The sequence below is a fragment of the Lytechinus pictus genome, chromosome 16 (assembly GCF_037042905.1).
Source record: "Lytechinus pictus isolate F3 Inbred chromosome 16, Lp3.0, whole genome shotgun sequence".
In the NCBI taxonomy this organism is placed as follows: Eukaryota; Metazoa; Echinodermata; class Echinoidea; order Temnopleuroida; family Toxopneustidae; genus Lytechinus; species Lytechinus pictus.
Window position 1 is genome coordinate 9,350,187 of NC_087260.1, and position 144,179 is coordinate 9,494,365.

Genomic DNA, 144,179 nt, shown 5'->3' on the forward strand with positions numbered 1-144,179 from the left:
AAGAACTGTAACACAAATGTCATCAGTCTTTGTATTTTTATTGCTATGTAAACTACAAGAATCATGATTACCTTTTGTCTTACAATTTTTAAAAAATACAAATATGCTAAAATAATATTATTTAACATAATTTCTTGGAGATTTTATTATCAATAAAAAATAGTAAAATTGAACAAACGAAAAAAAAATCAACTCTACAATCTTCAAAAAAAGTGCACTGGGAGAAAATGGTCACAAAATCTGAGCGGAGTGGACCTTCCTAAAAGCAATACTGCAAAGTGTTGCTGCCCTCTACGTTCGTTGGTATAGACCTTAAAAAATCCATAAAATATCTAATCAGTTCATAATACTCATTTCGTCGAGAGGAGTCCATTCAAGTTATAACTCCATGATTCAAGTTCAATAATTATGACTGATATTAACCGGAAATGCTCTGTCTTTTCCTTGTTGATGTAGCATGTCATGATCTTTACCTCTGCCATTTTAACCTCAGCTATTATAACCTGTGCTATTTTTACCTCTGCCATTTTTATCTCTGCCATTTTTACCTCTGCCATTTTTACCTCTGCCATTCTTACCTCTACCATTTTTACCTGTCATTATTACCTCTGCCATTTTTACCTCTGCCATTTTTACCTTTGCCATTTTTATCTCTGCCATTTTTACCTCTGCCATTTTTACCTCTGCCATTTTTACCTCTGCCATTCTTACCTCTACCATTTTTACCTGTCATTATTACCTCTGCCATTTTTACCTCTGCCATTTTTACCTTTGCCATTTTTACCTCTGCCATTTTTACCTCTGCCATTTTTACCTCTGCCATTTTTACCTCTGCCATTCTTACCTCTACCATTTTACCTGTCATTATTACCTCTGCCATTTTTACCTCTGCCATTTTTACCTTTGCCATTTTTATCTCTGCCATTTTTACCTCTGCCATTTTTACCTCTGCCATTTTTACCTCTGCCATTCTTACCTCTACCATTTTTACCTGTCATTATTACCTCTGCCATTTTTACCTCTGCCATTTTTACCTTTGCCATTTTTATCTCTGCCATTTTTACCTCTGCCATTTTTACCTCTGCCATTCTTACCTCTACCATTTTTACCTGTCATTATTACCTCTGCCATTTTTACCTCTGCCATTTTTACCTTTGCCATTTTTACCTCTGCCATTTTTACCTCTGCCATTTTTACCTCTGCCATTCTTACCTCTACCATTTTTACCTGTCATTATCACCTCTGCCATTTTTACCTCTGCCATTTTTACCTTTGCCATTTTTACCTCTGCCATTTTTACCCGGCACCATAATAGCAGGGCCTGCTGGGAGAAGTTTTAGGAAATAAAGTGGCTACTGTGTAAATATACCTCTATTAATTATTATTATTAATCTGCAAGGTTTAAATGGCTTTGATATCGAGAAGTTCAGGGGGCTCTGACCCAGACCCCAACGGCATAGCACTGCCGTATATGACTCTTTATGAGTATGGAAGGGTTGGGCCTTACTGCGGCAGCCCGAACACGTACTGTGTTCGGGCTGCATGGTGATTCACCCCGGCTCACCAGATCAAACCAGATGAGCATCGGGAATCACAAGAAAAGGAATAAACTTGGAAAAAATTGTAATAAAGGAAATCAATACATACTTACAACTTAAGCCGGGATATGGGCGGTCCTCAAAACGAAGAAATAATGCCCCAAAACTAGGCAAAAACGGAGGAAAAATTTGCCAGTGTGCATTAAAAGTCGTTCATACAGGAAACAATGGAGGATCGATATAGCCTTTTGACGAGGCAACGAGATAAATTGATTTTTATCACCAAACGGGAAAAAAAAAAAAAAAACGATAAAAGAGAGAAAAATACTTTAAAAAAAAAAAATAATTGAATATGCGATTTTAGTAAGTTCGTATTATCATCAGATCCTGCCAATACCACTAAAGTCCATATAGAAAATACAACAGAAGGCCCCGACAAAAGGCTATCATTTGATGCGTCGGAGAGATTGTTATGAATATTCATGAGTCTAGTTCCGTAAATTCTTGCTTCTCCCTTTTGCCTGGCGACTATTTTAGCTACGGCTTTGGTTTTTTCTATGAAAGAAATAACATTTTCGTTTGAATTATCTGTTTTTCTTTCTTTTTCCTCCATCCTTTTCTTTTGTTCTGTTTTATTTTCTTTTCCCCCTTTTTTATTCTTCTTATTTTGTTCCTCTACCTTCTTTTCATTTTTTGGGGGTCTGTTTTCTTTTTCTTTTTTCCCTTTTTTATTCTTCTCTTTTGCCTTTTGCTCTTTTCCTTTTTTTCTTCTTCGTCATTTTTCTTCATTACTTTTTTTTTGTCTCTAATTTTTTTCTTGTCTTTATCCTCTCTTTTTCTTCTTTGTTTCTTCATTGTTTTCGAGAGATTATGCACATGGTATCGTACTACAAGTTTTTTTTTATTATTATTATTATTGGAAACTGTATAGATATAATTTATGTAAATAAACAAGTGAAGAAATAAATGAACACTCATAGGAATATATTCGTTGATCAAAATTATTGAGTGATCAGCAAACCATCTCTTTAAGATATTAATGCCTATTTTCTGGAACCCAGCCTCTGACAGGCCTTTGCTGGCTTAGCCTAGAGGACTCCGTGATGTAAAATGATTTTAAAAATATCATCACGGAGTCCAATGCTGGCTCCCACATATTTTTTTTTTTTTTCTCCCACTTGTTATGTTTTCCATTTTGTTTATTTTGTATACTGTGCATGTATCCTTAGTTTCAATTTGAAATGTATGTTGTATGTTTTAATGAGAATTTAAAATAAATAAATGAAATGAAAATATATGCAAATCTCATTATCATCCAACAACCATTTTCATACAACATTGATGTATTAATTTGTATTATGTTTGAACGGAGATCGTAAGATAGAGTATAGAATCATGAAATGTGATTATAATTTATATGTTTGTTTATAGATTAATATGTTATCTTTCATCTTGAAGGCATTTTTTAAGCTTCAATCATTGAGTATATAAATCTCTGCGGGATAAGTATAGGCCTATAATTACTAAGAATTTAGTTGCTCATTATAGGACGCATAATCCTGCTTGTCTGATTGTTTTCCTGGCGTCCAAGAGGTTTTTTTTCTAAAGACATTCCATTCTTTATGTTGTTTTTGCTTAAGAATTAATGAATAATCATAGTGACACTAAATCAGCTTATCTATACTGCTACTACTATGCAATTGAAGAATTGACGCAGAAATCAAATTTTGTGATAGATTTTGTCATAACATCCCAATACAAGTTAGGCCTTTATCATGCACCTTTTCCTTTTTTTCTATAACAAGTATGTAGCAAGGAGGCGGTGGGATGATCTTCCCCACCCTAACGCCCCCCCCCCCAAAAAAAAAAGGAGAAACGGTGATAGCGAAGGGGGAAACAATGGCGAAAAAGATAGCTTTGCGGGATTTTTTTTCTCATTCTCTCTAAACATTTGCTTCCGCGCATGTTTGCGAGAAAAATCATTGTTTTTCTCATTTGTTTACCTTTCTATACTACTCTGTTTTTTCATCTCGGCTATATTGCTAGTGTGTTTCGTGGCGGCATCAAGTTTTAAAGAATATTTGGGAACGGAATTAGTATTAAGATTATAGGTCAAAGTATATGAAGTCATATTGTCTTCAAATTGATCACACAACATTTCCGATCCTTATAGGTCAGGGTGGTAAACTCTATAATAATAATGCCGTCAATTACCCACAAAGGCTACTTCTTCCGTTTTTCAGCTCTTTACTAGTCAGTCATAATTTATTTGGGGACCGCGGACGGCCTGTTCCTCATTTAAAAGGGGCAGTTATAAAAATTGTGCCGTACCTTATATATAAAAAAAGAAAGTACAATATTACTATAGAATTATATGGAAGTTCATGTCATCAATCTCCTGTCACCTATTTTTGCGCCATTAATTTGATATTTAGCATGTCACTTAAGTTCCTAATCATCCAAATACACTGTTAAAATAAATTTAAAAACGCTGTTTACGATGTGAATCACACAGTAATTGTTTAAACAGTTTAAAATCTTAAAAAACACAGTTCAAATTCAAATATTTAATTATCAATAATTAAATTCAAATATTAAATTATCAATAATTAAAACATGATTGTTTAAGATTTTGAACACTTGTTTAAAATGTTTAAACAACAACTGTGCAATTCTCACAGTAAACAGCGTTGTTTAAATTATTTTTGACAGTGTAGAACTAGAAGCGCTTCATATAAATGAGTTCAATCAGGGGCGGATCCATGATTTTCCAAAAGGGGGGCACATTTTTCCAATGAAAAATTTGACAAGCAAAAAAAAGTTTTTCAACCAAAAATTAAGGATTTTTCGTCCCCGAAAAAAAAATCGAGAATAAAAAAGAAAAGAAAAAGTCTTCACTGTCAAATGGAAGGGGGCACAGTTCGGTTTTAACACAATTTTTACATCACAAATTTTCATTTTGTTCTCAAAGGGGGGGGGGGGGAGCACGAGCCGGCTTTGCCCCCCCCCCCCCCCCCCCGCCCCTGGATCCGGCAGTGAGTTCAATGTTTTGAATTTGACAAGCAAAAACAAAGGTCTTTAACACAAAATTAGAGGTCGTTTCGTACCAATTTGGTTTAGGGGGGGGGGGCAGGTGAGGGGTTGATTATGCTACTGCCATGCAGTGAATTAAATAACAAATGGTGATTGGAGATTATCAAAGCGGCAGAATTTTTTTTTAATTACAATTATTTATTCTTAACATTATCTTGATATTTCTTTTGAAAGCAGGCAAAATTGTTTTTAAGTATTTCCTTTTGTTTTAAAATCATATTCATTCCTTCCTCATTGTTATAACATGTGAAAAAGATAAATAACATGAAATCATTTACATTATTGAATCAGAATTCATAATTAAGAAAATCGTAAATTGGTTATTCTAAATTTAAAATTAGAATCCATTTGTAAATATTTCTTTGATATTTCATAATCACAAAGGGAATAATAATACGGACTAAAAATTTCTGATCTAGAAATCTCTGAATATAATGCACAAGCACACTATTGATAAATATTTTGTTCATTTTTAGTATCATTACATCAAAATAATTTTAGGAAGTTATATAAAAAAACACACACCAAGCGAACATTCACGCTTTACCCCCCCCCCCCTCCCCTTTCCCATAAACAAAGCATAAAATTAAAAAGAACGAAAAGAAGGAGAAAGAAAGAATATAACAAAAGACAAAATAATCATAAAAAACACAAAATGTAACAAAATAAAAATATATATGAAATATATATTTTTTTCATAAATAAACAGTGCGTCCCAGAAAAAACGAAACCGAGATTAAGCGATGATTTATCATAACTTAATCACAAATACAATAGACAAATGACCTACCAATGTAAAGCTTAGAATCTCCTCTTTCATCTGATATTACTTAGATTTTTACCCATTCACGCATGAGTGAGCAAAAACAATTTGAAGAAAGGATACCAAAAACTCATTTGGCGAGGGGTATCGGAATTTCAAAAAGAAAATCACATGCCTAAAAAGTTCAATATCCGCTCTTTCATTTGATACCTTAATCATAAAAAATGGTCAAGAAGTAAAAAAGTTATGTTCCCTCAAAACAAAGCTTGTATTTCCATAATTTCATTAAATAAACGTGTTTTCAGCGGTTTCCCACAGAAGCTATCGCATGGTTAACAAAAGACTTAATGCATGGCTGATCGTCAACAAAACGGAGTGTCAAGCGAGTTTGAAAGCTAGCCTGCAGAACCTCTTAATTTTATGAAATAATGGAAATTCAAGCCTTATTTCAAATAACCAGAACTTTGTTATTTCTTGACCATTTTCTGTTATTGAGGTATCAAATTAAAGAGCAGATATTGAACTTTTTAGAAATGTGGTTTTCTTTTTGAAACCCAGATACAGCCCGCCAAATGACTTTTTGGTATCCCCTCTTCAAATTGTTTTTGCTCACTCATGCGTGAATGAGAAATAATCTAAGTAATTCAGATGAAAGAAGAGATTCTAAGCTTTACAATGGTAGGTCATTTGTCTATTTTATTTGTGATTAAGTTATAATAAATTATCGATAAATCTCGGTTTCGTTTTTTGTGGGACGCACTGTAGATCTATTTTTTTTTTCATTTTAATAATTATTTTTTCATGAATATAGATCTATTTTTTCCAAATTAAAATGAAAAAATGGTATTGAATTATAGGCCTAAATCACGATTTAATTGAATCGAGACGACTTGCCGAAAGTTTTCACTCTTCTGACATGCATATTCATCAACTGTGCAGTAAAGGCATGCAGTGACGACATCTTATAAATATTCATATGCGCATGCGCAGAATCTTCTTTCACGTTACCTCAAACATGGCGATCTCGTGATTGGGATAAAAGTCCGAAAATTGATGCTCTTTTGAAGAATTTAGTGGAATTATATACATTATATATATTTCCAAGATATCCTGGCTTAGGAACAGTTTGTTTAGGTAAGATTGATCCTAATCGTTTTTTATTGATTATGATCATCGGTTTTCTAATGCCAAACATCGCAAAGTTTTGTACCCTGGTGATAATGAGTCCTTGCATTCAGGACCTCGACACTGTCTAAAGACGTCGTGTCGAGGTCCCCGGGGCAAGGTTGGGCCATGCCCATGCCCATGGCCCCCAAAAGTTCTACAACCAAGAACAAAACAAAAAAAGAGGAAATAAAAGCAGATTATACAAAGTGCAGGATATGATTTCATTTACTGAATATAATGTTTAAAAAAATGTTAGATTCAGCCCCCTGTTGCCCATGGATTTGGTGGCGTTACATAGACCACATTTTCTTCATCTGGACCAGGGATGAAGATAGCCTCCATACATTCATTGACCACATCAATTCCTTCCACAGGACCATCAAATTCACTTCTGATTTCTCCCAACAGGAAACCCACTTCCTTGATGTCACAGTCCAGAAAAAGCCTAACGGTATCACCACTACCCTATACACTAAACCCACAGATACCCACCAGTACCTCCACTCATCCAGCTGCCACCCCCGTCACTGCAAAACCGGCATCGCTTACAGTCAAGCCCTCAGACTTCGCCGTATCTGCTCCGAGGACCCTGATTTTTCCTTCCATGCCAGGAATTTGCAGAAACATCTCTGTGCCAGGGGCCACGGGGCCAGGGCAGTCCAACTGGCAATTAACAAAGTTCGTTCTCTCCCCAGATCTGAAGTTCTCAAATCAAAAAGTGACGAGGAGACTACCGACAGAATACCGCTTGTGACCACCTTCCATCCCAATCTACCCCCTCTCCGCAAAATCCTGTGTGATAACCACCACATTTTACACACTTCTGATCGTCTCCAACAGGCCGTTCCCGATACTCCCCTTCTAGCATACCGACGCCCACCGAATCTCAGGGACCTCATCGTTCGTGCTGAAGTGCCCTCCCTCACTAACCATTATTCTCCCATACAGCATGGCACCTTCAAATGCACCAGCAACAGGTGCATCATATGTGAAATACACCTTCACGAGGGCGACACTTTCACCAGCAACTCTACCAGCCTGTCTCACCAAATCAAGGGCAACATCACATGCACTACCACTAATGTCATCACTTGCAGAGTTTGTAGGGTACAATACATAGGGGAAACCAAGACCACACTCAAGAAACGATTCTATGGGCACAGATCCACCGTCAACACAGCAAAGCTGGACACTCCAGTTGGCCGCCATTTTAACCTCCCCAACCACTCCATCACTGACATGATGCTACAGGGCATTGAATCTTTAGGTACCCGTCCTGACTCAGTCCGTACTAGCAGAGAGAAGTTCTGGATGAGACGACTTTGCACCACCCAACCTCATGGCCTGAACATCCAAGAGGGGAACAACTGATTATTCTTTCCTATCCACTTTCAATTTATATATACATATAATTTTTCCCCTCAGCTCTTTTGAATAGTTACATTATAGTTTCTTCCTCTACTTTCTCCCATATCTCATACAAGCTCAGCTCCAATTTTCCTTCCTTATTCAGGCGATATAATAATTATTATATATTTTTTTTTTATCCACTCACCTCTTAGATTTACCACATTTGCTTATTTACATGTATAATATGGTTTCTTCATAATACACCCCCTCTCTTCTATATTTGCTTTTACCTTTTTAGGCAATTTGCTTCCTCTTTTTCACATATACAGGTTTTTTTTTTTTTTTTTTTTTTTTCCTACTACATAGTCTTATGTTTTTTTTCTTTTTTTTTTTCCGGTCACACCTAGCGGATTACAATATCAGTTACACCATATGTGTATTTATATTTTTTCATATATATACATTTCTTTTTTGGATATATTTATATACATATCACTTATAGATACATATTTACACTTACCTTCTTCTCTTAGTTTGTTTTATGCTTTATCATACATACTTATATGTCATTTGCACATTATCAGTTGTTCCCCATTCTTTTCCTTTTTTCCCCCACTCTTATGCACCAGTTTATTATGCCTTTCTTTGTAACCCGTTTGACCCACCTCTCACTAATTCTCTCGTTATTCATCTCTTTTTCATACCCTCTATCACTGTTTTGTTTCAGATCCTGTTTGAGGTCTTTTGCTGGCCTTACTTACACTAACTTCCCTTTGTGTCTGCCTACTCCTTTTCTTTCATCCCCTTCACTAACCTGATTGGTCTTCTCTACTCACTAATGCCCCTTTTGTCTCCTTGTTTCTAGTGTTGCTGTAGCTTGTCTGTGGTCTATATTATGGTTGTTCCACTTTATATGTTTGTCATTTTGCCTCCGACGAAGATTCTGCTAGGATCGAAAGCTTAGGCCCCTATTGACTTTTAAAAAAAATATCTCAAAGTTAGATTCTCATGAAAAGGTGATTTTTTTCTCGCTCGATTCGCTCGCTTGGGACTTATATTAAGCAGCTTTTTAGCACATGTGCCATACTAAACCCCTCGTTTTTGTTTTTTTACTCTTCACGCTACTGCCGCAAAGAATCCTGTTCACAGCGTACAGACCACCAAAAAAAAGGAATGGAAAGAGAGAAAAGTGAAATATATTATTCTCCGGATATCATGTCAAAATCTATCACAAAATTGGATTTTTGTATTGAAAATGTCTAAATTTTTGCTCGCTCGCAACTTTTTTTTAAAGATAAATTCTGCCAGACTATCTTCACCTCATTACACCGTTACGCCTGTTCATACCATGATATGACCGGGTAATTTTTGGTTCTTGCCCCCCCGGCCACCGACCCCCGTTAAGCCGCTGAACATCGAGACCCAAAACTCGCTCTGAATCTGATAGTGATACTCCGAGTACTTACTTACTTACTGCCCATTATGCCAGGTGGGCACGTAGGGCAGCAACAAAAGTCCTCCACTCCACTCTGTCCAAAGCCCGGCGTCGTAGTGTCTCCCAGGTGCAGGTCAGGTCCCTCATTTCCCTCTCTACGGTCCTTCTCCAGGTGTTCTTGGGTCTCCCCCTCTTCCTCTTCCCTTCTGGAGTCCAATAGAGTGCCGTTTTGGTAATGCTACCATCCTCTTTCCTTAGCACGTGGCCAATCCAGCTCCAGCGTCTTCTTCGTATAATGCCTTCCATGCATCCCAATTGGCATCTATCATATAGTTCTTCGTTTGATATCATATTCGGCCAAAAAATGCGACATATTTTCCTTAGAGATTTGTTGTGGAAAACTGATACCTTATGAAGGTCTTTCATTGTAATTCTCCAGCATTCTGATCCATACAAGAGAGTTGAAAGGACGCAACTTTGATAAATCTTTAGTTTGGTTTTGATACTCAACTGTTGTGACTTCCAAATAGGATTCAGCATAGAGAATGCAGTCCTTGCTTTGTTCGAGTGGCAAAGTCTAATTTCTAAATCACCAATGACTTAAATGTCTTTGACTTTGCCAATGTCATGAATTTTGAGGCTAACCGATGGATAGACCAAAAGCTTCGGTCTCTGTTATGTTGGTTGTTCAGCTGAACTCCGTTGGCTTCGCTCACCAAATACAGAGACCGAAGTTCTAGCGCGATCTGTACAGGGAACTCAATGGCCATATGTTTATGTACTTAAGATCGGATAAAACGGGGACGTGAATTTGCGCGACAGCCGAGGTAAGTCACTGTTTTTGTTCCTTTTAACTTGATTTTTGCCCGTTTTATGGCATGCCAAGAGGGAATATTATTATTAATTTGCATTTTGGTCGCGTTAATTTTCAAAATTTTCATTCATTAAAGACAAAAATTGAAGAGCCCCGATGGGAGGATTTTGCATTGCGAGTCCCCTAATGGTGGCTGCACGTTAGCGAGCCGTCTGTGTACGAGGAGAAATTTAAAAAAAAAAAAAAAATGTTAAAAACTCCTTGAAACAGACGGCTGCCAGCTGTCTAACCGATGGAGTGAAATTAGGATTTAGGGTGTTAAGCTTTTCTTCTTTTTTAAGACGTTTCGACTTTAAAGCTTTACAATAGATATGCATTTTTCCCCCACCTTTGCCACCCGGAGTATCAGAGCGAGTTTTGGGTCTCTATGTTCGTGTAGCCTGGCTGTAGCCGGTGTAACCCAGAGAGCTCCGGCCCGCGTAGCGGGCCGGAGCCCAGACGCTCAGTGTGCAAACGGGCATTCAGGTGAGAGTACCGTGAAGTTTGGTCAAAATCATTTTGATAATAAATAATTAAAACAGAAATTAAGCACTTACCACGATTGTATGGATGATAGTCTAACGAGTGGCAGTTTCCTGACATCGAGGCACAGACTGGAACCTCAAAAAACGATCAGTTCTGTCGCGGTGGCTCTCCTTCTTTCAAAATTCATAGCAAAATGGCCGTTCGAGAGGGTGTAGGGCGCATGCGCGAATTTGACAAAGTCTATATGCGCTAGTGCTATACTAGCCTCGGTCTCGATCGGCCATTTTGTGTTGAATTCTGAAAGAGGAGAGCTACCGCGACAGAACTGATCGTTTTTTGAGGTTCCAGTCTGTGCCTCGATGTCAGGAAACTGCCACTCGTTAGACTATCATCCATACAATCGTGGTAAGTGCTTAATTTCTGTTTTAATTATTTATTATCAAAATGATTTTGACCAAACTTCACGGTACTCTCACCTGAATGCCCGTTTGCACACTGAGCGTCTGGGCTCCGGCCCGCTACGCGGGCCGGAGCTCTCTGGGTTATAGCCGGTGGAGTGTACCGCGGCCGGTAGTGAGGTGAAGTGGCATGAGCTAGTATGAGTGGACTGGAGCCTGCACGAACATGACGAACATCGCTTGAGAAGTTGAGGTACCGGTACCACTCACCATGAAAAATCTCCCGCATTAGGCATAACAGAGACTTGCTTTGCACATGGACAAAAGAAACACATTCATGTAACTTACTTTTAAAAATAAATTCGAAATTATAATCAAAAATGATTTTTTTTTTACGCTTAGCGGCTTACCTTTCTTCAATCAAAGCCAAGATTCCCTCTCCGAATATTTCTACAGCGGTGGAAATCGCGCAAACAACAATCGAAATGAGAATTTTTCCTATCTAACAGTCTCGATTCAAGATGTCGGCGCATATCAGGAAACTGTAAAAAAAAAAAAATCAACAAATTGCATCTCGTGTAAAAAACTTCTACGTAAGATCGTATCTCTACGCTTTATCCAACTCTATGTATCTCTGTGACTTATAACGCCAAATATACGCCAAATTTTGACAAGATGACGATGAAAGGGCATTATTGAACGAATTACAAGCTCTTGCGAGTTGCAAAGTGGGATGATGACTATCACAAAACAGTGATATGCACAACTCAGTGACATGCAAATGAGTCAGTCGATGATGTCCATCACTCACTATTTCTTTTGTTTTTTATTGTTTGAATTATACAATATATCATTTTTAACAGATATGACCATAGGGACCAACTTGACTGAATCATATAATATTAAGCAATGCTAATATCACATGTTCAGGGAAGAATTGATCACCGTTTCACATGACAATGAGGAGAAAATTAGAATATTTCATATAATAAACTACAAAAGAAATAGTGAGTGGATGACGTCATCAGTCTCCTCATATGCATACCAACCAGGATGTGCATATAACTGTTTTGTGAAATTAAGCGAAACTTTAAAATGTCATAACTTCCTTATTTTACATCCGATTTTGATGAAATTTTCAGTGTTATGCTTGTTGGATTTTTCTCTTTTTAATCAAATCAATTTTTTGTTGGGGTGGACTTGTCCTTTAACAATGAACAACCCCTCTACAGACACATGACTTTGTGTGTAAAAACAGCACTTTTAAAATATTCCCCAAAAATAAGGATGAAATTACAGGGACAAAATGATTACTACCAGTATCTGACTTTTCATGTCTCTGACCAGAAAAGCATTTATATAACGACCGACCGGCTCATGCTTTTCCAACATAAATCGACCTTTATGAAAACGATCATGAGAACATCTTATTCTTCACCTGAACTGAAAAATAGTGCCCTTATTCTTCTGCCAGTCAAATATAGTTCCTAAAGCTAAGATATATTTCTTCCTCATTTGGACAAAGGAAGGTCAGTGACTGCCCTTCCTAGAATCAGTGTAAGATGGTGAATCACATGAATACATTTCTTTCATTTTTACTAAATTTACTCATTTTTTTTTTTATACTAAATACAGAAAAAAACTATTGCATTGTCATATATACCTGAAAGACCATTAAGAAAAAAAAAACATACTGATAAAACATAAAAGAAACAGGACATCAATATTTTTCTTCAAAATTATCAGTTTAATAAGTGTAACGAAAAACATCACATTATTCAAGGCCAGATGGTAAAAAAATGTAATACAGCAATTGATGTAACTTTACATTCTAGATACACCAAGGCAGAGCAGGACATGACATAAATGATGATTTGCCTCAAAGATTCTGTTGATTGATAAGGGCAAAAAGTAGATAGAATACAGAAGCCCTGAATATTTCCTATGTAAGCTATCACTGCATGTGGTTTGGAAGGTTTTTTTTTTAACATGTCAAAGAATGCTTTGATCAGCAAAGTAAAAGGAATGCATAAAAACCAGAGCAAAGTTAAAGTGACCATGTCGGGTGACCTAGTGTTGCAACCTCTTAAATGTCTTGTAAGACATTATATAAGTTGACAATAAACCCAGAAGTTCAATGACCTCAAATAACATTTGACCTTCACTGGAAAAACACATTATTGATTTAATATCATTTGTGATATCCAATAACCATTTCACACATTTCACATTTCATTTAGTTTGATTAAACACCTTTAAGACAATGAACATACATTTTTATCAGAGTAGATTGATCTGACATCACCTTTGACCTTCACCCAGGAATACAATTTTTAATCATGCAATTGATGATGTAAAATGTACCTAAAACACTATATCCAAGTTTGAAAGAATAGCTCTTGTCCTTTGTTATAAACGAAAATACTTTAATGGCTGAAAATGTGGTCTTAGTTAACCCAAGTTTAAACCATGGCTATCAGAATATGACCCAAAGGCCCGTATTCTGAAGTCGGGTTTAACATAGACCATGGTCTAACTCTGTGCTAAAACTATGGGAAGCCAAACGTTTCAAAATTTTGTTTTAGAGTGAATGCTTCTCATGTTTACTGTGCTCTTTACTAATTCTTTAATGGTGAAGACAACTGTCATACTTATCCTTCCCAGGCAATTAATGTTTTGGGAGTCAAATGAGCTGATACATTGAACCTCTACTTGTTGTAGATTTATGTAACAACTGGCTTTCCATAGTTAAACCACAACTAAAAACCAGAGTTTAAATTTAACCCGACTTCAGAATACGGGCGAAAGGGTTTGGCTCAATGTGGTACTATATTGTACGAGAAAGGGACAAACTGCTCATGATAATGAACACTCTAAACTGCATGTCAGTGATTCTCACTGCAAAAGGTTCATAATTATACAATGGTACCTAGATGCCTTACTACTATACATTATACAAATAGCGAATAGGCATGGTGCAATGGTGCGAGATTTCGCATGAGGTGAAAGAAAGATGCTCTATTCAACGAGGCGTTAGCCGAGTTGAATAGAGCGTCTCTTTCTTTCACCGAATGCGAAATCTCGCATCATTGCACGAATAAGAATATTCGCTATTTGTGTTGTACAGCGCCTCGGAATATAGCGAAAATATGAAAAAAAAACAAGAGTTTACCCCTGTATAAAATCTATGAAAAGGGAGCAAAAATACTGAAAGCGAAAAGCAAAATCCCACAAGCGCACACTGAGCGCACATGACCCTGGGCAGCATTGTGCATTTAGCCAGCAGGCTTATACGCGTACTGCACCTTCATTTTTACTGAGCGCAATGAATTAAATCGTATTGTGACGTCACCTCCTAAAGCCGTGCAATGGTACATTTTGGATGGTACGTATTTTGTGCAACGGTACGAATGTTTGACATTGAGCCTCGCATTTGCTCGCGTACAACAAGCTAAGTAGGCGTTGTACAATAGCATCTAAAACATTCATTATCTTGGTAGAAGTATTCCTGAGTGACAGGTACATAGATCAAACTTATGATGAACTTACTTGCACATTACAGCTGTTACTGATAATGATACTTGTCTTACAATTTTTTTAATGAATAACCTTGCTTTAGAATGAATACTTTGAATCATATATATTCCTTTACTGACTACCTAATTTGTATCATCTGCACACGTTAGATGGTTAACAGAGGCATTATGTTTTTCAGGTTGTCCATTCATTCAACCATCCATCCATTATGATTAATATATTTATAGGATGAAGCCTTTTTTTACAGATCTGAATAAGTTTTGGGGAAATCAGGATTCAAATTTTTAGATCAGAGAGGTAATTAGCACATTTCAGTAAAAAAGCTTATTGGCAGATGAACTTCAAATCTGACTTGTGTATGACTTGAAAGTTGAAAAGATCTCATCAGTTTTGTAGATCATAAATTTTGTCACATTTCAAGACTTGCCTGGAATATTGAGGTCGGTGTAAATAGATTACAACAGCCAACGTAGAATCACGGAAGTGTTTGCCAAGCCTAGCAGTAAACTTAGGTGTGTGGTTTCCACCGTGGCATTTGGCATGGACAACAATATAAACGATGTGGAGTATGTAATACACTTTGGTGTCCCATGGCATATTGTCAGGAGGTTGGAAGGGCAGGCAGAGATAAGAGGAGGGCGCAGGCAAAAATATTATTACACAATTTTTTCCTCAAAATTGTATAGAGTTCCAGACAGCCTATTTCAACAAGCGCAAAGCCAATTAGCTATCAGGGGGAAGGCAAGAAATAAACAAAAATATCGACTTTGTGCAAAGATTTTTGAAATTTGTCACTGAAAAATAATCTGAACTGTCAGCAAAGAACTCTCCCAGTTCTCTGCAGGGGACAATGAAAATAGCACATAATGTATCTAAATTAAAGTTAGGAATGTTTTTTCCAGTCATTTTAACATATTCACTTTTTTGAATCACCTAAATAGTCATTTTCACATGCATTTTTTTTCAATGCTTGACTTTCAAAAGATATCACAAACACAGGCAACAATCATGCCCTTACAGCTAAAGCTTTTTCAATTTAACTTATCAAAAGTCGCAGGAATCTCAGTATTAAGGCACCATGAGTCTTTCCATAGCAACATTCCAGCATTCCCAAGCATTTCGACTAGGAGAATGATGAATGTGAGAGTGGGTAATGAAGAGCCACTTGTGGGATTCCTCCAGGAAAGACACAGCTCTGAAATTTTGACAAGGTATCTGACTAAACCCTTGGCTTTTTTACTAAATCATCCCATGGCTCACATCTTGGCGAAATTCACGTTTCCCTGCACGATGTAGTAACACTTTTCCACATGTCCAATTCAGCTGAAAGACTCTGCAACTTTCGTCCTAACCGCTTGGGATTCTCCACTTGACAACTGCTTTCAAAGACACCAAAGGCAGAGTGCTCCCTTCCTGGAATGTAGTCAAAGAGGGCATCGGACTGGTAGTCTTTGGTGAAACGCTGGATGCCCTGGTTATACCAGTCAGTCCTAGCATTGTTAACTCTTTTCTCCACAGGGCCTGACGCTGCAAAGAGGGTACCAAGATCTCTTCCAAAAGGCCCTTTTAGTTGAGCATATCTCGCAAGCAGGTCAGTGGTAATACTTCCTGCAGGAGGTTTGATTCCTGAGAGGATTAAACAAAATCATATAAAGTTATGAGCCAAGTGCATTAGACAGGGACTTAACATTCCTGACTAGAACCATTTTCCATATTCCTAACTTTATTAAGCACCAGATTTACAAAGAATAATTTGAATGATACTTGCAAAGAATGACATTGTTGAACATCCACATGTATCGACTTTTAGATGTTGATACCACAATATGGTCAAAGTTCAAAGTTTATTGACCCTAATTGACCTCTGACCTTGATTACACAATCTGAAACTCATGCCAATTGATCAGTGACACTTGATTACCCTTATGTCCAAGTTTTATAAAAATAAGTCCATATACTTCCTATGTTATGATGACATTTCACCCCTGCCACAGCTACCGCCGCCATTAGAAAACGTGGCACAAAAAGGCTTACTTTCCATACATGCATGCAGGCAAGACTACAATTATTTTCAACCATGCAAATGATATTTACCTGTATTGTCCAAATTCACACATTCATGCACAACGTCCAATCCAACGTTTTCTCCCGGCGTGCCTTTGGGGTTCGCAACTCGGTTCCAAAGGAAGCTGAACTGAAGTTCTGGATCAGCAAACCCTCCAATACCTGACCCAATGAACAAGATAAAATATTGTTGCATCACAAAACACAATTTCAAAGGCAACTTTTTCAACCTGGGCCACGTCTTACAAAGAGTTACGATGAATCTGACCAACCTAAACTGTATGGAAATCCATCAGTGTCGTAATTTACTCTACAGGAAGTTTGCACAATGTCCTTTGTAAAACAAAGAGAAGCCACAGAATTTTCAAGAAAACAATGAATGAATGAACATATGGCATATCTAGAAAATATTTCAAACATGAAGTTGCTGGCTTTCCATAGGTGTGGTTGATCGTATCAATTGCAACTCTTTTTAAGTCAGGGTCCTGATGTAAGACATGTATTCGGAGTTGTCACAGATTTCTCTGGTCCCAAAAGAGTTAACTTAGAAAAAAAACTCTGTCTACAGGTTGACATTCCAGGAGTCCTATATTCACACTAGTCAAAGACGATTTTTTTTTGGACCAGATTATGTTGCGTTGATCTCAAAGAAAATTGGCATGCACCTCAGCCACGACATAATCTCTGAATCTGTGTTATTAATTGTTCCAGAATTTCCTAAATCTATTTCTAATAAATAAATCATGCTAATCAATGAATGAATGTGATAAGAATTTGGGTGTAAATCATTGAATAAATCTCCCGAACATATAAATTTGGACCTGGATTCTTTTCTAGTATTTTCTTAAACATACATTAGAAAAAATTTGTTATACAATTTTTTCTTATATATTTTATTGTTTAAGAATTTCTTTATTTTCTGTTTTCTGATTTTCTTTATTATTGCTTTTCTATGAAGGTAATCATCAGAAGAAAAAAAATCAACAAATGGTTTTTGATGAGTACAAAAAGAAATGATACACTTACTGATTTCATCTAGATAAAGAAATTGCTTTGGATTTGTACATAGAATCACGTCTATGAGCAATTTTGGATCATAAATGCACATAGAAACTGTTGCATAATTTTGCGACCATATACCTAGGCATCACAAATTTGGCCTCAAAAGAGATGCGAGATAAGCGAATTAGAAGTCAGTGAGCGATGTGGTCACAAAATATTGCAGGGGGGGGGGCTTATTTAGTCACCCCCCTTACGGGCTAGATAGGCTAGGGCCCCCCCATCAACAATTCGTGCAATATTTTCGGCGCGCAATTTTTTTTTACCGCGCCGCTCGCTGACTTTTTACTTTTAAGTCTTGCACAACTTTTGAGACTAGTTTTGCGTCACCCGGGTGTACGCGGTTCCGAAATTACGCAACATTATGTAAGTGCACGTCAGACCAAAAATTGCTCAAAAGCATGATTTTGTGTACAAAGTCAATGCAAATTGTGTTTTCAACCAAATATCATAAATGTATGATTATTCTTAGTTTTGCTGGTCTAAATGTATTTGTTTTATGCTGTTTATGATCTCAGAAAAGTCCGAAACAAATTTCATTGAAAAAATAATGAAAAACAAAAGGTAAAAAAACAATGAAATACATAAGAAATCGCAAAAACAATATTACATAAGAAATTGATCTGATATCGCAATTTTTTTCATTTACACTTGCTGAGAACACCACAAAGAGTTTTTATACCAAAAATTAGAACATTTGGAGCTTTATTTAGGGAGATAGAGGGAAAAGTATGATTTTGCATACTAATTATGCATAAATTGGCATAATCACTTACATGTAATAGCAATTTGCATGAAATAAATCACTATACAATTTTGTAGATTATGTCCCAGACGACCTGCGTGCCAATTTTCGGCGCGGTTGCACGGTCGAGATCTCAAGGGGGCCTGGGAGGCCCCCCGGCCATATGAACTCCCAAAATACCCCGGCCTAGATAGGGTATACTTACATGCAAGAAAATAATGCCCGGTAACGAGATACTCCTGATGACCCCACTCATGAAAGTTGAGCATATCAGTCTTCCAGTCATCCACCATGGCAGGTCCGTTACCTTCACTAACGGCGTGACGTCTGATAAGATGACATAGACCTTCATACATCAGAGCCTTGGAGTGGTTCAGCACATGGTCATCATTTTCAGCTCCAAGCGCACATTCCTCAGAACAGTACCATGTTTCTGGAAATAGAAGAGAGAGACGAGAATTGAGAATCTGATATTATTGATATCATTTGAGTAGACTCCTTCATACTTAAGAGACTTAGTGTGGTTCAGCACATTGAAGTGCGTAGCTAAAAGCCAGGGTAATAATATCCAAGTCCTTGGAAGCGCCCAAAGATGTTAAACGGTCCATGATAATATACACTGTATGCACAAGATACATGATATGTTATAAGAACTAGATTAGTACAGCATGTCCCACAAAAATGCTAAGGCACTCTGAGTATAATTTGAAAATAACATAATGCATATAATTGTAAGTAAGCATTTATTTCATGTAACTGGCTTAAATTTTATGCGATATGGTCCATTAAACATAGAGACACCTGCCTTCTTTTTGCACCCATAAGAGAACCTCTCAATCCAAGCTTTGTATTACGGACATTCTACAGCTAAATGAAATCCATGTCATTTTCACAAAATTTTGCAGAGTTATTTTACCACCTAAATATTCCAAATATGCAAAAAGTAACATGGGTTCATCTGCTTGATTTTTTGCTATCAAGCTTGGAAGTTTACCCATTTGAAAGGTCTCGAGAAATGCAGAAGATAATTTTGCATTTTTAGACCCAACAAAATCACAACGTTGAGTTTAATCTTCTAATACTTAGTAAAAATCCACCCAAATTTCACCAAATTTTACACTATAGTTAAGAATTATATACTGAAGATAAATAATCCACTCATATTGCTATCCGTTTGATCTTTAAAGAGAACAATACCTTCAATTTTGAAGATGAGGTGTGAAAGACGACAAACACATATTAAAAAAATTGAAATTTCTAGAACAGTATGTAAAGCCAGGTCAGCTACCCCAAATTAAGTTATCTAGTCAAGTAGTAAAAATTATATCTTTTCATCAGAGGTGGGTAAATGAATAGGTCATCCCAAAGTCACGAACAAAAGAAAATCTTTGCAGATTTATGCCTGTGGCTGAACATGAATAGATATAATTTGCACCACTTATATAGATAACAAAGCTTGCTAGTTGAACCTGGAATGATGAGTTTTCCTGATGTGTATTGATAAAATGGTCATATCTTTTTTATTATATCCTACATAAATCAATCATGTACGCTGATTGGTTTAAATAGTATCATGTGACCAAACATATTCTTAGGCTCACTATTTTGCGATGATGTCGAAAATGAAACGCCCACCGAAGAAAATGTGCTATTCCGTGACGTCAAGGATGGAATAGTCGACTATTCCATCATGGACGTCACAGATCATGATGGCGCAAGCACTAATACGCGTTCCGCGCACTGAGCGCGTAGCTAAGCACTTCAGGAAAAGTAGGTCAGTCAGCGCCGCCGCGGCTGGTTTGGTTAAGATTTTTTTTAAAAGATGAACTAAGACTACAAGAACAAGATTATCAAGATTTATTGCTTATTAAAGTAGGATATAAAACAAATATACCAGGCCTTTATTTCGAAAGTATAGAGATAAATTATTCATCCTCGGTTGTACTGGCAAAGTCACTATTTTTCCCTTGGGGCTTTGCCCCTCGGGAAAAAATAGTAATGCCAGTCCAACCTCGAATAAATAATTCCCGCTATACTTACTCAAAGCCTGGTATATTTGTATACTATTCGAACGTATTACATAAGATTTCATCCAGTTGTAGAAAATGACTTGTAGTTTAAAGGAATAAAGAGTATAAACAATGATGATTTGTAATTTTAGTATTGTACCCATCTAGAATGCCATTAGCATTTTTGTGGGACACGCTGTGTAATTATTATTATAATCATATTACCTGGTAATGGAACATCCGTGCTAGTAGACACACAATCTTGCTGGTACCACACATACTTCTTACACTGCTCCGCTAGGTGACACTGGACCATATAAGAACTACAGTATATTATGACTATTACCTGGTAAGGGAGCATCTGTGCTCGTAGACACACAATCTTGGTGGTACCACACATACTTCTTACACTGCTCCGCTAGGTGACACTGGACCATATAAGAACTACAGTATATTATGACTATTACCTCGTAACGGAGCATCTGTGCTAGTAGACACGCAATATTGGTGATACCACACATACTTCTTACACCGCTCTGCTAGGTGACACTGGACCATATAAGAACTACAGTATATTATGACTATTACCTGGTAAGGGAGCATCCGTGCTAGTAGACACACAATCTTGGTGGTACCACACATACTTCTTACACTGCTCCGCTAGGTGACACTGGACCATATTCACCCCAACCGGTTGCTTCGTGTGACAGAAACAGTAGATGTAGGATGCGCTGTTTTCACATTTCTTGGAGCAGTACCAGTCATCTTCCGAGTCCGGAGCCTTGTCCAGTCCCAAACAGTCTAAGTGGAACCAGCCATGCTTGCACGTTCTGGCACAGCACAAGACCATGTCATCCGACTTCTCTGTTAACATAAGCATGTACAGAAAGAAAGGAGTTAAAGCCAATACCAACGAGTAGCCTCGCAAAGCATCGCCTCAAGTCCTCAGCTACTTAAAGGGATGATCCGGGCTGAAAATATTTACATCTTAATACATAGAGTAGAATTCACTGAGCAAAATGCTGAAAATTTCATCAAAATTGGAAAACAGATAATAAAGTTATTGAAGCTTAAAGTTTAGCCATATTTTGTGAAAACAGTCGTCATGAATATTCATTAGGTGGACTGATGTCAAATCTCCACTTTCCGTTTTCTTATGTTATTACATAAAATCATAATTTTTTCATTATTTCATACTTGTGTGAATAATATGTCTCCCTTATAATGAAATAAGTTGCAGCAATAAATATCTAATGCACTAAATCAGCTGTCAATCCAATTTTTCTAGTTCTTGGAGGAAAAAATTTGAACAAACCTAATTTCATATAATAAAATACAAAAGAACAAGTGGGGATGTGACATCATCGGCCAACCTAATGAATATTCATGACGACTCTTTTCACAAAATATTATGCTAAACTTTAAAATTAAATATTTGTTATTTGTTATCCGTTTTCGATGAAATTTTCGGCATTTTGCCCAGTAAATTCTACTCTATTCATTAAGCTATAAATACTTTCAGCCGGACCATCCCTTTAAAGCTGGCAAAGGTTTCCTACCCATCATGCAACATTCTAAGCATTGTAGAGTTGTATAGACCCACTTGAATGATAACACTACATTCATACCATAATACTTATTATGTTACCAAGTATCCAAAAAAGTACCTTTCCAATAAAACAAAAACAGTTTCTCTATACATATTTATTCAGAGGCTAACATCATTTTAAGTATTATCATTATGGCAAAAAGTATATTTTCAGACCATTTATTTTGAACACACAAGGAATGAGAGACCACACCATTTTGATCAGTTTTCTAACTCTTTAGGGTAGATCTAATTGTATCATATTCCATTGGCTCAAATCCAGGGACATACACCATTATCCCTCCAAGATTTTGAATACAGACCAGCACCACCCCACCCCCCCCCCTCCACAATGTTGTATGGAAATAACTCATGTAGTAATTTGGCCTATAAAAAATAGATAAGCTTAATATAAACAATAATGATTCTTCTTCGTCATACTGTCAAAGCTTGTAGTTATTAAATTTATTAAGACAAAATAGAAGACTTTCTTTGACACCACTGTTATATGAACTGGTCAGAAGTTTCACTAAGATTGCACAGTGTGCACTTCTAATGCTTGAGTGAACCTCAAACTTCAAAATTATTGATTTTTCTCCTTTTTCTTTGAAGCTCTCGCTGACTCTCCTCTACATTTAATTAAGTACTTGTATGGACCATCATTGATGGAGCGGAGTGGAGCGTTGTGGCCCAGTGGCCTTCAAACTTTGAAACAGAGGGTCGTGGGTTCCAATCCCAGCCATGGCGTAATTTCCTTCGGCAAGAAATTTATCCACATTGTGCTGCACTCGACCCAGGTGAGGTAAATGAGCACCTGGCAGTAATTTATTCCTTGAAATGCCACTGTGCTGTAAAGGGCTACAGGGCTAATGCCAGGGTAATGACATCCAATTAAGCGCATAGGGACGCAATTGGCAGTGATATGCGCTATATATGCATGTCGGTATTATTATCATTATTATTATTATTGATCAATTTTATAGATTTTCATTATATCCTATCTTATATCTCAGGATGTGCTTTCTAGCTCAATAGAATCTCACACAATTCATTTTGGGCAACTCATTTGTATTTTTTGGTTTTTTTTGGGGGGGGGGCTGGCAGGTCACATATTTAAACATGTGAAAACTTGAATTACCACGAGCGTTGCAACGACAGTATCGAAGGGCTTTTTCCGCAATGTCTTTCGTTTTTTTGTCATATGACGCGGCAGCCACGTGTACATCTTCTCTTTCTGGAGGAGACCAGCAGAAGTCCACCACTTGATGTGCAAGGTTAGTCAACCACTGGAGTTGCTTTGCGTCATTCTCATTGCTTGGTAGTCCTTCCGGTTCATCTTCAAGTGATGTCACTCCACACAATTTCATTGCACACAATAGGATGTGTGATTCTGTCACAAACTGTAGAGCAAAAGAAAATATGAGAAACATAATGGAGCTCACTTGAATACCCAACTGAATACTCAACAGTATTTCATTGCACACAATAGGATGTGTGATTCTGTAACTTCTTGAAGCAATAGAAAATTTGATTAATTTAAAGGAGCTGCTGTGCTGCATTCCCCTCCCTTGAAAATCCTAGTTAATCTTCATATTTTGTCACTCCACAGAATTTCATTGCACACAATAGGACATGATGTTCAGTCAAAAACTGTAAAAAGGAAATTTTTAGGAGCATAACAGCACAGTATTCTTTTTTCTATGCTTTTATAAAACCAAAAATCATAAGGGTGAACTTCCCCCTTCAAGAGCCTCATTACAAGTTGAACTCAAGGATACATCGTTAATGTACAGATATTTGTCAATATTGTTGAATTCTCAATTGAAAAAAAAGGAGCAATGATTGTAATACACATCTTTTCATCTTATCATGATGAAAATATACCAATCTTTAATCATTTTGTATAAAAAATTACCATGGAATATTATTAGCTTATTAGAATGAGTGTTGTGGACAATTCAGGATACATACGTGACTTGCCACCCTAAATCCAATTAGAAACCACCCAAATCGATGTTGAGATTTTTCCCGAGCTTGAAAAAGCACATCAAAAGCTTTAAAATGATGTGTAACATGGTTTAAATTGCTCAACAATAATCCTCAGTGGGAGCTTCAAAGAATAAGGAGAAAAAACAAGGTTTAGAAGTTTGGGGTTCACTCAAGCATGAGGTGTGCATGTAGTGCGATCACTGTGAAACTTCCAAGCAGTCTGGAAAAGAAGTGGTGTGAAAGAAAATTTGATGTGGCATCTGACCGTAGCGTTTCATGAAAGGATTTGTCGGACGTTTTATCCGACAAGTACCATTTTATCCGACAGTTACCATAGTAACAAGGCCTCTCAGCAAATCAGAATCAAGGAAAGATGTCAGATCTGACTACATGTCGGACAAAAATGTTGATGAAACGCTCCCCACATCTCATTTTCTTTTTATCACAAGTATTTACAACATCATTTTGACAGTAGGAAGAAGAGGAATTATTCTTTCAGATGTGCTTTTTCTTTGAATTTTCACTTCTTGAAGACCAAACTATTTAGGCAATTTATAGAGAACCTTCCCTGGCAAGAATTGTTGGTTTTGTGGGAGTAGGGTCACATACAATTGAATGAATACAACTAAATATAAAGTTTGCACAAGTAGCTCAGGCAAATTGTCAAAAAGTCTTTGCCACTTCTTTAGCAGGAATCCTGCGAAAGGATGGTATGCAAGTTTTCATTGCAGCTTTCCTGCTATCTCCACTGTTTTGTCTTTGATGGCTGATGACTTGTAATGAGGAGCTGCTTGCAGTTTTCCGGCTGTCTCCATTGTTTCGTCTATGGTGGCTGATGACTTGTAATAAGGAGCTGCTTGCAGCTTTCCGGCTGTCTCCATTGTTTCGTCTATGGTGGCTGATGATTTGTAATGAGGAGCTGCTTGCAGCTTTCCTGCTGTCTCCATTGTTTTGTCTATGATTGCTGATGACTTGCAATAAGGAGCTGCTTGCAGCTTTCCTGCTGTCTCCGTTGTTTTATCTATGGTGGCTGATGACTTGTAATGAGGAGCTGCTTGCAGCTTTCCTGCTGTGTCCATTGTTTTGTCTATGATTGCTGATGACTTGTAATGAGGAGCTGCTTGCAGCTTTCCTGCTGTCTCCATTGTTTCATCTATGATGGCTGATGACTTGTAATGAGGAGCTGCTTGCAGCTTTCCTGCTGTCTCCATTGTTTCATCTATGATGGCTGATGACTTGTAATGAGGAGCTGCTTGCAGCTTTCCTGCTGTGTCCATTGTTTTGTCTATGATTGCTGATGACTTGTAATGAGGAGCTGCTTGCAGCTTTCCTGCTGTCTCCATTGTTTCATCTATGATGGCTGATGACTTGTAATGAGGAGCTGCTTGCAGCTTTCCTGCTGTCTCCATTGTTTCATCTATGATGGCTGATGACTTGTAATGAGGAGCTGCTTGCAGCTTTCCTGCTGTCTCCATTGTTTCATCTATGATGTCTGATGACTTGTAATGAGGAGCTGCTTGCAGCTTTCATGCTGTCTCCATTGTTTCATCTATGATGGCTGATGACTTGTAATGAGGAGCTGCTTGCAGCTTTCATGCTGTCTCCATTGTTTCATCTATGATGGCTGATGACTTGTAATGAGGAGCTGCTTGCAGCTTTCCTGCTGTCTCCATTGTTTCGTCTATGATGGCTGATGACTTGTAATGAGGAGCTGCTTGCAGCTTTCCTGCTGTCTCCACTGTTTCATCTATGATGGCTGATGACTTGTAATGAGGAGCTGCTTGCAGCTTTCTTGCTGTCTCCATTGTTTCGTCTATGATTGCTGATGACTTGCAATGAGGAGCTGCTTGCAGCTTTCCTGCTGTCTCCATTGTTTTGTCTATGATTGCTGATGACTTGCAATGAGGAGCTGCTTGAAGGGTTCCTGCAAGAAAGACACGGCTCTGACTTTTATAGATGCATAGATGCCTTACATACATACCTCGTACAAATCCCATGCATGTTGATATCTTTCATTGGTCTCGTTCTTGAATAATCTTAGATTAAACTGGTTCCTCAGCTGGGCGATCGTCCCTCTATCAGTTATACTGGATGCTTTGAAGAACCTTTTATTTGATTCCTGTTTGAAATGATTCATTAATATCAATATTATTATCATAACTTATAACTTATCACTAGCACCAGATCCATGACTGTTAAAGGTGTTGAGTTATATCAGTTATTGACTCTCAACTTTCAATCGAAGGGACACGGGTTTGATTCCAAGCCATGGCGTGTTTTACTTCACCAAGAAATTTACCCACATTTTTCTGCAATCAACCCAGGTGAGATGATTCGGTACCCAATACAAAGAAATTTTGAAGGCTAGAGCACCCAATTGAGGTAGCAATGCTAAAGCAAGGGTAAATAACATTGTTCTGTTAAGCAGGGCCCACTGGGAGAAAAGTTTTCAGAACTGAAGTGGCTACCCTGGGTAAAATATATTATTATCACGATTACTATAGGCCTACCATTATTATTGATATTATCATAAATGATCAAGAAGCAAATGGAAATTCTCAAAGAATCGACACAGACAATTTTTAAAGTCCTTAGGAAGTCTATTCCACAATGTCGGACATGCATGGGGACAGGATCTTTCCTCGTAAACATTTGAATATTTTGGAATTACAAGGAAACCAGACAATGATGATAGCAGAGACCTAATTGATATGCAGATCAGGATGTGCGTATAACTGTTTTGTGAAATTAAGCGAAACTTTAAAATGTCATAACTTTGTTGTTTTACATCCGATTTTGATGAAGTTTGCAGTGTTTTGCTTGTTGTATTTATTTCTTTTTATTAAAATCAAATTCTTTTGGGGTGGACTTGTCCTTTAACTATGTAATTTGCATTGCTTTATTCTTACTTGTACATGGAGAAGTTCCTTTTGATATTCTTGAGGGCAGGCAAAAATGGGAACAAAGCGTCCATCCCCGTCTTCTCCTTCACTGCAGGCATGCCTCTGCGCATGAAGAATGGGCTCAATGTCCCCACTCATTAAGCATGGTGTCGGCTTACCTTCCTTCACAGGCAAATAGTTCTGCAAACGTTCAAGGACAGACATCATACCCTGCGTGGAGCCTGGGTTAGCATCAACTACGCCAAGTGTAACCTAGTGAACGAAGAAGACAAAAGGGATTCATGTAACAATAGTACTTGTGTTTAAATACAATAAATGATAAACTATAGGATTTGTAGAGTGCACGTATCCACCTTGTTAAGCTTGTCTACCGATTCCAGTGCTCACCGCTTTTTGAGGAATTACTTCCTGCTGGTACCCATTTACCTAGACCGATAAATAGGTCTATTTCTGTCAGGGATATGCTTCGCTGAGACTTCATCTGGCTTTGCGGCATCCCCTCAGTCAACAGAACGATGACAGTCATTTGCTCTGGCGAAAATTGCTCCGTTCTATATTCCACACCCTAATCGAATGACTAACTTCAAACAACCCTTGGTTTAACACTTTACTCGTCTAAACCTAATCCTAAACGTAACATAAAACCATATTGTAACCGTAACCCTAAATCTAAAAAAAAAAAAACTCGGAGCAATTGTCGTGTCATCCTTCACTTATCATAAAAATAATTCACAAACTGTCAGTCTCCTTTCCCCAAAGTTGGCTAATTACAAGTGTATCACTTGTATCATCGACTTTTATGCCTTCCACTGAACTTGTGCACAAGCTTTTTGAATAGAAATACCTTTCACAGATTTTGCATACAAACTTGAAAATGTAAAAGTTCTAGCTGCGACCGATGTATGATGGTGCATGAAACAGGATTGAGCTACAAAAACAATACCAATTTGAATGGAATTGAGTCGAGCAAGGAAAAAATACAAAGGGGCTTTAGTGATTTCACCCCCAAAATGCTCAATAGCGTGATAAAAAATAATGAAAGAGTCCCAGAAAAGCCCTATTCATGGCAACTTTAAAGCTTTATAAATTAGTTAAAGGAAAATGAAACCTTTGAAACAAGAGAGCCCGTGTTAAACAGAAAAATCAAAGAAACAGAACAACAAAAGTTTGAGAAAAATTAATAAATATTAAGAAAGTTATGAGCATTTGAAGTTTAGATCATTATGATGCAGATCCTCCACTTGGCAATGCGACAAAGATGTGTGATGTCACATGTGAACAACTTTCCCATTACTTTTCTACACAGTGCGTCCCACAAAAAACCAAACCGAGATTTATCGATGATTTATCCTAACTTAATCACTAATACAATAGACAAATGACCTACCATTGTAAAGCTTAGAAATCTCCTCTTTCATCTGAAATTACTTCGATTATTTCTCATTCACGCATGAGTGAGCAAAAACAATTTGAAGAGGGGATACCAAAAAGTCACTTGGCGGGCTGTATCTGGGTTTCAAGAAGAAAACCAAATTTTTAAAAAGTTCAATATCTGCTCTTTAATTTGATACCTCAATTACAGAAAATGGTCAAAAAATAACAAAGTTCTGGCTACTTGAAATAAGGCTTGAATTTCAATAATTTAATAAAATGAAGAGGTTTTACAGGCTAGCGTTCAAACTCACTCGACACTTCGTTTTGTTGACGATCAGACATGCATTAAGTCTTTTTTTAACCGTGCGATAGCTATCGCTTCTGTGGGAAAGCGGTGAAAACACGTTAATTTAATGAAATTATGGAAATACAAGCATTGTTTTGAGGGAACATAACTTCTTTACTTCTTGACCATTTTCTGTGATTAAGGTATCAAATAAAAGAGCAGATACTGTACTTTTCAGGCATGTGATTTTCTTTTGGAAATTCAGATACCCCCGCCAAATGAGTTTTTGGTATCCTTTCTTCAAATTGTTTTTGCTCACTCATGCGTGAATGAGGAATAATCTAAGTTATATCAGATGAAAGAGGAGATTCTAAGCTTAAAATTAGTAGGTCATTAGTCTATTGTATTTATGATGAAGTTATGATAAATTATCGATAAATCTCGGTTTCGTCTTTTCTGGGACGCACTGTATATTTCACTTAAAATGCCTTTTCTATCACATCTATCAGTAGATCAAGATTCTTTCTATGGGTGGGCATGTAATACAGATTTTTAAAGAATACAATGGATAAAGAATTTGTATCACCATAAGAATGAGCAAAAAAGGGATATTTTAGGGGTATTTTATAGTCCCCCAAAGGGAAAGTTGTTCACATGTGACATCACACATCTTTGTCGCATTGCCAATAGGAGGATCTCCATAGCATTTATAGTGATTGCAATATTCAAATGCTTATAACTCTCTCATTACTTGTCTGATTTTTCTCAAACTTTCTTTGATTTTATTCTTTGATTTTTCTCTTTCCACACAAGCCCACTTGTTCCAAAGTTTCATTCCCCTTAATTTTTTTTGTCTGGATACAAGTCAAACTCACACATTGTGATTTCTCATCCATTTCTTTGGTGTGACTATGAAGGATCCTGGAAGGCATCATCTCCTTGAGATGCTGGAGTTTCGTCAGGTGCTTAGTGATGAGGTGCTTGACCAGGAATACAGCCCTCGATCTTCTACGCTCAAAGACTTCGGGGGACGGAAGAAACGTATAGGGATCCAGTTCGGCAGCCGGCACTTGCCCCTTGGTTGCTCTCCCGGTACAAATACGACTTTTCACAGGTCTCTTATGAACACGATCTTTGACTGCAAAACAGAGAGCTTTTGTGTTTGAGTGGCCTGTCGCCTTTGCTTCATTTCCTAGTTGGACACGGCTGTAGCCAAAGCCATAACTTTCCTGCCTTTGACCATCTTTCGATCCTTGATCAGCTTGCGTTTTTTCCTTTATCAAAAAATAAAAAATAAAAAATAAATAAAAGTCCTGTATGCCATCTTTATCTAAATGTACTCCATTACTAAATGTATGGAATGCTACATCAGTAAGAACATTATATCTACAGCTACATGTAACTCTGCCCAATTAAAATTATTTGAACAGCTCCAAAGTTTATACTTATTATTGTTAGACATGAATCTAAATTAAACATGATAAACAGCCATGTGTCCAAACACTAAAATGCAATCACATTATTGGTACTATTTCCTTCATATTCATCGAAGTTGGTAATACACCGTGAATACACACCAAAGATGTAAAATGTTGATGGAATCATCTTTTCATACAACATCGGCTTCGAATTTCACCCCAACTCACAAGTAGTATCCTCTCTCTTGTAATTCATTGGTAAAGGCCACTGGGAGTGATAAAACAGGGGGGAAAAAAATTTAAAAAAATTACCAATCATTTACCTGAGACTCTTTCCAGTTCAGAAGTTCATGTTCATGGTCTTTTCTAATGGCATCGAGACTGGCCTTGATTGCGTCCTTGCTCTGGGATATCGCAATGCGGTTAAATGTTCTGATAACCTTCTTGCTTGCTTGTAGTTTGTAGAGTTCTAAAGCAACAGACGATGGGACAAACTTGTAGCCGCGGGATCTAGTGTAGAGGGCAATGCTCAGCATTTGGACAGCCTTTCGAGCTACATCACTGAAAAGTATAGACAGAATGTTGATTAGGGAAACAAGGTGGTTCACGAACCATCAGTCTTGCATGATTTTGTGATCAATGAAATATGGAACATTACCTTTTGACCGCTAGATATAACCTTTGAATCCATCATCCACAACACACGTGTGGTATTATCCAAGGATCATTTGTACCAAGTGTAAACATGTAATAGATGTAGAAATAATGAAATGAGAGCAATTTGAAAAAAAATTGACCCTTAACCCTTACATGACCTTTGACCCATAATCCTCAACAACACACATACAAATAATGAATGTTTATGAGTGCAATGGACGAATACTTCATGAGGCGAAAGATGAAATGATCCATTCAACGAGGCGTTGCCGAGTTGAATGGATCATTATTTCATCTTTTACCGAATGAAGTATTCTGTCCATTGCACGAATGAAAAAACATTCATTATTTGGTTTACATGTATATGACACCTAAAATTTTTTTTTTTTTTAATATATGAAATTCATGAATTTCGATGCAAAACATGCTCATGCAGTGCGAGTTCAGTCTGTTGATTGTTACGTCATTACAACATGTGCACTGCTGGTGCATGAGCTGCAGTCTCGGTGCGCGAGTGCAATGGACAAAATCGTATGGATCCAAAATTGCACGATGAATGGATCCAAAATTACATGGTTGATGACGTCATTGCGAAATGGGCTGAATGAACGATATCAAACAACCAATCAAATCACAAGGATCTACATGTACATGTACCTATGTGTCATATAAATGGTATTACCCAATGATCATTTGAACCAAGTATGAACAAAATTGATGCAGAAATAAAGAAATAAGAACAAGTTACCCCAAAAAGTTAAAAAAAGGATCGACACGACCACATATTATTTGGACTTTTGACCCCTAAGTGTAGATGACCTTTCACCCCATTATTCTTGTGGGGTCACATGTGGCAATACCCAAGAATGATGTATACCAAGTATGACATAACTTTGATGCACAAATAAAAACAAAAAGAAACATTTATTAACAGCTCAAGAGCCCTCAAAATATAAAAAAGCCCCTGGAAATTCCCAATTAACTGTCAAAAGCTTTAATGTCTAATGTAGATTTTACAGTAGGTTCTGGAATGTGACCCAGAAAAAAAGCAAACACTTTTGCCTGATAATTATTAATTAATCTGTTTTTTCATTAAAGCATGCACTGATTTATACAAACATGTGCAAATGCATTATGGACTCATGTTTATAGTCCCAAGCTTTCCATGACAGGGTACACAGAAAAAAAAGAATAATTATTCACAGAAGAAAACACTATAAATGTGATAATAAAATATTATGGCCATTGACTCAAATTGACCTTTGACCATGATCATGTGACCTAAGACATGTGCAAAACAATCGTTCATACTTGATTACCCTTATGTCAATAATTCATGAGCTACAGTGTAGATCCATAAACTTTCTACATGTAAGTTATGATGTCAATTGACTTTTAAATGACCTTTGACCTTGACCATGTTCCTGAAACATGCACAGGGTATTTAGGGATACATTGCTGCTCTTATGTTCAAGTTTCATGAACTAGATCCATCAAACTTCGAAGTTTTGACCCCCAACATGGCCAAAGTTTGTTGACCCTAAAGTGACCTTAATCATATGACCTGAAAATGAGGCAGGATCTTCATTGATACACTATTACTCTTATGTATTAGTTTTATGAACTAGGTCCATATACTTTTGAAGTTATGACATTTCAAAACTTAACCTAGGATAAGATTTCGATATTGATTCCCCCAACATGGTCTAAGTTTATTGACCATAAATGACCTTTGACCTTGGTCATGTGATCTGAAACTTGGGCAGGATGTTCAGAAATACTTGATTACTCTTATCTCCAAGTTTCATGAACTAAGTCCATATACTTTTGAAGTTATGATGACATTTCAAAAACTTAACCTTGGTTCAGATTTCAATGTTGACAATGCCGCTGTCGGAAAAGCGACCCTATAGTCTCTCTGCCATGCAGGCGAGACAATGAAAACTGTCTTTGGTTCACAACAGACAAAATGGCTGAAGTCTAAGTGGAAATTAGACAAAATGATACAAAGGATACAATTGGACCAAATAGTTTGTAGAGAAGAAATAGTTGTATAATGCAGATGAAGTAATATTGTCCCATGTGGGAGGAGACCAAATGGAAAGAAGACGGAGTGAGTGTACATGTAGACCAAGTGGCAATGTTTTCCATACCTATCGTATTTTCTTTTCTTCTTGAGTGGTAGCATAGCCCGGATACAGTTGACTGTGGCTGGTAAGCTCTGCTGAGCCTCTTCCATCGCTTTTACCCAGGAAAATGAAGAGACTGCAGAGTGGCTGACACGTTGCTGAAATGCCTTGATCTTTGGTTCTGATTTTATCTGAAAATAAAATCCATTGGCCCGTATTCTGAGGTCAGGTTTAACTTAGACCATGGTCTAACTCTTGTGCTAAAATTATGGGAAGCCGAAAGTTAAAAAATTCTGTTTATATTGTATATTTTTATGTTTACTATTTTGTTTACTTTTGCTTTCATAAAGAAGAAAAATCCTTCAGTTGTCATTCCCAGACAATGAACAATTTGGGTATCATATGAGTTAATATATTGAATGTGTACTGTTCGGGTTTTGTGCTCCAATTGGCTCTCCATAGTTAAACCACAACTTTAAACTAGGGGACCCGAGTTCAAAATACGGGCCATATTCATTGTTCAAAATAAAATAACAGAAATCCTCTTTTTTTATCTAACTTCTATTTACCTCTTGTACCTTAAGAATTAGTTTTGAGTACTTGATAAAAAAACCCACATTATTTTGTTTTTTACTGTCATTTGAAAAGACGTCAAGCGTTTTTTACTCAGCAGCCCTTAGTTGTCTCGAACCATTTCAGCGAACTTTGTTTTCTTATCGGGATGCCCCCTTGTTCGAAATCCCAATGGACTCGGTCAACAGTCTAAAACTGTAAGGCCCAATATCCCCCGGGCCTTCTGTGGCTGGACTGTCTTGCATTGAATCGCAAATGTTTTATAGAAAGTTTAAAATTTAATTCCTCTCAAACATGACAAAGTGTTCACATACCTCGTTTTTTATTATCTCTGCCACTACAGTTATCAGTGCTTGCTTGGCTGTTGCAGAAATCTTACACAGAGCCCTGAGCCCGGTCAGATATTTGTACTCCGTCAGGTAGGCAATGACTTTATCTATTGGTAAGGACCGACTTGAACTCTGTGATTTCTGGGTTTCTTCTCCTTCTTCCATATCATCCCAATCTGGAACCTCGTGTCCAGTCTCCATGGGAACAGTGCTTGTGGGTGATTCGGTTTTACCTCCTCCCTCATTTTCCTGAGCGCAAGGTATCTGTTGGGCTCTACTCTCTGCACTTTGTGATGGGGAGCAAACAGGTGATTGTAAACCTTTTAAAAGACCCCCATTTTTCAAGAGTTTTTTCTTAGCTTTCAAAAACCTTTTTTGCCTTTTTGTATTCTTCACGATGATGCGCTCGCATTTTCGGCACACAAAATTGTCCATGCACACAGGCCCTCGACAGAATTTCTGGGCTATTCCCAGGGTAGTACATCTGCGTAGTCTAATCCGACCATATCCCGAAGGCCCTTTTACGAAGGTGATCCCACACATAGCACAGTCTGACGAATTCATGTTGGGAATCCTACACAAAGCACTTTCTGACGAATTCATGATGGGCATACCACACATTTCTGATGTATTCATGTAGGGGGTCCCACACACAGCACATGCTGACGAATTCATGTTGGGAGTCCCACCTGCAGCGCTTTCTGATGAAGTCTTATTGGGAGTCCCACCCGTACCTCTTTCTGATGTATTCATGCTAGGATTCCTACCTGTAGCGCTTCCTGATGTATTCATGTTGGGAGTCCCACCTGTAGCGCTTTCTGATGTATTCATGCTAGGATTCCTACCTGTAGCGCTTTCTGATGAATTCATGTTGGGAGTCCCACCCGTAGCGCTTTCTGATGAATTCATGTTGGGAGTCTCACCCGTACCACTTTCAGTGAATGACGATTAACAGTGTATGCAAAGACTGAAGAGAGATGTTGTCTAGTCATACGGTTTTCTGCCAAATAAAGAAAAGTATTCAAGAATGAAACTAAACAATAAGTGACACCTTTATTAACATGAAATATTGAAATTATAGTATTTGTGATAACAAAACATGATGCAACATATCAATATCTTAAATTTCAACCTAGGATTGTTGAACTTCATTTTTCCTAGCAGCTTATAATGCGATCATAAATTTGGCAAACATTAACACTAAAGGCGACCGCACACCTTACGATTGGTCTGCGACCCGATTTCAGAATAAAATGTAGTAGAATTTGATACTAACATTGAGACTTGGAATATCTTACTGTGCAATGTTCTAAATCATTGTACGAATTCCTATGTTCAAATATGCGACTATGCTATCATCCTTCTTAGAATAAAAGCGAATTTAATATCTAGTCGTAATGACGTCATAGCAGGCGTACGATTGGCTACGATTTGAAACTAATTTGGCCTTTACTCCGAAATAAAGGCTTGCAATCTTTCAAAATGGTTATATTAGTATTCTTTCAATTAATTTAAACCTCAAATAAAATATGTTCCATTCACATTTTCAGAAAATGAGCAAAATGCGATTTGTTCCAAAATCGGATCGCAAACAGTCGTAAGGTGAAAACAGAGACTGGGCTATTTCAGATACATGTATTGAAGGGGTCCATCCGCCAGTCATAAGGACCACTGGTAATACCTGCTAGTCATAAGGACCGCTAGTCATAATAGTCATAAGGGTCGCTATTCATAAGGGCCTTTGTTCATAGAGGTTGCTATAGTCATAATCAACGATGGGGGTCGCCATTCATAATCAAACAAGAGGGTCGCTAGTCATAATCAAGGAAGAGGGTCGCCAGTCATGAGGAAAGGGTTCGTTGATCATAAGGGTCGCCAGTCATAATAGTGGATGAGGGTCGCCAGTCAATCAGTCATAATAGTAGAAGGGGTTCGCCAGTCATAATAGTGAGTGAGGGTCGCCAGTCATAATAGTAGAAAGGGTTCGCCACTCGCCAGTCATAATAGTAGATGAGGGTCGCCAGTCATAATAGTAGAAGGGGTTCAATTAATAATAGATGAGGGTTGCCAGTCATAATAGTAGATGAGGGCCGGTCGCTATAGTCATAATAGTAGAAAGAGTTCGCCATTCATAATAATAGATGAGGGTCGCCAGTCATAGTAGATGAGGGTCGCTAGTCATAAGAGTATATGGGGTTCGCCAGTCATAACAGTAGAAAGGGTTCGCCAGTCATAATAGTGGATGATCGAGGGTCGCTAGTCATAATAACAGATGGGGTTCGCCAGTCATATTACTAGAAGGGGTTTGCCAGTCATAATAGTGGATGAGGGTCGCCAATCATAATAACAGATGGGGTCCACAAGTCATAATAATAGATGAGGGTCTCTAGTCATAATAGTAGATGGGGTTCGCCAGTCATAATAGTAGAAATGGTTCGCCAGTCATTATAGTGGATGGGGTTCGCCAGTCATAATAGTAGAAGGGGTTGGCCAGTAATAATAGTAGAAGGGGTTCCCCGGAGGGGTTCGCTAGTCATAATAGTATGGGGTTCGCCAGTCATAACAGTAGAAAGGGCTCGCCAGTCATAATAGTGGATGAGGGTCGCCAGTCATAACAGATGGGGTTCGCCAGTCATAATAATAGATGAGGGTCGCTAGTCATAATAGTAGATGGGGTTCGCCAGTCGAATAATAGATTAAGGGTCACTAGTCATAATAGTAGATGGGGTTTGCCAGTCATAATAGAAGAAAGGGTTCGCCAGTCATAATAGTGGATGAGGGTCGCCAGTCATAATAACAGATGGGGTTCGCCAGTCATAATAATATATGGTGACAGCCCGCGAGACCGAAGGTCCGCCAGACTGAGGGTCCGCGAGGCCGATTTTTTTCCCTTCATCGGTTGCCGCGGTCGAGTGGTTTAAGGCGCCTCGTTGCAGCGGCGTAACAGGTGCCTGTTATCAGAGGGGCAGAGGGGGGGGGGGGCAGAGCCAAATATTTTCCAGTAATTCCGTCTAGAATTAGTGGCATACATGTAACTAGGATTTTAGTTTAGGTGGCAGTACGAGCATAGGCGGCGGAAGCGGGGGGGGGGGGGACCTGTCCCCCCTAAATTTGAGGTGGGGGGACGATCCCCCTAAATTTTGTGTCGATAACCTTTTTTTTTTTTTTGCTTGCCAAAAAATTTAGATGGTCCCCCCTAAAATTTGGGGTGATAACCTTTTTTTTTTTTTTTTTTTGCTTGTCAAAATTTTTTTGTCGTTACCCCAATGGTAGTGAGCACGGAAAGCGCATTCCGGGGGGTGCAGGGGGAGGGGAGTGTACTGTATACCTATATCCCCCCACCCCCGCGAGAAGCGAGAAGCGCGGAAGGTCCGACGTTCCTTTGAATTATTCCTTATCTGCTCTCGCTCATCTTAATACGTCCTCTGCCTGTAATCGGAGAGGGGGGGGGCAGGACAAAAACATTCCCGGTAACTAAGTCCAGAATCAGTGGCTTTGCTAGGATTTCATTTTAGGTGGCGGTGGTGAGCATGCGAAGTGTGAGAAACACTTAATAATGAGTGCGCGAAAGGCGTTCATATTTTAAGGGGAGTTTTCCCCCCTCTCGCGCGAAGCACGGAAGCTCCAACGTTTTCTTCGAATTGTTCTTTGCCCACTCCTAATCTTCTTACGTTCTCTGCCTGTTAACGGAGGGGGGATTTTGATTTGCGGAAGCTACGACGTTTCTTTGAATCGTTCCTTGTCTGCATCCGCTCTTCTTATACGTTTTCTGCCTGAAATGGGGGGGGGGGGGGCACAGCCAAAAATTTCCTGTTAACTAAGTCTAAAATTAGTGGCGAAGCTATATTTAATTCAAGGGGCGGTGGTCAGCACGCGAAGCGTGTGAAACACTTATTGAGCGCGCAAAACGCGTTCCGGGGGGGGGGGATCATGCATGGAGGGAGAAGCTGTGACGATCCCTTGTCTGCTATTCCTATTCTATTCCTTGTCTGCTCTCGCTCGTCTTACGTTCTCTTATACCTTATTTTCTCGCTCACGTTCCCCCCTTTTTTGGCGGGGGGAAGGGGGTTGGCGTTTGTTTGTTTTTTGCTACGAGTGTGTAATCAGATCCACTCCTGAATGGAAGTGCCCCCCCCCCCCGGGGCCCCATAAGAAATTAAGTAGGTCTAATCTAGCCCCCAGGGCCCAGCCCTGTATCATTTATAGCCAGGCCTAAACTTCTCAAGGCCTAACTGGATTAAGTCTAACTTTAAGCACGCAAAACGATGATGGCACTCTCTGCCAAACGATGTAACATTGCAATAAGTTTGACTCAATTGGCTGATTTTCTTAGAAATGATTGAAGAAAACCAGGTAAAATGTGGATAGGTGGTCGTTTATTCAAGCTTTAATTTGACCTTCGACGCAGCCTGGCCCTGGCTGTGCAGCTGCAGCGCAGCCAATGCAATGCATCCGATGCATGGGTTTTTTTTTTTCGCCGTCCATGCATGGTCTCGGACTCGAAGATGAAATTTAGACCCGGATTTCGGGGATACAGCGCCTTTATTTCAGATTTACAGACTTAAAAAGTCAAATGACATTAAACATTTGAAATCTAACCTTAAAGGCTTGAACAATCATCGTTGATAAACATGATCACTCATCAGCCCTGAAGCCATTGCACTTCAAATCAGGCCAAGCAAATTAGACGTCATTGTCTATGTTGCTAGAAGATCTATGAGTATGACGAGTCGCCTGAAGCCCTAGCCTATCTGAAATGCGCCGGGCTATAGTGGGCAAGTTACTGGTCGCGCAAGCAGACTGACGGGCGAGGCGAAGCCTACGCCCTCGCCTGACGGACTCGGGCTTCGCCCTCGCCCGTCAGTAGTTTGCCCACTAGCCCGACGCATAACGGATAGGCTGCTGAAGCCCCAGCGCATCATCAACGTGCGTCACTCGGCGCACCCAGGCCAGAAAAATGTCCTCGATTTATTACAGTGTCGGTGGTTGTCTATGCATTTATTAGTCATGTTAGTGGCACTCATGGGTTCAATGCATCTCGGGTGCGAAGGATTCATATGCACATGGTGCACGCGAATCTTTCACACCCTTTTTACTAAAATAACTATGCCTTTACAGTTTACCTAAAGATTCTAATTGTGCTATGACACTTACCGAACCATATGGATCGTTTGTTGACTTCTCTTTGCTGTTTTTTTAAGAAAGAAAAAGCATTTTCTCGTGATCTTCACGTAGATGCCGCCGGATCATAGTGGATATCAACTTTTGCCTAAAGAGGGGGCGCGATATTATTCACAAGACGTTTGTTTACGGTTCTGCAGCTTGTACTGCTAGCTGCATTATAGACGCTTAGCATTATTTTCCTCTTTCTGTTTTTTTTTTTTTTTTTTTTGCTGTCAAGCGGTATTTTCTATTGTAACGCCATCAGCAATGATGAAATGTAAAGAGTCGCCTTGAAATGAAGAAAAATTGTGTCGCATTAATTCGTTAGTTTGTTTCCTATTTTTTGCTCTTTTTCTTCTTCCTCATCTATGATCAAAGGTGAATACCTTTTTTTGATATCTGTTCTAAAAGCTGGACATTTTAAATATTTTGTTCAAATAAATAAATCAACAGGATAGTAATCAAAATGCGATAGAGCTGCCCGAGCTGAAAATTCTGATACAAGGACTTGAAAATAAAACATTCTGAGCACTTTTTATAACCATGATGAGGAGACCCATATATATATATATATATATATATATATATATATATATATATATATATATATATGTATATGAAATAAGCTAACACGAAAAAAATACGTTTTGGGGACTGTTAAATAAGAATTCATGAGTGGGATAGGTAACTATCTATTCTATTCTTGTTCGTTTTCTATTATCATTTGTATGTTGTGTTTATTTTTCTTGAAGCACCAAAAGGTGGACATGTCCGATAAAATATATTAACGAAGTCATGCACCATTATTATCATAAGCTAACGGATCAAAATGCGAGCGTGAAACGTGAGCTTCTTTTTTCCTTAATTCAGTCTTAACAATACTTTTTCATCATATTTTAAAGGTGAATCTCATGATTCAAAATGATAAATGCTTGTCGCACGGGCAGAAATAGCGGGACCAACAGTTATTTTCAATATTCCGAACTGCATTCTGGACGTTGTATAAGCACCTTTGTATAACAATTAAAAGGGTAGGCCTATTTACCTTACAAATTATGCGAGCGCTGAACTTTTGGACATTTAAACCTCAACAAATGGACATTCTAAGCATTTTAAAAATATGAACAACATCATAACTGTCACTTACAAAAATGATGCCAGCGCGAAGCTCGCACTTATAATTTTTGTTATTGATGACAGGACTGTATCTAAATGAAAAATACTGCGAGGGCATTTGCGCTTAAGATTTAAATTTGGGATTTGAAAAGTCCGACAGATTACCTATACTTTTAAAAAAGGAATGACATCCAGAATTCAAGCGCAAAGCGCCAGTAGATTTATGTTGAAGTTAGACCTAGAACAGGGACGTTGAACCTTTATAATCATGAAAAAGATGGTATTTCTATAAATAAAACATGGAAGTCTACTTTTGTTTTAGTGTTGATATTCAGATCTTCAAACTTGACATTTTCCTATCCCCTTCATCATTCTCTCTCTCTCTCTCTCCCTTTCCCCATTTTCGTTCTCCCTTCTTTTCTTCTCTCCCTTTCCCTTCCCTTTTCCTTTCCCTTTTCTTTACTTTCTCCCTCCCCTTCTCTTTTCTCGCTCTTTCCATTTTTTTCTTTCCCTCTCCCTTCCCCTCTTCCTTTCCTTTGTTTTCTTTCTATTTTATGGTCTCCTTTTCCCTCTCTCTCCTCTACCTTTCCCCCTCCCTTAATCTGTCTTTTCTTGTCTCTCTTTCCCTTTCCCGCCCCCTCCATTCCCTTTCTCGCTTTTCCTTTCCCTTCTTTTCTTTCCTTTCTCCCTCCCCTACTGTTTTCTAGCTCTTTCCATTTTTCTTTTCCCCTCCCTTTCCCTCTTCTTTCCCCTCTTCCTTTCCTTTGTTTTCTTTCTATTTTATGGTCTCCTTTTCCCTCTCTCTCCTCTACCTTTCCCCCTCCCCTTTTCCTTTCCCTTTCCCTCTCCTTTTTTGTGCAAACATTAACACGAAAATCTTGCTTCCTACACACACACACACAAACGCCCGCAATCTAACACACGTAATGCGAAACGATCGGGACATTATCATTTTGTTCATATATATATATATATATATATATATTTTCTCAATGAACATTTTCATCTATTTAAAGCTTTGAAAATTAATAAACGATTCCATAGGCGAAACCTCAATGATCATTAGGAAGGTACTTTACCCATTTTCATTTTATGTCATTATGATTATTCCATACTAAGGCAACATATTTTGGATATAAAAATACGTGAAGGAAATGTTCCTCTTCTGTTTTATACTTTAACAGAAAACATTTTGTTCAACCAAATTATGATTTGTATTTCAAAGTTCTATGCAGTATTTTCATTGGAAAATCTCTTAAAGGTCAAGTGCACCCCAGAAAAAATATGTTTGAATAAATAGAGAATTATGAAACAAGACTAACGCTGAAAACTTCATCAAAATCGGATGTAAAATAAGAAAGTTATGACATATTAAAGTTTCGCTTATTTATCACAAAACAGTTACATGCACAATTTATTGATATCTAAATGAGAGTCAATAATGTCACTCACTATTTCTCTTTTATTGTTCGAATTATACAATATTTCAATTCTCACGACTTTGACCAAATAGGACCCTCTTTAAGTATATACATGAAATGCAACCTGTTGATTTTTGGTACAATTTCCTAATGCGCCGACGACTTGAATCGAGAATGTTCGATAGGAAAAATTCGCATTTCGATTTTTGTTTGCGTAATTTCCACCGCAGTATGAAGGATGACCAAAGACTGACCGAGCGAAGTATCCTGGTTGAGATTTGGAGGTAAGCGATAAAAACACCTTTATCAATAATTTCTAATTCATTTTTAAAATGAACTAAATCATACGATCAAGATTAACATAGTGGAAAAATATTTAAAAATTTGGCGTTTCATAGTCCCTCACATTCGTGTGATGAATGAAAACGTCAAAATGCAGTTACTATGAAATCACATGCGTTGTGCGAGGTTAGTATACTAACCTCGCATGTTGTGTGAGTGTGTTACTGTTAGTGGTGCAGCGAAATTCAGCAGAAGAAAATAACAGACCAGAGGTATCCTCGTCATAAAATAGACTTAATATTCCAAAATGAGGGAAAATGTCAAAATCATGATTATTTAAGGCTTAAGCTAAATATTTCCTTCAAAAATAATATCATATTTTTAATATATAGGCCTAGCCCACTTGTTCACTGCAACCACCCTGCCTGTGGGGAATCTACAGGTTGGACTATGTCATGCCAATGCTGTACAGAGCACGCACTTTAAAAAATTATTAAAATATCACTTTTGTGACCAAAATTACTAATTTCTGTACAGTTGCAATTTATTTTTCATTAGTAACTTGGGAAAAAATTTTGTATTCACTAGAGCGCTCAAAAACTTGAATTTTTGGCATATTTTTGTGTACGCCCTCTATTGGTGGAAAATAATATGGCAAGAAAATTTTCATTTTTTATCTCTAGGCCCCCCTATATTTAATTAAGAAAAAAATAATTTAAAGAATCAAATTTACTTGAGGGCCAAGTTGTATGACAAATAGGTGTAATGAAAACTGTCAGTGTAAAAAAACCAAGCATTTGTCCCAAAGAAAAAGAGAAAATAAGCCAAACATTGCCATCCTTATTTTGCCACACATGGAGATATAACTTAATAAACTGGGAACAAGGTTATATCTAGACAGGAATAACCGTCGTTTCTGGGGATTTATTCAACAATTTCTGACATTTTACTGTAATCCCCATTTACCGACGGTAGGGTGTACGTGTGGGCTCGCATGTGTTCTCATTCCCTCCCTTTTGTCAATTCACAGTCCAAAGTTTGATGTAATTTTACACATCGAATTTACAATCTAAGGATGTATAAACAACAAACTTTTAACACTTGATATTCCAATATTTAAATATTTTAAACGATATAGATGAAAAAGGCATGAAAAATATACTTTACCGATGTTTAATTGGGTTGAACACGATAAAAATTGTCAAAATGGCAGCCAAACTATAAAATATTTACAAACGAACGTCAACAATCACGAATGTGATATCGATATTGCTTTCGATATTATACGATCTGCTCCATATGCGAACGAAACCGAAGATAAACGATACTAGTTATACTAGTACTAGTACTAGTTATAATTGCGATATATCGATTCGAGACATTAAGTTAATAACGATAATGACGTCATTCAAGATGGCAACTTGCAAGAAAAACCGTCAGGTCAGGTGAAAATGTCTTAGATGACAGATTTCTCAATCATCCAGAGGATTTTTTTCAATAACTTTGGCCCAAGGTATGCAATTACTTAAGTTATTTATATTTCCCTGATAATGGAAACCATGAAACTTTCAATTTTGCTTAAAAAACAGTTTTAAATCGCGATCTACAAAACGCTAGTTCACTATACGTTGGCTGTAGTGTAGGTACGGGGCCCCATCCCCTTCAGTCTATGTATGGTGAGTGGAGCCAACGTAGTTCAGCGGAACAACCAAAATACAGAGACTGAAGCTTTTGGTCTAGGTTATATCATAACCTTGTTCATTGAAATTGAATGAGTGGCCTAGCCCTAGTACTACCATGACTACCAAGAATAACTGATCTAAAATATTTTCATTAAAAAAAGTATTTGAAATTAACAAATGAAAAAAAATCAACTCTACAAAGACAAAGTTCCCCAAAACCACTCACACGTATTGCGAGGTTAGTATTATACAAATAATGCATGCAGCCTAGTGCGTTAGTGGAAATGCAGAGCATGCGAGGTTTCTTTAGATAGGTGCCGCACTGTGCACGAGCCGCTGGCGGCGAGTGCCCAGCGTGCACCATCTGAAGAAACCGAGCTTTCTCTGCATTTACTTTTACGCACGACAGAGCAAGTGCATTATTTGTTTTATAAAATAGCAACACAGAAACAAATTCTTGAAAAGTTACAGTACAGTTTTGTTGGACTTCTCCCGGGACTTCTACCGCACTGGTTTGCTTGAGCGTGCAATGTCAATTTTCGTTGCGCACCTTTTGCACTGCCGTGCAGTGCACCAAAAAAGTTGGGTGTCATGTGACGCGTATTGGCCAATCGCGATGCTTGAAATAATACGGCATACTCGTGATATAGGCCCCGCTCGAGAAAAAAATTGTAATCGATCATACCTCAATATCTAGGTTGCTAACTTCAGCTCACTATATATACTCGTGATATAGGCCCCGCTGCTGTGTTGAATGGCTCAGAATGTCCGTTCGCGGGGCCTGTTTCACGAGTATAATACTATCGTTATATAGGCCCCGCACTACGGCACTTCAGACACTCCAACACAGTAGCGGGGCCTACATCACGAGTATATTATTAAGCTTGCATCCTAAGATAATCGCGAAACTGGCCCCGTCCAATGCGCTTTTCCCAACATTCGCACGTGTGTGGGGCTCGGATGACGGCAATTAGTATACTCGTTATCGAGGCCCCTTGCACTGTTATATCATGGAAAATAACGTGGTCCTGGGGCTTGTTTCCCCGGCCGGTGAGAATTATCATGGGCGGCGCTGGAGTGGGGGGGGGGGGGGGAGGGCCTCCAATTTATTTTCCAAATAAACAAGGAGAGAGAATAACAAAATGTGTATGTATTTACTTCTTCAGAAATTTATTTGTCGATTTACTTATATATTAATACAGTTATTAATTTATTTATCAATCTATTTATATTGATTAATTAATGTATTTTATTCATTTAATTTATTTGTTTACAGTTTTTTTTCTTTTGTGATATAGAGAGTCAGAGGTATCATTTATTTCAATCTATTTTAATTGCTTAATTAATAATTTTTTTTTTTTCTTCATTTTTTTTTCTTTTGTGATAGAGAGAGTAAGAGGTATCATTCGTTTTTAATTATTTTTATGTGTGGAAGTTCACTTATTTACATTTATTCTAATTGATTAATTAATGTATTTATATTGATTAATTAATGTATTTATATTTATTCATTAATCATTTAATTTATTTGTTTTCAGTTTTTTTGTGATGTCCAATGCGCTTGTCCAAGCATTCGCCGTGTGTGGGGCTCGGATGACGGCTATAGTATACTCGTTATCGAGGCCCCTTCCACTTGTTATATCATGGAAAATAGCGTGGTCGTGGGTCTTGATTCCCCGGTGAGTGATATCATGCTCGGCGCTGTAGGGGCCCGGGGGGCTCCAATTTATTTTTAAAAAAACAAGGGGAATAATAAAGAAGTGAGTATAAAAACTCTGCATGACAATGGAGTAGGATCCATATGGGCGACTTGTTTTAGGCATGATGTTATCCTTCCAGTTTTCAGAGAAAAATCAACCAGGCCCCTCACAACCCGACGCCGCCCTCGTGTTGCTAATATTTTGCTTTTAAAGATCTGCTCTCTGAATAACTTTTGATAAATCCGTGAATGATTCATTCATTTGCTATTTTTTTGGGAGTGTTTTCGATGTAACGTTAGGCCTATATATAGTTATTGTTCCATTATCCATCGTAATTTGTATTTGCTAGTTATTTGATAACCTCGTTTTATTCAGCATTTCATTTGAATTATTTTTTTGCGGGGAGGGAGGTGTCATTAATGATTTAATTATATAGTTCTTGTATAATTTCCCCCAATCTTTCACTTGACGTAATGCTGCGAATGAATCCATTTATTCATTCATGTATCATAATCTATTTATAATCACCTGGATGTAGGAAGTCAATATACATTTTTTTCAAATCGGCTTTCTTCTCTTATTCAATATTGAATCATTCATCTGGCTTCCTGCGTATTATCAATTTGTATTTTTTTTCATTCCTTTCATAAATCCCCGCTTCCCCACTTTTCATCCATTTAAGTTCAGAAAAGAAAACGAATAGGCATATTCATTCGGGAAAAATTTATTAATTTTCTTTTGGTCAATTTTATTATTGCTTGAGGGATATCTACGCTATAATTAACTTAATCTATATTTTACTGAGACTTATCCCCCTCCCAGCCCCCACAATTGGGGATAGGCCTATCATTATCTATATTATCTAAGTACGTTAAGTACGTTTTCTCTATTACCTAAATATCAATTTATTAATCTTTTATTTTTTTTTAAAGCTTACTTATACCGTTCATTGATATCCCAGTATTTCTTCAGCTAATTAACCTATCAACTTAAATTATTTTCTCATCCTGCTTTCATTTTAATCAATCCACTTGAAGATTGTTTGTAACTGTATTTGATAGCATGGTTTTAAAAATGATGGATTTCGATTGTTTGCTGGTATACATGGTAGTAGGCCTGAAATAACAGCATATCGCATCAACAAATTATAAAAAAAAACATTTATTGATCGATCGTCATTTCATTAATTCACCATCCAAATATTGCATTTTTTTTCTTCGCCTATATGGCATTCATTTATTTACTAATTCATACACCCTCGCCCCCGATTTTATTAAAAGATTTAATAATTTCGGAAAAGTGTCTCAATGTGTTCTTATAATTTATTTTCATGCACGAATTATTCTACTATTTCCTTATCTGTGATATTTTATTTCAGGAGTTTAATGTGTCCCCCAGATCCGAGATTTCGTAGCGGGGGGGGGGAGGGGGGGGGTGCAAATTTGAGAAGACAGTTGGTGGCGCATAGGTCTGTCTGGTTGAATGCGTCAGAAAAAAATATACACACAGGTACGGGTTCAGTATTTTTAAAGGGGCGGGGGTACAGCCGTACAGGCCGGTTGGACACATTGCCATTCATGAAATCCCTGGTCGGCCACTCAAAGAGGAAAAGGTAAGTGTTTTTTTTTGGGGGGGGCGTTGTGATATGGAAGTTTATGTACATTTTGCTTTAATATTTACCAACAAGATAGGCCTACCATGACTATACAGCCGAACTAAACGAGAACGCTAACTGTGAAAAAAAAATTAATTATAATCCATGTGTTAAAAGCTATGAATGGAGCACATTAAGCTCTTATTAACCCTAAACAACAAACGTTTATTTAAAATTTTAATTACTTAACTGAAAATGGGAAAAGGACTTTACAGTGACGCATGAACAGGATATGAAAGAGGAGCGCGAGCTGATTTTTTTTCACACTTGAAAATAGGATGCGAATGCAATCGAAGTACGAGATGAATTTTGTTGAATTATATCGACACGAAAAGGTTATGTTTTTAAACACTGCTGACATGTAGGAGTGAGAGAGGAGGGGGGGGGGGCATCTTGTTCAACACTTAACTTTCCTTGTTGAATTTGATCCATTACAAAGGATAATAATGCATTTTAAATGATTTTAGTATAATTGACGTTTTCCTTGAACCGTTGTATTCTTTGAATTGATGGGAGCATATAATTATAGGTCTATATAATCGATTGTAATTCTTTTTTATTTGGGAGCAATAATTTTTACCAAAATCCCCATCATCTTGGAGTGTAATGTTTTTTCTTATTTTTTGCCATTTTTTCAAACAAAACCCACAGCACCCCCTGCTTGATCGTTTATCGAACATGATTTGCATGGATATTTTTTTTCTCTATATTTGAGATTTACATAGTTCTTGATTTAATAATCAGATCATGCTTCATAAACTCCCGGGGGGGGGGGGCACTCGACCAAAAAAGTGGTAGGGGTGTGCCGCAGGCGAGACAAAAAACGGGGGCCTTGGAGCGGGCTCATTGTAAAAAGGAGGGTCCTCGGAACGGGCTTCGGAACTACAAATGTTTGTGAAAACGGGGGTCCTTGGAACGGGTCGCCTGCGTGCGAGTGCATCCCTATGGAACGTACATGCAGCTAGCCCGACGGCCGGCACGATTGACGGGCGCGCTAGCGCAGAGGCGATGGTCGGACAGCAAGCTGCGGCCGCTTTTCATCAAAATTGCGACCGGAACGGCGTAACGGAAAATATGCGAAGCCCTGGAGCGGATTTTTTCTTCTTTTTTCTCGAGAAGAAGAAAATGCTATGCTCTGGAGCGGTTTTCTTTGTTCTTTTTCTCAATAAGACAAAAATGCTATGCCTCGGAACGGAAATTTGAGTGTAAAAATGGGGGTCCCCTCCGCGGCACATACCCACTATGCATTATATACTAAGTGCCCCCCCCCCCCCCGGGCATAAACTTCTTTGTTTGTAAAATTATATTTCTTGAAGACGAAATGATATGACTGTTGTGTTTAAGTGACATTTTTTACCTTGTCAGTTTCGTCTAATAGTTTCTGGAGGGTAAGAAACTAGCTATATTTGATAAGCATTATATTTAGGATATATAACCAAAATGATATTGCTTGGTCATGTTGGATTCATCTGTAAATATCAATATTTTACATCGATTTACATGTAGTTTAATTACCACTAACATAGTATCATCATGTTGCTAGGCGACATCCCATAATTCTGTAGGCGCTGTTTTTCATGCAGTTGCATCATACATATACTTAGTTGACAGTGAGGTCACGAATCGTGGCATGTTCTGATATGGTTTTTTTATTTATATATAAAAACACAAATTTAGAATGAGAAATCAGATAAAGCACAAAAGTTTTTCTAATTTAATTTTTCTGTTTTTTTTATATACAAAAACCAAATCACAAAACGTTATTCTCGCTGTGATTTCGTTTTTGTGTTTTCAAAAACCCCAAACTAAGGGGCTGATTTTCGTTTTCGCTTCTTCACGATTGGAACAGAAAAACAAATTATCCATTAGTACCTTGATTGTGCAGGTTACTGGGCAGGTGAAAGTGACATTACAATTGATCTTAGCAAGTCATTCATTACATTAATGAGTAGAATACAATTTAATATAATAAACACTAATTAAAGTGTGAGAATGGAAATATTTGATTAGAGAATAGCGAACTTCTTAACCAAAATGCGTAGCAATTAAAAAAATATTTTTTTCAGCAAACCTTTAAGAATATTTTTTCTAGTTTCTGCTTTAATTATCATCAACTTTACGTCACGGTCAGGGTATACTGCCCCCTCTCGGGTATAGGCCTATCGTGTCAATTAATAGACAACAGTTTTTCCCAAAACAGCACAAACATGAACGAATAAATGAATAAACCAGGAAATGAATAAGTGAAGCAATACGAAGGAGAACTTGAAATAGTAATGTATTAGGTCCCCCCTCTCTCTCTCTCTCTCTCTATATATATATATAAACGTTTCACGTATTGGCTTCAGTGGTATTATAAGGTAACAAAATATAGTTTGTTATATATATATAATAATATACGGTATAGAGAGAGAGATCAAATCCATACACAAAAAAGAGAAATTAACGATAATTGTTGGTCTAACATCAAATAAAACAAAAAGTTTAATACAAACAAATACATGAATAAAAAAATTAATTTAAAGGACAAGTCCACCCCAAAAAATTTGATTTGAATAAAAAGAGGAAAATCGAACGATCATCACGCTGAAAATTTCATAAAAATCGGATGCAAAATAAGAAAGTTATAACATTCCGAAGTTTAGTTTAATTCAAAATAATAGTTATATATGCACATCCAGGTCGGTATGCAAATGAGGAAACTGATGACGCCACCCAATCACTATTTCTTTAGTATTTTATTATATGAAATATATTTTCCAATTTTCTCATTGTCAAGTGAAACAATGATTAATTCCTCCCTGAACATGTGGAATATATGGTTCAGTCACGTTGGCCCTTATTGTAAAATCTGTGAAAATTGAAATATTGTATAATTCAAACAATAAAAAAAACAAAAGAAATAGCGAGGGACATCATCAACTGTATCATTTGCAAGCAAATGAGTTGTGCATATCACTGTTTTGTAAAAAAAAATAAGCGAAACTTTAAAATATCACAACTTTCTCCTTTTACATCCGATTTTGATGAAATTTCCAGCGTTATGCGAGTTTGATTTTTCTCTATTTATTCAAATCAACATTTTTCTGGGGTGAACTTGACCTTTAAATAAAATATATATTCCCTTTATGTAACGAAAAATAAGGTTATAACACCCTTCAACTACGACTAATTAAAAAAAGGTAAACGATTATTTTTAAATTTAGATTGTATATCTATACTTTCTTCAAATTGTTAAAGTCATTCATGCCTGAATGATCGAGGAAACTTCTGAGGATACCAGGTGAAAGAGTAAATATTCTGAGCTTTACAATGATTGCCGTCATCATTTTGTATATCCACAAGAACTTCCAGAATGAATAAAAATAAATGAAATGTACGAGCCTGTATCAACATAAGACCTAGGCCTACGCACGCCTCTCAGATAACAAATAATATATATATATATAATAAATGAATATATAGATAATAAATAAATAAATGAACTTCCACACATAAAAAGAATTAAAAAAGACTGATACCTCTGACTCTCTATATCACAAAAGAAAAAAAATAATACAAATAAATTAAATGATTAATGAATAAATATAAATATATTAATTAATCAATTAATATAGATTGATAAATAAATAAATGAACTTCCACACATAAAAATAATTAAAAACGAATGATACCTCTGACTCTCTACATCACAAAAGACAAAAAAAAATGAAAACAAATAAATTAAATGATTAATAAATAAATATAAAAACATTAATTAATCAATATAAATACATTAATTAATCAATTAAAATAGACTGAAATAAATGAACTTTCACACATAAAAAGAATTAAAAACGAATGATACCTCTGGCTCTCTATATCACAAAAGGAAAAATATTAATACAAATAAATTAAATGATTAATGAATAAATATAAATATATTAATTAATCAATTAAAATAGATTGATAAATAAATGAACTTCCACACATAAAAATAATTAAAAACGAATGATACCTCTGACTCTCTACATCACAAAAGACAAAAAAAAATGAAAACAAATAAATTAAATGATTAGTGAATAAATATAAAAACATTAATTAATCAATATAAATACATTAATTAATCAATTAATATAGACTGAAATAAATGAACTTCCACACATAAAAATAATTAAAAACGAATGATACCTCTGACTCTCTACATCACAAAAGACAAAAAAAAATGAAAACAAATAAATTAAATGATTAGTGAATAAATATAAAAACATTAATTAATCAATATAAATACATTAATTAATCAATTAATATAGACTGAAATAAATGAACTTCCACACATAAAAATAATTAAAAACGAATGATACCTCTTACTCTCTATATCACAAAAGAAAAAAAAAACTGAAAACAAATAAATTAAATGATTAATTAATCAATTAAAATAGATTGAAAAAAATGATACCTCTGACTCTCTATATCACAAAAGAAAAAAAATAATACAAATAAATTAAATGATTAATGAATAAATATAAATATATTAATTAATCGAATTAAAATAGATTGATAAATAAATGAACTTCCACACATACAAATAATTAGAAACGAATGATACCTCTGACTCTCTACATCACAAAAGAAAAAAAAAACTGAAAACAAATAAATTAAATGATTAGTGAATAAATATAAAAACATTAATTAATCAATATAAATACATTAATTAATCAATTAATATAGACTGAAATAAATGAACTTCCACACATAGAAATAATTAAAAACGAATGATAGCTCTTACTCTCTATATCACAAAAGAAAAAAAAAACTGAAAACAAATAAATTAAATGAGGAATAAAATACATTAATTAATCAATAGAAATAGATTGATAAATCTTAATATGAAGATATGAAGTAAATTGACAAATAAATTTCTGAAGAAGTAGCATACATACACATTTTATTATTCTCTCTCCTTGTTTATTTGGAAAATAAATTGGAGGCCCCCCCCCCCCTCCAGCGCCGCCCATGATAATTCTCACCGGCCGGGGAAACAAGCCCCAGGACCACGTTATTTTCCATGATATAACAGTGCAAGGGGCCTCGATAACGAGTATAGGCCTACTAATAGCCGTCATCCAAGCCCCACACACGTGCGAATGTTGGGAAAAGCGCATTGGACGGGGCCAGTTTCGCTACTAATACTATCTTAGGATGCAAGCTTAATAATATACTCGTGATGTAGGCCCCGCTACTGTGTTGGAGTGTCTGAAGTGCCATAGTGCGGGGCCTATATAACGATTATAGTATTATACTCGTGAAACAGGCCCCGCGAACGGACATTGCCATTCAACACAGCAGCGGGGCCTATATCACGAGTATATATAGTGAGCTGAAGTTAGCAACCTAGAATTAGAAATTGAGGTATGATCGATTACAAGTTTTTCTCGAGCGGGGCCTATATCACGATTTTGCCAATAATACACCTATTTTATAATACTTAGTATACTAACCTCGCACCGTACCACGAACCGCGTTTGGCAGTGGATTTCTAACTAGTGCCCGTGGGTCGCGCGTGCTGGGATCTCACTTCTTGGGTCCACAACACATGCACACGACTTAGTTCTATGCCACTATGCCTATGGCCTGAATTTTCTGTGCGCGGCGGCATGTAATGAACCCTTGGGTGCCCAAACCCATAGAGATTTTGGTATATACTAATAATATCTATGCCCAAAACCCACCTTATTTTTTAGAGTGGTCACCATATTCGAGCGGAGTTGACCTTCCAAGCATGCAACATGCTGCGCTTGTGAAGTTGTGTGTTGTTAATGTTGCCCTCTAATCTCTATCTCTCTCGTTGGCTCTGATCTGAGTACAATACAAGTGTCCAATTTTCGGTTTTCTCGCTGGCGCTGACATGACCGGCGTTGCACTTAACTATGAGGCGCCGAATGTACCAATATTATATAGAACAATTATTTGTTATATAATCATTATTTATTAAAAAATACCTATTATTTATATATAATTTACATTTTATTTGTAGATAACTACTATTATGTAAAATATCATTTCTAATTATTTATATATAATTCCAAGTAATACTTCATTATTTGTAAATAATAATAGTTCGACATTCCATTATTTATAAATAATGATTATTTGTTTTTCATTATTTATAAATAATGATTATTTGTTTTTCATTATTTATAAATAATGATTATTTGTTTTTCATTTTTTATAAATAATGATTGTTTTTTATTATTTATAAATGATGACACTATACATACTTCATTATTTATAAATAATGACACTATACTTCATTATTTATAAATAATGACACTATACATGCTTCATTATTTATAAATAATTGCAATTCGTTTTTCCATTATTTATAAATAAGTATTGTTTAAAAATAATAATTATCTATTAACAATGCCAGTTCACATTTCTTTATCTATAAATAATTTGTTGAGTTTTCCATGATATAATGATTATTTGTTAAATAATGATCGAAAACGTCTACTTCATTATTTATAAATAATTTTTTCGAGTGCACCATTATTCTCATTATTTATGAATAATCATTATTTAATGTTCGAGTTTTCCATTATTTATAAATAAAGATTATTTGTTAAATAATGAATTATCGATCTACCTCATTATTTATAATTAATGAAAATTCATCGTGTTTCATTATTTATAACAATTTTGTTTCAATATCCCATTATTTATAAATAATCATTATTTATAAACAATTTTTACAGTTTGCCATTATATACAAATAATCATTATTTATATACAAATAACCATAAATAATGGAAAACTCGCTATAACATGCAAATGTGGGGACCGCCCATGATATGAATATTCATGATGCGATTTCCTTTTTCGTGATTTTTCTTCACAAATTTTTGTCCATTTCCTCTTCATAATGACATTTCTTACAGCAATTTTCTAGGGATATGGTCTGATTGCAATATTCTTCATTTTCTATATAACTTCGTCTTCGTAGAAATATCAAAAAGTGTACTTTTATACGATTTTGGCTACAGTTCACAATCCCCATAGGCGCGCGTGTATTTCACCTTTTTCACCTGTGGGCGAACGGTGCAGCAAACAGTCACCGAGCATTACTGAGGTGGAGCTGGGATAAATGTGACATAAAATTTTTGTAATTTCATCCCAGAAAACCACATTTTCAAACCCAAATAAACTATTTAGAGTCTACTTGAACTTGACTTGGGTCTTTTGTTTTTTCTTTTCTTTCCTTTCCTTTTTGACTCTTTAAGTCTATCGAGTCTATTCCTGTTAAAGCATATTTGATTATGATGTGGTATAATAGTGGATCTGCTATTTGGTATTATTCATTTATAGTAGGCCTATTAAGTATTATATGTTGACTTTATTGATGTTTTAATTTACGTCAGCTTTGAGTATAAAATACATAGAATACCTTTGATTTTCTTTTTTCTGCTGATTAGATTGCAAATATATTCTTTAAGAAGCAGAATAATTAACTATGTTAGTTACAATGCAAACTCTAAGTTTTAGCAGTCGTTGACAACCATCTTTTATGATTAGCCCTACCCTTGTAAAAAAGTACTGCGATTACCGCGGTACTACTGCGGTACTACCACAGTACTACTGCGGTACAATTGAAGTACTTGTAGTACCGCGGTACTACCGCGGTACTACCGTGGTACTTATGCAGTAGTACCGCAGTACAATTGAAGTACTTGTAGAACCGTGGTACTATCGTGGTACTACCGTGGTACTTATGCAGTAGTACCGCAGTACAATTGAAGTACTTGTAGAACCGTGGTACTATCGTGGTACTACCGTGGTACTTCCGAGGTACTTATGCAGTAGTACCGCAGTACAATTGAAGTACTTGTAGAACCGTGGTACTATCGTGGTACTACCGTGGTACTCTTGCAATAGTACCGCGGTACAATTGAAGTACTTGTAGAACCGTGGTACTATCGTGGTACTACCGTGGTACTACCGTGGTACTCCTAATCACTAAATATGGCTCAGAATATGCTTATTATCTGTATATCAACATCCATTTTTACTAAATAAACTGGTTTTTAACATTACAAATTGTGATAGCCAACAAATTCCTCATGTATTTCTTGGTTTTTAATTTCTTATGTATTTGTTTGATATTATATTTTTTTTGTTTTTCTTTTTATGGAAAAAATATTGAACATTATTCAACAACTTTTAGCCCCAAATCAAATGATTGCAGTGATGAAAAAGAAAAATAATGAGGGTTTTGACTATTCTTTGAAAAAAAGTCCCCCCCCCCCCCCCACCCCGTTCCGCGATACCCCGCGGTCCCTGTAAATCAATTATCGTTTATACTCACAATAAAAGGATGATAATTATCCCGGGAAATTTATATAGGCTAATTAATCTTTACATGCAATATGGACATTGAACAGTAAAATCATGCGATGTAATATGTACGCGATTGTTTGACAATCGTGATCACCTGAAGGACGCATGCGCGTATCTCGAAAAATCACGTGACGCGCGTGCACCTTTTTTATTGGATCGTAGAAAGGCGCGCGCGATCGTCTATTTTTCATTCAAGATCTCAGCCTCACTATGCCGCCACCAGCTTCAGACGAGTTCTTCTGTCTTTTTGAATTTGAAAGCGATGACAGCGTCGAAATTGGACCATTTTCTTGGATATTAGACACGGACAAGGATGTGGATCCTGAAAGCTATGTCGATCAAGCTGTTGAAGTTATGTGGGTCAGTGGCAGCAAAACGGAGAAGTATCGAGCAACAGTGTTGGCTGTAAATAGTAAGTCCGTACGGTGTACCCATGCAACTCAGTCCCATGCATCATGCATGCATTACTATACGATAATTGTGGTCATACATATTTACAATGACGTACATGTAGCCTGGAGGCGTCTGGGGAGTGAAAGACATTAAACAAATATATCGGGCTTTGAGAAAGTATAGTGGAATTATTTATCCGAGGTTGGTCTGGCAATTACTATTTTTTCCCGAGGGGCGAAGCCCCGAGGGAAATATAGTAGTTTTGCCAGTCCAACCGAGGATTAATAATTCCCACTATGCTTTCGAATGAAACGCCTGATATATTTGCTTTATATCCTACTTTTAATAATTTATAACCAAAATCTATGCGCTGAGCATGCAAAGTCCTGTTGAATTACCTACTTTTCTCCGAGCCACCGCGCCCAGGCTAGCGGAACGCAGATTAGTGTCTGCGCTGACGCATCGCGCTGGACTTGCGCGCCCGGGAGAGAGAGAGCGCGCAAGCCGGTGCGCCGAGATATCCAGTTTTGTGAAATAATGACGTCAGAATATTGGTATATCCAAAAATATATCGAGGTCTGACGTCACGCAACATCATAGTTGAAATATATTCGGTCACATGATGCTACTTGAACCAATCACTATACAGGATTTACTCTATGTAGGATATAAATCCTACTGTACGTATGGGACCATACGTACAGTATGTGTCTTTCCCTCCCCAGACGCCTCCAGGCTACGTACATGTCAACGAATAATGTCAAAAATACATATTCTCTGCATAAAATCAAATTGAAAATTATATGATCGGCTGCACAATCTCATAATGAACACATCTGATGTCATACAATATTTAAGTCTAAAGAATTTAACGTAGGCCTACATATTTTTCTTCAAGTTCAAATCGACTTTCAAATAGATCTAAACCTTCCAAAAAGAAACTGCGTCTGCGAAGCCGAAGACAAACGTGTGCATGGCCATGGGAATGTAACATTATTGTTGACATGCTCACTCACTGCCACCATTCCTAATCCTATATATTCTTGTCATATGTGTAAAACACCTTGTGTATGTTAGTAGATCTACTTGTGACTCATTAACCCATCAAGGACGAGAGCTATTTAAAGGCTAAAGGCCAAATTGATCATTGTTTTCCTCTACAAATTGGCAACTCGTATTTGTCGTAAATTTTGTTGGCCATTATTCGTTAAATATCACTACCATCCCACAAATATGCGGGGCTTAGCCTTAGCCTAGGCACTGATGGGTTAACAGTCAATTGACATGGTCCATTGACTTGTACCACTACCAGTATTACAGTCAATGTACTATTAATTAGATCTATATTGATTCAAATTGTTATTTTGGTAAAAAAAGGTCTACAATTGCACACCCCCCTGGCATTTCAACAAATATTTGGCCGATTGAAATTTGCACAAATTGATGCTCTAACTAATAATGATTGATATGTGACAAAAATTTCAAAGAAATTCGAAGGCGGGAACTCACGATATCGCCTTATCGGTGTCAACATGGCAATGGCTGCGATTGCGATGCCGATGGAGAGTAGTTGTTGCCTCCGATCGTACAACCAATTGTGATGGATCACAAACAATTATAACGCTGTGAGTGTGATAACATTAACAAGACTTTTTACATTTTTTTCTGTTATTTTTTCCCTTATAATTTATATTCATAATGGAAAAAAGTTTATCACATGTTATGATCAGCGTTATTATTGTTTGGGATTGATCACAATTGGTTGTACGATCGGAGGCAACAACTACTCTCCATTGCGATCGCATTGGATGTCGATGCCGATATCGTAATGTATTAATCATTATTAGAGCATCAATTTGTGCAAATTTCATCTCAATCGGCCATACACTTTTAAAATGCCAGGGGGGTGTGCGATTGTAGACCTTTAGGCTTTACCGTTATTTTTGTTAACTGAATTTGACTTTGTATTTGAATGTTCTACTAGCTACTCTTCTATATTATAAACATTGTCTGTGATTTATGTTCTGATGTTCGTACATTGCCATGATGTTGGTATATTGCAGTGAGTGCGATGTAAACAGTGGCACTGACCACATGATCACGTAGTACTAGTAAATTTCCAAGACCAAGCCTCACATGCATTATCAACATGTCTGTTATTTAACTCCGGGCATCGCTAGCAGATTTTTTTTTTTTTTTTTTTTTTAATTATTTTAAAGCAGTTTTTCGCTGCGCATTACTCCCATTAGACATTTTTGGCTCCGGATCACTAGCGCTGTCGCGCTAGCGATCCCCGGAGTTACATGTCTGTTAACTCCGAGGATTGCCACGCTGCGCGTGGCGATCCGAATCCACTCAAAAGTGAACAAAAAAAGTTCACATTTGTGCAGCTGAATTCAGCTTTAAAATAATAAAATCATGCAATACTTAATTACCACCAAAATATGACGCAATATGCTAGCTTTGCTGTGCCTCCATAAAAGAATCGGATTTCCCCCTCCATTCGGCACAAATTCAGTCATTTAATGGCTTCCGAGACTTCCCTCCCGTGGCCAACTGCACAAATGTGAACTTTTTTAGTTTTTTGTTCACTTTTGAGTGGATTCGGATCGCCCCAGAGTTATGTCTGTATGTGTGGCGCTGACGAGCTGCATGAATGATGAGGTAGGTACTAGAAATTGACAATCTGACATAAACATGATTATGTGCATGATTATTTTTTAGAAGTGCCCTAGCCTGTTAAAAAAAATTTTCGGGGTCTCCCTGATATGTTAAAGCAATTATCATGATTATGGAGACATTTGAAAAGTGATTTTTGTATTAATTATTTCCATAAACCAAACCAAATGAGGAGTGGGAAAGCTCCAAGTGAGTTTGTTTGAAATTGTATAGTTAATTTTTTAATTTGTTTCAAAATTGTTTAAAGGATCCAAGGATAATCTCATCAGAAAAAGGAACAAGATGTGTGACGGGCAATCAATGGAGACTGATAAGGAAACTGGGAGAGGGAAGAGAAAGAAGAAACCAACACGCACATACATGTATTCATCTTCGGAGTTGGAGACGGATGATGAGGAGCCTCAACCAAAAGAAACAAAGGTGTGTGTACATGTGTCATATGATATCCCAACACTGGAAGTAATTTTTGATGACTGACAGATTAACAAAATCTTTCTATCCAGTTATCATTTACAAACTCATCAACAAACATAGTCAATAAATCCTTTACAGTTTACAGAAATAACATTGTTGGCTTTGTTTCAATATTATGCAGCTCAATCATATTTATAAACAAATGTTCTGGTTAAAATGTATAAGGAGGGATATTTGTTTTCAATTTGTAGAAACAGAATAACATGTTTTTGCTCTTTTTTTAAATTTCTTGGGTGCTTAATACAGATGGTTCTAAGCGTCTACATATTGCTAAATTTTTCTTCATGAAGTAACTGCAATCGCCAATGGTTGTGTAACTTGTGTGCCTAGACAATTCCCAAGATGCTAAACAGTACTATTTAAAAAAAATCATAAAATTGTTTTTACTTCTATCTTTTCCTTTTTCAGAAATCAAAATCAAAAATTTCACAGTGCAATGAGATGGCCAGGGATCTCAGGAAGCAAATGTTTGGTGCCAATGAAACGGTATGTGCAGCTATTTAAACACCTTGGAATTGCAACTTGCAAGCGTGATTAATCTAAGGTACCTGTTGATGCATAGTAAGCTATAAGTTTGTTCACATATGCAAAGTGTCCTAAAATCACTGTTATATGACAATTAACTAAATGCTCAGTCCTGGGCAAGTCCAAGATAACGCGCGTGTTACGTATGGGACATTTCAGAGGCTTTTATTTCCAGAAAAATGGTGTAAAGGAACTTTGATTGCATTGAATTTAACCATGGTGATTGATATCCAGGAGAAGTGTATTCATGTAAAAAATTGTGAGAAATGACCTTGACAATGAGATTTTAGAAGAGAAAATGTGTGCTGTTACGTATGGGACCAGAAGAAAAGAGATTTTTTTAATTTCTTTTTCAAGTTGAAATTGCTCAGAAAGTATTTCATTTAAAACCTTGAAACTCACTGTGATAAAAGTCACAGCACTCAAGTTTACCAAGGATAAATTTCATGTAAAAAGGCAGAAAGCTCTAAGTACAGGCTCTGATTAAAGACAGATATGACGTGTTACGTATGGGACATTTTTTCCCCTATTCGTTTAGTGTGTGGAAAGCGTATATTGGATTTTTGGTCTGGTTACCAAAGTGAAATAAGCTGTAATTAATCAGATTTGTTTGCAAATTGTCAGGAAAATGAAATTCCAATAAAATTTACAACCATAATCATATTTGATTATATTTTTCATTTTTATCTATTTTGTTTCATACGGGCATGCTGCTAATCAACCACTAACTGATTTGAACATGTATTTACTAGTGCTAATTATTATAGAAGTTTTGATGATATTTTTTTGTTTTTTTTATTTGGGGGTGGGGGCAATTTTTATACATTCACTGGGCTTTTAAGTTGTATAATTAAACTGTGTGAAAATGCCTTTTCTATTGTTCAAGAAGAACCACTTGAGTAATACCAGCTATAGATCTACAAACAAGTATGATCATTCTGTGCGAATATAATGAACCACCGTGCACCGTTCTTGGTCTATATTAGTGTATTTTCCCTAAATATGAAATGCCATGAAACAGTTGCATGATTTCTAAAATGAAAGCATACACACCCTTGCTTTTATCAAATACATCTTTCCTACCTGTAGATTTAATCTTGAACAGGGGGGCCACAATATGAAATAATACACAGTTAAAATTCTTGATGTTGTCACAGTTTCTAACAAAACTTTTCTGAAAGGCTATTTTTTATGGGCATCTTCTGCATCATCACATAATTTTTGTAAAATTTGTTCTTTTTTTTTTTTTGTTATCCCTCTTCACTGTATTTATCTTACTCAGTAGCTACACTTTCCTCTGTAAAGATGTGAATTTCTTGATTGGTAGTAACTGGTGGAGGTAAAAAAAAAAAATCTGTCTCTGGTTCATTAGCAAAGCTGAACTTTGTTTTGCAAGACTTGTTTTCTTCCTCATGATTCCGAGGCTGACAGTAATGGCAACTGTCTGATTGTCATATATTTTCACCTTTCTTACAAATTAATAAATAAGAGGGTATTTTTTAATCAAATTATAGCATTCTTTCAATCTGAATCAGGTTCTTCTGGATGGCTTAATGTTGTTGCATTTCTTGAAGAACAAATGTGCTCCTTCATATTCAGATTGTTCTCAAATGAAGTGATGACTTCTGTATGGATTATGCTCTACCTAAATTAATATATTTTACACATTTCATGCTGATTTATTTTACCTACCTCTCCCCATTTAGAATGCAGCAGTCTAGTATTGTCTCAAGACAGTGGCTGCAAGATTGGGATGCATGCTGCAGGCTCATTGACCATTCATGTACTGAGAAACTATTGATGCCTGCTGCATGTACATTCGCATGCAATATATATGGGGATGTCCCATACGTAACACATTGTCACATACGTAACATTATTTCATTTGCTAATTAAAAATGGGTCTAATTGTTATTTCTTTTCTTTCTAACCAGTATCTAACTTCTTAACACAATAAATTAGAACTTCCCAGAATAGCACTGCAATAACTTTTACAAATTCAGAAATAAACTAAAAAAATGTCCTCAATTTGTTACGTATGGGACAATCGCTGATAGGACGCGACCTAATTTGCATAATTAATTGCGTCGTGCATAAATTTTCATACCAAATTAAAATAGATGATGTACCTCTTAGGTCCACATATTAATAAAATTTCAATTGTGTTCCTTTAAAGGTGTAGATCAGTAGTGGTTTAGGAACTCGAAATGTATTTGAAATCAGGTTAATGGGTATTTATATAAAGAAAACATCATTAAAGAACTATCGTGGAATTTTGGACACCTAATTTTACTTCTGTGTGATTTTATGAATGAAAAAAGGTTGATCTTGTATCCATCGAAGAGCGAAAATTCGTTCGTAAAATTCAAATATCAATACACACGGCCGTTATCGACTTTTGTACGTGGGCCACGTACAAAAGTAAATATCTGTTTTCTTTGATATTTCAGCCATTTCTGAACCGATTTTGATCAAATAAACGTGACATTTGTTTAAAATTAATGATCTTACTTCAGTATTTTTAGTTATTTTCATTCCAGCTCCCAAAATAGTTAAATGGTTCCAACGCCCTCTCGCCCACTACTGATCTTCCTCTTTAAATAATAATGATTTTTTTATATTTGTCCCATACGTAACACAGCATTTCTAATTTATGCAAATTAAGTCACTGAAATTTGCATAAATTTGCATGATACAATTTATTCCTTCACAGAATTTTAAATTTCAACTATCATGCTTCAAAATGACACCAAACATTTCAATGTTGAGCAAAGATGAAATTTTGTCTTCTCAGGGGACCTTATCTTGGACTTGCCCTCCTATTGATTGCTACAATTTTAACACATTTGAATGAATCCTTTAAAATTTTCATTGAACATATTTAGCTAAGTAATTAAACATTATAAATGTACAAAGTCAATATATTTAGTTAGATAAGTATGCTAATTAATTGCCATGTAAAATCTTACAAATCCTAATTCACAGTGAAACCTTGTTATTGGTCAAAATTAACTAAATCCTGTTATGACGAGGTAATTGCGCTGGTTCACATTCATAAACCATACTTTTTAACTAGTGTCCGATTTGTTATCATTCTGACAGAAAAAATCAAATGGACGTACGGCAACGGGAAGTGGAACAAGTGGTGAGATAATTGACCTGAAAAAGCAGTTGGAGAAATCAAGGAGAGAGACTGAGGATCTGCAGGTGAAGCTGACTAAGGAGAAGGCAGTTAGGGAAAAGATACAGCAACAGCTGTTGTTTTTGCAAGGTACAGTATTTCCTCCCATTATTTAGTATTCAAATGCTTGGACAATACCTCATAGTCATATACCTCACATATTCGTTAAACAAACCTTTAGTTTATGGTGCCCTTTTGAGCCCATTTAAATAATTCATGTTGAATAGTTGGTAAAAAAAAAAGTTGGAATGAGGGGACTTGTTCCATATGTTAACAACTCTGTATAAGCCTTCTGAACTTTGTGAAATTCATGGAGTGGCTTCTTTTTCTGAGGTATCCCAATCTCTCAAAGAAGTTTTCTACTTTTTTTTATCTGTGTCATGATCTTATGTTTGTATTAAATCTCCAGCTCTCTTCTCCATTCTAGAGTATTCAGCTTCGGTTTGGCAAATTTTTCTTCATATAATACCTTCATAGTTTTAAATAGTTCAATTTTTAGTGGTATGAATAAATATCTATGTTATTTTGTTTTTGTTCAAGGAGTGCCTAAATTCATCGAAACCTTTAAAGGGTTCATAGTGGATATGGAGGAGATGTCGAGACTCAAGGTATGTTGTGAATCTTAAGGGGTGGTCACACTGGACATGACTATACCCACGAATTTGCTGTATGCATGTGGTACGAACTAGTGCTCTATGTCTACTGTTCACATATTTGCCAATGCCATGAGAAAGCAGTAAGAATCCGATAACACTTCCATCAAGAATGGAGAAGAACCAGTACGATGTCTTGCGAACTCAGTATGATTGCAGTAAGAATGGTGGACAATACCTATGACATTCTTACTGCAATTGTACCAAGTGTGTAACCCTCGTACTGGTTCTTCTTTCTTGATGGAAGAGTATCGCATATTTACTGCTGTCTCACTGCATTCTTGTGGCATTCGCAAATATGCATACAGTATGCATTGAGCATATGTAGGTATGGTCGATACATGGCGAACTACGATCGTACAGGTTAATACCGCAGGCAAATGTGTACAGCATTTGTGGGTATAGTCATGACTGTGTGATCACTCCTTTAGGCAAAGCGATTCCAGGCCAGCGTGCATTTGTGTTTATGATGAATTACTCTGGATGGATCGTTATATTGTATAGGTCTATGAAAACTGAATCAGTGGGAATTAGTAACTATTTAGAAGTCATTTTTTAGAGGAGGAAACATGCATGCAAATCTCTTATGCTATTTGCTATTTTCTGTTTGCTTTTGTTTCCTTTGATTGCTTGACCTACTTTGCAGTAAAATCTTGGTAAATATTTGATGGTATGAAATATGGATTTTCGTTTTCATTGGCAGGCTGATCATGAAGAGATGCACTGTCCATCAGGAGGGTCATCTACATCATCCTCGCCCGCTCGTTCCTCGCCCGCTCGTTCCTCCACCCAGTCCTCCACCCAATCCTCGCCATCATCAGCACGACCACAGGTAATTACTTCATGTATAAATATTTTAGTTCGACTAAGTGGCCCAGATTCAAAAAGAAAATTTGTACATAACCATGATTAACATTGATTACTGCTTGTATACAAGATAACAATTTCTAATTATATGATGGTTCGAGATTGCAAATCGGCAAAATATTTCAGAAACATTTATTTGTTGCATTAAGTGTGTACTGTCAATATTGTTAACAGTATTTAGTCCTCACCAGGCCAGGTTAGTCTATAGCCCGCACCCCCCCCCCCCCCACAAGAAATCTCGGCCGCAGAACGCGCCGCCGCCACGAAAGTTGGCACCATAACCTGCGACATAATCTACAAGATTGTAATATTTTTTTGAAAAAATCAGTATTGTTAATTATGCAAAATTATGCGAAATCCCTTTTGTCTATAAATCTCGAAATATAATTGACAATATGCTCAATTTGTGCATCATCATATTTTATAACTTATAACATGTTTTCAAAATTGCGACAGCCAAATAATTCCTGGTGTATTTCTTTGTTTTTGGAATTTCTTATGTTTTTTTTTTATTTTATTTTATTTTTTATTGTTTGTTTTTTCGATGGAAAAATTATTTACCATCAGTCAACAATTTTTAGCCCAAAATCAAAAGATAGTTTTGATTGAAAAAAAAATTAATGAAGCTTTTTTCTCTTATTGGAAAAAAAAATCAGTTTCCATAGGATTTGTACACAAATCACAAAATTTAGCGATTTCCGGGCTAGCAATCGCTTTCAAAAGGGTATACACATGGTCGTTGCGAAATTTGGTCTCATACGATGCGGAAGACTTCGATGAAAAAACTCCTGAAGTCGCGCGGCAATACCTGCGTGCGTTGCAGAATTATCGTGCAAAAAGTGAGGGGGTGGAATCCAACCCCCGTCCTCCCCTTCCTGCGCACAGTCAAAAGATCCATATATTTTATCCATCAGTTTACAAATGGTATTTCATAGATGTGAACAATGGTTTGTATAAATCTTTGTTAATTTCAACCATTGCATTAAATATGTTACAGTAAATTTACCCTCATTTATGTTGGCCATGATTAAGTCAGTAGGGTATATCAGCATATAATCACTAACCATGTTGTATTTTCTTAAGTCCCAACAGATTGCCCTTGGATCGAAGGTCTAGCTCTCTTAGTCGAAACGTCCTCGACAGGTGCAACGCTGGTGATTTTCGCAAGTACACCTGCGATTTGATGCTGGCGGTGTTCGGCAGGCCTACCCTACTGACCTCGTCACTGACTGGTGCGAAGAATGTGGCAGGTCGCGCAAAGCCACCTCTGGACAGTGACAAGCTTCAGGGGATAATTAGTAAGTAACAAGACTTAGCTCATTATTGATTAAACATTTGTCAAGATGTACAATTTTGGTTTTTGTGTTTAAATTTGTCAGCTTTACAAATTTGGTGGGTGCAGATAATATTATGCAATGCCATTAATGTTTCATTTTAATCATTAACCCTCTGCTAACAAAGTGGTTGGATTTCAAAATTTTAAAATTTGTACATGTGCACATGAAACCCCTTATAACGAGGTGTTTGGGACCATCGATTTTACCTTGTCATAAGCGGTATCTCGTTATAAACGGCAGATTCAATAACACATATAGAAACACATTTACAATTGGGACCAAAGGATTCTCCTCGTTATAAGCGGTACAGGGAAACCCCGTTATAACGAACTCGCTTATAACGAGGGGAATCCTTTGGTCCCGATCGTAAATCTGTGTTTTATATGTATTATTAAATCTGCCGTTTATAACGAAGTACCGCTTAATATAACGAGGTAAATTTGATGGTCCCGACCACCTTGTTAAAACAGGGTTACCTGTACTTCATTATAAGCGAGCTCGTTATAACAGGGTTTCCCAATATCATGATCACTTCTGACAGATGTACCCGTCCATTATGTAATTTTTACTCAGATTACAAAGCTACCAGCAATTTTGATTTGATAATATTTTCTTCATTCATTGTTCGTTTATAGTGGAAAATGTGTGCCATCATGGACATTACATATTTGGGCAAATTATGTAATGGATCCTGATGGTACACATTTTATGAAATAGCTGAACATTTGATGAGCCAAATGTTTGTAAACTTGTAGTGTATAAACTTGTTCATAGCTTTGTATTCAAAGTACAAGTTACATCCTTTAAATTGTGCGATAGCGGAAGCAGGATTTTTTATAGTTCGCAATCGAAGATCCATCTAGTTCATATTTGTAGTGTCTTTGACTCTGGAATAGCCCGTATCAGCCTACTTATTATAAAAAGATATCACTGCCCAATCTATGCAGGGCTAGTGCTTAGCTTTTTATTTACAGGTGAACATAACACATTAAATATATTTGATCATAGACTTGTGTGTTGTAGAACCTAACAAGTTTGTGGCTAATACAGAGCTTCTTTCTTATTTCTAGTGGCCAAATAAAATTTCAAGTGGCCATTGGCACCCAAGTCGTGCTATGATTCTCATTTACCTACCTTGACTATAATCTTTTTTTTGTTGTTTTTTACGTGTTCCTTTGCAGGTCATGTCAAGTCAAAGTTCCCAGGAGTGTCATCGGAAATCCGCATCGTTATGCGGAACAAAGTTGGCAACGAAATTAAGTTGGCCAAACGTAGATCTCAACCGAAAGAGAACCAAGCCAAAGAAAACCAAGCCAAAGAATTAAACCAAGAACCACAAGATGAGACCGAATGAAGCACTTTGTCAAGATGACTAATTAATTAATAATGAGCTAAGTCTTGTTACTTACTAATTATCCCCTGTTCACTGTCCAGAGGAGGCAAATTTGCGCGACCTGCCACATTCTTCGCACCATTCAGTGACGAGGTCAGTAACATGGGCCTGCCGAACACTGCCAGCATCAGAGGACTTAACAAGCACATGCATATTCTGTTCCAAATATAATTTAGTATGATCATCATGATGCGACCTATCCGAGTATGCCATGTTTGGTACGTTTCTGGCACTTCTGAATCGCCCGTCGCTCCTGTGTATTTTTTTGGTTGACTGGAATATGTTTTAGACCACAGGCATTGCTATAATGCTTGCTACAGACCAACATTAAAAAAAAAAATAATAATGTTTTAATAGGGGCCAGAATTATCCTTATCTGATATATTAAAGGTGCTCCTGCATCGTTTATCATACACACAGTGCCATCTTGCGCACAAACTAGCCTAGTTCAAAATGGCGATCTGTAGCGTAGCATCCCAACGCTTGATGATCTTTAACATTTCACCTGTTTCTAAAGCTATTTTGATAAAAAGCTCTTCATGGGCCATCACATCAATTCTAGGCATGTATTGTGTTTTCCGTCCAGCTGGTACTAATATATTAAATTTTATGTTTTGGCATGTGGATATCAAATGACAGTGCGCACGCATCAATCAGTGTTCTTTGTTGGCACCCTTCTAAACAAATAAGTGTCAAGAACTTTCTTGTTGAGTAAATTTTGATCTGATAAGGAAACAATTTGAGATTTTTTTGTGCAAAAAATGGCATTTATATATGATCTACGGATAAAAGCCCAAATTCACCTTGAAGAATGGAATCAAATCAGACTAACAAGAAACTACGTCTCTTGGAAGACATCAAAATTTATATGGGGAACCTAAATTGCCTCAAACATGCATTAAAATTTGAGACATTTGGTATTGTTAATCTGGTCTTTAAACAAAAGCGAATGGAATTAAAATTGCTTTTGTTATGATTTTGAATGACGGGAATTAAGCTTTTTCGATATACCGGTATTAGTAATACCGTTCGGTATGAACGTTATACCGGTATGGATACCGCCGTTAAAATTTCAATACCGAAATACCGTCATACCAAAAGATGAAAATATCATACCGGTATTTTCTTCTGTATTGTCGTCTATGGGTATTTTTACAGTAAAATTAAGCCAAAACAATAAGTTGTTTGGCTCTCTCAACGTATTTAATGAAATCAGAATCCGATAATCTAACCTCGAAATGAATACATCGCCCCTGAACTAATGTCTGAGCTCCGCTAGCCGCTGCATAAGGCCTCGGCCCCACCGCTACGTACGAAGGCCTACATGGGGTGCATGTCGGCTCCATGCACTTGTGCACACAGCTACAGAAAACAAACGAAGCCGATCGAGATGGGAGCATTTCATGAAGATTTTTTTCAGTGGTTTCAACAACAGATTTGCTTTCCGCCAATCACATGCGAGGGTTTGTCATAGCTTGTAACATCTCTCTATAAACAAACAAAATCACCGACAAAACTCTTTTTGAAACACTCCCCAGTCTGCCTTTTGACCACGTGGTGTCTTCAACAAAGTATCAACCTTGGGGCGTTGACTGACAAACCACAGGGGCGGGATTAACACTTGTTTTTTTCTTTATGCAAGTTTTTTTTTTTCTCGGACTGCTCTTAACTTGTTTCAATGGGATTTCCACTGAGTTTTTTTTTTTGAGGGGGGGAGGGAGGGGGTGCTGGGCATCGACAGACAAACCACAGGGATTAAAACTTCTTTTTTCTTAGTGAAAGTTTTTTTTCTCGGACTGCTCTTAACTTGTTTCAATTATGACAAGTTTACTTTTATACAGCCTGCTACAAAAGTCGTTTGACACCCCCCCCAAAAAAAAAAAATACATACATAAATATAAAAAATAATGAAAAATAAATTTAAAAAATGAAAAAAAAAATGTTGACAACAGGAAAAAAATGTTACGCCATCCCTCTTGGTTTATTTTGAAAATGATTTGTGAAGTGATCATGAATGGAATGAAGAAAATGTCTGGAATATTTGTGTGATTTGTGATGGGTGCTGTATCCTTTTTGTGCATGTGCGGTCATGAATAAAATGAAATAAATTATTAGATTGATTGTAATTTAAATTTATGATGGACTGGTGGCGTGATAAGATGATGATCAACTCAATTTTGGCATGTGTGAAAGATAGAATTGACATTATTAAAATGAAAAAGTATTGATGACCAGGACTTGGGGGGGGGGGGGCCGGGCGAGAGAAATAGAAAAAAAGGGGGAAGATCGAGACTCGGAGAAGAGGAGGGTGTTGATTGTTTGTGGTAAGAGAGGGGTGGTGACGGCATGTACCTATCGTAATAGGTCCATGTTGACAGGGATGGGCCGATGGGAAAGAGAGAGTGAGGAATTAAGGGGCTGGGGAGATAGAGAAAAACAAATTCAAGAAAAAAGAGTGAAAAAGAGGTGGCCGCGGGATAAGAAGTCAAGGGGGAGGTTTTTACTTTTTAGACATGTGGAGATTCACAAGAGGGAGAAAACATGGCCTGAAGGGAGTTAGCTAAGGGGGGGGGGGGGGTTCAACACAATGGACATAAGAAAAGTTATTTACGAGACGTCAACATTTGAGGTCAACAAACTTTGAACCTTCGACGAACACGTGTTGATGTGAGTGGTAACAAAAGGGGCGAATCTGAATGTGTATTAGTGGGGCCAAATCGGTGAAGGGAAAATCACGCAAATCTCCTTGACTGTTTAAGCAGGGAATTTGGTGCTTGGAACTTGGGGCATGTACACACGTTTAGCAAAGTAGCAGTGAGTAGGTGCAGTATAAATTGACTACATCTAATTCAGTTCAGCATGGAGATAGGATTAATTGTACCACGTGCTTGCTGAGATAATTTCGCGCACGTGCACAGGTAACTCCCTCTCGCCGTCTCGGTGGGGCCGGGAGAGAGCATGATCGTATAACTTTTTGCTCAGGTCTTTAATAGTTGGGACTTGAAATACGATAATTTCTCATTTTCTAATCTCTCTTTAATAAACAAATCATGATTATTTCCATTTGAAAATCTAAGGTTAGTGGTGACTTGCAAGGCTCAAGACAAGTCTCAACTTCGTCATATATAATTTTTTTTAATCTATGAAAATATGTTTGAGAAAGTTTCTGTCAATGAGAACGGACCATGCTGAGCATTCCTCAGCTGACCGCAAGCCTCCACTCTTTATCCGAGGCCATATCAGGGCTAAACAAACATTGGACACTGTTTGCAAAATAAATTGGGAATTTACACCGGTATTAGTCGGTATACCGGTATTGAAGCAATTAGTAATACCGGTATTGAAAATATCAATACCGAAAAAGCTTAACGGGAATATACCAAATTATTTCATGTTCCTGATTGTTCCGTACTCTATTTGCCAAAGATATTGCTGAAATGTATTCATTGTGTGCTGAAAAATAACTTTGATAATGTGTATGCGTTTGACGCCATTTATTTAAGTGGCAAATTTCCTCTCGTCCTTTAAAAACTTTGCCTTGTGCCAAATAACAAAGTATGCTCATGTAACATTTTAAAGGCATTGTCTTCTATATGTGTACACAATATATTTACCCTACTTATTTGTTGTGTAAGGTCACATTGATAAAGTGCTGTAACAAATATTGTTATATTATTGATAGATTATCTGTAGTAGTTATAAAAAAGTACTAAAGTAGAGATGTTAGATATCTTCATGTTTTTGTTGCAACTCAGTACAGATGTTTTTAACTACAGTTTTGAGATATTATTGATAGATTATCTGCTACAATTTCTACATATATGATTCATTTATTTATTTATGATTCATTATTTTAAATAATCATATTTTACTTCTATTTACTTACCTTGTCAAAGATTTTCTTTGCTCTTCATTACCTATAATATATATTTATGTTCAGTTTAATTCTCCACTCAATTCAATCTTTATTTGGAAATAAAGATTGAATTGACTGTATTATTCGTGTTAATTATATATTCAAAAAGCTGCATCACTTCGCCGTGATCCCTCGCATAGGCCTATAAAGTTGATTCTATCCTTTGGGTTTATGTCAGGTTTCTATAGCTTCTGACCATACGAGCATTGAAAGTTAAGGGGTTTATGGGACGAATTATCGACTAGGGCCGTCCATAGCTCAGTCGGTAGAGCACCGGGCTAGCAATCCGGAGGTCTCGGGTTCGAATCCCGATGGAACCCCATTTTCTTTGCTCTTTATTACCTATAATATATATTTATGGTCAGTTTAATTCTCCGCTCAATTCAACCTTTATTTGGAAATAAAGATTGAATTGACTGTATTATTCGTGTTACTTGTCAAAGATTGGAAGGAACTTGATTGATGTATGTTTTTGTTCCAACTTGGATACAAGTACGTGTTTTACAACTCAACAGTTCTTGAAAATTTTATAGACTTTATATGAAGCGTAATCTCAACTTGCCTTTACCATAAACATTGTGCTCGAACCTAAAACTCGTTAGTCATAGTAGTTATAAAAAAGTACTAAAGTAGAGATGTTAGATATCTACATGTTTTTGTTGCAACTCAGTAGAGATGTTTTTAACTACAGTTTTGAGATATTATTGATAGATTATCTGCTGCAATTTCTACATATATGATGCATGTGTTTAGTTTTAATGGTTTTAAATAATCATGTTTTACTTCTATTTACTTACCTTGTCAAAGATTGGAAGATTTATGTTTTTGTTGCAACTTTGATACAAGTACGTGGACAGTGTTTTACAACTCAACAGTTCTTGGAAATTGTATAGACTTTTTATATGAAGCGTAATCTCAACTTGCCTTCACCACAAACATTGTGCGTGAACCTAAAACTCGTTAGTCATAGTTGTTATAAAAGTACTAAAGTAGAGATGTTAGATATCTTTGTTTTTGTTGCAACTCGAGTACAGATGATTTTCACTACAGTTTTTATCATGTAAAATATTAAGCATATAACTTTAACTTGCCTTTACTTCAACCAACCATTCAGCCATTGTGTGTGCTAAAACTTCAGGAATCCCGTTACCTCAACCAACCATTTAGCCATTGTGTGTGCCAAAACTTAGTCATGTTAGTAAGAAAGTACATGATTACAGATGTTAAAACATATATATATATATATATATATATACATATCTCAAAATAAACTTTTTATAATATTAATACTTTTGTAATTTTCTTATTACTGTGATTAAGCTAAATGAAATTGTGATCGTTTTCATAAAGGTGTGCAAGTACCGCAGTAGCACCAGGGTAGTACCATGGTACAGGTACCACGGTACTATCGCAGTACTATCGCAGTACAGGCCCTGATAGCAGACACGGTCGTAATGACGTCATTAACTGATCGTAAAGTGGTAATACTCGTCATGTCGTCGTATCTATGACGTTCTTACGACGTAATTTTGACGACTTAGAATGGCAACTTTCTTTTGCATTTTTATTTGACCAGACTATGACGTGATTACGACGTCATTTACTGACCAATTTACGACAAGTAAATTTGCTTTCTTATATGACCAGATTATGACGTGATTATAACGTCATTTACTGACCAATTTACGACAAGTAAATTTGCTTTCTTATATGACCAGATTATGACGTGATTACGACGTCATTTATTGACCAATCTGCGACAAATAAATTTGCATTTTTATATGACCACATTATGACGTGATTATGACATCATTTATTTACCAAACAACGACAAAGAAATTTGCGTTTTCATATGACCACATTATGACGTGATTATGACATCAATTATTTACCAATCAACGACGAGGAAATTTACAAGTTTAATTTCAAAGCCACATACTATTTTGCCATTTTTTCAACCTTGCCATGTTAGCAAGGCTATTTCTATTTAGAAAAGGAAAAGTAAAACTAAAAAAAAAATAGTACATAATTTTTTTTTTTAAGGTAAAGTATATCATTCTTCAAAGAAAAAAAGCTTCAAAAGCAGTGGCAAAAATAATAATTTCTTAACTGGTTGCCAACCAAACCAAACAAGAGGAAGCTTTATGTCAAAGAAGTGTGTATCTATTCTAAAACTGTTTTTTCGTAATTGGTGTCATGCTCCGGTGTCATGCAAACCCCCTAACTAGTTAGCTCAACAGCTCAACCTCCCCCTCCCCCCCCCCCCCACCCCCGGGCTCATAAAAAAATTCATCATCCGCAGAATTAATTCACCGGGCGTCGGGCCTGCGCATGCGCGCTGCACGGCATGCAACTAACTGGCAAGTCACAATCATTTGAAAAAGGTGCGGTATGTGCCCGTTTTCCGCCGTTAAATGATGCATGCAGCCTAATTTTGGATAGAGAATCAAGTGCGACGAAGATGGCCGTAATAGTTCTACTACTTTAAGAACACGGGTCAGATTTGGACAACGACTTCGAAGGCATTCGCAGTAGACCAAACAGTAAGTTAGATAACCATTTTCTAAGATTTTAATTCTTTTCGGAGCGCGGCTTGCAGCTACGTACCGTAGCTAGCTTACCATTGGCTTTAGATTTCGTGCACTGACACTGCCCGGCCGGGGTGGCTGCGGGGAGCGCCGGCATGCTGTATAGGACAGGCTGCGCTGGTGGGCTCAGCCTCAGGGCCCAAGTCTGCACACAGTTTAAACTTTAAGGTAAATGCCAGTTGTGGTAACGATATCAAAATGAGTTCGTACAGAATCCAATGAAATTGACCACCAAAGTGTCTGTCTATATTTATAAATAATATATGTGCCAAAGGATTCTGGAAGAAATTGTGTAATTGCTGAGAAATCAGCAAAAAAAGCACAGGATTCGGGTCAAGCGTCTGGCTGACATTCAGTCAGAGCAATAATAATACACTGTCCCACGTGCACTTATCTGGGTTGGTGATCTTCAGTGTGAACATTTTTCAGCGTAGATTTCAAGATTTCACAAAGTTCAGTTTATGTAACTGTACCAGATCAACATGTAGATCCTCGATGATATACTGACAATAAACCCTAAATCTCCCAGGGTATTTTGATTCTTGTCATTCCCGGGGGGGGGGGGGGGGGGGGCATTATCCCTTAGTTATAAGTTATAAGATCTCAGCCGCGGATTGCGCGTTCACAGCGAAAATTTGCATGATGGTAGAGAATGACATAATCTACATAGTTGCATTGGTAAATTTCACTGAATTCATATATTTATTTTTTTTATGAATTAATTATGCTAATTTATTCATGAAATCATACTTTTTGCTCTGATTCACTAATTAAAGCTCCTAGAATGCTATTTTTTGGGTGAAAATATTCTTTATAGCATTCCTAACAATTTTGAATGAAAAAAATTCTGGTACCAAGACCGATTTCTTATTTTTTAAATATTTTTATTATGTATTTCTTAGTTTTTTTACTTTTTGTTTTTTATTGTATTTTCGATGGAAATCGTTCCAGACCTAATTCTAATCATAAACAAGGCAAAATTAATTAATACCCCTTTCATAAACCTATCCTCCAATTAGCCGCCTAATATGCGGATAATTCAATAAAAATTGCGTTCACAAACCCCGAAAATTATCCGCATTATTTTTACGAGCGCCCGTCCTGAAAAAGGCGGATAATCGTCATGACAACTGGACACGCCCCCTCCGATGCGGTTGTGTTGGAAAAGGGTGACCTTGTGACCGCACCATGGCAATTATCACTTGTTCACTGCAACCACCCTGCCTGTGGGGAATCTACAGGTTGGACTATGGCATGCCAATGCTGTACAGAGCACACACTTTAAAAAATGATTAAAATATCACTTTTGTGACCAAAATTACTAATTTCCATACAGTTGCAATTTATTTTTCATTAGTAACTTGGGAATAATTTTTGTATTCACTAGAGCGCTCAAAAACTTGAATTTTGGGCATTTTTTTTGTACGCCCTCTATTGGTGGAAAATAATATGGCAAGAAAATTTTCATTTTTTAATCTCTATTTTTAATCAAGAAAAAAATAATTTAAAGAATCAAATTTACTTAAGGGCCAAGTTGTATGACGAATAGGTGTCCTAGGCCTAATGGAAACTGTCAGTGTAAAAAAATCAAGCATTTGTCCCAAAGAAAAAGAGAAAATAAGCCAAACATTGCCATCCTTAATTTTGCCACACATGGAGATATAACTGAGAACAAGGTTATATCATAACCTTGTTCATTGAATGAGTGGCAATTATCCGCATTATTTGGAAATACGTTTATAAACTCAAAATCTTGTCCCGATGCTGCTATTATGCGGATAATTGCAGCATCAACATAATGCGGATAACTCTGGTCCTCCTCCGATTTTACGAGGGGTATAAAGGGGTATAAGTTTAATCAGTAAAAGTATAAATAATGATAAATTTATGAATTTTGGCTAAATACACAATTTGCATTGGATTGTACATGAAATCATGTTTATGAGCAATTTTGGGTCTGACATGCACTTACATAATGTTGCGTAATGTCGTAACCGTGTACCTGGGCATCACAAATTTGGTCTCAAAATTTGCGCGAGACTTGAAAGTAAAAAGTCAGTGAGCGGCGCGATCAAAAAATTTTGCGCGACAGCATAGTGATGAAATTTGTTGAGGGGGGGTCAAATTAACCCCCCCCCCCAGTTTCATAAGGGTTAAGGCCGTCACATGAAATGCCCTATATTCATTATTTTTCTACCAAAAGCACCATTTTGAGTAAGATTTTTAATGAATAGATCTGTTTGACATTTCAGGAGAAAGAGAGGGAGACACATAACCACCTGTCTCGGTGTCACACATGAGGAGTTGAGGAGGAGATGAAGTCGGTGAATATGACCTGGCCTGGGGGAGTTTCCAGAAGAAGGCCCAGAATCGCCGGATGCCAGGAGTGGAGATCCTTCGTTGCTGCCCTACATGCTAGGAGGCATCGGGCAGTAGGTAAGTAAGAAGGCTATTTCAGATGTCAAGCTTATTTTTTTGTTTGGGATCATTGGGAATCTCTATTATCAGAATCACGCAGATTTGGGTGTGTACAAACTCGGGGCACCTTATAATCTGTCAATGGTCCTGACTGTACTTCAAGGACTCTGTGATATTTTTATCATTTTTTCATTGTATTATCATTCACGGAGCCTAGACAAGTCTCTGTTGCCTGTAGAACTTTGTACACTAAAGATGGATTTCCCTAGAAAATCCACCTTTCCCACAATAATTTTGGGGCAAACATTTAATTTGTCCAATTTGTACTCTAAATGCATACAAGGCTTAAAAAATGTTAATCGTAGGAAGGTAAAAATTTTGAAGGATCACTTTCTTACAATTCCAACGCTATATAATGCAATGACATGAACTTTAACTCAAGTGACGTACGTTTGCAAGAAATACAGAATTGGTGCACATGCATAGCTGATTGATTGTGCTAGTACTGGTACTAGATTCCAGGCTGACGCAGTGGATCAGTTTGGACGTTCTAATTTCAATGACAAGTTTAGATGGTAAATTGGCGCTAATAAAATTTTGCATTGGTCGATCTCGCGATGCCAGAAAACTAATTCCACCTCAAAATTTGTCGGATTTTTTTTGCAAAATATATATTTAATTGATCCTTGACCTGAATTTCAGCCAAATCAGGCATAGGGAATGGCTGTATTTCGGCCTCGAAGTTCGAATTCTCAGTCCTGACAGTCCTGGTGACCCCATAACCATTTAAAACACATAAAAAAGGCATGAATTCAAATCATAATTATAAAAAAAATTATATGTTTTATGTGTCAAATAAATTGATTCTAAAATTTCATTCCTTATACAGAGATGGTTTAAGGTCTTGAGGGCATCATGCCCCCCCCCCCGACTTGACTTTACATACATGTATTTATATTTGAAGTATAAATTATGTAACAAACCCCACATCGTTTTTTAATCATTTAAAATAAATTGGAAATTAATATTGAAACCATCTAGTTTTTAATGAAGATTAATAAATAGTTTATGTAGAAAAGGTTTTTATGTTTCTCCTCTTCTGTTATTTTTGTAGATGCTGTAATTTGAAACGGAAGGTATCCTGCCAATAAATTTTCATCCCATCTGAACTGCCTTGCCTGCCTGCACCCAGTCATCTGTTCCTGAGCATTTTCATTCTATTTTTCATCATCGTTCTTTTCGGCCTGTATGAAGTGAATTTCACATTGATTGGTGGAGCTGCTAAGTTGGCATTACAGGGCCACGCCGGGGTATGATCCTTGGGGTTGAACATCATGACTGCTAGTTGGTCGGTGAAGGTGATGGGATGGATCAATGTCGCATGGAGTAAGATCGATACCAATCTGCTTTGCTACATTTCGAACAATCTCATACGGATACGGATATTATTGCGACAGGAGTACTGTTCGATGTGGTCAAGCCTATTTGACAAAGCATTATGGTGTTAGTCATGTTATCAGAAACCGATTTTTCAAAATCACGGAGTTGCTTCAATTTAGTATCGATAGATATTTCAAGAACGTGTAGACGAGTGAGCTTTTCATCAAGAATTTCACGCAATTTATTTTCGCGCTTATCCATATCATCATTGAGTTTTTGTCTATCGCGTTCCATTGACACGGCCACCGCTCTTTGAACGACTGTATCAATATGATCTAGGTATGCTGGGCTTTGTTTAGATCCAGTTAATGATGAAACAGAGGATTGTGTACATGCGTTAGCCGAGTGCAGGCGGCCTCTTGATCTGGTGGATATCTTAGACATGTTGTTAGAGATTACGTAATGATATAATTGAAAAGTGGGATAGGCTGTGCATCTGCCAACTCACCAGTCAACCAATTAGAGACGGCCTTCGAAAGTGACACAGCACGAAAATATCAATATGGGACTGGTCTAGTCAACACATAGATCCTGAAAAAAACCATGGAGACCGCAGACGCAAAATGATTTCCATACATAAAGATATGATGCACAATTTCCAGTGGGTTCAAAACACTGAACACATGCTATGCTGATACACAGACTATTTTAAGAACTTTATCAAGCATAGGAAATCTGGTATGAAATCTCTCAGCTCACATAAAAAGCCTACGTAGCTACATGTAGGGAAGAAAATGTGTAATTGCTGAGAAATGAGCAAAATAAGCATGTAATTCTATCAAATGTCGGGTGTTTTTCGAGTCAATCATAATACACTGTCCTGTCCCACATATGCTTTTCTGTGTTAGTGATCATCAGAATTATTTATTTTAAGTTCAAAATTCATGATTTTACAAAGATACAAGTTTACAATAATTTACCAGGGCCCCGTCTTACAAAGAGTTATGATTGATCCGATCAATCGCAACTATGGACGGTCAGCAATGTTAACATCTATTAAGCACGTTTGTTCAAAATATTTTCTAGCTATGATGTATGTTCATGCATTCATTGTTTTCTCAAAAATTCGCTGCGCTTCTTTTTGCATACAAAAGACATTGTGCAAATTTTTCGTAGAAAAAAAATTATGACACTGATGGTTTTCCATAGAGTTATGATTGATCGTTCAATCGTAACTCTTTGTAAGACGAGCCCAGATCTAGATTATGTACAATATTTTGACAATTAACCTTAATTTAAAAGACTTTCCGAAGAAATAATTGTTTGCTGCAACTACTGTCTTTTACCCCTAAGTGATAGTGTAATACAACCCAAACTTTTCATAAGAATTAATGTACATGTATGATTCTTTCACCCAAATGTGAACTTCCATAAATCCTGAAATTATTCCAACTCAGGTATTTTTTTTTTTTACATATATTTTTACCTACATTACATAGTTGTCTAAAGTTGAAGGTATATTTAATTATTATTTCAACGAAAAAGCTTTATTCTTGGAGATCATTATGCCTCTGTTATGTATTAATGTGTATTTATACATGTACAATTGTATGTATTGGAATAACAAACATTGTAATTTCATTCCTTTGACCCTAATACTGCATTTTCATAGAAAAGTGTTTTTTTTTTCAATCTATTTAGATTTTTCAACTTTTTGTTTTCCTTTTTTTTTTTTTGCTGGTAATATCATGTTATGCAACTTTTATTTATTAATAGAATGTTTGCCACGATTTCGTAATTGAAATGCGTACATGTATTTGATTTCGTTTTCCATTTTTGTATATATATTCTTTTTTTGTGGGGGGGGGGGGGTCATGTTCTTGAGACTGAGACAAGTTATGCAAGGCCCTGGCATGGAGGATCATTATATTGTTACTGGGAATGCTGGACATTGTCAGACCACCTCAGTATTCACAAAATATAGATAATCCTCAATGACAAGGTCTTTGAAGTGGTGTGTGTATGTACATTGCATGTAGAATTTAATCTTTAGGTCATTATCACGTCAGAATACGTTAAGATATCATAGTTGACTCCAAAAGACGTCATATTCATTTCAATATGCGACGTCAATATGACGTCTATTACTAGTCAGCAATATGTTGCAAAGTCGTCATTCAGACGTCGTAGTTGACTTATAAAGACGTCATAATTACATCAATATGACGTCTGAAACTGGTCAGGAATACGTTGCAAAGTTGTCATTAAGACGTCGTAGATGACTTTAAAAGACGTCATAATTACATCAATATGACGTCTAAAACCGGTCAGGAACACGTTGCACGGATGTCATTAAGACGTCGTGGTTGACTCTAGAAGACGTCATAATCACGTCAATACACGACGTCAATCTGACCCTTGATACTGGTCAGGAAAACGTTGTAAAAACGTTGCAAAGACGTCATTAAGACGTCGTAGTCACTCTTGGAGACGTCATAATGACGTCAATATACGACGTCATAATGACGTTATTCGCGGGTGCAAGATCCCGTCTTTAAGACGTGATAAAACGACGTCAATATGACGTGAGACTCGTCGTAAAAATGACGTAAATATAACGTCATTTTTACCAGTTTCTGCTATCAGGGGGTTTACAGGTACAGCGGTACTACTGCGGTAGTACCGCAGTATAGGTACCGCGGTACTACCGCAGTACAGGTACCGCGGTACTACCGCAGTACAGGTACCGCGGTACTACCGCAGTACCTGTACTGCGGTACTACCGCAGTATAGGTACCACGGTACTACCGCAGTACAGGTACTGCGGTTCTACGGCAGTACTACTGCGGTACTACCGCAGTATAGGTACCGTGGTACTACCGCAGTACAGGTACTGCGGTACTACCGCAGTACAGGTACTGCGGTACTACCGCAGTACAGGTACCGCGGTACTACCGCAGTACAGGTACCGCGGTACTACCGCAGTACAGGTACCGCGGTACTACCGCAGTACCTGTACTGCGGTACTACCGCAGTATAGGTACCGCGGTACTACTGCAGTACTACTGCGGTACTACCGCAGTATAGGTACCGCGGTACTACCGCAGTACAGGTACTGCGGTACTACTGCAGTACTACCGCAGTATAGGTACCGCGGTAGTACCGCAGTACCTGTACTGCGGTACTACCGCGGTACTACCGCAGTAGTACCGACCAATTTACCACGAGTACTACCGCAGTACTTGTACTGCGGTAGTACTGCGGTACTTGTACCGCAGTACTACCGCAGTACTTTTTTACAAGGGTAACCAATATAGTTACTTGTCTGTTAGAGAAAGTAATCATCATGATGAACAGGAATTCACTTTACTTGTTAATTATTTCAACTAAAGTACGTTTTCAGTTGTTTTATTAGACGAGTAGAGACACAAAGACGGGAATCTTTATTTTGTCATGAGTCTCTAAACTTCAGGGCAGTTGACTGTCTTGAAAAGAGCATTATAAACAAATATCAACAAGTAAAGCAAGGCATTGCGATCAAGGTTGTTACACGAAGTAGGCGTTCATTATCAGTCCTTTAAGAGGTGAAATCTCACTCCTTACTTTACATCACTGTACTACTTCTATCATTATCATCGGATGTGGAGCTAAATCCGGGCCCTTACCAACCCAAGTATCCTTGCCAAATCTGTCACAAGGGAGTGACATGGGCTCAGAGAGGTGTTGCCTGCGATGTTTGTGATCATTGGTTCCACGTAAGTTGTATGCACATGTCAACCCCAGTCTACATCGCTCTCAATGCATGGAAGCAACGCTACATGGGAATGTACCAACTGCGGTATGCCACAGTTTTCTTCCAGTCTTTTCTCATCGTCTAGGAGTATTGATTTATCAAATTCTTTCTCAAATCTTGACCATTCATCACTCAGCAATGCTAGCGATTTACAATCAAGCATTGTACCAGCTAGGCAACATCGGATCTCCATTGATAAGCTCTTCTCCAAGACGGTCTTTAAATCATCGGAGAAATCGTAACAACATACCCAATTAATCCCTCCAGTATTAAAGTTCTTACCATCAACTTCCAAAGTTTGAAGAACAAGAAGGAGGAATTGAATGCCCTCATCGATTGTGAGAAACCTGATGTTATTATTCGAACAGAGACTTGGTTGAACAGTACAATTTTTAGTTCAGAGTTCTTCCCACCCTTCTTTGGTGTTATCAGGAAAGACCGACAAGATGGCTACGGGGGAGTGTTATTAGCAATAAGAAATGATACAAACAGATCCTGAAAGTGGAGGATGTAGAGCAAGTGTTCATAAAGGTTCATCGCCAAGGGTTAATAAGATAAGACTTAAGTAAATAAACTAGACAACTTTGAGGTTACGTGTGACTGTCTTTAATGACCATGGCCAAGAGACCAACACTAGATGGCGCGCTTACAATTTGCGGTTGCAACATCGAATCATCATAATACAACATACTGGCGTGACTGCCTTTTACTTTTCTCTCCTCTTTTACAATATAATCTGTATAACAAAATCATGATGATTCGTAACTAGCTCACTATTAAATAAAAAGGGTTAGACCTCCGTTGGTGTAAAACTCTAATAAATCTAAACACCAATGTATCATAACGAGTTAAATATTAAACTAATATATTAATACAACAAAGGTCACAATTCAAATAACATCAAATGGCATCACCACTTCCCATCTCCCTCCATCATCAAGAAATGGGAAAACCACATTTGTGGGCTTAAAAAGGTGTAAACAACAAATCATTATCCCTATCTAGGCATCAAATTATCAAAAGTAAAATGTTGACCCACTCTACTCCAAAATACAAGGCTCAATTAATGCTATGCACTAAAAATCAATTCCCGACACAAATTAAACAACCATAAACTCGCATGAAAAAGGAAAAAACGCATATGGGCAAATGGTTCAAATAATGAAAAAAAAAAAAAAAACCAATAATCTCTCAGTGCAAAGTATCCACATAACAAATAGACTAAACACAGTTTGACAGCCTCATCCTAAATATCAAATGTCTGTGTATCATAAAACAGAACGGCACAAAAAGTATTGAATCATAAGCAGTTCCATACCATTCCAATGAAATCACAAAATACTTGCAAAAAGGGAAATGGATAAAAGACAAAAAACAGCCATGTACCCAAAACTTATGACTTTTTAACTACATGAAGTTGACACGCGGACTCAATATCACTAGGCATAATGCATGATATACATGAACATACAATGACTGAAAACAAGGGCATATACATCATTATTCAAAACACAATAATTCTAATTAATATCAGAACAAAACAGAAATCATTTCCCAAACATCACAGTAGGCATATATTAAAGGACGAGTAAATATTAAATAAACATCACCAGTATGACATCATAAAAACATACCACATCCATAAAATCAACAACACACATAACTGGCAAAATCACTCACCCAAAATACATCACAAAAATTAATGACAAACATCATGAAACTGTTTATAGTGATCAACCAAAATCACATATCAAAATGCAATCCTGTAACATAAAAATACCTGCAAAGGAATATAATGAAACATCCCAACATAAAATCACAATCAAAATCACTATCAATAATATAAACAAGGCACTTTAAAGCATGTCAATTGAAGCAAAATATACCTGCAAATAAACATAAAACAAATCATCATGGTAATTGGTATACGAAATCAATTAGGCATCGGTTAATAAATAACTCAAAGGACATATCCTAATCAAGCGATGAAACTCCTGTTTTAGTCCGTTCCTCATAATCATATGATAAAATTAAAAGTCCAATCATAATAGAAACATTCACATCTGCAATGGTCACTATCCAACACATGACTCCGTCAATTCTTGGGAAGGCTAGCCGAGCGGAAATGGACTAAAGTAACAAGTCTCTGTACCGTCGATATTCAGGCGAAAATGGCCTAAACCGCGAATCTCTTCCACAAGGGGAGACAGACCAGCAGGACCATGCCCTGGGTTAGCATGGGGCCGGTCTGGCGGACGAGTGCAACGACAACCTCCAGGAACCAAGGGAGAAAGACCAGCAGGACCATGTCCTGGACTAGCATGGGGCTGATCTGGGACGAGCAGGACATCCTTCAGGGACAGACAGATCAGCAGGACCATGCCCTGGAATAGCATGGGGCTGATCTGGCGGACGAGCCTGATGACATCCTTCAGGAGTGGACAGATCAGCAGGGCCAAGCTCTAAGGCAGCAAGGGGCTGATCTGGAGGGCGACTATGGCAAGCGACATCAGTCCAGATGGAATGAACGTGCTTATTAGCAATTGAGACGCTAGCCGAGTACGGACATTCAGTTGAAGGCGACGCTTGCAGGGTGAACGACCGAAAGTTCTGCGAAATCAACCCATCCACGACAAACGGTACCCGTGCCAGATAGATAGCTTGCGAAGTAGAGCTACTGCTGCTGACGTTAGCCGGGCACAGAAGCATAGCGGTTACCCCGGTGCTTGCTCCGTGGCTGTGACTCGCGTCGAAAGGTAACACCGAATCGGCCGATGGTGTAACGGACACGGTATCAACACTACTGGGAGTGTCAAACCTATGATCAAGAGGCAGCACGGTACCTCCACGGTCAACGACACGGTTGCTACCAATGCAGCGATCCAGTAGCATATCAGGCGACATGTTAGGCAATACCGTCACGTCAGGCAAAGTTGTCACATCGGGCAAAGTCAAGGTAGGCATAACTGTTACATCAGACAAAGTCATGATAGGGGAAACTGTCAAATCAGACAATGTCAAGGTAGGCGAAACTGTCACATCCGGCAAAGTCAAGTTAGACAAAAATGTCACATCAGACGAAGAGTGAGAAACATAGTTCCGACTAAGATCCAAATCAAGGGAATCTGTGAAACTGTAGATCACGTTGGATTGGCAACAATCCCAAAGTAACGAAGACTGAAAATCATCGGCAGACAGTGGAGAGCAACTCAATCCACTCGGAGTAGGAGAGGCAACATTGCCATGCCAACAATCAATGCAATGAAGTGAAGAGGTTCTTAAATCACTCAAACATGAAACTGGAGAACACGAACTGCTTTCATGAGTGTCTTTAACTGTACACTCTCGGAACAATGAGGGCACACTGGCATTGGTATCCAGACCAATCACATTACTAACATTAGACCCTACATTATCTTTCCTTGTTTCTTTTACGTCTCTCATGTGACCAATAATCACATCATCTACATTAGCTTTATTTACCACACCAACATTAGCATCATGTCTATTTTCCTCATTCCATTGTTTCACATCACACTGGTCACTTTCATAAACCAGACAATCACTAGTTGCATACTCAACCTCTTTATTCCATCCTTTCATGTCAGCACTGTTTGTTATATACACCTCACCATCACTAGTCGTGTATCCATAATCTGCATTACATTGTTTCACATTAACAATGTTAGATTCATTACCTCCACCATCACTACTCTCATAACCATCATCTACATTGCATGGTTTCATTTCACCTTTGTTAGTTTCATGCACCTCACCATCACTAGTCAGGTATCCATCATCTGCATTACATTGTTTCACATCAACTATGTTAGAGTCATGACCTCCACCATCACTACTCTCATAACCATCATCTACACTGCATGGTTTCATTTCACCTTTGTTAGTTTCATGCACCTCACCATCACTAGTCTCATCTCTTCGGTCTTCATTCCGAGATTTACAACTATTACTTTTAGATTCATTCATCTCCCTATCACTTGTCTCGTATCCAACATCTTCTTTGTGTATGTTAGTGTTTACTGGTGTGACCGTAGTCCCTAATGTAACATGATTATTAATTCCATGACTATCATTCATTTTACTCTCATTCTTCACACGTTCCCGATCAATGAGAGTGTGCGTTGTAATTGAATGTATGCCAGCGAGATCAACATCACAAAAACATGGCGGAGCTGCTTGAGATGACGAAGCATAGCAAAAAGTAGCACTGTCTCCAAACATGATCAACTGCTTGGAGGGGCGAACCGAAATATCGTTCTGCTCCATAAATGGAGCCCCAGCAACAATACTGTGAGAACCACGCAAGTAGTCATCATGGACTACCACACCATCAAACCAAAGTTCACAACCATCATAGAATAATGTGAACTGAGTCACACCCACAATGTGGGTCTGATCGACGAGACTAACAATGGACACATCATCAACAATGTATTCATCAAAACCAAAATCATCAACAAGAATCTGGACACCAATATCATCTGCTACAGATTCAGTGATTAAATTGAGCTGTGATCCGCTCTTCAATTCAACATTAATCCGCGAATTATCAATTGTGCGGGCACAAAAACAAGGTTTATTTAATATCTGCCTGCTAGCAGAAAACTGGCGCAACCCTGATGGTTGCGACGACCTGCTAGCCGCATCGTGAACGGCTGCCGCGGCGGTCAACGCGGCCCTGGCCATGGTACGGTATATGTGGGACTACACAAATTTATCTTCCGACTTCGGGAAGTAACCCAACCTCTCGTCTACCACCGATAATATAAATCACGGCGTGCCTAGCCCCAATTTACAGGGTGAAATTAACTTAGGATGGCTTATTTATTTTCGATGGGTGGATAGAATCCAGCTGCCACCACGCCAAGGGTTAATAAGATAAGACTTAAGTAAATAAACTAGACAACTTTGAGGTTACGTGTGACTGTCTTTAATGACCATGGCCAAGAGACCAACACTAGATGGCGCGCTTACAATTTGCGGTTGCAACATCGAATCATCATAATACAACATACTGGCGCATATTGGTCAGAAAAAAGATGTTGTGATTGGATCTCTTTATCGACCCCCAAACAGCGACCATCACTCTACTTGGATGAAATGTGTTCCTCAATCGAATCACTGTGTAGAGAAGAGAGGAAAGCTGTTATCTGGATTGGAGGGGACTTTAATCTGCCTGACATAGACTGGTCTTTACAGACAGTTTGTGGTAATAGGAATCCTGCTCAAATTACCAACAGGTTCTTGGATATGATTCAAAATTGTATTCTCCAACAGATGGTATTATTCAAGACTAGAGAGGGCAATACCCTTGATCTTTTTCTCACCAATCGTCCATCCTTTGTTACGAAGTGTTCACCTCTTCCAGGCTTAGGGGATCATGACATTGTCCTGACAGTGTCCGACATATCTGTCCGAAGAAAAAAACCGGTGAAGCGTAAGATTTATCTTTGGAAGAAGGCCAGTCTAGATGAAATGAAGAAGCGAGGAAAACTTTTCCAGCAAGAGTTCCTTGGGAAGTACCCTTCAACAGCAGACTCTGTTTCTGATATGTGGTATGACATTAAGACATATTGTTAAATATCCTTGATCAGTGTGTACCCTCCAAAATGTCTTCGACCAGATACAGCCAACCCTGGATTAACTCAAATATCAAGAGGTTGTCAAGAAGGAAGGAACGGAGTTACAAGAAAGCGAGAATGACAAAGAACAACCATGATTTTTTGCGGTACAAGCAACTCCAAAAAGAGTGCAAGCAGGCTTGTAAAGTAGCATACAGTGACTACATTACCAACATTGTCAGCCCAGAATGCTCCTCAAATCCAAAAAAGATTTTGGAGTTTCATCAACAGCAAGAAGTGCGACAACAATGGTGTCTCCACTTTATTTTCTCCAAACAACGGAATGGTGTCTGACAGTTCTACTAAAGCTAGTCTTCTCAATAAACAATTTTCTTCAGTTTTCAATGGAAACGAAGACATCACCAGCATACCACAGAAAGGTCCCAGTCCTTACAAAAGTATGGAACCCATTGATGTGTCACCAGCAGGGGCACGGGGGGGGGGGCACTCAGTATATAATGCATAGTGGGTATGTGCCGCGGAGGGGACCCCCATTTTTACACTCAAATTTCCGTTCCGATCGAGGCATAGCATTTTTGTCTTACTGAGAAAAAGAACAAAGAAAGCCGCTCCAAAGCATAGCATTTTCTTCTTCTCGAGAAAAAAGAAGAAAACAAATCCGCTCCAGGGCTTCGCATATTTTCCGTTACGCCGTTCCGGTCGCAATTTTGGTGAAATGCGGCCGCAGCTCGCTGTCCGACCATCGCCTCTCCGCTAGCGCGCCCGTGTGTCGTACCGCCGGGCTAGCTGCATGCACGTTCCATAGGGATGCATACACACTCGCACGCAGGCGACCCGTTCCAAGGACCCCCGTTTTCACAAACATTTGTAGTTCTGAAGCCCGTTCCGAGGACCCTCCTTTTTACAATAAGCCCGCTCCAAGGCCCCCGTTTTTTGTCTCGCCCGCGGCACACCCCTACCACTTTTTTGGTCGAGTGCCCCCCCCCCCCGGGAGCAGGGGTTTACAAGCTCCTACACGATTTTAACCCACACAAAGCTTCTGGACCTGACATGATTCCAGCGCGGATCTTGAAAGAACTTGCACTTGAGTTAACACCAATCTTTGTTCACTTCTATCAGGCGTCCCTTAATCAAGGTACCATTCCTGAAGATTGGAAGAAAGGAAACATTGTCCCAGTCTTTAAGAAGGGTGATATATCGCTGCCAGAGAAATACAGACCTGTATCACTCACTTCGATAGTATGCAAAACCTTAGAACATATTGTGTGTAGCAGCATCATGAAACACCTGGACTTGCATATCATACACTATCTGATGCCCAACATGGCTTCCGGAAAAGGAGATCCTGTGTAACACAGTTAGTTAAATTTGTTGATGATCTATATAGCTTCAACAATCGACAGGAGAGGACAAACTGATGCAATCTTGTTAGATTTTTCCAAGGCGTTTGACAAAGTTCCCCATCAAAGACTGCTGTACAAGGTTGGATACTATGGTATAAGGGATGAAGTACATATTTGGCTTGCTGACTTTTTGTCTCAACGCAGTCAACGAGTTGTTATTGATGGAGCAACATCAGAACCAGCAACTGTCCTCTCAGGAGTACCGCAGGGGAGCTAGTGTCGTCGGTCCTTTGCTCTTTCTCCTGTACATAAATGACTTGCCAGAGTATGTGACCAATGGCTCTTCAGTTCGTCTTTTTGCTGACGACTGTGCCCTATACCATCCCATCAGTTCACGAGAAGACGCCGAAGATCTGCAGCATGATCTTGATGCTCTGCAGCAATGGGAGAGGGACTGGGCCGGGTATGACATTCCATCCCGGAAAGTGCCAGGTTTTACACATTACAAGGAAGAAATTTTTTCCACACAACAGGTACTTCATCCACGGCCAAGCTCTGGAAGAAAAAGGTAATGCCAAATACCTCGGCATAACCTTTAGCAATAATCTAAGTTGGAACGCCCATGTAGACTCCATAAGCAAATAATACCAGATGTTTTCTGCAAAGAAATCTCACAAGCTGTCCAAGAAACACTAAGGTCATTTGTTACAAGATGCTCCTGAGGCCAATAATGGAGTATGCATCTGAGATCTGGGACCCATTCACTCAGTCAGAAATCTGGAAATGATTTGCGGTTGCAACATCGAATCATCATAATACAACATACTGGCGCATATTGGTCAGAAAAAAGATGTTGTGATTGGATCTCTTTATCGACCCCCAAACAGCGACCATCACTCTACTTGGATGAAATGTGTTCCTCAATCGAATCACTGTGTAGAGAAGAGAGGAAAGCTGTTATCTGGATTGGAGGGGACTTTAATCTGCCTGACATAGACTGGTCTTTACAGACAGTTTGTGGTAATAGGAATCCTGCTCAAATTACCAACAGGTTCTTGGATATGATTCAAAATTGTATTCTCCAACAGATGGTATTATTCAAGACTAGAGAGGGCAATACCCTTGATCTTTTTCTCACCAATCGTCCATCCTTTGTTACGAAGTGTTCACCTCTTCCAGGCTTAGGGGATCATGACATTGTCCTGACAGTGTCCGACATATCTGTCCGAAGAAAAAAACCGGTGAAGCGTAAGATTTATCTTTGGAAGAAGGCCAGTCTAGATGAAATGAAGAAGCGAGGAAAACTTTTCCAGCAAGAGTTCCTTGGGAAGTACCCTTCAACAGCAGACTCTGTTTCTGATATGTGGTATGACATTAAGACATATTGTTAAATATCCTTGATCAGTGTGTACCCTCCAAAATGTCTTCGACCAGATACAGCCAACCCTGGATTAACTCAAATATCAAGAGGTTGTCAAGAAGGAAGGAACGGAGTTACAAGAAAGCGAGAATGACAAAGAACAACCATGATTTTTTGCGGTACAAGCAACTCCAAAAAGAGTGCAAGCAGGCTTGTAAAGTAGCATACAGTGACTACATTACCAAAATTGTCAGCCCAGAATGCTCCTCAAATCCAAAAAAGATTTTGGAGTTTCATCAACAGCAAGAAGTGCGACAACAATGGTGTCTCCACTTTATTTTCTCCAAACAACGGAATGGTGTCTGACAGTTCTACTAAAGCTAGTCTTCTCAATAAACAATTTTCTTCAGTTTTCAATGGAAACGAAGACATCACCAGCATACCACAGAAAGGTCCCAGTCCTTACAAAAGTATGGAACCCATTGATGTGTCACCAGCAGGGGCACGGGGGGGGGGCACTCAGTATATAATGCATAGTGGGTATGTGCCGCGGAGGGGACCCCCATTTTTACACTCAAATTTCCGTTCCGATCGAGGCATAGCATTTTTGTCTTACTGAGAAAAAGAACAAAGAAAGCCGCTCCAAAGCATAGCATTTTCTTCTTCTCGAGAAAAAAGAAGAAAACAAATCCGCTCCAGGGCTTCGCATATTTTCCGTTACGCCGTTCCGGTCGCAATTTTGGTGAAATGCGGCCGCAGCTCGCTGTCCGACCATCGCCTCTCCGCTAGCGCGCCCGTGTGTCGTACCGCCGGGCTAGCTGCATGCACGTTCCATAGGGATGCATACACACTCGCACGCAGGCGACCCGTTCCAAGGACCCCCGTTTTCACAAACATTTGTAGTTCTGAAGCCCGTTCCGAGGACCCTCCTTTTTACAATAAGCCCGCTCCAAGGCCCCCGTTTTTTGTCTCGCCCGCGGCACACCCCTACCACTTTTTTGGTCGAGTGCCCCCCCCCCCCCCCGGGAGCAGGGGTTTACAAGCTCCTACACGATTTTAACCCACACAAAGCTTCTGGACCTGACATGATTCCAGCGCGGATCTTGAAAGAACTTGCACTTGAGTTAACACCAATCTTTGTTCACTTCTATCAGGCGTCCCTTAATCAAGGTACCATTCCTGAAGATTGGAAGAAAGGAAACATTGTCCCAGTCTTTAAGAAGGGTGATATATCGCTGCCAGAGAAATACAGACCTGTATCACTCACTTCGATAGTATGCAAAACCTTAGAACATATTGTGTGTAGCAGCATCATGAAACACCTGGACTTGCATATCATACACTATCTGATGCCCAACATGGCTTCCGGAAAAGGAGATCCTGTGTAACACAGTTAGTTAAATTTGTTGATGATCTATATAGCTTCAACAATCGACAGGAGAGGACAAACTGATGCAATCTTGTTAGATTTTTCCAAGGCGTTTGACAAAGTTCCCCATCAAAGACTGCTGTACAAGGTTGGATACTATGGTATAAGGGATGAAGTACATATTTGGCTTGCTGACTTTTTGTCTCAACGCAGTCAACGAGTTGTTATTGATGGAGCAACATCAGAACCAGCAACTGTCCTCTCAGGAGTACCGCAGGGGAGCTAGTGTCGTCGGTCCTTTGCTCTTTCTCCTGTACATAAATGACTTGCCAGAGTATGTGACCAATGGCTCTTCAGTTCGTCTTTTTGCTGACGACTGTGCCCTATACCATCCCATCAGTTCACGAGAAGACGCCGAAGATCTGCAGCATGATCTTGATGCTCTGCAGCAATGGGAGAGGGACTGGGCCGGGTATGACATTCCATCCCGGAAAGTGCCAGGTTTTACACATTACAAGGAAGAAATTTTTTCCACACAACAGGTACTTCATCCACGGCCAAGCTCTGGAAGAAAAAGGTAATGCCAAATACCTCGGCATAACCTTTAGCAATAATCTAAGTTGGAACGCCCATGTAGACTCCATAAGCAAATAATACCAGATGTTTTCTGCAAAGAAATCTCACAAGCTGTCCAAGAAACACTAAGGTCATTTGTTACAAGATGCTCCTGAGGCCAATAATGGAGTATGCATCTGAGATCTGGGACCCATTCACTCAGTCAGAAATCTGGAAATGATACAACACAGGTACGCACGCTATGTTTGTCACGACTACCGAACTACAAGCAGCATTTCTGCTATGATTCAACAACTACAGTGCATGGCAAACCCTTCAAGAGCGTAGGACCCAAGCCAAGACTCTACTAATGTATAGCATCATTAATAATCTTGTAGACGTCAAGCAACAACTGAAACACTCATCCTTCAAATCCCGAGGTCAATTCTCAAAAACTCATGATTCCATTTGCAAATACGGAATGTTACAAAAATTCCTTCTTTCCTGCCACTAGCTGCCAGGTTATGGAATTCCCTACCTCAGGACGTCGTAGACAGCACCTCAGCAAACATATTCAATAACATGTCAGACTATGTTAGTCTGCATTTGTTTGTAAATATGTAAATATTATATATATGTTGGCTTTTTTTACCACAACTTCAACGGTGGATACTCAGCACTCAGCATTCAAGTCCACAATACAGTACGACAATACACCACAGGTGGTATGTACTTATATAGGAAGAAGAAGAAGAAGAAGATAATGAAACACGATGAATTTTCATTATTTATAAATAATGAGGTAGATAATTCATTATTTAACAAATAATCTTTATTTATAAATAATGGAAAACTCGAACATTAAATAATGATTATTTATAAATAATGAGAATAATGGTGCACTCGAAAAAATTATTTATAAATAATGAAGTAGACGTTTTCATTATTTAACAAATAATCATTATATATAAACAATGAAAAACTCAACAAATTATTCATAAATTAAAGAAATGTGCACTGGCATTGTTAATAAATAATTATTATTTATAAAAAATAGAAAACTTGTTTATAAATAATGGAAAAACGAATTGCAATTATTTATAAATAATGAAGTATGTAAAGTCATTATTTATAAATAATGAAAAACGAAAATCATTATTTATAAATAATGAAGTATGTATAGTGTCATTATTTATAAATAATAAAAAACAAATAATCATTATTTATAAAAAATGAAAAACAAATAATCATTATTTATAAATAATGAAAAACAAATAATCATTATTTATAAATAATGAAAAACAAATAATCATTATTTATAAATAGTGAAAAACAAATAATCATTATTTATACATAATGGAAAAACGAATTGCAATTATTTATAAATAATGAAGCATGTAGCTAGTGTCATAAATAATGAAGTATAGTGTCATTATTTATAAATAATGAAGTATGTATAGTGTCATTATTTATAAATAATAAAAAACAAATAATCATTATTTATGAATAATGAAAAACAAATAATCATTATTTATAAATAATGAAAAACAAATAATCATTATTTATAAATAATGGTATGTCGAACTATTATTATTTACAAATAATGAAGTATTACTTGGAATTATATATAAATAATTAGAAATGTTATTTTATATAATAGTAGTTATTTACAAATAAAATGTAAATTATATATATATAATAGTTATTATTTAATAAATAATGATTATATAACAAATAATTGTTCTAAATAATAGTGGCACAATCGGCGCCTCATAGTTAACAGCTATAAAAATCTAGTTTTTAAAAGTCGGTAACAGACGGGAAAGTCAATGCTGCGAATCTGCGCGGTCCGATCCCCGGTACGCGGTACGTACTACAATACTGCAAGAATCTTCAGGATTGAAGGAGGCAGTGTAGCTTGAAGAAGAAGAAGAAGAATCTGAAGATAGGTAAGCCCAACTGTTTGTAAGTCCAAAGCAAGTTCCCGGAATTATATAAGAACCTCAATATTCTAATTCTACTTGACTAGGTCTAACGTTAGGCTGTAAAGTGTAAACACAGACAGTGTTCGGGCTGCCGCATTAAGCCTTTAGTTTAAGGGGACCACAATCATAAGCATTAAACACGGACGTAACCCAGGCAGGGAGCTCCCGCCCGCGCCCGCAAAGAAGGCGGGAGCTTCAGACCTGGCATGCCTGGCCCTGGCCCTGGCCCCACTCACACAACATGCGAGGTTAGTATACTAACCTCGCACAACACATGTGATTTCATAGTGCATTTTGACGTTTTCATTCATCACAAGAATGTGAGGGACTAAACTACGCCAAGCCTTTCAATATTTGTCCACTAAAATTAAAGCACTAGGCCTATGTTAATCTTGATCGTATGATTTAATTTTAAGTATATTTGAAAAAGGAATTATAAATTATTTATTAAGGTGTTTTTATCGCTTACCTCCAAATCTCAACCAGGATACTTCGTTCAATCCGTCCTTGGTCATCCTCATACTGCGGTGGAAATTACGCAAACAACAATCGAAATGCGAAATTTTCCTATCGAACATTCTCGATTCAAGTCGTAGGGGAGGGAGAAAGGAAAGAAAAGAAGGGAAAGGAAAAAGCGAGAAAGGGAATGGAGGGGGCGGGAGAGGAAAGGAGAGACAATGAAAGACAGATCAGGGGAGGGTGAAAGGTAAAGGAGAGAGAGGGAAAAGGAGACCATAAAATAGAAAGAAAACAAAAGAAAGGAAGAGGGGAAGGGAGAGGGAAAGAAAAATGGAAAGAGCGAGAAAAGAGTAGGGGAGGGAGAAAGGAAAGAAAAGAAGAGAAAGGAAAAAGCGAGAAAGGGAATGGAGGGGGGGGGGAAAGGGAAGGAGAGACAAGAAAAGACAGATCAGGGGAGGGGGAAAGGTAAAGGAGAGAGAGGGAAAAGGAGACCATAAAATAGAAAGAAAACAAAAGAATGGAAGAGGGGAAGGGAGAGGGAAAGAAAAATGGAAAGAGCGAGAAAAGAGTAGGGGAGGGAGAGAAGAAAAGAAGGGAGAACGAAAATGGGGAAAGGGAGGAGAGGGGATGATGAATCATGAAGGGGATAGGAAAATGTCAAGTTTGAAGATCTGAATATTAACACTAAAACAAAATTAGACTCCCATGTTTTATTTATAAAGATACCATCTTTTTCATGATTATAAAGGTTCAACGTCCCTGTTCTAGGTCTAAACTTCAACATAAATCTACTGGCGCTTCGCGCTTGAATTCTGGAGGTCATTCCTCTTTTAAAAGTATAGGTAATCTGTCGGACTTTTCAAATCCCAAATTTAAATCTTAAGCGCAAATGCCCTCGCATTATTTTTCATTTAGATACAGTCCTGTCATCAATATAAAAAACTCTAAGCGCGAGCTTCGCGCTGGCATCATTTTTGTAAGTGACATTTATGATGTTGTTCATATTTTAAAAATGTCCATTTGTTGAGGTTTAAATGTCCAAAAGTTCAGCGCTCGCTTAATTTGTAAGGTAAATAGGCCTACCCTTTTAATTGTTATACAAAGGCGCTTATACAACGTCCAGAATGCAGTTCGGAATATTGAAAATAACTATTGGTCCTGCTATTTCTGCCCATGCGACAAGCATTTATCATTTTGAATCATGAGATTCACCTTTAAAATATGATGAAAAAGTATCGTTAAGACTGAATTAAGAAAAAAAGAAGCTCACGTTTCACGCTCGCATTTTGATCCGTTAGCTTGTGATAATAATGGTGACTTCGTTAATATATCTTAGCGGACATGTCCACCTTTTGGTGCTTCAAGAAAAATAAACACAACACACAAATAATAATAGAAAACGAACAAGAATAGAATAGATAGTTACCTATCCCACTCATGAATTCTTATTTAACAGTCCCCAAAACGTTTTTTTTTCGTGTTAGCTTATTTCATATATACATATATATATATATATATATATATATATAGGTCTCCTCATCATGGTTATAAAAAGTGCTCAGAATGTTTTATTTTCAAGTCCTTGTATCAGAATTTTCAGCTCGGGCAGCTCTATCGCATTTTTATTACTATCCTGTTGATTTATTTACTTGAACAAAATATTTAAAATGTCCAGCTTTTAGAACAGATATCAAAAAAAGGTATTCACCTTTGATCATAGATGAGGAAGAAGAAAAAAGTGCAAAAAAATAGGAAACAAACTAACGAATTAATGTGACATAATTTTTCTTCATTTCAAGGCGACTCTTTACATTTCATCATCGCTGATGGCGCTACAATAGAAAATACCGCTTGACAGCAAAAAAAAAAACAGAAAGAGGAAAATAATGCTGAGCGTCTAAAATGCAGCTAGCAGTACAAGCTGCAGAACCGTAAACAAACATCTTGTGAATAATATCGCGCGCCCTCTTTAAGCAAAAGTTTACAACCACGATGACCCTGCGGTATCTACGTGAAGATCACGAGAAAATGCTTTTTTTTTCTTAAAAACACACCAAAGAGAAGACAAGAAACGATCCATATGGTTCGGTAAGTGTCATAGCACAATTAGAAACATTATTTTAAAAGGAATGGCATAGTTATTTTAGTAAAAAGGGTGTGAAAAATTCGCGTGCACCATGTGCATATGAATCCTTCGCACGCGAGATGCATTGATCCCATGAGTGCCCTGGCCCTGGGTTAACACGGACGAGTCCGGTCCTGGGGCCTGTTGCATGACGAGTATGTATGATGGGGGGACCTAAAGCTACGCACTTAGTTTGTTTTCAAACGATAAAAACTATGCCAATTTTAATATTTGAACAATTTGTCTTTCACTAATTTGTAATTAATATTCTAATAGGCCTAGGCTAATCCTTAACCAAGAACTTAGAGTTAGAAGAAAATATCCTAGAGGCGCACGGCCAATAATGGATTCGGAGACCGTCTCCAATGTCACTGTTGGAGATTATCTCCAATATCTTATCAGAGACTTTTGTAAAGAATTTGGGTATCCGATTTCAGAGAAAGTCTCCAGTTTTGGAGTCCAATTCCTTTGTTTACATTTGCTGCAAAAGGATTAACTTGACGGCAAATAAAAATGTGATAAGCAGATTCCTCATGAAAAATTACCCCTTTTCACCGTCTGCTTTTAAAATTCACCGTCTACTTTTGTTTTGATAAGGATTTTTGTTGTCAATCACACACAAAACAAATGGGCTTCTGACCTCAGTGAGGGGTCATTCCATGCCAATTCACCCAATGAATGTGCAATTTTGCACCCGACCCTCTCGGAATTCGTTGTAAATTGGTACACATAAAATTCACCATGGTCCACGCACAAAACAAAAAAATTTGTCCAATTGGTCCGTCGGTTCTCGCGCTACGGCCCGCCCTTTTCTCCTTGTTTTGACAAAAATGGGCGTGACCCTCAACTTTCAATGGCCACTGCGTCGTAACGTGTTGACCAATTTTCATGAAACAGGTACCATTTATTAGGAAATTCAGAGAGGAATCCAAAACATGCATCAAATAATGTATTGGAGCAATTTATAAGGTTGTGACCTTTGACCTTTACTTTGACCTTGAGTTTGACCCCCGGACAAATAATTTTTTAGCTTGATTTTCATGTATGTTAATTATTAGTATGATATTGACAAAATATGTTAAAATCAATGATGATATTTTATTTCTTCACCTTTTAAAACTCTTCCAAAGATACCATGAAATTTCACTCTAGTCCTACATACTGACAGTCAGTCCGCAGCCCGTCCGAAAGTGCTCTATTTTATTCAGCGGTATGCATAGCCGTCCGTGGTTATGCATACGTAATGAGCTGTGAAGACGAACTTTCCGATCGGTGTTTTTTGCTCTTAGAATCGTTTATTCCTCACAAAATTGGTCTTATTTTATAGATAAAACTTTGAAATTTCTGATCAGCTAAATAAAAAGCACATTTAATGTATTTTGAAGACCGATATTTAGCTTAGAAAAAATGATTTTTTTCAAGAAATATATGTGAATAAACAGAGCGCATTTTTGCACCGAAATTACACTTGCGTCAAATTGATATTATAATCAATATAAAGCGTAGACATTCTTCTTTACGACTGAAAAAGAATTATGAAATTTCATGATGTAGCAAAGTCAGGAACCACAAAAAACCACGGCAATGTCCATCACAAAATGATTGGAATTGCAGTAGAATTGCCGACGCGTTCTGCAGAGCTTCCAAGTCTCCCGGATCCTGCGGGAGAATACTGGATTGCGATCCAATCTCCCGTTCTCCCGACCCCATGCCAAAATCTCCCGGATAATCAGGATTTTTAGCTGTTAAATTGTAAAATTCATACAAACGACTGTTTAACGAGTCTAGCATGTTCAACTCCCTAACACCCACGTGGAACCTCCTTATCACATTTTCATTTTACCCAGTAACTTCTACCAGTTTTTGTATAATCGTACATTGATTTCCCATGTAAATGAAGATAATTTTACTGAACGACTGGTAAAGTAGTCTAACAAGCCATTTTATTTCCGGGTTCTGCAATGTGTGATGAAAACTCTTCAGCGGTACTCCATGCACATGGCCCCCGCTGCGCCCCGGCGGGGCTCCAGCCGGCCGCGCTGCGCGCGCCAGGAAGCTCCGAGAAGGAAAGTTCACGAGCACTGCGAGGCATTTTTCGTAAGCTTGCTTGCGCCTTATTCGAGCTGAAACTGTGGATCAACGATGGGATTAACAAGTGGATTACTTTTACACCTCGACTTTCAGTTTCAGGAATAATTTTATTGACAATCCTGAAGAATTAGAAGCAAAGTGGAGATTTTTTCGCCTACTTTCACTTGGGTTGATCGGATTCGAACATTTTCTCTTTCGTGAGTGAGCTAGCCTGGCGCTGGCTGGCTGAGCTGTGCGAAGCACGCCCCGTCCCGATTCATCCACACTACAATCGCATCGCCAGTGACCATGGAGATCATGGAGATGGAGTCATCCAAGACCAAGACGACAAAATACTTGTCGAAGTATAAAGATACTTTTCAAGCAGAATGGGACTGTGTGACAGTTTTCACAGGAATCCCTCAGAGACTTTAAACAGTCCACATATAAAGCTCATTTACCATGTTTACCACTACTGCAGCCCCTTCCCCCTCTGGCCAATTAAAGCAAAGGTATTTTCATGTTGAATGCATTCTTTTATGAATTATTTAAAAAATCTACTGTATTGCCTGAAGTGTATATTTAGTCAATGACAATTCATGAATTCTCCCTAATGTGCATTTCATCTATCAGAATTTTTTTTGATGGTTTAGACAGCTGTCGGTTACTATCAAATGTTGTTTCTTAATGTGTTTTGCTACCCAAAACTCCCATCCGTGGGACAACGTTCCGCCGCTCCCTCACAAAATCATACCTCCGCGAAATCTACTGGATTCTATCATCCCAATGTTGGCAGCTCTGGTTCTGATTGGTCAACAGCGGCGCACAGACTTGCAACATTTCATATCTAGCTTAAAAAACCCGGAAGTAGTATGGAAAGATCGATGGCGAATTGCGTAAGCGCATTGTTTTGGGGCGTGCAAGGACCCTGGTTCGAACCCACCGAACTGTTTCTTTTTTTTTTTTTTTTTTTGGGGGGGGGTGATGGGGATATGTTTATGCTTTTTCTTTAAATCATATTCCTTCATCGTTCCTACCCAGCTTTATTCTCTTAATACTTTCATGTGAAGTTCTATTTAGGCCTGTATTTATTAAATCATGGAGCTATTAATAGCTCTATGATTAATTCTTACTTCTTCTTAATCACTGCTTTTGATTTTCAAGTTCTTTATTACACTTATTTGGGCAGGGGTGGGAAGGGAAGTGAGTTAAAGGTCAAGTGCACATCAACAAAAAATTATTTGAATAAATACAGAAATTTCCCTTTTTTAACACAAAACAGTTATATACACAAAACAATGGTATGCAAATAGAGTTTATTATGTCACTCACATCACATTACTTTTTAAATTTTTGTTGCATTTTTATTATATAAATTTTAGCAAATTTGATCTAAAAAATCTTCCTCGAATCACAATAGGTTACATTTATGGAAACTACGAATGTTAATGGAGGAATTAAAATCCCTCTCAAAATCTGTTAATGAAAATTAAAATAAAATATACATGTCATGTACATGTATCAAACAAAAAAATACACAAGAAATTAGAGTGCTTGTGACATAATCGGGTCTGTAATTTGCACATTGACCAAGATGAGCATATAATTGTTTTATAAAATTAGGCAAATTTCTCAATGTCAAAATAGTAATTTTTTTAATTTTGAATCATAGTTTTTATGAAATTTTCTGCAATACTTTATTTTTCTTTAAATTCAAATTAATTTTTTGGTGGGGTGCACTTCTCCTTTACTCTTTGCTTGGAATAGGGAATGCACATTAATATTTATCCACGAACAAAATTGTCTAAACATATGCAAATCCGTAATTGGACACATGCTCACTTTCCTTTCATCCAGGCCACTCCCTCACATCCACCATGTTTACAGTCTTATAACAAAAATGATGAATTAATCATAATACCATCACACCATAGCTCCATGATCACACAACATTCATACAGTGCTTCACAACAAATATTTCACTTCTGTTCATATATGCAATAATTACTGTGGAAAACAAAAACAAGGCGTAACCACATTCAAATACCGTTTAAAAGGACAAATATATTATACCTTCGAAAAAAAAAATTGTGAACATACATGGCACTTAACCTTCAGCACATTAGATAACATATAACAGAGTTGCTTGAGAACAAAATATGATTATGGGGCATTGCAAGAAACTTATGTTCAATTTCAATTGCAAATCAACTACATGTTTGTGTTTAATCAAAGGACTTACCCTTAATTTTGGAATGTGTGATTGAGTAGAAAGTTTCTTGCAATGCACTATTAGTAACATTAAAAATGTTCTTTGGTTTTGAATTGTGAATTTTTATTTTTGTCAAGCTGTATTCCTGTCCAAGTCAGTATTCTTAGTCCTTCCCAAAACTGTGCTCTAATTTTTTTGTTTCCAATATCGATAAAGATAAATTTTCTGTTGTATCAGTCCAAAATTTGCAAACGAAATAAGGGCTTTGTCGAAATCATGGTCTGACCATTATAGTACATGATGGACTCTCCCAGAATGAAATAGCAAGCAGAGACCAGAGTCAGCAAGTATGCAGATCTGTGTGTAGAAGAGACAAAAAAAGAGAGAAATAGTCTAAATTACTAAATAACCATTCAAAGTATGAATTATGTTACATGTACGTCAATTAAGAGACTAACTAAGTTAAGTCTAAGTACTGTCTGTGACAGCCACAATTTTTTTATTTGAACAAAATGGTTTATAAATACTACTGAGTACGGTAGTACCAGACTTTTTAGTTTGACTTTAAACTGTTTATAGTCTCTAGAGTAGACTGTCTGAGCTAATCATCATTTAATTCTTAACCGCAGCCTGGGCTGGGGCAAAAATCATCATGGGGCTCAACTTCGACTAATTAAGAAAAAAGGTTAACAATTTTCAACATAAATCAAGAAATATCTCAATCTATAATAAAAACTTGATGGAATTCGGAAACCTGATAATCATTGAATAAAACTTTAGAAGGGATCTACTTATTAAACTTCGTTTATATTGAGTCTTAATTAAAAAAAAACAAGTCCACCGTCCACAGACACATATAATGCGAGCCATCTGCCATCATTACAGAAGTTTCAACGTATGGGACCAAAGGCGAAATTCTACCAACCCGCGACGAACGTAATTTTGGCATTATTTCGCGCCATCGTGGAGTGAACGATAAGGTTACTTCCGGGTAAAACGTAAATTTCTCGATTTTTAGGGTATCATTTTCTCTAAAATAAAAATATAAGGTGAGTTTGCGTCAAGTTGGTTCTGACATATTTTGAACAGTGACTTTTCATCTTTCTAAAAAATCCTGATCGAAACAATATGGTTATGTAGCAAAGTCAGGAACCAAAAGTGAAATTCCGACTACAAAATCGCAGTTAAAATATTACTAAAATAAGCATCAATTAAAGAGGTAAAAATGGTAGGTTGGAAATGTCGAAATATGGAAAATTATATACCAAACTGTAGATGAAGGTCTTGAGAATAACTTACCACAATTCGTTTCGACGTAAACTGAAGTTAGCGACCAGTACAGAGCTATAACTTCAGCCCCTCCAATTCAGTGGGAAAATCAAGCCAAATTGATCGCACGTTTTCCTTCGGAGACCGCTAGAGGGCCGCTGAATAAATTTCCGTGAATATGCTCATTATCGCGCGAGCTGCGGTCTGACTGCTGATATTCATGTTAGTAAAGTGTTCACCATTTACATGATTTCTTCCAATCTTAAGTTACAGTATGCATGCACATGAAAAGAAATTAAGCTCATCAGTTCACAAATGAAACATTAAACATTTATGCTCATGAATAGGTATCTGTTTAGGCAATTTGATTTCTATGAACATCCTGTGCTAAATTACTCTCCTAGATAATAGGTCAGGAGGGAGCGCGGATTAGAGATTCCTCATGAAAGAGAGTCTGGGCATCTATTGTTCATGACTTGGTGGCATGAACAAAAGAATGTAGTCACGTAGAATGTTAACAGGTGGCTACTTTGGTCAGACCAGTAATACAGAACAAATAGGCCTATTTTCTTTTTGAAAATTTGTATTGATTTTTTGTTTGTAACTGATTTGCATTCCCTCTTCTTTGATTCACGAAAAATATTATATTGTGGGATTTTATACCCCAAACTTGTCAGTATTGAAACTGTCCGACCCCTCTTTATATATATTTCAATATATCATCTTTAGTTCTTTTATATTTTGTCTCCTGACTGGCAATAACTTTCTTTGTTACACTACGAATAAAAAAAAATTACAGAGTCTTATTTTGAAGACTACACGAACGAAAGGGTACAGTTGGCCGCACTTGGAAGATACATGGCTCTAATATATTATTGTGTGTGTTTGCTTGGGGATCGCAGCTGTGCTGTGATTGGTCAATTGATTGGCGACAATGCCCTTTTTTGGAACAGGTCGCTTTCTCGTACTTCAGAGGAAATAACTTGAATATCAAAATAGTATTTCATTCAAAGGAGCATTATTTTTCGTCATTTTTGTTTGTTCAATTTCATCAATAGATACGTCATTCGAAAGGGTAAACATTGAACTTTCATTTTATCTTCTTAATTTCTTGGTATCTCTACAATTCCTCAGGTTATTTACTCTTTGAAATGTTCATGAAATCATAATTTTCTAGGTTTTACTTATTGAAAAAAAAAATGATGTAAAATATTACATCTTTTCTCCATTTTTCCAAACGCGAATATGAAAGATAATAACACGACCATAAAGCCCATGAACCATGCATCAGTTCATGTGTAGAAAGTTTTACTATACAACGTACGGGTAAAGAATTATGACCGTTTTAAAATCAGTCGCTGCTTACATTTCGGTCAATTTAGGATTCCCTCGAATATCCCTGGCAGTAGAGGGGTATTGGGCCTGGCAGAGTAAGAGTTAAATAATATAATTTCTTGTTAGTAGATTGAGGGTTTACTTATTAATTCCATTCTTGTAATAGTTTGAATAATGGTGCACTTATATTTAGGGTAACATTATGCTACCCACTGAGTAATACACCCTGCCAAGTATGCCGTGAGGCAAACAACAAACTATAAAATATATACAAATATATATTTATTTATTTTTTGCAGAAAGCCATACGACTGTACAACTTCTCTCTTCAATCTTCGTATAAATCGTCATTCATTGTGCAACAGAAGGGTTTTTCCTAATCCGTCATCTTTCATGATGAATGCATCAGGAAGTGCTACGGGTGGGACTCCCAACGCAACATGAATTCATCAGGAAGCGCTACGTGTGGGACTCTCTCCAAAAGTGCTACGGGTTGGATTCTCAACATGAATACATCACAAAGTGCTACGGGTAGGACGCCCAACACGAATGCATCACAAAGTGCTACAGCTTGGATTCTCAACATGAATACATTGCAAAGGGTCACAGGTACATGTAGGACGCCCAACATGAATGCATCACAAAGTACTACGGGTAGAACGCCCAACATGAATGCATCACAAAATGCTACGGGTGGGACGCCCAACATGAGTACCTCACAAAGTGCTACGGGTGGGACGCCCAACATGAATGCATCAAAAAGTGCTGCGGGTAAGACTCCTAGCATGAATTTATCAGATTGTGCAATGTGTAAGACTCCCTTTGTAAAAATAAAAGGGCCGAAAACGGGATATGGTCGGCATACACTTCGTCATTTTACAACCCCGAGAACAGCCGAGAAATTCTGTGGAGGACCTGTGTGCATGGACAATGTTGTGTGCGGAAAATGTTCACGCGACATCGTCAAGAATACTGTCATGCTCACAACGATCGGGCGAAAGACTGGGCAAAAAATAGCGAGGAGGATTTTGAAGTCTGAGAAAATTCTTTTGCGTAAGAGTAAAGCCCAAAAGAAACCTCGCCCTCAGAAAGTTGAAGGAGGAGACGGAACTGTACCATCCACAAGTGCGATTCCCATGGAGATTGGAGATGAGGTTCAAGATTGGAGTGATATGGAACAAGAAGAAACCCAGGAATCGCAGAATTCAAGCCGACCCTTGAAGAAGAAACCTAAGAATCGCAGAATTGAAGACGATCCATTAGACAAAGCCATCACCTGCCTATCGGAGGGCCGATTTTCGGTCGGGCTCAGGGCTCTGTGCAAGGTTTCTGCAAGAGCCAAACAAGCACTCATAACTGTAGTAGCAGAAATAATCAAAAAAGAGGTATGTGAATTAATCATGTAAGGAAGGAATGAAACTTTGTTTCACAGGAAAGTGAGGAGAAAATTAGAATCTTTCAATTTCATACATTTTTGTCTCACCTGCATAGCAGAGTGAGACTATAGGCGCCGCTTTTCCGACGGCGGCGGCGACGGCGACGGCGGCGTCAACACCAAATCTTAACCTGAGGTTAAGTTTTTGAAATGACAGCATAACTTAGAAAGTATATGGACCTAGTTCATGAAACTTGGCCATAAGGTTAATCAAGTATTACTGAACATCCTGCCTGAGTTTCATGTCACATGACCAAGGTCAAAGGTCATTTAGGGTCAATGAACTTAGACCATGTTGGGGGAATCAACATCAAAATCTTAACCTAAGGTTAAGTTTTTGAAATGTCATCATAACTTAGAAAATATATGGACCTAGTTCATGAAACTTATACATAAGGTTAATCAAGTATCACTGAACATCCTGCATGAGTTTCACGTCACATGACCAAGGTCAAAGGTCATTTAGGGTCAATGAACTTTGGCCGAATTGGGGGTATCTGTTGAATTTCCATCATAACTTTGAAAGTTTATGGATCTGATTCATGAAACTTGGACATAATAGTAATCAAGTATTACTGAACATCCTGTGCAAGTTTCAGGTCACATGATCAAGGTCAAAGGTCATTTAGGGTCAATGAACTTTGGCCAAATTGGGGTATTTGTTGAATTACAGCCATAAATTTGAAAGTGTGTTGGTCTAGTTCATAAAACTTGGACATAATAGTAATCAAGTATCACTGAACATCCTGTGCGAGTTTCAGGTCACATGATCAAGGTCAAAGGTCATGTAAGGTCAAAGAACTTTGGCCACGTTGGGGGTATTTGTTGAATTGCCATTATATCTCTATAAGTGTATTGGTCTAGTTCATAAAACGTGGAAATAAGAGTAACCAAGTATCACTGAACATCTTGTGCGAGTTATAGTAGTTTTCAAAATCAGCACTGCTGCTATATTGAATCTCGTGATGCAGGTGAGACGGCCAGAGGCATTCCACTTGTTATAATATATCTAAAGAAATAGTGGGTGATGTCATCTGCCCCCTCATTGGCGGTTTATTTCCAATTCGTCTAATGCCAATTCGTCCAATTGCCAACTCGTCTACTTTGGTCTACCATCAGTTCGTCCACTCACCACATGGTCTACTTTCATTTAGCCTAATGCCATTCTGCCTGATAACCAGTTGGTCTAATAGCCATTAGTCCATTTACCATTTGGTCTAATTAAACCAAAAACGTGTTAATTGTGCAAAATGAGTGAAAAGAAAATGGGTATTAGACCAACTGGTTATTACACAAAATGGTATTAAAAGAACTGGTGGTTAGACGAAGTGATGATTGGACCAAATGATTATTGGACCATATGGTTGTTACAAGAAATGTTGATGGATGAAATGGCATTGTACTGAAGGTAGACCACGTGGTGAGTGGACGAGTTGGCAGTGGACAAATTGGCAATTAACCTCAATTGCATACCAAATCACCGACCATGATGTGCAATTTTTTTGAAATGCAGCAAAATTTCATGCGTGTTAAATTTTTTTTTCTCTCTGTTATTCAAATTAACTTTTTGTTGGGGGTGGACTTCTACTATGTGAATATTCAAGGGAACGGGAAGTAGCGAAAATGTATTGGAGATTGTATCTGAAGTAAAAATGAGTGTTGTTGGTCTAAAGGCCGCAAAATCTTTTGGTATTCTCGCTTTAAATTTACGTTCAACATTTTTGTCTCGCCTGCAGAGCAGAGAGACTATAGGCGCCGCTTTTTCAAAGGCGACGGCAGCGTCGTCCATATTGAAATCTTAAAGGAGAATGAAACCCTTGAAACCAGCTGAATCCATATCAAAGAGAAAAATCAAATAAACATATTGTTGAAAGTTTGAGGAAGATTGAATGAATAATAAGAAAGTTATGAGAATTTGAATATTGAGATCACTAATGCCATGTAGATCCTCCCATTGGCAATGCGACCAAGATCTGTGATGTCACACACGTACAACTCCCTCATTACTTTAGTACTTATTTCACTTATATTCTCACTTTTATAGAGTCTATCACAAGGTGATGTGTTCTCTTTATGAGAGGACAAGTACAGAGGTTTCACAACATTATATCATTGATGAATCGTTTGTCATATGATTAAAATGAGCAAAAAGAGATGTTTTGGGGTATATTTTCAGTGTCCAAAAGGGGAGAGTTGTTCATCTGTTACATCATAGATCTTGGTCGCATTGCCAATGGTAGGATCTCCATAGCATTAGTGATCTCGACATACAAATGCTCGTAACTCTTTTATTGCTAGTCCCATTTTACTCAAACTTTTGTTGATCTTATTCTTTGATTTTTCTGCTTTCACAAAAGCTAACTTGCTCCAAGAGTTTAATTCTCCTTTAACCAAGGTTGAGTTTTTGAACCGTTATCATAAGTAAATATATGGATACAAGTATATGGACCTAGTTCATGAAACTTGGACTTAACCTGGGTAATCAAGTAAACATCCTGCCTGAGTTTCAGGTCACATATCCAAGGACAAAGATCAATAGGGTCAATGAACTTAAACCATGTTGGGGAAATCAATATCGAAATCTTAAACTATGGTTAAGTTTTTGAAATGTCAAAACTTCTAAAGTATTTGGATCTAGTTCATAAAACTTAGACATATTAAGGGTAATAGCGTATAACTGAAACTGAAAACTGAAACTGAAACTTTATTCTGTCGACCCCTTTCGGAGTATGAGATCCTGCCTGAGTTTCAGGTCACATGTCCAAGGTCAAAGGTCACTGAGGGTCAACGAACTTAGGCCATGTTGGGGGTATTAGAGGAATTGTCATACCTTTGAAATTTTATGGATCTAGTTCATAAAACTTAGACGTAAGAGAAATCATGTATCACTGAACATCTTGTGCGAGTTTCAGGTCACATGACTAAGGTCAAAGGTCATTTAAGGTTGATGAACTTTGACCACGTTCGGGTATTTGCTGAATTTACCATCATAACTTTGATAGTGTATGGATCTAATTCATTAAACTTGGACATACAGTGTAAGAGTAATCAAGTATCACTGAATATCTCGTGCAACATATGGACATACATGTATGTAAGAGCAGCAATGTATCCCTGAAACCGTGTGCGCGTTTCAGGAACATGGCCAAAATCAAAGGTCATTTAAAGGTCAATGAACTCTGGCCGTGTTGGAAGTATGTGTTGAATTGGCATCATCACCTACATGTACATGTAGAAAGTTAATGGATATTGCTTTAGACATCGACATATAAGGGTAATCGAGTAAAAAAGATTGGTTGCACAAGTCTTTAGGTATACTGTTAGGTCACATAATCATGCATGGTCAAAGGTCATTTTGATTAGATGAAAAGGAAAGACCTTCCTCTAAAATTTGGAATTCTAACAGCTGAAAATGCCAAGTTGAATTCTACATGTAACTCATTAGAAATGGTTCCAATGACAAATTGGATTGTGTGATGTATCCTTCAAAGCATTCACATGTGTAAAGGCCACCGCACACCTTACGACCCGACTGGTCTATGACTGGCTTGCGACTGAATGATTAGAGATGAATCACAAGGTAGTCATAAGCCTCGACACCGCACACCTTGTGATCCGACTACCATGCTGTCTGCGACTCACGCATGCACTTTATGCTTTTTGCCATAGCAACTGAGAAAATTGCACTTACTATTGCGTATGCGCGTATACGCGTCCTGCAACTCTGCTGTCTGATTGGCTGGAAGTTGGATTGAGCTTGCGATCCAGTCATAAGGATTCGACATGTCGAATCCTTCCGATTTTCTTTGCGATTTGTCTATGAGCGGTCTGCGACTCTCGAGCTGACAAGAGCTGTGACGTCACATCTCCCCTCACTCAGTCGCAAGCCAGTCGTAGACCAGTCGGGTCGTATTGTGTTGTGGCCTTAAGTAAACTTGGGCATTTAATTCACAGTTTATGATATTTGTTTTGTATTTGCGCTGGGGTGTTTGGTCAGTTGGTAGAGTGTCCGTTTCACCGCCGGGAGGTTGGGAGTTTAGTCTCTGTGTGACTGTGTCAGACCAAAAGAAGATTGTAGATAGCCGTTTCCCTGTTTGGCGTTCAACAATTTACGGGATAGGGCAATGGATTTCTATTCTATTCGAACAATGAAATGTGAATTTTTATGTTCACTTTCAGATAAATTCATATCCAAAGATAAATGCATTTCAGCAGGAAGTCACCCACTCTGCAGTCTCTTCATTTTCCTGGGTAAAAGCAATGGAGGAGGCTCAGGAGAGCTTACCAACCACAGTCAGCTGTATCTGGGCTATGCTACCATTCAAGAAAGGAAAACCCAAGAGGTACATGTATGGAGAAGAGAGGTCAAAAGGTCAAATGGCACGAGACCATGGGGTTCTATAACAATAACCCAAATGGCAATCGCCCCCTAACCGCTACTTCAAGGTAAATAACATCCCCATATTTTTACTGCCGGGGACTTGGCCGCCCCTCCCCCCCCCCCCCCCCCCCGGAATTTCCCCTCTGCACAATTACCCTGGATAATTACCCCTAGTACGGAGCCTTTAAAATGCCATCGACTTGATGACATGGCGAGATACTTTATCTTGCCATGTCGACTTAATAAACTTACTATGGCGAGATAGGCCTTCTTTATCTTGCCATTTCAACATTATAAGGCTACTACATGTAAGTCGACATGGCAAGACAAAATATCTTGCCATGTTGACCGAATAAGCTTACTAAGCCGACCTGGCAAAATAAATTGTCTCGCCATATCGTCCAGTCGATGGCAATTTAAAGGCTCCGTACTAGGGGTAATTGTCTAGCGCATACATTCGTAATTCCGAAGCTTCGTTATTCCGAAGGTTCGGATATTCCGAAGGTTCGTTATTCCGAAGGTTCGTAATTCCGAAGGTTCGTAAGTCCGAAAACGAAATGAGGTTCTGTAATTCCGAAGGTTCGTTAGTCCGAAAACGAAGTGAGGTTCGTAATTCCGAAGGTTCGTTAATCCGAAAAAGAAATGAGGTTCGTAATTCCGAAGGTTCGTTAGTCCGAAAACTAAATGATTAACTAACCTTATTTCGTTTTTGGACTAACGAACCTTCGGAACAACGAACCTTATTTCGTTTTCGGATTAACGAACCTTCGGAACAACGACCCTTATTTCGTTTTCGGATTAACGAACCTTCGGAACATCGAACCTTATTTCGTTTTCGGATTATCGAACCTTCGGAATAACGAACCTTCGGAATAACGCCACAAATGTTCGGATTAACGAACCCTTTTAGGTTTTCGGATTAACGAACATCGAGGTATAGGCAATTTGCGTGTTTCGGAATTACGAACCTTCGGAATAACGAACCTTCGGAATTACGAAGCTTCGGAATTAAGAAGTGTAACCATTGTCTAGAGGGTTAATTTCCGGGGATGGGGGTAGTAGTTGTCAGGGGGCGATTGCCCTTTGGGTTATTGTTAAAGAACCCCATGGCCTCGTATCATTTGACCTCTCGATGACATTTGATCTTACTGTATCCTGATCATAGTTTTACACACATCGCGGACTGACGGACCCGCGGTCTATTGAACCTGCGGACTATCGGGATGTCCCCGATCTTGCAATGTAGCCTGTAAGCAGTTAACACTTAGGCCCCTACTCCACTTTTATCAGTGGACTTTTATACAAAATTTTCCCTGTGAAATTCTTTTTTGTTCATAGAAAAATGAATTTCTCATTTCTTATTTCTTTATGTCACAGTGATTTTGAGCTAGATGATTTTATTTTTTACAGCCATAGCAATGGTACTCCAGAACAAAAAAAAAAAAAAAAAGAATTTGAATAAAAAAAACCCTTGAAATTATGGCCTAAATTCCAACAGAGAATTTGGCCAAGAGGGGGTTGAACCAAGGCCTTTTCAATCTTTCTGTACAATTATGCGTCATTCAGCAGGTACACTGAGAAAGGTTCAATAATTAATGCACAGAAAATGCTCCTCCAAACTTCATTAAATCATGGCAACAAACGTATATTTAGTGCCCTTTGCCAAAAATGAACATTTATTTTTGTATATTTCTCATTGAATGTGCTGAATTGAGTGCAATAATAACACACAAAATCTGCATTGTCCCTGGTTTTATCCCATAGTTTATCATTTTATTCTTTTACATGTATTTAAAGCTGTAGAACCTGTGTTCTTATTCTTAGGAAAACTACTAAGAATTGCCAAATACTAATTTCAGGTTTAATGCACTAAAATATGTGTTTTAAATAAACTTGCAAATCAATGCTTTATAAACAGTCAAAAAGCCCCAACTGTGGCTCAAATAAAAGCAGGTTTAAACAAAAAAAAATAAAATTTGTTTTCTTTAACACATGATTTCGGTCCTTGGCTTGAAAATGAAGAATGTTTCTCTTAAAGAAAATCATGAAAGTGTGAGTATCTGAGTCATGGAATCATGGAAGTCATGGAGATGGGCCAAATAGGACTTTAATATGTAAAGGGATATAAAACTAATTTACCGGGCGTTTCTTTCAAAAGTGTAGTGGAAATATTTTACCTTCGGTTGGTCCGGCAATGTTACTTTTTTTTCCTTGGGGCTCACGCCCCTCAGGGAAAAATAGTAATTGCTGAACCAACCTTGGATAAAAATATTTCCACTATACTGTCTCAAACCCGGTATATTTGTATACTGCACACGGGTTGCTACATGTATTATAGAAAGGTTCTTATGTACACAATCTGCCTCCATGGGAATCAGTTTTAGTGTCAGACACTGTACACAGGTAGCCAAACAGAGGTTAGACTGTAAGAAATGATAGCTATGGGTCATTCCATCTTGATTCATCCAGTGGTTACACCGAACCTCTCAGTTTGTGTTGAAATTTGGTACACATAAAATTCCCCATGGCCCAAGCACAAAAAAAAAATAGTATGATCGGTCCGTCAATTCTCTTACTACGTACGGCCTGCCCTTTTTCTCTGTTTTGACAAAAATGGGCGTGACCTTAAATTTCAAATGGCTATTACGTCGTAACGGGTTGAATAATTCTTTAGTGAAACTGGTACCATTCAAAAGGAAATTTAGAGAGGAATAAAAAAACATGCACCAAATATTGTATTAGAGCGATTTATAAGGTTATGACCTTTACTTTAACCTTGAGTTTGACCCCAGGGCAAGTAATTTTGTTAACTTGATTTATGTGTATGTTGATTATCAGTATGACATTGACTTAATATGTTGAAACCAATAATATTTGATTTCTTCCGCTTTTAAAACTCTTCCAAAGATGCCAATCATCTCTGAAATTTCACTCTAGTCCTGCATGCTGATATTTGTGTAAGTGAAGTGTTATACCAGTCCTATGATGTATGATTTCTCCCAATCTTGAGTTACAGTATGCAAAGAGATGACAAAAAATTAAGCTTGTCAGTAACAAATGAAACATTGATCTGCTCAGGCATGTTGGTGTTTGGCAATATAATATAAGAAAGAAAACTGCTGGGAACTGCAAAATCCTGCTTTCTAGTCAGCTGTACTCCCCCTACAGTGGATACACCCTTGAGATCCTTGAAGCGTCAGCATCGGATACGCAATACATTCATGATGATGATGGTAATGGTGTGTAATTTTTTTCCCCTAATCAACATTCTGTCTATGCTTTCCAGTGATGTAGTTCGAAAGGCTGTCCATATGCTGAACATTGCCCTCTACACTAGATCCCGCGGCTTCAATTTTGTCCAATCGTCTGTTGGGATGGAACTCTTGAAAAAACGAGCAAGCAGGAAGGTATTTACGACGTTAAACCGTATGGCAATATCCACGGCATATGCCCCAGCCAGGCACCATCTTGACGAGATTGGAAAACAGCATGAACAAGAACTTCTGAACTGGAAAAAGTATCTGGTAAATGATTATTACTTTTTTTTTGCATGTTCCCTGTTTCATCACTCCCATTTAATAGCTTTTACTAATAAATCACGAGACAGAGAAGTTCTACTTGCGAGGAGGGGTGCAATTAGAAGCTGATGATGTGAAAAAGACAATGGCCATGTTAATAACATCTTAATCAGGTGCTGGTAAGTCTCCCCGCTTGTCAGGGACAGGGGTGCCATTAGTCTGAATTCAGACTTTTTAATCAAGCCTTTAATAGTGGCATATCTGCAGGGAGACCCCCTGAATATTGACTGATTTTCAAGTGAAACTGCAGAGCTTTGAAAAAGAGTTTTGATTGACCCAATCAACATCAACTATATGGAAATCCACCACTGTCATATCTTTTCTCAAAGAAAATGTGCACAATGACCTGTGTGAACAAAGAGGATCATGCTGAATTTTCAAGATAACTATGAATTTTTGGATATATACAACACATCTAGAAAAAATGTGGAACTAACATGCCTTTTTATAGATGATGACATTGCTGGCTTTCCTGTAGTTGCGTTTGATTTGATCGATCGCAACTCTTCGTAAGACGGGGCCTAGATTTTCAACATCTCATTCATAAATTGATTTCTTTTATTGGATTGTGTAAAATTCAAAAATATCTCTCCTCTTCCTCTACATGTATGTTATTTCTGGTATGCATGTGTGATGGATTTTAAGAAATAACATGTATAATGTGATTGTATTTCATGAAAAGTGTTTGAGGATTCACCTCCATCTAAGTTTTATCCACAATTTGAATGAACGATTGTATTTATTTTGGATTCATATCTAGAAATTAAAAAGGTGTTTTGAGGTTGTTAGTAAAATAATCACCCATGCAAAGGCAGTTCTTTCTAGACCAAATTATGCAAAACAAGAAATTCCTTGACTTGACCCTAGACAGCTATTTCGAAGCCCAAGAAGACTGGAGGGCCTTATTCAGCCCCCCCCCCCTTATAACCTCGTCCAGTGATAGCGCGATTGCGACGAAAATTTGTAGGGCTTTACCCATAGCATAATCTCCAAAACTACTGTATGAGATCAAATTCTGCGAAAAATCTGATTGCTTATTAAGTTTGCTAATTTATGAGCAAAATCAAAAGTTTTGTTAACTAAATAATGCCTCTAAACCGCTAATTTTTTGGTTCACAGACTCTTTATAGGATTCTTATCAAATGTATTTTTTTAATATTTCAACATCACATTTATCTTATGTATTCTATCGTTTTCTAAATTTCTTTGTTTCTCAACTTTTGTTTTTTCATTGGAAATTGTCAGGGACTTTATTTTGACCATAAACAAGATGAAGGAATTTGATAATTTATGAATTTCGGCAAAATACACTGTTTGCATTGGATTTGTACACAAATTCACGTTTTTGAGTAATTCTGGGTCTGAATGCACTTACAAAACGTTGCATGATTTTGAACTGCGTACCCGGGGGTTGCAATATTGGTCTCAAAACTTGTGCGAGACTTCCAAGTAAAAAAGTCAGCGAGCGACACAGTAAAAAAATTGTGCGGCGGGTTTATCACAAAAAAGTTGGAGGGCTGAATCACCACCCCCCCCCCTTACTAGGGAAAAGGCACATTCATCTATGTGTACATACTGAGTATCATAATAGCACTCCATACATTTATGAATGGAGTACATTTAGATACAGATGGCATACAGAACTTATGATTTTATTGTTTTCTTTTTTTTTTTTTTTTAAAGGAAAGCACGCCCAGCCAAGAGAGCTATGGCTTCAGCTACAGCCGTATCTTTCTAGGATTTAAAGCAAAGACAACTTGCAAGTCAAACCCGCAAACTGTCTGCTTTGCAGTGAAAGACCGTGTTCATACCAAGAGAGCTGTGAAAAGTCGTGAGGTGCAAGTGCCCGCTTCCGAACTTGATCCCTATACATTTCTTCCGTCCCCTGAAGTCTTCGCGCGTAGAAGATCAAGGGCTGTATTCCTGGTCAAGCACCTCATCACTAAGCACCTGACGAAAGTCCAGCATCTCAAGGGGAAGATGCCTTCCAGGATCCTTCATAGTCACACCAAAGAAATGGATGAGAAGTCTCAATGTGTGAGTTTGCTCCTCATTTTTGTCTCGCCTCATCAACATTTAAAGTGATTGGTTAACATTGGTTTGACTTTAAAAAAATCTGAGCTAGAAGGTCACACTTGTCACCTGTGTCTGTGATATGTTACAAAAATGAAGCCCAGAAAAAATTGCATTCGAAAATAATTATTTAGTGCTTCAAAAATTGAAATATAAAGTGACCGAAAACACCATCTTAATTTCATCCCATACACTTATGTGTACTATTTAGGCGTCTATAAGACGCCTATTTACAAAATCGGGGTTTGCCTTGTAGTTTTAGCTTTTCATTCTCAATAATGGTTGTTTTCAGGGTTTATTAGTTCTAATACATGCACTTGTACACATGTTTCATCTTGGTTTGAGATTTTTTTTAATTGGCTGCTCACAAAGTTAAACAATACCTTTAAATGTTCGAGGAGGTTAAGCTTTTGAAATGCCATCATAACTTTGAAAGTATGCGGATCAAGCTCATGAAACATGGACATAAGAATATTCACATAACCAAGGTCGTTTAGTAAACTTTGACAATGGTATCAACATTGAAATCTTAACTAAAGTGAAATTTTTGAAAGTTTTAACTGAAAATGAAAATAGGAGAGGAGACTGACATTTTGTGCATAGTTATGATTATGATAAACGATAATTGACGGGGATGGGAGGAGTTTTCAACTTTTGATGAGTATGTCAACTTGTGGCAAAGATTAATTCCAAACCTTAAATCAACCAAGTAGAGCTATGAAAATGATACCAAGCAGGGTTTCTCAATTTCCTTGCTTGAATTTATCGGCCCAAAATGTTACAATAATATCCCAGTTGCATGGGCACGTCCACTATTTTATATTTGCAATTTTAGTTTTGGAGTATTACAAAGGGAGGCGGCATCGTCAACATTGAAACTTAACCAAGTTTAAGTTTTTACAATGTCATCATAACTAAGAAAGTATATGGACCTAATTCATTAAACTTAAACATAACGTTAATCAAGTATTACTGAACATCCTCCTCTTCTTTCAGATCACACAATCAAGGTCAAAGGTCATTTAGGGTGAATGAAGTTAGACCATGTTGGGTAATCAAAACCGAAATCTAAACCAAAGTAGACCATGTGGGAATCAAGATCGAAATCTTGACAAGTCAAGTTTTATAAATGTTGTCATAACCTTGGATAAGATAAGATAAGATAAGATAAGATTTATTTTATTTATACACGGTTAAAAAGCCCAAACAGTTCACAGACTGATTTCCATTGGGGCCGTGTGGAACATACAATTGACAAAGTAAACATTTTTAAATCGGTGTATAACGAACAATATATATGGAACAGAAGCATCAATGTAATATTACAAGGCAACCATTGAAATGTGAAGAGGAGGGGAGGAGAAGAAAAAAAAGGAAGAAGAAGAAGGGAAAAGTGAGAGGGAGACGAAAAAGAGAAAAGACAACAGAGAAGATAACAGAAGAAGAAAAGAAGAAGAAGAAAAAGAATAATAAAGATAGTAAGAAAAAGACGAAGAAATTATATACCGTTTTCAAAAACATCAATAATTTACAACATTAAATATCTATCGTTAATCGATCTAGTTAATGAATCTTTGGACATAATTTATAAATTTTTTTTTTTAAGTCATAACTGCTGCTGTATTTAATCACATAATGCAGGCAAGAATGCCAGAGGTGTTCCACTTGTTAAAATACTTTGCATTTCTAAGTGCTTTATGTGGCATTGGATACTGGCATGCCTGAATATGCCTTTGGAGCATGCCAACTCGAGTTCAAAGACTTAATTGTTAGGCATACTGCATAAGCTTTTGCATTCTACCGGGTGGGAGTTTAATAAACCTGTCTCAAGTCATGATCTACTTTTTTGGTGACTTGTGATCCTTTTCTTCGAGCTAAATCCACACCAATGAAAATTTGGTGCACATAATCTACCTCAAGAAGGGATCACCAGTCATTTGTAAAGTGGTTTGTAGCTTATGAACAGCTTTATAAAACACCCACCTGGTACCCATTTTACCCCTGGGTAGAGAGTGGCAAAATGTGGATTGGCGCCTTGCCAAAGGACGCTAGGCTGCATTAGGATTCAAACATACGACCTTTGGATTACAATGCTTCCTCTATATGCAGTCATATCTTATTGAAATCAGGTCTTGGATTGTAAACAAGGACAGGTACAATACCGTTTTGTCTTCTTCTGTCCATTAGGTTACACCAAGCATAGTCGATGCTAACCCAGGCTCCACACAGGGTATGATATCTGTCCTTGAACGTTTGCAGAACTACGTGCCTGTGAAGGACGGTAAGCCGATGCCATGCTTACTGATTGGGGACATTGAGCCTATTCAACAAGCACAGGGGCATGCCTGCAGTGACGGAGGAAACGGGAATGATCGCTTGGTCGCCTTTCGTGCCTGCCCTCAAGAATCTCGCAAGGACGTCCACCACATAAAAGTAAGAACTAATGCAATGCAAATTACACGTCTTAGGTTTTTTGTCTCACCTGCATAGCAGAGTGAGACTATAGGCGCCGCTTTTCCGACGGCGACGGCGGCGGCGGCGTCAACACCAAATCTAAACCTGAGGTTAAGTTTTTGAAATGACAGCATAACTTAGAAAGTATATGGACCTAGTTCATGAAACTTGGCCATAAGGTTAATCAAGTATTACTGAACATCCTGCCTGAGTTTCACGTCACATGACCAAGGTCAAAGGTCATTTAGGGTCAATGAACTTTGGCCGAATTGGGGGTATCTGTTGAATTACCATCATAACTTTGAAAGTTTATGGATCTGATTCATGAAACTTGGACATAATAGTAATCAAGTATTACTGAACATCCTGTGCAAGTTTCAGGTCACATGATCAAGGTCAAAGGTCATTTAGGGTCAATGAACTTTGGCCAAATTGGGGTATTTGTTGAATTACAGCCATAAATTTGAAAGTGTGTTGGTCTAGTTCATAAAACTTGGACATAATAGTAATCAAGTATCACTGAACATCCTGTGCGAGTTTCAGGTCACATGATCAAGGTCAAAGGTCATGTAAGGTCAAAGAACTTTGGCCACGTTGGGGGTATTTGTTGAATTGCCATCATATCTCTATAAGTGTATTGGTCTAGTTCATAAAATGTGGAAATAAGAGTAACCAAGTATCACTGAACATCTTGTGCGAGTTATAATAGTTTTCAAAATCAGCACTGCTGCTATATTGAATCGCGTGATGCAGGTGAGACGGCCAGAGGCATTCCACTTGTTTTAAGGGAAAGCCCTTCCCCAGAGATGCCAACCGTTACGGATTCGCCGTATTTGTTCCGATTTTATTCCTCCAATTACGGTGTTACGGCAACAATAAAAAGGTTACGGAAAAAGCAACTTTTTTTTTTTTTTTTTTTTTTTGTGTGTGCCTCCGACGAAGATTCTGCTAGGATCGAAAGCTTAGGCCCCTTTTTGACTTTCTAATTTACTCCATTGGCTCTCTTTTATTAGATAAGCAGTTTTCAGCAGCTTCTTTTTGCCATTGAAAAAACAACTACAATACATGTGTATTGTGTATTGCTTTGCTGTGCATGTGTATATATGCGTGTATTGTGTATACATGTATCGTGCATGCAGCGCGTGTGTGGCCAACGGTAAACCAACGGGAGTTTCTCTACTGAGATTTCTATTGCAAGCGCCTCCGCGCGCTGCTGCTGAATACACAGCGAAGTGCGGAGTGCAAGCCGCGGTTCATGCATGCACAATGTCAATGGCGATTGGGTGGTTGAGCGTATAAACGATGCTACTTCGCGGGATGTTCCTGAGAAACTCCCATTTGTTCCTGACAAATATGGTAAATATTCCTGACAACCATCCCTTTAGGTTGGCATCTCTGCTTCCCAACAAAAGGTTGATTTGAATTAATAAAAAGAGAAAAAAAATGTAAAGCCCAACACTGAGAATTTCAAGAGGGGTCAAAAGATCATATTGCATCTTTTATTCATCGCGAAATCAGGCGAGACTCGTGGTTCGTAAACCACCTTGTTTGATAACATATATTATAATAATATACAGTATTTTACCCAGGTTAGCAACTTCAGTTCCGAAAACTGTTCTACCAGCAGGTCGTGCTGAACTTATTAGATAATGTCATGACCAGACCTGCCAACCAGTACGTTTTAGCCGTATTTAGTACGTTTTTGCAACCAAAATACGGCAGTACGTTTTTTCTTTGAAAAAGACGTTTTTAGTTTTAAAAAAAATTAATCTCTATATGTCTCTATTTCATAAAACGTGCACAAATATGGTTATTAGATCAATGTAATTTCAGGTAACTTGTTTTTTTTTTCAATCATTTTGTTCAAACCAGGGTGAAGATATACACATGTTTTAATGTTTTTTTTTTCATCTGCAAGAGCAGTGCGCATTTTAGCTTGCATGCAGCTTGAGCGCCGCGATGAGCGAGTGCGCCAAGCATTTTATTATGAAATACACTTTTTTGGGTTTTTTTATCACAGAATACAGTTTTTCATTCCCAGAGGTTGGCAGGTCTGCATGACCCTTTGCTTTAGCATGGCTACCTTGATCGAGTGCTCAAGCATTCAAGATTTCTTCATACTGGGTACCCATTCACCTCACCTGGGTTGATTGCAGCACAATGTGGGTAAATTTCTTGCTGAAGCAAAAATGCCATGACTTGGAATCAAACCCCAGTACCAATGATTGATAGACAAAGAGTCAAACCACTAGATCACAATGCTTTTAACACTCATAGTGTATAGTAGTAATTTCAACATTATTAAATTGTTATATCATTTGAAACAGGAATCAAATAAAAAGTTCTTCAAAGCATCAAGTTTGACTGAAAGAGGGACGGTCGCCCAGATGAAGGACAGGTTTAAGCTGAGACCCTTCAAGAACGATACCACTGAAAGCTTTCCACGTACGTGGGATTTGTACGAGGTATGTATGTAAGGCATCTATAAAAGTCAGAGCCGTGTCTTTCTTGCAGGAATCCTTCAAGCAGCTCCTCATTGCAAGTCATCAGACATCATGGACGAAACAATGGAGACAGCAGGAAAGCTGCCAGCAGCTCCTCATTACAAGTCATCAGCCATCATAGACGAAACAGTGGAGACAGCAGGAAAGCTGCCAGCAGCTCCTCATTACAAGTCATCAGCCACCATAGATGAAACAATGGAGACAGCAGGAAAGCTGCAAGCAGCTCCTGATTACAAATCATCAGCCACCATAGACAAAACAATGGAGACAGCAGGAAAGCTGCAAGCAGCTCCTCATTACAAGTCATCAGCCACCATAGATGAAACAATGGAGACAGCAGGAAAGCTGCATGCAGCTCCTTAATACAAGTCATCAGCCACCATAGACGAAACAATGGAGACAGCAGGAAAGCTGCAAGCAGCTCCTCATTACAAGTCATCAGCCACCATAGATGAAACAATGGAGACAGCAGGAAAGCTGCAAGCAGCTCCTCATTACAAGTCATCAGCCACCATAGACGAAACAATGGAGACAAAAGGAAAGCTGCAAGCATCTCCTTATTACAAGTCATCAGCCATCATAGATGAAACAATGGAGAAAGCAGGAAAGCTGCTAGCAGCTCCTCATTACAAGTCATCAGCCATCATAGATGAAACAATGGAGACAGCAGGAAAGCTGCAAGCAGCTCCTCATTACAAGTCATCAGCCACCATAGACGAAACAATGGAGACAAAAGGAAAGCTGCAAGCATCTCCTTATTACAAGTCATCAGCCATCATAGATGAAACAATGGAGACAGCAGGAAAGCTGCAAGCAGCTCCTCATTACAAGTCATCAGCCACCATAGACGAAACAATGGAGACAAAAGGAAAGCTGCAAGCAGCTCCTCATTACAAGTCATCAGCCACCATAGATGAAACAATGGAGACAGCAGGAAAGCTGCAAGCCGCTCCTCATTACAAGTCATCAGCCACCATAGACGAAACAATGGAGACAAAAGGAAAGCTGCAAGCATCTCCTTATTACAAGTCATCAGCCATCATAGACGAAACAATGGAGACAGCAGGAAAGCTGCAAGCAGCTCCTCATTACAAGTCATCAGCCACCATAGATGAAACAATGGAGACAGCAGGAAAGCTGCATGCAGCTCCTTAATACAAGTCATCAGCCACCATAGAGGAAACAATGGAGACAGCAGGAAAGCTGCAAGCAGCTCCTCATTACAAGTCATCAGCCATCATAGACAAAACAATGGAGACAGCAGGAAAGCTGCAAGCAGCTCTTCATTGCAAGTCATCAGCCACCATAGATGAAACAATGGAGACAGCAGGAAAGCTGCAAGCAGCTCCTTATTACAAGTCATCAGCCATCATAGACAAAACAGTGGAGACAGCAGGAAAGCTGCAAGCAGCTCCTCATTACAAGTCATCAGCCACCATAGACAAAACAATGGAGACAGGAGGAAAGCTGCAAGCAGCTCCTCATTACAAGTCATCAGCCACCATAGACAAAACAATGGAGACAGCAGGAAAGCTGCAAGCAGCTCCTTATTACAAGTCATCAGCCATCATAGACAAAACAATGGAGACAGCAGGAAAGCTGCAAGCAGCTCCTCATTACAAGTCATCAGCCACCATAGATGAAACAATGGAGACAGCAGGAAAGCTGCAAGCAGCTCTTCATTGCAAGTCATCAGCCACCATAGACGAAACAGTGGAGACGGCAGGAAAGCTGCAATGAAAACTTGCATACCATCCTTTCGCAGGATTCCTGCCAAAGAAGTGGCAAAGACTTTTTGACAATTTACCTCAGCTACTTGTGCAAACTTTATATTCAGTTGTATTCAATTGTATGTGACTGGACTCTCCCAAAACCAACAATTCCTGCCAGGGAAGGTTCTCTGTAAACTGCCTAAATAGTTTGGTCTTCAATAAATGAAAATTCAAAGAATAAGCTCATCTGAAAGAATAATTATTCTTCCTACTGTCAAAATGATGTTGTAAATACTTCTGATAAAAAGAAAATGAGATGCCTCATCAAATTTTCTTTGACAATCTCATTTTCTTTGACACCACTTCTTTTCCAGACTGCTTGGAAGTTTCACAGAGATTGCACTACATGCACACCTTATGCTTGAGTGAACCCCAAACTACTGCCCGTGTTCTCTTCTTATTAATTAAAATTCCCACTGAATATCTTCTGCATTTAATCAATAGACCAGTTCGTAGTTACTTCATGGACAATTTTGGTCAAATGACCTTTCATTTCTTTCATTATGATAGGCAGGTTTCAAAGCAAGATATTACGTAAGCTTGCCTAACATAGCATAGGATGAAGAAATTGAAAAGACCAGGGGTGGTATTCTGAAAACGTTCTTATCTTTGTTCTTATCTTTTATCTTATCTCATTGAGATAAGAAGACGCTAAAATCATTGCAAATCGGTATTCTGAAAATCTTCTTAACGCGTTCTTATCTTTGTAAGGACTGCCTCCTTCTTATCTTCAACACGCCCATTTTTAGGATATAACCAATCAAAATGCGCTTTATATTGGCAGTTTAACCAATAGAAGCGTTCGTTATGTCAAGAGAATATCATGGGCACTGTGCGTACACTGTTTCTGGCGCATTGCGCGAAATAGGAATTTTATACGCAATGACTGATTATTATGTCGAGACACGTGCACAAAATAAAGAAAGAAAGAAAGTAAAGATAAAAAGTGAATAAAGCAGGTACGAATAAAGAATAAAATATGAAGAAAGAAAGTAAGTAGACAGAAAGGTGTCAGAATGAAGCAGGAATAAAAAAAAAAGATGAAAGGAACAAAGCAAAAAATAATGAAAGAAATAAAGAGTAAACGAAAGTAAGCAAGCAAAAAGAACTTAAAAATAATAAAAAAAGGAAAAAAAATAGAACGATTATCAATGATACAGTGAGGAAGAAAAAATGAAGAAAGAAAAGAAAGAAACTTAAAGGAAAAAAGTAAAAGGACAAAATAAAAAAGAATAAAAAGAGAGGAAAAGGAAAATGAAACAAAGAAATAAAGATGAGAGAGAAAAAATGAAAGGAAAATTAAAGCAAAAATAAAGATTACAGAAAGATAAAAAGAAAGAAAGGAAAATTCAAAGAAAGAAAAGGAACGAAAGGGGAAAATAAAAAGTCAGGAAAAGTGAAGAATGAATTAAAAAAAAGAAAACGGAAAAACATTAATGGAAAGAATAAAGAAAAAGATTTTTTTTAAATCGATAGAAGAAAGACACAGAGAGGAAAGAAAAGAAAGAGAGTAAATAAAGAATGAACGAAAAAAGAATGAGCGAAATAAAGAATAAAACACAAGAAAGAAAGTAAATAAGACGCAAGAGTGTCAGGAAGCAGAAATAAAAAAATGAAAGAAAGAACAAACGAATGAACGAAAAAAGAAAAAAAAAGAACCCAAATATAAAAAGAAAAAAAAAAGGGGGGGGGAATTAATATTAAGCGAAGGAAGAAAGAAAGAAAAAGGGGAAAAAAGGAAAAGCACATATAAAGACGAAAGAATGAAAGAAAAAATAAGGAAGAAATAAAAAGATTACAAAAATGTGACGGAAGAAAGAAAAATGAAAAGAAAAGAAAAGGAAGGGAAGAGAGAAAGGGGAAAGAATAAAAGCAGAAATAAAGACTTATTCAAGAAAAGAAAGAAAGGGATAAAATGAAAAGGGAAAATAAAAAAGGAAGAAAGATGACGAATAAATGAAACAAAGCAAAAGAAAAGTAAAGAAATTAAAAGATTCAAAAGAATAAAACAAAGATATTAATAAAGAATAAACTTAAGGAAAGAAAGAAAGACAAACACATAGAAAGGAAGAAAGACAGACAGATAGAAAGGAAGAAAAAGAGAAAATAAAGAAAGAAAGAAAGAAAGAAAGAAAAAAGGGATAGAAACAAGAGACGGGAAAATAAAGGGTGAATGAAAGAAAGGGTGGGAGGAATACTTGTGGGAACTTGTTACTAATAGTGGCCATCGATTTTAAGCAAGAAAGAACGCGGACATCGTGAGATGTGATAACCCTCTAGCTATCTTAAATATTATCACAAATATCGTGAAAGATAAGAAAGAGAAAAGATAAGAACGTTTTCAGAATACCACTTATCTTCATTTTGTTCTTATATTTTTAGCGCGCTTTTGTATTATATGCGCAAGTAATACATTTACGCGCTCAGCATAGGATGTTTAGCAAGATAAGAAAAAGATAAGAACAAAAGATAAGAAAAAGATAAGAACGTTTTCAGAATACCAATTTGAGATCGTGACGTAGATAAGAACAAAATTGAGATAAGAACGTTTTCAGAATACCGCCCCAGGTGACTAAAATAGCATACCAATGAACACTTTATGAAGGTATTTGGTGCATTCCTACTTTGAATGCATATCATAGCATGGTGCACAATGTACTTGGCAAACTGTGAAATACCAGTCGTTCGTGGACTCATTGTTGTTTTTTGTGGGTGTAAATGAAAACCACTATTCAAAAGAATATATGAATGATCAAGACATCAAAGTTGGTGCTTATCTCATTAAGCCCCCATCACACTTATTCGGAATCAGCAGGAATCAAGCAGAAGCTGGAAAGAAAAAAATATTGAAAAAATCTAGAAATTTTTGGGAGGAACTTATGAATTCACCAAACTGGAGTTGAAATTCAGTAAATTGACCACGTGTATCATCATATACTAGTCAAAATGAACCGCAATGGAGTCAGATTGATAATTCGTGCTACGTTCTTGGACATTCTAGGGGCATTCTAAATATCCTGACTGCATTCTGAGTGCATTCGAAATATTTTTGTCATTTCTTTTGGCCGTCCCGAAGGTTTTGGTCATGTTCAAAACATTCGAGAGATATTTTCGAACGGTGTTCGAAGTAGATTTAAATGACCAACTGGTGGTCAAACAATAGTCCTTTCATTCAGGCCAATTCTGCTTGATTCTGAATAAGTGTGATGGGGGCTGTAGATTTTAAACCACCATGTCACTTTTGTACAAATGACCTTCCTCTGATCATGCATAGAATCTTTTGATCATGCGCAGAAAGGAACTACGAACTGGCTTATTATTGGTGAGGGTTATTGTGGAGCAATTTCAACAAGTTTTACATCATTATAAAGCTTACAAAGTGTTTTTTCAAGCTCAGGAAAAATCTCTCGACATTGATTTCAGTGGTTTATTATTGTTTTTAGGGTGTCAGGTCACATGTGTATCCTGAATTATCCAAAAGACGCATTCTAATTATTATGCTAATGATATTCCATGGTAAAAGATCGGTATATTTTCATCATAAGATATGAAGACATGTATTGCATTCATAGCTACTTTTTTTTAATGGGAATTCTACAAAATTGACAAAAATCGGTAAAATAATGATGTATCCTTGAATTAAAATAGATGCTATCGAAGGGGGAAATTCACCCTTATGATTTATGGTTTTATAAAAACAGAAAAATTGAGAAAACTGTGCTGTTATGCTTGTCTAATTTTCTTTTGCTTCTATAGTTTGTGACAGAACCACACATCCTATTGTGTGCAATGAAATTTTGTGGAGTGACAAAATTTGAAGATGAACTTGAGAGGTTTCCAAGATAGGGAAATGTAGCAGAGCAGCTCCTTTAGGTTTCTCAAGTTTTCCATTGCTTTAAGATGTTAGAGAATCACACATCCTATTGTGTGCGATGAAATTCTGTAGAGTGATATCATTTGAAAATGAATGAGTCGGCCATTCAAGTGAGCTCCATTTTGTTTCTCAAATGTGCTTTTTCCTCTACAGTTTGTGACAGAAGCACACATCCTGATGTGTGCGATGAAACTGTGTGGAATGACGTCACTTGAAGATCAACCGGAAGGATGTCCTCGCCAGAAGTCGCATGTAAGACGGCAATTCCAGTGGTTGACTAACCTTGCACATAGAGTGGTGGACTTCTGCTGGTTTCCTCCAGATAGAGGAGATGTACAAGTGGCTGCCGCATCATTTGACGAGAAACTGAAAGACGTTGAGGAAAATGTTCTTCGATACTGCTATTGCAACACTCATGGTAATTCAAGATTGTGCATGCATGTTTATATGTGACCCCTGCAGCCCCAAAACCGATAATGAGTTGTCCAAAATGAATGGTGTTAGATTTTATTATGCTAAAAAACAGCACATCCTGAACTTTAAAATGATGTAGTTTTGACAGATAGTTTAAGAAGAAGAAATATTATTATAAATGTTAAGCTAATTTTATATATCGTACTTTTTTAAAGGCCAAATTGCCATATTATGTACAGAGAACTTTGGGGGGGGGGGGGCAATGGATGGCACTGATTTATATTTAAAGTTTTGGAGGGATGATACATGTATACATATGTCCCAGGATTTGAGCCAATGGAATATGATAATAGTTTTACGCTAACAAGGTAGAATACTGATCAACACTTTGTGGACCCTCATTAATTGTGTGTCATAAATTGCTATTCTTGAAATATAATGTTCGCCATGATACGGTAATGATACTGGCAATGACTTAACCCTAAAAAGACTAGGGGTGGTTTAGATTTAGCCACCCCCCTCAACATTTTCGCAATAATCCACCGTGCAAAATTATAATAATAATAATTTGATATACCACAAATTGCCTCTAAGGGGTTAAGAGAAAGGAAAAATGAAGTATAAAGGAAATAGAAATACTTTGCGCAACAAAATGTATCAAAAACTTTTTTACTTTATAGTCTGACGCAACCTTCAAGATAAAAATTGCGATCCCCTGGTACACAGTTCCGAAATTGCGCAATATTTCATAAGTGCATGCAGACCCAAAATTCCTCAAAAACGTGAATTCGTGTACAGTTCCAATACAAATAATGTTTTTATCCAGAATTTATAAATGTTTCATTATTTTTCGTTTTACTATTTCTCAAAATCAATTAATTTCATCTTCATTATGGTCAAAATAAAGTCCCGGATAATTTCTATTGAAAAAACAATTTAAAAAAAAAGTCTATCATAAGAAACTTAGGAAACAATGAAATATATAAGAAAATAGAAGTGATGTTGAAATTTTTTTTAAAGTACATTTGATCAGATTCCTGTAAAGAGTCTGTGAACCAAAAACTTCCATTTTAGGGGTATTTTCTACTCAATTAGAGCAAATATGTGATTTTACGTATAAATTAGCATAATTAATTAGCAGTGAGATTTTCCGCAGAATCAGATCATATAGTTTTGTAGATTATGCCAAATAATGATAATAATAGCTGGATTTCTACAGTGCTTTCTGCCTGAGGATACGAAGCGCTTGCTATTATTACCCTGGCTTTAGCTTGAGCTACCATCACTGGTGCTTAGTGCATGCAAGGAATTAATCCTGCCGGGTACCCGTTCACCTCACCTGGGTCAAGTGCAGCACAGTTTGGATAAATTTGTTACTGAAGGAAAACACGCCGTGGCGGCTTGGATTTGAACCCACGACCCTGTTTTTGAAAAGGGAGAATCACTAGACCACAATGCGCGCACACAGTGCGTAGAATGTTGCATCATGGGATAGTTGAGATGGTGATGTGCAAGGGTGTCTGTTCGAATTTGCTCTTTAGGGGAATCTAGCTTTGGTCAGAAAATTTGATGTTGGACAGGAGAAAAATAAATGAAACAGAATTGTGAAAGTTTGAAAGAAATCGGACGAGCAATAAGAAAGTTATGGCTGTTTTAAACTTAAGATCCCTAATTTCAAATTGGCAACTGGGTATCAATATGTAAATTATGACAAGGGGCAAGGACAAGTTTCCTGCCGGTCAGGTACTTTATTATCAGGGATTTGTGGTTTTCTCCTAAGTACCCAATTCCCTGGGGCAGCAATCTAGATATAACCCAGGTAGTATATTGTTTTATGTCCTCATGAATGAAAAATATAATTTGAAAGTAAAACTTTTGAAAATATTAAATTTTAGCCATTTCATGCATTGGAGTACATGGAAGAGTAGTCCTTGCCATACATCACAATGACATCACATAATGCGGCCCATGTGAAGTCACCATGGGTATAGTGATTACCAATATTTACAACTTTTAAGAATTCATAAATTTCTTATTGTTTGATATTTTTCAAACTTTCACCTATCAACTCGTCTGATTTTTTTCCCCTTTAATTTAAAACAAGTTTTCATTTGGGCTGGATTCCCCTTTAATTGTTTGTTTCATAATGTGTACTTCTATGAACAGGGAAGTCCGATGACATGGTCTTGTGCCACGCCAAAACTTGTGAGCATGCCTGGTTCCACTTAGAATGTGTGGGACTGGACAAGGCTCCGAACTCGGAAGATGACTGGTACTGCTCCAAGGAATGCGAAAACAGTGGATCCTACATCTACTGCTTCTGTCACATGAAGCAACCGGCAGGGGTTAATATGGTCCAGTGTCACCTAGCGGATCAGTGTAAGAAGTATGTGTGGTACCACCAAGATTGTGTGTCTACTAGCACGGATGCTCCCTTACCAGGTAATAGTCATAATATACTGTAGTTCTTATATGGTCCAGTGCCACTAGCGGAGCAGTGTAAGAAGTATGTGTGGTACCACCAAGATTGTGTGTCTACTAGCACGGATGCTCCCTTACCAGGTAATAGTCATAATATACTGTAGTTCTTATATGGTCCAGTGCCACCTAGGGGAGCAGTGTAAGAAGTATGTATGGTACCACCAAGATTGTGTGTCTACTAGCACGGATGCTCCGTTACCAGGTAATAGTCATAATATACTGTAGTTCTTATATGGTCCAGTGCCACCTAGCAGAGCAGTGTAAGAAGTATGTGTGGTACCACCAAGATTGTGTGTCTACTAGCACGGATGCTCCCTTACCAGGTAATAGTCATAATATACTGTAGTTCTTATATGGTCAAGTGTCACCTAGCGGAGCAGTGTAAGAAGTAAGTGTGGTACCACCAAGATTGTGTGTCTACTAGCACGGATGCTCCATTACCAGGTAATAGTCATAATATACTGTAGTTCTTATATGGTCAAGTGTCACCTAGCGGAGCAGTGTAAGAAGTAAGTGTGGTACCACCAAGATTGTGTGTCTACTAGCACGGATGCTCTATTACCAGGTAATAGTCATAATATACTGTCGTTCTTATATGGTCCAGTGTCACCTAGCGGAGCAGTGTAAGAAGTATGTGTGGTACCACCAAGATTGTGTGTCTACGAGCACGGATGCTCCCTTACCAGGTAATAGTCATAATATACTGTAGTTCTTATATGGTCCAGTGTCACCTAGCGGAGCAGTGTAAGAAGTATGTGTGGTACCACCAAGATTGTGTGTCTACGAGCACGGATGCTCCCTTACCAGGTAATAGTCATAATATGCTGTAGTTCTTATATGGTCCAGTGTCACCTAGCGGAGCAGTGTAAGAAGTATGTGTGGTACCACCAAGATTGTGTGTCTACGAGCACGGATGCTCCCTTACCAGGTAATAGTCATAATATGCTGTAGTTCTTATATGGTCCAGTGCCACCTAGCGGAGCAGTGTAAGAATTATGTGTGGTACCACCAAGATTGTGTGTCTACGAGCACGGATGCTCCCTTACCAGGTAATAGTCATAATATGCTGTAGTTCTTATATGGTCCAGTGCCACCTAGCAGAGCAGTGTAAGAAGTATGTGTGGTACCACCAAGATTGTGTGTCTACTAGCACGGATGCTCCCTTACCAGGTAATAGTCATAATATGCTGTAGTTCTTATATGGTCCAGTGCCACCTAGCGGAGCAGTGTAAGAAGTATGTGTGGTACCACCAAGATTGTGTGTCTACTATTACGGATGCTCCCTTATCAGGTAATAGTCATAATATGCTGTAGTTCTTATATGGTCCAGTGCCACCTAGCGGAGCAGTGTAAGAAGTATGTGTGGTACCACCAAGATTGTGTGTCTACTATTACGGATGCTCCCTTATCAGGTAATAGTCATAATATGCTGTAGTTCTTATATGGTCCAGTGTCACCTAGCGGAGCAGTGTAAGAATTATGTGTGGTACCACCAAGATTGTGTGTCTACTAGCACGGATGTTCCATTACCATGTAATATAATTATAATAATAATTACACAGCGTGTCCCACAAAAATGCTAATGGCACTCTAGATGGGTACAAACTAAAATTACAAATCATCATTGTTTATATTCTTTATTCCAGTAAACTACAAGTAATTTCTACAACTGGATGAAATTTTATGTAATACCATCTAATAAAAAGATATGACCATCATACTAGTAAAACATCAGGAACCCTCTTCATCCTAGTTTCAAGCTTTGTTATCTATCAAGTGGCGCAAATAATATATATTCATGTTCAACCACAGCCATAAATCTGCAAGTGTTTTCTTTTGTTCGGGACTTTGGGATGACCTAATCATTTACCCACCTCTGAAGAAAAGATATAATTTGTACCACTTGACTAGATAACTTAATTTGTGGTAGCTGACCTGGCTTTACATACTGTTCTAGAAATTTCAAATTTTTTTTATATGTGTTTGTCGTCTTTCACACCTCATCTTCAAAATTGAAGGTGTTGTTCTCTTCAAAGATCAAACGGATAGCAATATGAGTGGATTATTTATCTTCAGTATATAATTCTTAACTATTGTGTAAAATTTGGGTGGATTTTTACTGAGTATTAGAAGTTTAAACTCAACGTTGTGATTTTGTTGGGTCTAAAAATGCAAAACTATCTTGTGTATTTCTCGAGACCTTTCAAATGGGTAAACTTCCAAGCTTGGTAGCAAAAAATCAAGCAGATGAACCCATGTTACTTTTTGCATATTTGGAATATTTCGGTGGTAAAATAACTCTGCAAAATTTTGTGAAAATGACATGGATTTCATATAGCTGTGGAATGTCCGTAATACAAAGCTTGGATTGAGAGGTTCTCTTATGGGTGCAAAAAGAAGGCAGGTGTCTCTATGTTTAATGGACCATATCGCATAAAATTTAAGCCAGTTACATGAAATAAATGCTTACTTACAAGTAGGAAATTATATACATTATTATTATGTGATTTTCAAATTATACTCAGAGTGCCTTAGCATTTTTGTGGGACATGCTGTACTAATCTAGTATCTTTTGCATACAGTGTATATTATCATGGACCGTTTAACATCTTTGGGCGCTTCCAAGGACTTGGGTATTATTACCCTGGCTTTTAGCTAGGCACTTCAATGTGCTGAACCACACTAAGTCTCTTAAGTATGAAGGAGTCTACTCAAATGATATCAATAATATCAGATTCTCAATTCTCGTCTCTCTCTATTCTATATCCAGAAACATGGTACTGTTCTGAGGAATGTGCGCTTGGAGCTGAAAATGATGACCATGTGCTGAACCACACCAAGGCTCTGATGTATGAAGGTCTATGTCATCTTATCAGACGTCAAGCCGTTAGTGAAGGTAACGGACCTGCCATGGTGGATGACTGGAAAGCTGATATGCTCAACTTCCATGAGTGGGATCGTAAGGGGTATCTGGCAATCGGGCATTGCTTTCTTGCATGTAAGTATACATCAAGGTTTAATCCTATATAGCCGGGGGTGGCCTATTTAGTCCTGCCCCCTGCGAAATCTTGTAACCACCCCGCGTACTGACTTGTAAGTTTCTAAACTTGTCATTTTCAAAAATTATCTAAATTTGTGACGGCCTGAAATTGTTCAACAGTTTCTATATGCATTTCCAATCCAAAATCGCTCAAAATGTGATTATATGTACAAATCCAAAGCAATTTCTTCATAATTGTAGATGTAATCAGTATGTGTCTCATTATTTCTTCTTGTACTGATAAAAAACAATTGTGTATAAGGTATAAAATCAGGCATTACTATCTTGCTTATAAGTATACAATAAGGTTTAATCCTATCTAGCTCCGGGGGGGGGGGGGGGGGGGCTGATTCAGACAATTTTCTTGAACAATTTGTATTGCGAGAAGCTGGCACCGCGCCCTATCACAATCTTTTTCTTTCACGTCTTGCGACTTTTGAGACCAAATTTGCGACCCCCAGGTACGCCGTACCAAATTCTGCAACATCTCATAGGTGGATATCAGACCCAAAATCACTCAAAAAGGTGAATTCAGGTTCACATTTAATGCTTATTCTTTACCGAGGTAATTTTGGAACAATTAGTGACAAATTTTACAGATTGTGTCTTGGCTAACGTGCATGCCGATTTTCATCCAGATCATTTGATTAACAGCGAAGATGTCTGGGGGATGGCAAATATGCCTCCCCTAAAATATATAAGACAAATGTCTATGTCATTGTCAGTTGTGTTGTAAAAATCTTTGAATTCTTTCAAACAGAATTCAACAAAATTACCACACAAGTGTTTGTATGCATAAGTATGTATCATATGCCATTAACTCAATTTATCAATGATTTTCTCTTACTTGTAATTTTGTTTGCACCCCCCCCCACCCCCTTCACTTGTGCGCCTTCAGCATCTCTTACAATGTGGATATGGTGCCTAACAAATTGCATATATTATTATTATATTTTTCTTGAAGAGAATGTATAATTGGCAAACAATATTAATAGGCAAAATAAACTTGTTTTTGTCAGATTTCTTGTGCTTTTCCAAGCAAAATAGGGGGGGGGGGGTTGGGCTGTTTCGCAAAGAGTCAAGTGTGAAAATCATGAAAGTCATGCTTTAGTGTGGACACTAATTAATAAGCAATGACATACATCATCTGAGCTTGATCTGACCAATGCCGTGATCCGATATATAGGGCAAGCAAATGTGAATTTGATAACTTTCAAACACACTTTCATCTTTGTGTAACATACCCCCCCCCCCCCTGTTTGTCATTTTTGTCTCACCTGCATAGCAGAGTGAGACTATAGGCGCCGCTTTTCTGACGGCGGCAGCGTCAACACCACCAAATCTTAACCTAAGGTTAAGTTTTTGAAATGACAGCATAACTTAGAAAGTATATGGACCTAGAATGAAACTTGGCCATAAGGTTAATCAAGTATTTTTACTGAACATCCTGCCTGAGTTTCAGGTCACATGACTAAGGTCAAAGGTCATTTAGGGTCAATGAACTTAGACCATGTTGGGGGAATCAGCATAAAAATCTTAACCTAAGGTTAAGTTTTTGAAATGTCATCAGTTTCACATCACATGACAAAGGTCAATGAACTTTGGCCATGTGGGGGAGGGAGTATCTGTTGAATTACCATCATAACTTTGAAAGTTTATGGATCTGATTCATGAAACTTGGACATAAGAGTAATCAAGTATCTTTGAACGTTTCTTCCGAGTTTCAGGTCACATGACCAAAGTCAAAGGCCATTTTAGAGGTAATTATTAGATTGCTGTCATAACTTTCAAAGTTTATAGATATTGTGTACAAAATGTGGATATAGGGGTAATCAAGTTTCACCGACAAGTTTTAGGTCACATGATCAAGGTCAAATGTCAATAAACGTAGTATTGTATCATTATATGAATGGTCTTTTTTGTGAATAATTATTTGATAGTAGTTTTCAAAGTCAGCACTGCTGCTATATTGAATCGCATGATGCAGGTGAGACCGCCAGAAGCATTCTACTTGTTTAATCCTCTTGTTCTGCTCACCTCCACCATACAAATCCTCAACATCAACCACTCGGAATACACAACTATGCCCAAGTACAATCTTTTGGGAACTCATAATTTTATTTTTTTTTGGGGGGGGGAAAAAATTCAACTCAGAAAAAGGAGGTCACACGTAATTTAATTGAAAGAGTTTCCTTTGAACTTATCTTTTATGATGCAACAATATTTTATCTTGTTCATTATGTCAGGTGTTGGAGGATTTGCTGATCCAGAACTTCGAGACAGCTTCATTTGGAACAGAGTTGCAAACCCCAGCGGCAAACCAGGGGCAAACATTGGATTGGAGGAATGCGTGACTTTGGACTATCAGGGTTCGTACGGGTCATGGAATTACACTTTTTTGTGTTTCAGGCCTTGAAAGTCATGGAAAATCTTTTTTTTTTTCATTGAAAAGTCATGAAAAGTCATGGAAAATTTTTTTTTTTTAAAGTTCAATGATTTTCCGTTAGAAATAGTGATCGAGCTCCGCTTACCATTTAAAAATCATCAAAAATCCACACTCAAAATCATGAATAAGCCTTGAAAATAGGAGGAGCGCAGTTTCAAATTCCGAAGTTGCGTCTTTTTTCTGTACCACGTATTTCCATACCCTTGGTACCAGGTATGGAAAAAAAATCAACGCAATGGTCGGGAAACAGTTGCATGTATAGGGGTCCAATATGACTACCACCATGTGCAATTTCTAATGCACATGTTTCCCCTACAGATATCACAATTCTGTGATAAAACAATTTGAATTACACAGGAAATAAATCCTATAGTCTAGTAACCTAGCATTGGTGAGTTGTCATTCGGCTTTGCTTTTCAAAACGGCCTATTAATAAATTATAACTTAAAAATCATTTGGTTTTATTTTCTAGGGGATGAGGTAAATATCAGACAATAAATCATCAAACAAAGCTCCATCTATTTTACAAGGCAGGCTCACGCACGCATTGGCGCTTGTACTAGCTAGCCAGTCTGAGCTCTGTCTCTCTGCCAGAGCTCTGGGGGACAAATCGCTCCGTAAAGGCCTCAATGACTGTGATTTTCTGTTTCAGACAGAGTTTACATTTCGGGTATATTATTCAAAACTGCCAATAAAGTTTTATGATTTCTTCATTGTCATATGTATATTTAAGTTATTATTGAATACATTCTGACCAAATTTAGACTCCCCCATAGAGAAATGCAATTTTCATGGAGATCTGCGTTTTCAAAGAACTTCAGGGAAAGTTAGGGTATGTGGGCCTTTATTACATGTACATGGCCAAGTACAGGGTATTGTACTGGAATAGACGGAGTAGAAATTAGATATTGAATTCATTTATATCCAAGACCAACTCATAGTCACACCCACATTCAAGATTCTAAGCATGAAAAAAATAACTTAAAAAATCATACAATATTAAACAAAAAGTAATAATTCATTAATAATTGAACAGGTATTCCTCAAAATACCAAAAAAGTAGCATTTAAAAAGAGCTCCCGAAATGGAGAAAATGGCTGCTATCGGAATGATCACTTCCAACCTATTTTTCAGACGAGCAAAAATGAGTTTCAGATCCCAAGATCACAGGCAATTAAGGAACAATGAACTTTTACCATGTTGTGGTATCAACATATAAAATCTGATACATGTAGATGTTTAACAATTTCATTTTTTTGCAACTATCCAATTTGTTCATTTTTGTCTCGCCTGCATAGCAGAGCGAGACTATAGACACCACTTTTCCACGTTGAAATCTTAACCAATGCTAAGTTTTAGTTCATGAAACTTGGCCATAAAGATTATCAAGTATTACCGAATATCCTGCCCGAGTTTCATGTCACATGACCAATGTCAAAGGTCATTTAGGTCAATGAACTTAGACCATGTTGGGGGAATCAATATCGAAATCTTAACCAAGGTTAAGTTTTTGAAATGTCATAAGTATATGCACCTAGTTCATGAACCTTGGACATAAGGGTGACAGTGTATCATTGAAGATCGTGCCTGAGTTTCAGGTCACATGGCCAAGGTCAAAAGTCACTTTGGGTCAACTAACTTTGACCATGCATGTTGGGGTTTTTTGTGGAATTGTCATAACTGCGACATTTTATGATTCTAGTTCATGAAACTTAGACAAAAGAGCAATTAAGTATCCTTGAACATCCTGTGCGAGTTTGAGGTCACATGACTAAGGTCAAAGATCATTTAGGGTCAACAAATTTTGATAATGTTAGGGGTATTTGTGGAATTGTCATAACTTTAAAGTTTATAGATCTAGTTCATGTAACTTTTGGACATAAGAGTAACCATGTATCCCTGAATATATTGTGCTTGTTTCTGGTCACATGACCAATATCAAAGGTCATTTAGGGTCAATGAACTTTGGCAGTATTGGGGGTATTTGTTGAATTGGCATCATAACTTAGAAAGTTTACGGATCTACACATGTAGTTCTTGAAACATAGACATATATATGGATTATTGTTTTGCACATGTTTTAGGTCACATGATCATGGTCAAAGGTCATGTTTGGTCAATGGACATAATATGTTATTATCATATGAGTGTTTTCTTTGTGAATAATTATTTAATAGCTGTTTTCAATGTCTTGCGTAATGCTGGCGAGACTGCCAGAGGCGTTCCACTTGTTTGTGTAAATCCGTAACACAAAGGCAGTCAGACGGCAGGTCCCAAGAAAGTGGCTTCTTTCATCCAAGTGATATTCATGACTTGAGATGTTTTGCATATTTAATGAGCCTGATGCGGACCAAAACACCTCTTTTCATTCGGTCATTGCTGCTCTAATTGTGCATCGAATTTCATGAATTTGGTGTCATTGTAAAGAAGAAGAATCATTCTTTCAGGTCATGTGTTTGAATTTATTCAAAGATTTTGTAATATAGGTTAAAATTTTGATCTAAAATATGCTACAAAATAATTATTTTCACCTGACAAAAGCTGCTATTTTCACACTTTATTTTTGTTTGAGCCCAAATGATTTTTAAATCATGATAAAGCTGAATATGTATGCTTTAAAATGATATAGGTTTCAAAATAAGAATTGGTTTAATCGGGTCAAGATCACACTTTTTATTTGCCAAGTACATAAAGCAGCTTGAAAACAAGAATACTGCACTCTGATTGGTCAAAGAGACCACACAGTGGCAAATTCCAACGGTTCCAGTGCCTGTGTTCATGGGAAGGTCACACTTCCCATGTGGTAATCTCCTCAAATACCCCGCGCCTGTTGTTCTGTGAACCTTATCCAGCCAATCAGAACTCTGGATTTCATGCAAGTACAAAATTTCAGAAATCTCGTCTTGTACCTTGGTGGGAAAAGTGTGATCTTGACCCGATTAAAAGGTGCCGCATATCAAGAGTGGCATTGTGAGAAAGTACAGAAGTTCAGCTTTATGGTGATATAGATTTCATTGAGGCTCAAAATAAAAAGTTTTGCACAATTTGCAAAAGAAAACAGAGGAAGAAAATTCAGTTTTGAGGCACATTTTCAGGCCAGAAATTTACTTTTTTAACGAAATATAGTATACAAAATAAATGACTAATATGAAAGAGTAACATTTACTCTATCTGATGGTGCAATAATATTTAATTTAACTTGAGATTAAAACAGGTAAATTCTTAGAGAAAGAAAATCTCACGAATCACGAGATTTTGCAAGGAGGAGGATTCAGCCACGAGATGATTTGGATGAATCTGGCCTTTTTGCTCATTAGCATAGGGACCTGCGGTCTGACTGAAGGGTAGCGATTGATTGTACGCTTGATTTTCATGATTGAATGTACATTGTAGTCAACGCAATCAATTGTAGAAAAATGTTCTACGATCATTGCTAAGCTTGGTGTTACAGGCCTCTGGTACTTAATGTCGGGGGGGTGGGTTGGATTCGCCAATTAAAGGGATGGTCCGGGCTGAAAGTATTTATAGCTTAATAAATAGAGTAGAATTCACTGAGCAAAATGCCAAAAATTTCATAAAAATCGGATAACAAATAACAAAGTTATTGAATTTTTAAGTTTAGCAAAATTTGGGGAAAGCAGTCGTCATGAATATTCATTAGGTGGGCTGATGATGTCACATCTCCACTTGTTCTTTTGTATTTTTTTTATATGAAATGAGGTTTATTCAAATTTTTTCCTCCAAGAAGTAGAAAAATTGGAATGACAACTGATTTAGTGCATTAGATATTTATTGCTGCAACTTATTTCATTATAAGGGAGACATATTATTCACACAAGTATGAAATAATGAAAAAATTATGATTTTATGTAATAACATAAGAAAACGGAAAGTGGAGATGTGACATCATCAGCCCACCTAATGAATATTCATGACGACTGTTTTCACAAAATATTGCTAAACTTTAAACTTCAATAACCTTATTATTTGTTATCCGATTTTGATGAAATTTCCGGCATTTTGCTCAGTGAATTCTACTCTATGTATTCAGATATAAATATTTTCAGCCCGGACCATCCCTTTAAGGGAACAGATCAAACTTTACAGATGCTGCGGATCACCAGATCTGAGCTTCTTTGACTTTATTGAGGTTTACCAAAACCAACAAAACGAAAGGAAAAACAACAACCCTGCAATGACAGAAATGAAATAAGATTATTAATAACACCATTTCAAATACATGTTATTAGCACTTGCATCACACAATGTACATAATAGACTGCAGATATTGAATACATGGCAAAATATAATTGATATTGAAAGTGGGGTGTATTTATCTCTATCATTTACTGAAATGATAAAATACATGCATTCCTCAAAAACAGCTTGTAGCTATCTCAAGACTATTTAGTAGTTGTAATCGGCATATTACTCATATTTAGTTAGATGGCATAAGAATGTATCGTACACTGTATACATCACGATATTCTATTAAAATGAATCATTTATACACAAAAATATGTAATTAATGCCTACCCAAAGTCAGAGGCTACTGGTGGTTACACACCACCTACATCACCCAGGATACCACAAAGGAGTAGCAGCTTCTACATTATTCAAAATCCCAGACTCGATGAGGATCAAATGAGTCGGACCAGCTATAATTAAAGAAAGCAACAATCATAACCATAAGATAATCATAACTCCAAGGTTATCATGATTAAATTGCTTAGAATTCCCTGAATTAATATTTTAAAAAATATTATATTTCTCAAACAATTCTACCACTTTCAGTATGGATAATCATTGGTAATGATATCAACTCACAAATATCTAGTGTTTTCTTTTGCAAGAATGAATAATCAAATCAGTAGAAACTATGTTCATTAATTCCAAAGTTTTGATCAAGACCCAAGTACTTGAAATAGAGCAAGTAGCTCTTTATCGAACGGAGTCAAACTGCACATTTCTGCCTATTAAGCTTAAAGTATACATCCGAAGAATCAAAAGTATTTTATAATGACTTTATGTGGTCATCATTGTAAAGGGGAAGTATTACTAATCAGATATATAACTTCACTTTTCAAAATAGTGATCAGAGATTGCAGAAATCAGCTCTCAAAAATGATTTATTTTCATGCCATATTTCTGCCTTCCACCGGTCCTCTTGCGAGCTCCAGCTGAGTGACGTCACACAATGAGCAGCTGAGCTGACAGCAGCCCATTGGAGACGATCTTTCCAATCAGCGTTTTTTGCTCTTAGAATTTTTTATTCCTCTTAAGATTGGTCTTGTTATATAGATAAAAGTTTGAATTTACTGAACAGTGAAAAAAAGTGCACATTTAACGTATTTTGGTAACCGATATTTAGCTTTTAATTTTTTTTTTTTCAAGAAATATATGTGAATAAACAAAGCATATTTTCACGTAGAAATCACACTTGCATCACATTAATGTTATAATCAATATAAAGCATAGACATTCTTCTTTATGACTGAACAAAAATTATGAAATTTCATTAAGTAGCAAAGTCAGGAACCACAAAAAAAACACGGCAATATCCATCGCGAAATGACTGAAATTGCAGTTGAATTGCCGAAGCATTATTAGGAAACAGCGGCGAGCGGACTTTCTTTCATATATCTTAAAAATGCCTTCCCAATAGGGCGATGGTCTGTGGCCAAATGCGTTGGCCATTGTTTTGTCATGTGCGAGGACCCTGGTTCGAAACTCTGATTTTTTTTTCTGGGTATTTTTTTTTTATTCCTTCCCCGTCCCTACCCATCTTTTTTTCTCTTTTTATTTTCTTGTGAAATTCTATTCAGACCTGTATTTATCAAATCTTGCTTCTTAATTGCTGCTTTTGATTTTCAAGTTCTTGATTAGATTATTTCTACTCTTATTTGGGATGGGAGGGGTAGAGTTTAAAGTCAAGTCCACATCAACTAAAAATTATTTGAATAGAGTAATTTCCCTTGTTGTTTTTACTCAAAACAGTCATATACATGTACACAAAACAATGATATGCAAATTAGAGTTGTCACTCACATCACATTCGTTTCTATTTTTTGTGGCATTTTGTTTTTTATTCTTTGCAGATTTGACGATAGGAAACTCTTCATCTGATCACAATAGGTTATATTTACGGAACTGTTAAAATAGTAATTATATAAATTTGAATCAAAGTTTTTATGAAATTTCCTGCAATATCTTGTTATTTTTCTTTAAATTCAAATGAATTTTTGATTGCGTGGACTTCTCCTTTACTCTTAATGTAGGGAATGCATAGCAAAATTTATCCAGAAACAAAATTGTCTTAGAATATGCAAATCAGTAATTGGACACATGTTCACTTTTCTTTCATCCAGGCCACTTCCTCACATCCACCAGGCTTTCAGTCTTATAACAAAAATGATGAACCATCACACAACAGCACACAACATTCACAGTGCTTCACAATAAATATTTCACTTCTCAGTCAGTCCGCAAGCCCTGAAAAAGTAGCTTCTTTTATCCAAGTGATATTCATGACAAGAGGGTTTTTGCATAGTTAATGAGCTTGGTGCGAACCAAAACACCTCTTTTTATTCGGCCATTGCTGCTCTAAATATTGACCAAATTTCATGTTTTTGGTATCTTTGTAAAGAAGAAGAATCATTCTTTTAGGTCATGTGTTTGGATTTTTAAAAAAATGTTGTAATATAGGAAAAACTTTTGATCTAAAACATGAAACAAAATATTTTTTTCATGCAACAAAAGTTGTTGTTTTCACACTTAATTTCTGTTTGGGCACAAATGATTTTTAAATCATGATAAAGCTGAAGATCTAAGCTTTAATATGATATAATTTTTATAAGAAGATGTATTTTAGATGGGTCAGCAGCCAGCTTTTCATAGGCCAAGTACATTTTGCAGCTCAAAAACAAGAATACTGCGCTCTGATTGGTCATACAGACCACACACCCAAGCAAATTCCAATGTTCCCCACACTGGGCCTCTGCAAGGTCACACTCACCATGTGGTAATCTCTTCAAATTACCCGTGCCTGTTTGTTTTGAAAACAGTATTCAGCCAATCAGAACTCTGGAATTTATGTTACTCAGAAATTTCAGAAATCTTGTCTTGCATCTTGATAACTGGCTGCTGACCCATCTAAAAGATGCCACATATCAAGAGTGACATTGTAAGAAAGTATAGAGTTTAAGTTTTCTGATGATATAAATAATGTTGGTGCCTAAAACACAAAATGTTGCACAATTTGCAAGTGAAAACAGAGGAAGAAAATTCTGTTTGATGCATCTTTTCAGGTAAAAAATTCACTTATTTATCAAAATATTTCATTCAAAAGAAATGACCAATATAAAAGGGTAACATTTACTCTTGCCCATGGTACAAAAATAATCAATATTACTCAAGGAGAAAGTGGTTAAATTCTTTGAGAAAGAAAGTCTCACAATTCACGAGATTTTGCAGGGACATGAATTCAGCCACGAGAGGACTTGGATAAATCTTGCTCATTTGCTCATTAACACAGGGGCTTGCGGACTGACTGTTCTGTTCATACATGCAATAAATATTGTGGAAAACAAATAAAAGGCGTACCCATATTCAAATACCGTTTAAAAGGACAAATATATTATACCTTTCGAGAAAAATCAGCACGTTAAATATCTGATAACAAAACATAATTATGGGGCACTGCAAGAAACTTATGTTCAATTGCAAATCAAGCGTAAGTCTTAAATTCAAGCGTAATAAGGTCGAGTTGCAATCGCAATTCAACTACATGTTTAATCAAAGGACTTACCCTTGATTTGGGACGTGTGATTGAGTATAACATTTCTCGCAAAATGCCCTAGTAACATTAAAATTGTTCTTTCGTTTAAATTGTGTGTTATTATTTTTGACAAGCTGTATTCCTGTCCAAGTCAAATTTCTTAGTTCTCTCCAAAACTGTGCTCAAAATTGTTTCCAAGATTGATAAAGAAAAATTTTCTTTTGTATCATTATCAGTCCACAACTTGCAAACCGTAGGTCCTGGAAAGAGTGAAGAAAAAAATGGCTATATCCAAATCATAGTAAAAGGACATGATGGAATCTCCCAGATTGAGGTAGCAAGCAGAGCCCAGAAGTCACCAGAGTCAGCAAGTGTGCAGATCTGTGTGTAGAAGAGAGAAAAAAAAAAATAGTTTAAATAATCAAATCAATTAAAGTATGAATTAAATTATCGTGATGATTGATGACGTGCGGTGGCATGTAATTCCCGGTCAACAACAAATGATAGTAGGTTTAGACACCTGAAAAGTTCCACTCAGAACACTGGTGCTCTACCTCAAGTGATGTTTGTGTAGGCCCCACTCCACTTCACTACCGCTACACTACCGTACATGTACGCCACACCTACCCGGGTAGGTGTGTAGCGTAGTGTAGGCTGTAGCAGTAGTGAAGTGGAGACTACAGGAACATCACTTGAGGTACAGTGCTCTCTGAGTCTCTGTGTCATTACAAAGATTGCATTTATCTTCATTGTTGAAGGCATTACGCATACATATATGCAGCAACACTCTAATCAGAAAGAAACACCAGACTCTAATTTTGGCCCACCCAAGGGTTCATTACATGCCGCCGCGCACAGAAAATTCAAGCCATAGAAGTCGTGGACCCATGAAGTGAGATCCCAGCACGCGCGACCCACTAGTTAGAAATCCACTGCCAAACGCGGTTCGTGGTGCGAGGTTAGTATACTAATACTAACCTCGCAATACGTGTGAGTGATTTTGGCCAGGAATCAGGGTAATCACTGCTGAAAATTTGTCTGGCTTCATGACATCGGCATCATGGTGATATAATTCTGTGTATAATAAAAACTTAAACATTCCTCTGAAACAGCAGATTTTCAGCCATGGTCCATACCAGTGCTCCTAAATAATTTAATCGCCTGCCTGAGTCCTGACCAGTTTTAGAAATCTGAAGAAAAAATCTGCTGGAATTGTGCAAAAACATTATTTCTAAAATAAAAACTTTTTAATTTTAATAGTAGTTATGCCAAAATGCATGATTCTAAACTTATATCAGATCTGTATCTGTCATCTGACCTGAATGCATCGTCAGAACAAGTACAGTTTCCAAACATGCTTACCTTGACTTTTGACTGGATCAAACAGCGTAGCCTGCAACATGCATCGGGAGCAAGTGAATGGGACCGTGCAGCTTGGAGTTTTTCAATAGTTAGTAGAGCAACACAACGAAGACTGTCGAGTGGACAAAATCGATCTTTCCAGTTCACAATTCAATAAAAAACGGGCAAAATAACACAGTTCTGGTTCCCTTATAGTCTGAAGTTGTCGAAAACAGAATTCGGATATCACAATACATGAAGAAAACGGTAAATTCGAAGAAAAATAGAGACCAGGAAGGTGAATCAGCTATCAGTGTACTGCTGGCTTGCACAGAGCTAGAGTGAGTCGATCATGTGACGTCATTATTCTCGACTGTTTTTGATCGCGTGACTGTCTGTCTGGGGACGGCTGGGGGGCTGAGAAGGGTGTCTAATAATTTAATTTCTTGCATTTCCACGACATCAATAAGACTTTTTAGTGACATATTTGTGTATAAAAAGACAAGACCTTTCCATTCATATATAATTTGTCTATAATCATCACTTTCGTGAATTTTCTTTGGATGTATACTTTAACACAACCATTTTCTATTAGTATTATAGTTTACTCATCTGATACTGCAATTAAAAGAGTAATTTAAGTTTACAAACAAATAATCTGTGCATGGTCAGTATGCAAAGAAGTCATAGATCTTACTTCTTAGTTCAGAACCATAATCAGAAATCATCACATATAATATAACGACGTCAGCTAGAAGCATACCTTACCATGGGTGCCGCCATTTTGAAATACAATGTTTACTATAGAACGCCCTCTATGTTATCTTTTAAATAATCTACTAAAACTTTCGCTTCAATTCAACAAGTAGTCCTAAATTTCTGACCTTTCAAATATCAAGTATTACTGTATATTCATTATTCCCAACAATGTCTCGCACAAAAAAAGTAAACCAGTAAATATTCTCATATTTCGTAAGTTACCACTTATCTTTGAACTTGATCTAGATACACTTACTCTGCCAAAGTCATGAAAGTAAAAGTGACTAAATTCAATCCTAAAACAAGTCATTCTTTTCTCATAATTTTGTCCATGATAGTACAGAAACAATAAATTATTCAATTAATTACATTTTACTGTAATTCTATGCAAAAATAAGATAAAACGACACTTACATCAGCCCTTTCCCAGGCCTGCTTCGACTGCAGTCCGACCTGCACCAGAACCAGGACGTGCAATAATCTACCTAACGTAAAATGCCAACAAGCAGTGGAGTCGCGGAACCACCGAGAAAATATCATTCCGCTAATGATTTGTTAAACTTTGAAACAGCCAATATGAAAAAGATATAAATATATATATATTGTTTCACTCAATATTACGAGAAAACAAATCCTTAAAATCCGTAAATTACATAACAAGGATTAGAAAATAACTAGAATTATATTTTTCGAGCGTATATACATCGATCATCCTAACCTATCAAAGTGATCCGGCCGATCAAGAAAATTCCAAACACCTGTACGAAAATAATATGCAAATTAGGCACATTCTTCTCGAGTAACCTACATGTAAATGAAAATTCCACTTTCCGACATTATAAGTTGGGAATATTGAAAATTGGCACTTAATGTCCCTTTATTGTTATGATTTTGTTTAATCCTCACAGATTTGTTGAAAACTGGAGGAACTATCACCCCTGAGCAGCTTGCAAGATGGGCGCAAATGAGAGGGCCCTTCGGAAGAGATCTTGGTGCCCTCTTCGGAGATTCAGGCCCTCCGGAAGAAAGGACTGCCATGTATAACCTGGACATTCAGCGTTTCACCAAAGAGTACCAGCTCGATGCCCTCTTTGACTACATTCCAGGAAGGGAGCACTCTGCCTTTGGTGTCTTTGAAAACAGTTGTCAAGTGGAGAATCCCAAGCGGTTAGGACGAAAGTTGCAGAGTCTTTCAGCTGAATTGGACATGTGGAAAAGTGTTACTACATCGTGCAGGGAAACGTGAATCTGGCCAAGATGTGAGCCATATGTTGATTCGGTAATCTTGAAAGCTCATGTCAAGGTATTGGTTAGATACATTGTTAAAAATTGACAGCTATGTCTTTCCTGCAGGAATCCTTAACGATTCTCACATTTCATCATCCACGTAGTAAAAATATAGTGGGGAATGCTGGACAATCACTGTGAAAA

The 144,179-nt window shown here is 37.4% G+C and overlaps 3 protein-coding genes, 2 long non-coding RNA genes and 1 other non-coding gene across 8 annotated transcripts; 4 read left to right on the forward strand and 2 right to left on the reverse strand.

Moving 5' to 3' along the window:
- Window positions 1-12,806: 12,806 nt before the first annotated feature.
- Window positions 12,807-55,219, reverse strand: LOC129279050 (uncharacterized). Its single transcript, XM_064111683.1, has 12 exons — window positions 55,106-55,219; window positions 33,729-34,743; window positions 32,866-33,032; window positions 30,379-30,616; window positions 29,513-29,911; window positions 26,984-27,229; window positions 26,056-26,193; window positions 23,224-23,485; window positions 21,086-21,361; window positions 18,694-18,921; window positions 16,715-16,846; window positions 12,807-16,246 (listed from the first exon to the last, which is right to left on the reverse strand). Exons 2-12 carry the CDS (start codon window positions 34,650-34,652, stop codon window positions 15,894-15,896), a joined length of 3,363 nt encoding a protein of 1,120 aa, XP_063967753.1. The 5' UTR covers window positions 34,653-34,743; window positions 55,106-55,219; the 3' UTR covers window positions 12,807-15,893.
- Window positions 55,220-55,321: 102 nt separating this feature from the next.
- LOC135157123 (uncharacterized) lies at window positions 55,322-66,671 on the forward strand. 3 transcript variants are annotated; one of them, XM_064111684.1, is made up of 7 exons: window positions 55,322-55,549; window positions 58,457-58,629; window positions 59,092-59,169; window positions 62,311-62,479; window positions 62,930-62,997; window positions 63,746-63,874; window positions 66,428-66,671. In XM_064111684.1, exons 1-7 carry the CDS (start codon window positions 55,348-55,350, stop codon window positions 66,569-66,571), a joined length of 963 nt encoding a protein of 320 aa, XP_063967754.1. In that variant the 5' UTR covers window positions 55,322-55,347; the 3' UTR covers window positions 66,572-66,671. The 3 variants fall into 3 exon arrangements, with proteins under 3 accessions (XP_063967754.1, XP_063967755.1, XP_063967756.1); XM_064111685.1 differs by lacking the exon at window positions 66,428-66,671 and adding an exon at window positions 64,993-65,100; XM_064111686.1 differs by having other exon boundaries at window positions 55,407-55,497.
- Window positions 66,672-70,804: 4,133 nt separating this feature from the next.
- Window positions 70,805-70,875, forward strand: TRNAA-AGC (transfer RNA alanine (anticodon AGC)). Its single transcript has one exon. It is a non-coding gene; the product is annotated as a tRNA-Ala (tRNA).
- Window positions 70,876-72,892: 2,017 nt separating this feature from the next.
- On the forward strand, window positions 72,893-78,737 carry LOC135157125 (uncharacterized). The gene is made up of 3 exons (XR_010296159.1): window positions 72,893-73,098; window positions 75,396-75,579; window positions 76,676-78,737. It is a non-coding gene; the product is annotated as an uncharacterized LOC135157125 (long non-coding RNA).
- Window positions 78,738-92,734: 13,997 nt separating this feature from the next.
- LOC135156975 (uncharacterized) lies at window positions 92,735-133,841 on the forward strand. Its single transcript, XM_064111203.1, has 11 exons — window positions 92,735-92,913; window positions 102,719-103,804; window positions 108,034-108,197; window positions 111,522-111,759; window positions 113,497-113,850; window positions 116,074-116,319; window positions 118,668-118,805; window positions 124,644-124,908; window positions 127,071-127,346; window positions 130,156-130,383; window positions 132,672-133,841. Exons 2-11 carry the CDS (start codon window positions 102,860-102,862, stop codon window positions 132,839-132,841), a joined length of 3,024 nt encoding a protein of 1,007 aa, XP_063967273.1. The 5' UTR covers window positions 92,735-92,913; window positions 102,719-102,859; the 3' UTR covers window positions 132,842-133,841.
- LOC135157013 (uncharacterized) lies at window positions 99,648-101,289 on the reverse strand. The gene is made up of 2 exons (XR_010296092.1): window positions 101,115-101,289; window positions 99,648-100,172 (listed from the first exon to the last, which is right to left on the reverse strand). It is a non-coding gene; the product is annotated as an uncharacterized LOC135157013 (long non-coding RNA).
- Window positions 133,842-144,179: the final 10,338 nt, after the last annotated feature.

Coding starts and splice junctions, on each gene's coding strand:
- LOC129279050 (XM_064111683.1), bottom strand. CDS start 34,652: ATGAATTCATCAGAAAGCGCTACGGGTGGGACTCCCAACATGAATTCA. Junction 30,617..32,865: donor AAGAAAAGAAAATACGATAG/GTATGGAAAACA, acceptor TATACTTTTCAG/TGATGTAGCTCGAAAGGCTG. Junction 23,486..26,055: donor ATGCATGGGATTTGTACGAG/GTATGTATGTAA, acceptor TTTGCTCTACAG/TTTGTGACAGAATCACACAT.
- LOC135156975 (XM_064111203.1), top strand. CDS start 102,860: ATGAATTCATCAGGAAGCGCTACGTGTGGGACTCTCTCCAAAAGTGCT. Junction 108,198..111,521: donor AAGAAAGGAAAACCCAAGAG/GTACATGTATGG, acceptor TATGCTTTCCAG/TGATGTAGTTCGAAAGGCTG. Junction 118,806..124,643: donor GTACGTGGGATTTGTACGAG/GTATGTATGTAA, acceptor TTTCCTCTACAG/TTTGTGACAGAAGCACACAT.
- LOC135157123 (XM_064111684.1), top strand. CDS start 55,348: ATGCCGCCACCAGCTTCAGACGAGTTCTTCTGTCTTTTTGAATTTGAA. Junction 59,170..62,310: donor TGTTTGGTGCCAATGAAACG/GTATGTGCAGCT, acceptor TCATTCTGACAG/AAAAAATCAAATGGACGTAC. Junction 62,998..63,745: donor AGGAGATGTCGAGACTCAAG/GTATGTTGTGAA, acceptor TTTCATTGGCAG/GCTGATCATGAAGAGATGCA.